This window comes from Salvia hispanica, chromosome 2 (assembly GCF_029641045.1).
Source record: "Salvia hispanica isolate PSC_SH4W2 chromosome 2, Shi_PSC_v1, whole genome shotgun sequence".
NCBI classification, from domain to species: domain Eukaryota; kingdom Viridiplantae; phylum Streptophyta; class Magnoliopsida; order Lamiales; family Lamiaceae; genus Salvia; species Salvia hispanica.
In genome coordinates, this window is record NC_142693.1 from 39,009,207 (window position 1) to 39,149,079 (window position 139,873).

At 38.1% G+C, this 139,873-nt stretch overlaps 20 protein-coding genes, 2 long non-coding RNA genes and 2 pseudogenes across 26 annotated transcripts; 16 read left to right on the forward strand and 8 right to left on the reverse strand.

Annotated features, from left to right (window-relative positions):
• Positions 1–21,031: 21,031 nt before the first annotated feature.
• LOC148932368 (uncharacterized) lies at positions 21,032–24,826 on the forward strand (annotated as a pseudogene).
• Positions 24,827–25,377: 551 nt separating this feature from the next.
• LOC148932369 (uncharacterized) lies at positions 25,378–26,119 on the forward strand. Its single transcript, XM_089065079.1, has 3 exons — positions 25,378–25,410; positions 25,497–25,796; positions 25,940–26,119. Exons 1-3 carry the CDS (start codon positions 25,378–25,380, stop codon positions 26,117–26,119), a joined length of 513 nt encoding a protein of 170 aa, XP_088921205.1.
• A 2,484-nt stretch (positions 26,120–28,603) lies between these two features.
• Positions 28,604–29,538, forward strand: LOC125194794 (uncharacterized). The gene has a single exon (XM_048093019.2). The coding sequence runs from the start codon at positions 28,735–28,737 to the stop codon at positions 29,194–29,196; it is 462 nt and encodes a 153-aa protein (XP_047948976.2). The 5' UTR covers positions 28,604–28,734; the 3' UTR covers positions 29,197–29,538.
• Positions 29,539–35,091: 5,553 nt separating this feature from the next.
• On the forward strand, positions 35,092–36,772 carry LOC125216473 (glycerol kinase). Its single transcript, XM_048118231.2, has 4 exons — positions 35,092–35,454; positions 35,544–36,154; positions 36,245–36,445; positions 36,553–36,772. Exons 1-4 carry the CDS (start codon positions 35,217–35,219, stop codon positions 36,589–36,591), a joined length of 1,089 nt encoding a protein of 362 aa, XP_047974188.1. The 5' UTR covers positions 35,092–35,216; the 3' UTR covers positions 36,592–36,772.
• Positions 36,773–39,048: 2,276 nt separating this feature from the next.
• Positions 39,049–46,129, forward strand: LOC125201662 (protein NUCLEOLAR COMPLEX ASSOCIATED 4-like). 2 transcript variants are annotated; one of them, XM_048099867.2, is made up of 15 exons: positions 39,049–39,474; positions 39,542–39,634; positions 39,768–39,844; positions 40,106–40,158; positions 40,277–40,325; positions 41,263–41,357; positions 41,947–41,978; positions 42,076–42,177; positions 42,568–42,626; positions 42,710–42,884; positions 43,823–43,996; positions 44,436–44,577; positions 45,269–45,326; positions 45,434–45,539; positions 45,646–46,129. In XM_048099867.2, exons 1-15 carry the CDS (start codon positions 39,109–39,111, stop codon positions 45,790–45,792), a joined length of 1,728 nt encoding a protein of 575 aa, XP_047955824.1. In that variant the 5' UTR covers positions 39,049–39,108; the 3' UTR covers positions 45,793–46,129. The 2 variants fall into 2 exon arrangements, with proteins under 2 accessions (XP_047955824.1, XP_047955826.1); XM_048099869.2 differs by having other exon boundaries at positions 39,050–39,474; positions 41,950–41,978.
• A 6,211-nt stretch (positions 46,130–52,340) lies between these two features.
• LOC148932370 (EC protein I/II-like) lies at positions 52,341–52,718 on the forward strand. The gene has a single exon (XM_089063698.1). It carries the CDS (start codon positions 52,381–52,383, stop codon positions 52,627–52,629), a length of 249 nt encoding a protein of 82 aa, XP_088919824.1. The 5' UTR covers positions 52,341–52,380; the 3' UTR covers positions 52,630–52,718.
• Positions 52,719–52,792: 74 nt separating this feature from the next.
• On the reverse strand, positions 52,793–54,440 carry LOC125201613 (uncharacterized). Its single transcript, XM_048099797.2, has 5 exons — positions 54,298–54,440; positions 54,030–54,213; positions 53,698–53,904; positions 53,099–53,287; positions 52,793–53,016 (listed from the first exon to the last, which is right to left on the reverse strand). Exons 1-5 carry the CDS (start codon positions 54,378–54,380, stop codon positions 52,873–52,875), a joined length of 807 nt encoding a protein of 268 aa, XP_047955754.1. The 5' UTR covers positions 54,381–54,440; the 3' UTR covers positions 52,793–52,872.
• Positions 54,441–59,939: 5,499 nt separating this feature from the next.
• LOC125209799 (putative serine/threonine-protein kinase PIX13) lies at positions 59,940–61,849 on the forward strand. Its single transcript, XM_048109383.2, has 6 exons — positions 59,940–60,170; positions 60,238–60,527; positions 60,604–60,739; positions 60,828–60,970; positions 61,045–61,168; positions 61,247–61,849. The coding sequence occupies exons 1-6, from the start codon at positions 60,104–60,106 to the stop codon at positions 61,684–61,686; spliced, it is 1,200 nt and encodes a 399-aa protein (XP_047965340.1). The 5' UTR covers positions 59,940–60,103; the 3' UTR covers positions 61,687–61,849.
• A 175-nt stretch (positions 61,850–62,024) lies between these two features.
• On the reverse strand, positions 62,025–66,035 carry LOC125194803 (protein NLP2-like). 2 transcript variants are annotated; one of them, XM_048093028.2, is made up of 6 exons: positions 65,719–66,035; positions 64,607–65,581; positions 64,173–64,220; positions 63,447–64,089; positions 63,177–63,371; positions 62,025–63,039 (listed from the first exon to the last, which is right to left on the reverse strand). In XM_048093028.2, exons 2-6 carry the CDS (start codon positions 65,378–65,380, stop codon positions 62,165–62,167), a joined length of 2,535 nt encoding a protein of 844 aa, XP_047948985.2. In that variant the 5' UTR covers positions 65,381–65,581; positions 65,719–66,035; the 3' UTR covers positions 62,025–62,164. The 2 variants fall into 2 exon arrangements, with proteins under 2 accessions (XP_047948985.2, XP_088919872.1); XM_089063746.1 differs by having other exon boundaries at positions 63,177–64,089; positions 65,719–66,033.
• A 4,744-nt stretch (positions 66,036–70,779) lies between these two features.
• Positions 70,780–71,583, reverse strand: LOC125194809 (zinc finger protein ZAT3-like). Its single transcript, XM_048093032.2, has one exon. The coding sequence runs from the start codon at positions 71,581–71,583 to the stop codon at positions 70,780–70,782; it is 804 nt and encodes a 267-aa protein (XP_047948989.1).
• A 2,616-nt stretch (positions 71,584–74,199) lies between these two features.
• Positions 74,200–77,255, forward strand: LOC125201564 (isocitrate dehydrogenase [NAD] regulatory subunit 1, mitochondrial-like). 2 transcript variants are annotated; one of them, XM_048099731.2, is made up of 4 exons: positions 74,200–74,817; positions 75,561–75,800; positions 76,450–76,528; positions 76,779–77,255. In XM_048099731.2, exons 1-4 carry the CDS (start codon positions 74,347–74,349, stop codon positions 77,051–77,053), a joined length of 1,065 nt encoding a protein of 354 aa, XP_047955688.1. In that variant the 5' UTR covers positions 74,200–74,346; the 3' UTR covers positions 77,054–77,255. The 2 variants fall into 2 exon arrangements, with proteins under 2 accessions (XP_047955688.1, XP_047955687.1); XM_048099730.2 differs by having other exon boundaries at positions 74,201–74,847.
• Positions 77,256–78,910: 1,655 nt separating this feature from the next.
• On the forward strand, positions 78,911–81,301 carry LOC125201960 (protein ROOT HAIR SPECIFIC 17-like). Of its 2 annotated transcripts, none has more exons than XM_048100266.2 (8): positions 78,911–79,131; positions 79,216–79,297; positions 79,381–79,457; positions 79,532–79,795; positions 79,885–80,066; positions 80,145–80,247; positions 80,328–80,659; positions 80,742–81,301. In XM_048100266.2, exons 1-8 carry the CDS (start codon positions 78,946–78,948, stop codon positions 81,067–81,069), a joined length of 1,554 nt encoding a protein of 517 aa, XP_047956223.1. In that variant the 5' UTR covers positions 78,911–78,945; the 3' UTR covers positions 81,070–81,301. The 2 variants fall into 2 exon arrangements, with proteins under 2 accessions (XP_047956223.1, XP_088920407.1); XM_089064281.1 differs by having other exon boundaries at positions 78,990–79,131; positions 79,362–79,457.
• Positions 81,302–91,020: 9,719 nt separating this feature from the next.
• On the forward strand, positions 91,021–94,684 carry LOC125201099 (protein ROLLING AND ERECT LEAF 2-like). Its single transcript, XM_048099023.2, has 4 exons — positions 91,021–92,095; positions 92,183–92,346; positions 93,017–93,240; positions 93,444–94,684. Exons 1-4 carry the CDS (start codon positions 91,093–91,095, stop codon positions 94,147–94,149), a joined length of 2,097 nt encoding a protein of 698 aa, XP_047954980.2. The 5' UTR covers positions 91,021–91,092; the 3' UTR covers positions 94,150–94,684.
• Positions 94,685–95,338: 654 nt separating this feature from the next.
• LOC125194816 (uncharacterized) lies at positions 95,339–96,297 on the forward strand. The gene has a single exon (XM_048093037.2). It carries the CDS (start codon positions 95,340–95,342, stop codon positions 96,198–96,200), a length of 861 nt encoding a protein of 286 aa, XP_047948994.1. The 5' UTR covers position 95,339; the 3' UTR covers positions 96,201–96,297.
• Positions 96,298–100,039: 3,742 nt separating this feature from the next.
• On the forward strand, positions 100,040–100,952 carry LOC148932371 (uncharacterized). Its single transcript, XM_089063575.1, has one exon. It carries the CDS (start codon positions 100,065–100,067, stop codon positions 100,881–100,883), a length of 819 nt encoding a protein of 272 aa, XP_088919701.1. The 5' UTR covers positions 100,040–100,064; the 3' UTR covers positions 100,884–100,952.
• Positions 100,953–103,884: 2,932 nt separating this feature from the next.
• On the forward strand, positions 103,885–104,782 carry LOC125194824 (uncharacterized). Its single transcript, XM_048093043.2, has one exon. The coding sequence runs from the start codon at positions 104,000–104,002 to the stop codon at positions 104,780–104,782; it is 783 nt and encodes a 260-aa protein (XP_047949000.2). The 5' UTR covers positions 103,885–103,999.
• An 839-nt stretch (positions 104,783–105,621) lies between these two features.
• On the forward strand, positions 105,622–107,498 carry LOC125216012 (auxin-responsive protein SAUR68-like). The gene has a single exon (XM_089063576.1). The coding sequence runs from the start codon at positions 106,899–106,901 to the stop codon at positions 107,313–107,315; it is 417 nt and encodes a 138-aa protein (XP_088919702.1). The 5' UTR covers positions 105,622–106,898; the 3' UTR covers positions 107,316–107,498.
• Positions 107,499–108,868: 1,370 nt separating this feature from the next.
• Positions 108,869–109,929, forward strand: LOC125216003 (uncharacterized). The gene is made up of 2 exons (XM_048117603.2): positions 108,869–109,397; positions 109,475–109,929. The coding sequence occupies exons 1-2, from the start codon at positions 109,206–109,208 to the stop codon at positions 109,805–109,807; spliced, it is 525 nt and encodes a 174-aa protein (XP_047973560.1). The 5' UTR covers positions 108,869–109,205; the 3' UTR covers positions 109,808–109,929.
• A 3,327-nt stretch (positions 109,930–113,256) lies between these two features.
• Positions 113,257–116,112, forward strand: LOC125216022 (GDSL esterase/lipase At5g55050-like). The gene is made up of 5 exons (XM_048117627.2): positions 113,257–113,637; positions 113,740–113,882; positions 113,980–114,198; positions 114,286–114,547; positions 114,656–116,112. Exons 1-5 carry the CDS (start codon positions 113,373–113,375, stop codon positions 114,877–114,879), a joined length of 1,113 nt encoding a protein of 370 aa, XP_047973584.2. The 5' UTR covers positions 113,257–113,372; the 3' UTR covers positions 114,880–116,112.
• On the reverse strand, positions 115,035–116,335 carry LOC125215994 (putative glycosyltransferase At5g11130). Its single transcript, XM_048117590.2, has one exon. It carries the CDS (start codon positions 116,260–116,262, stop codon positions 115,225–115,227), a length of 1,038 nt encoding a protein of 345 aa, XP_047973547.1. The 5' UTR covers positions 116,263–116,335; the 3' UTR covers positions 115,035–115,224.
• A 4,514-nt stretch (positions 116,336–120,849) lies between these two features.
• Positions 120,850–121,495, reverse strand: LOC148932372 (flavonoid 6-O-methyltransferase 6 pseudogene; annotated as a pseudogene).
• Positions 121,496–123,771: 2,276 nt separating this feature from the next.
• On the reverse strand, positions 123,772–125,060 carry LOC148932373 (uncharacterized). The gene is made up of 2 exons (XR_016134931.1): positions 124,884–125,060; positions 123,772–124,012 (listed from the first exon to the last, which is right to left on the reverse strand). It is a non-coding gene; the product is annotated as an uncharacterized LOC148932373 (long non-coding RNA).
• A 2,082-nt stretch (positions 125,061–127,142) lies between these two features.
• On the reverse strand, positions 127,143–128,591 carry LOC125215945 (acetylserotonin O-methyltransferase-like). The gene is made up of 2 exons (XM_048117535.2): positions 127,825–128,591; positions 127,143–127,599 (listed from the first exon to the last, which is right to left on the reverse strand). Exons 1-2 carry the CDS (start codon positions 128,560–128,562, stop codon positions 127,303–127,305), a joined length of 1,035 nt encoding a protein of 344 aa, XP_047973492.1. The 5' UTR covers positions 128,563–128,591; the 3' UTR covers positions 127,143–127,302.
• A 6,168-nt stretch (positions 128,592–134,759) lies between these two features.
• LOC125201605 (uncharacterized) lies at positions 134,760–137,603 on the reverse strand. Its single transcript, XR_007172942.2, has 2 exons — positions 137,124–137,603; positions 134,760–135,020 (listed from the first exon to the last, which is right to left on the reverse strand). It is a non-coding gene; the product is annotated as an uncharacterized LOC125201605 (long non-coding RNA).
• Positions 137,604–139,873: the final 2,270 nt, after the last annotated feature.

Consider the following 139,873-nt stretch of genomic DNA (forward strand, 5'->3'; position numbering starts at 1 on the left):
TTTGAGTATCCTCGAGATCTCCTGGTTCAACACATATTTTCAAAAATGTCAACCATTTACCTGACCCAGGAATTCATCGAGAATATATCCTCATCCGTCTAGGCGATAGTAGAGAGTGCGTGTAATGGAACTTCGTCCACCACACACAGCTCAGAATTATCCCTATAGACTTTCACTCTATGACCATTAACAAGAAAAGGGACAGAGTTAGAGGCACTTCCCTGGATCTCCAATGCTCCGTTTGCGCGGAGGCCGACGATGGTATATGGGCCGATCCATTTAGACTTCAATTTCCCTGGCATCAGCTTGAGCCGGGATTGGAAAAGGAGCACCTTCTGTCCCACATGAAGTTCCTTGACCCGGAGATTCTTGTCATGCCATAACATGGCAGACTCAAATGACTCCAGCCTAAGTTCCTCCAGTTCTTGTAATTGTAACTTCCTCTCTTCTTCGCAAGCTATAGGTTTCATGTTCAACTCTTTCACTGCTCAGTACGCCTTGTGCTCAATACCAATAGGTAAGTGACACATCTTGCCAAACACCAGCCTGTATGGCGACATTCCAATAGGCGTTTTAAAAGCAGTTCTGTAGGCTCACAACGCGTTACCGATCCTCTTGCTCCAGTCCTTCCTTGACGGATTAACTGTCTTCTCCAATATCGCCTTGATCTCGCAATTAGAAATCTCCGCTTGGCCATTAGACTGAGGGTGGTATGGAGTCGACACTCTATGGTGAACACCATATATCTTCATCAGAGCCTCGATGGTGCGATTACAGAAATGAGTTCCTTGATCTGAGACGATGGCTCGGGGAACTCCATATCTGTTGAAAATATTAGCCTTCAGAAATTTTGCCACCTCCTTCGATTCACATGTTGTGGTGGCCTTAGCTTTTATCCACTTAGACACATAGTCTACTGCAACCAATATATAGGTGTTCCCACAGGATGATGGGAACGGTCCCATAAATTCCATTCCCCACACATCGAAAATTTCACACACGATCACTGGGAACTGAGGCATCTCGTCCCTCCTTGAAATTCCCCCCGTCTGTTTGCATCTCTCGCAACACTGGCAAAACTCAAAGGCATCCTTATTTAATGTCGGCCAATAAAAACCGCTGTCCAAAACCTTCCTTGCTGTCTTCCTTGGTCCAAAATGACCTCCACATGCCAAAGTGTGGCAATGAATTAGCACATCTTTTTGTTCTCATTCGGGAATGCAGCATCTAATCACTTGATCTGAGCACATCTTCCACAGGTAGGGGTCGTCCCAAAAGTAATATTTGGCTTCGCTTTTTATTTTCATCTTCTGGGCCCGGGAAACCTCGTCTGAGCTTGGCACCTCTCCCGTGACCAAGTAGTTGGCTAAGTCAGCAAACCACGGTTCTGCGTTAAGTGTGCGCTTCCCTTTATCAGATTCCCCAAGACCTATTAAAGCCAAAATTGTTTCCCAGTCAATTGGTGTAGGAAATTTCTCCAGAAAGTACAAATGCTCCTCAGGGAAGGCATCGGGTATGGCCTCTTCTGTTTCCCATTGATATATTCTGCTCAAGTGATCGGCTACTCTATTCTCCGTTCCTCTTTTGTCTCTCACTTCCCAATCAAACTCCTGCAAGAGCAACACCCAACGGATTAATCTCGGCTTAGACTCCTTCTTAGCCAGTAAGTACTTTATTGCTGCGTGATCCGTGAAGACTATAACCCTTGACCCAAGAAGGTAGGGTCGGAATTTTTCAAACGAGTATACGACATCCAACATTTCCTTCTCCGTGGTGTCATAATTATTCTGAGCCTGATTCAGCGTCTTGGAAGCATAGAAGATCACATAGCTTTTTCCGTCAATCTTCTGTCCTAGGACAGCTCCCACAGCAAAATCACTCGTGTCGCACATTATCTCAAAAGGGTGATTCCAGTCTGGCGCCCTGATAATTGGTGCTGACACAAGTCTGTCCTTGAGCAACTAAAATGCCTCCTTGCATCCTTCGTCAAAGACGAATTCCACATCATTGTGCAACGAATGAGTGAGTGGTTGCGCGATTTTCGCAAAATCCTTGATAAACCTCCTATAAAACCCTGCGTGACCCAGGAAGCCTCTAACCTCTTTTTGGTTCGTAGGGTATGGTAACTTTGATATCACATCTACCTTTGCTTTGTCTACTTGTATTCCTCTCTCAGAAACCACGTGACCCAGGACAATGCCTTTCGTCACCATGAAGTGGCATTTTTCAAAATTCAATACTAAATGCTTCTCTTGGCATCTCCTTAACACTAGATCAAGGTTGGCCAAACAAGTATCGAATGAGTTCCCGTATACGGTGAAATCGTCCATTAATATCTCAATGCATACTTCCAGCAGATCCGAGAAAATGCTCATCATACACCGCTGGAAAGTTCCTGGTGCATTACATAATCCAAACAACATTCTTCGGTATGCATACGTACCAAAGGGGCACGTAAACGTGGTTTTCCCTTGGTCCTCTGGGTTAACATAGATCTGGAAATAGCCACTGTATCCATCAAGGAAACAAAAATACTGTTTGCCAGCCAATCTTTCTAGCATCTGATCAATGAAAGGTAGGGGGAAGTGATCCTTCTTTGTGGCCTCGTTCAGCTTCCTGTAGTCGATGCACATCCTCCACCCCGTCACTAGTCTAGTGGGCACCAGCTCGTTCTTTTCATTCTTAACAACCTGTATTCCAGACTTTTTAGGTACCATATGGACAGGACTGACCCACTCGCTGTCCAGAATGGAGTAGATGATCCCTAGAGCAAGCAATTTTAACACCTCCTTCAGATTCAGTTTCCGTTGTGCATCTCGATGAGCCTTCGCACCTTCTTCTAGACGAATGTGGTGCATACAAAGATCCGGACTTATTCCTACCAAATCCGAGAGAGTCCACCCTATTGCCTTCTTGTTTCTTTTGATGACTTCCAACAAACCCTTCTCCTGATCCTTGGTCAGGTTACTGTTGACTATTACTGGGAATGTGTCATTCTCCTCCAAGTAAGCGTACTTGAGGCCTGGCGGAAGTGTCTTCAGTTCCTTCTTTGTTCCATTCGTCTCCTGGGGCAAGGGATTTTTTTCTGCAATTTCTGGTAATGCCTCCTTCCCAGACCCAGGAGAATTCTCCAGATTAGCCACGTGAGCCGATCCCTTAGATTTGGCTGACATGGGACTTCTGCAAAACTCCATGATGGCCTCCGTAAGTTCCTCATCTGTCAACTCCATTGTGTTCATTGCTGCACACCACCCTACGACTTCTCTGTCAATTGAATGGGTCAACTCCGAGTTGTCAATTTGTTCCTGTATCAATTCCGTCTCAAGATATTCTTGGACCAGGGGGTTAATAACATCAATAGCATATTGATTCTCAACATTTAAAGGCCTTTCCATCCCCTCATCTATGTTGAACGTATATTTTTCCCCATTATAATCCAAGTAAATTGTTCCATCGAAGACATCGATAATGGTCTTAGCAGTACGCAAAAATGGTCTCCCTAAAAGCACGCCACTAGACTCAGCAGACTCATTATCATTCATCTTGATCACATAAAAATCAGCAGGATATAGAAAATCATGCACTTTGACTATGACATTTTCCAACACACCTTCAGGACAAATGCAAGTTTTATCTGCTAACTGGATCACTACCTTGGTAGCAACCATCCTTACTCCAGTCAACTTCTTATAGATCGAAAGCGGTAAAACATTGATGGACGCCCCTAGATCACACATAGCATGCTCGACCTTGATGTCCCCTAGAGAGATGGGTAATGTGAACATACCTGGGTCCGTGCATTTTGAGGGCATCCTTCTCTTTTGTATCACAGCAGACACATTCTCTCCGATCACAATATTCTCGTCTAGTTTGGTCTTCCCTGCAATGAATTCCTTGATGAACTTGCTGAAAACAGGCATTTTTAGGGCTTGCAAGAATGGCAGGCTGATTTTCAACTTGCTAAAAATCTCCATGAGATCCTCTGTATCATCCTTCTTTTTCTTTGCTTCCCTCCAGTATGGATATGGTTTTGCCCGCTTTACTGCATTTGTGGAAGTCCCAGCCTGGGTTTCACCAACTTCCCTGCTTCCTTCCTTGCTCACTACCTCAGGTTCTGGGTCTAGGAAGAATGGGTCTCTTGGTCGAGGTAGGGATCCCCCTAAATCTCCCTTCTGGAGGTCATCCTGAACAAGGATTCCTCTGGGTCTAGGGTTATCCCCTTGAAGTACTTGACCTTTTTCCCTTTGCTCGGTCTGGTGGTTTGACCGTGGCGGGAAGTTTCCCTTCATTTCCCCGCATCTCATTCAAAGAAACTACGATCTGGGACAGTTGCTTTGCCATCATATCCATGGCGGCTTTATGTTCCGACTGAGCGTCTTGCAATTTGTGCACCACGTCATTGTTGGCATGTAAATTATTCTGCATGAACTGCTGTGAATTCCCTAGGTCGTGGACCATGTCATCCAAATTCCTTTGTGGCCTGGAGTTGAATTGATTAAAATTCGGTCCTTGACCTTGGTTCTAACGATAGTTCCCTTGATTCCCTTGATTCCCCTGATTGTTGTTGTACTGGTTGCTAGACCCCTGATTCCCTTGATGATTCGGTTGGGAATTCTGGTAGTTCCCCTGGTTATTTCTCTGGTGAGGTGGCACATAGGAGCTTCCTGGATTGTTCTGATTTCTATTCCCCCAATTAGTATGGTCCTGATTCTTGTACCCCAGTTGCAATTGCCCCTCTTGACTTTTCCCTGACCAGTTGGACTGCCTCTCCGGAGGGTGTGCATAATTCGTGAGCTGCAGTGGGGGTGGCTGACTTTGATCATAGTCAGTCCATCTAAAATTTGGGTGAGTCCTCCATGGAGCATCCCATGGAGCATCCCTCTGTCTTCCTTGGTTCCAACTTCCATTTGGATTCCAACTTCCCATCGAATTTGCTTAAGCTTGGCATTCCCCTTCACAGGGCTGACTGTAATACGGCTGAAGTTGCCTTTCCTCTGGACCAGGGGGTTTCTCATTTTCTGCTGGAGCATGCGGATTGTACTTCTCAATTGCATTCAGCAATGCTTTCTCCAGCTTATCTATCCTATCTTCCACTTTCTTGTCATCTTGTTCCGTTACTGCATTGGCCGACCCTCTCCTCAATCAGCCTTCCCAAGGTCTTCTTCGCCTCAATCGGCCTTCCCAAGGTCTCTCTGGCTTCACTTGCTTTATTCTTGGTAAAATTTCCCCCGCTCGAGGAATTCATCAAGTCCTTTGATTCAGGATTTGCACCTTCGTAAAACAGATAGTAGGTCTCCGCTTCTATCATCCTGTGGTTCGGACAAGCATCCAGCAATCCCTTGAACCGGGACCAATAAAAACTCAGAGACTCATCATATTCCTGCTTGCACTCCTGAATCTCCTTCTTCAAGGCATTCGTCTTGTTGGAAGGGAAAAAATAATCCAAGAATTCCAGCTTGAAATCTTTCCATGTGTTAATCGAGTCTGGTGGAAGCCTCAGTAGCCAAGTATTGGCTTCCCCTTTGAGGGCAAACGGAACTGCACGTAAACGGTAATCTTCCTCAGTCGCCTCGTTAGGTCTCTTTTGAATGTTGCACAACTTACTGAACTCGTTTAGGAATTCGTAAGGACATTCGTTCCTTCGTCCAGAGAATGTGGGCAAAACTCCGAGCACATTTGTCTTGATATCAATAGACCTCCGGCGCGGGTTTGAGACTATGGCATGGGTCGGCTCACCGTCTAGATGCGTGGTGAGCGAACCTATCTCCGGATCGGGGTCCACTATGGGTGCCATATTCACGTCCTCCTCTTCCTCAGTCTCGGATTGCTCTGATTCGGTGGACGACTTCGGGTCCTCTTCTCCTGATGAGTTCCACTCCTTCTCACTTTCTGATTTGAACGGAAATGGGTCCTTCGTCCTTAAACCTGATCCGGTGGTGATGGTAGACGTAGATTCCTTGACTCGCCACTTGTATTGGCCGTTCCCCGACCCAGATGAACTCGCCCAACTTCCAGAATGGAAGCCTGCGTTCATAAACTGTCAAGGAGAACAAAATAACAGAAATTAAATTATTTACACCAAATCCTCAAACGCAATAACAATAAACGTCATCCATCCCCGGCAACGGCGCCAAGGATTTCGGGTTGAGGAAATTAAACTTAAACTTGGAATTTTAAGCTGCTACGCTAACAGCTAGATCTAGGCGAAACAACAAAAAAACATGCACGTAAACTAGAACCGAAACAATCACTAGATCTGAGAAACTATTCTAATTACCTAGATCGGGGAAATAAACTGACGGTGGGGACCATAACTGAAAAAGCAGAGTACGGACGAAAAGCTGGAAAAACAACTAACTAAGGTACTAACTAACAGCGACATCATCTTCTCCAACCAATTTGCATAAAAACTCAGAAGAAACAGTATGAGCGAAATCGGAACAGAGCAGACTGGATTTTAACGATTTTATGAAGAACAATTAAGAACTAAACATATCTACGGATGCTAGACGAAGCAAAACAGAGAGTAAACAGAAAACTCAAAATCCATGCATAACTCGACTTCCCCTGTTCAAATCCAACCTCGGACGCTAAATCCACTCCGGATCCAAGCATCCGACTCAAACTCCAGCCACAAAAAAACATTTCATAACTTCAGATTCAACCAACAACCTCCGATCAGCAACAATACCGCAGATCTACAGCCAAATTCCCAGATCGAGCACCAAAATGACAAAAACAGAGATCAACATGCAACTTGCCGAAATAAAAACTCTTAACAGCAGAACACAACACGAAATATCACAAATATGACGAAAACTAAGAAATGCATAGATAATCAGTAACATCAACAACCAAGTTTGAGTGAAATAGAGTGCAAAAACACCGAAAGTAAATAGATTGTATCTTCGCCCTCACACGGACGGTGTTACAACGGAATTTCTCTAAAGATTGGACCCTAAACAAGGACTCTTTTGAGTTTTGTTAAGTCTGTGAAAGATGTCAACTGACTGGGGGAATTTTCAGGAGAGATGAAATGTCGCAGAATTCGATAATAGTTTGTGAGATTTTCGATGTTTGGGGCATGGACTTCATGGGCCCATTCCCACCTTCATATGGGAACACATACATTTTGGTTGCTGTGAATTACGTCTCCAAATGGATAGAAGCAAAGGCTACACCCACCTGCGAGTCAAAGGAGGTAGCTAAATTTCTACGGGCCAATGTTTTCAACAGGTATGGAGTACCCAGAGCCATCATCTCGGATCAAGGTACACATTTTTGTAACCGCACCATAGAAGCTTTGATGAGGAAGTATGGTGTACATCATCGGTTATCCACACCCTATCATCCCCAGTCGAATGGTCAAGCAGAGATTTCGAACAGAGAAATCAAAAACATCTTGGAAAAGACGGTGAACACCACAAGGAAAGATTGGAGTAAGCACCTCGACGATGCTCTTTGGGCATATAGGACTGCTTACAAAACGCCCATCGGGATGTCACCGTACAGATTGGTGTTCGGGAAGATGTACCATTTGCCCGTGGAAGTGTAGCATAGGGCCTACTAGGCCGTGAAAGAGATGAATATGAAGGCCCAGGATTGTGAGGAGGAACGGAAACTGCAACTACAAGAATTAGAGGAACTAAGACTGGAGGCATTCGACTCGGCCATGTGGTATAAAGAAAGAACAAAGCTCTGGCATGATAAGAATCTCCGAGTCAAGGAACTTCGCGTAGGGCAGAAAGTACTCCTTTTTCAATCCCGACTGAAGCTAATGCCTGGTAAGTTGAAATCCAAGTGGATTGGGCCATACACGGTCATTGGCCTTTGAGCAAATGGAGCTGTAGAGATACAAGGAAGCGCCCCAAACTCAGTTCCTTTCCTGGTAAATGGGCACAGAGTGAAGGTATACAGAAATAATACAGATGTGCATGTGGTGGAATAGCCGCCACTACATGCATCGGCTATTATTTCTTAAGATGGTCAGGCAAGTGAATATCCTTAATGAACTCCTAGGTCAGGTAAAGTGGGAAACAAAATTTATTTTTGCACTGACCTAGGGGATCTTGAGGATATTCATTCGCTATGTAAATAGTTCAGTTGTTTTCTAAAAAACAAGAAAATCCAAACAAATTAAAAATTCAATCTTCCAAAAATATTCTCGAAGCACCGAACTCCTTGGGGAAATTGCTTTGTCACTCATAATCTCCGACCCAGGAATTTGGTGTTTCATTTCTTTTATTCTACATTGCTAGGGGGAGGAAGAGCCTTGCAGACAGGAGAGAAGGCTAGAGATATTTGATTCTCAATCAGAATCAATCATCCACTCTCTCTCTACTCTCATAACTCTCTGACATGACTTCTAGAGTGCAGTGCAGGTGCGGTGTGATATGTGTCACTCGATCTAACAGGTCCAGAGGATTCGACTAGACTTCAGAGGCTAGAAGATCATGAAACTTATCAGAAAGGGGTTGTTGGGTGCACTCTGTTCCTTTAAAAACCTCAACCCACTATACTACAACTTAGCACAGGGAAGTAAAGGATCGATCCCACGAGGACGAAGGTGCTACGAAACTGTATTTGAGGATGTTTTGGGAAAAAGGGGTTGGCTGCTGCCACGCAATTTTGTGGGTCGAGAACTTAAAACTACTAGGTCTGAGAGATAAGCAAAACTTTACTCTACCTATTGGGTCTAATAGATTAGAAGAACTTTACTCTACCTACTGGTGGCCAGAATCCTCCATGTCCAAGTGCGCAGCAACACGAAAATGAAAATTTGAAGTATGGAACTAGAACTAGAGCTAGGAAGGCGTAGAAGTGGCTGTTCCCGGATTGTCTTGTTCTTCAAGGTTGAGCTCTTTATATATGTGAGGCTCTGATCCCTAGGGTATCCCTCTGGTGATTTTACGCCCTTGCCCTTGAGTAAGACCCTTTTCACCATCCACAGTCTCCTCAACACCTTTTCCCTCATTCTCTTCCACCTCCCCTGTTTCTTCTTGACCCACTTCCTCTGTTCTATCACTCTTCCCACCCAGCGGCCTCTACATCCGGTGTTTCTTCTTGCTCACCTAGACTACCCCCTCCCTCTTCTCTCTCCGATTCCTCCGTATCCATCCTATCACCCTCTTCAACATCAGTTCCTTCTATATTTACAGAGGGTTCGGCATGGGGCCCAATTTCTGTTTGAGGAATATTGTGTGGGGGGTTTGTCTCCTGGGCTAGGGTTTCGGGTAAAGCTTGGGGGTTTTCTGGGTGTGTTGTTAAGGCTTGTGCAGTGGGTGTTTCGATTAATGTTTGGGGTCTTGGTGGAATTGTAAGTGGGGTTAAGGCAGGAATTACTTCTTCTTGTTTCCGGCATGCCTCCGACATTTGTGCGAAGAATTTGCTCGCCTTCGGCCCCTTCCCGTACTTCCTCATGAATTCTTGTATGATTTCCTCGGGATCTGGTTCCGCTTCGTCGGATTTTGCCTCGGCAGGGTTGTCTTGTCCGATGTTTGGCTGTGGTTGCACTTCGGTCGGTATGGGCTACGGTGGAACTTCTGGTAGAGTGGGGTTTTCTTCTGGTGGCGGCGTGGGTGCTTTCTCGGCCGCGGGAGTCGAACTTGCCGCCTCTGTTGTTTTCTTTTTGGGTTTTTCCTTCGGCGGGTTGTGCGTGAAGCCGGATTTTTCTGCATCTTCGTCTACGGCGGTGTTTTACGGCGGTGGTTAATGGCGGTGGGTTTGATGGTTCTCGGATCTGTAGAGAGAAAGAAAAGTTTGGGAATGGTGAGTTATGAGAAAATAATTTTAGGTGAGGGAAGTTAATTAGGTTTTAGAGAAGTTATTATAGGAAAAAAAAGAAAATAAAAGGAAAATAAAAGAAATAAAAGGAAAAGAAAAAGAAAATATAATAAAAATACGAAAAGGAATATCATGATTGGCTGCAGGCGAACGGTCGCGTCTCTGACGCAAGCAACCGTACGCCTCGCCGGCGTTTTGAAATTCAAAATTCAAACTTCCCCCTGATTTTCCTCACTTCCCTCTGACCGGGTAATCTTAAACACTTAGTAAAAACAACGAAATTTGCTGAACGCCTGGGTCAAAGAGATGAGCCTTTTATACTTGTGCATTTCCACAGGCAATCAGAATTTTCAAAAATCTTTTTGGGTTTTAGAAGTATATATATTTTTTTTTTTTGGTATTTTCATAAAAAAAAAACTTATTCATGTTATTTACACCTAAATGTTTAAATATTCTTGGGAATTAACTGGTCCAGTCGGCTGATCGAAAATTTTACCCTATCTACCTGACCTAGTAATTCCCGAAGAATATTTAAACATTGCTCACTAGGCAATAGTGGAAGGTGTGTGGAGTGGAATTTCTTCCACTTCACACAATTCCGAGCTATCCCTAAACACTTTCACTCTATGACCATTAACTAGGAAAGGAACAGAGTTAGCATTGACTCCCTGAATTTCCACTGCTCCATACGGTCGAATGCCAACAATTGTGTAAGGCCCTATCCACTTGGTCAGCTTTCCAGGCATGAGCTTGAGCTTTGACTGAAAAAGGAGTACTTTCTGCCCGACCTGCAGCTCCTTGACCCGAAGTTTTTGTCGTGCCAGAGTTTAGTCCTCTCCTTATACCACATGGCCGAATCATATGACTCCAGCCTCAATTCCTCTAGCTCCTGCAGTTGCATCTTCCTCTCCTCCTCACAGGCATGAGCCTTCATATTCATTTCCTTGACTGCCTAATACGCTTTGTGCTCTATCTCCACGGGCAGGTGGCACATTTTTCCAAATACCAGTCTGTAGGGTGACATCCCTATGGGTGTCTTGTAAGCGGTTCTGTAGGCCCAGAGGGCATCACCCAGACGCTTGCTCCAGTCTTTCCTTGATGTATTCACCGTCTTCTCCAGGATGCCCTTGATCTATCGATTCGAGATTTCAGCCTGCCCATTTGATTGGGGATGATATGGAGTGGATAACCGATGGTGGACTCCATATTTTCTCATCAGTGCTTCAATCGTCCTATTGCAGAAGTGAGTCCCTTAGTCTGAGATGATCGCTCGTGGCACGCCATATCGGTTGAATAAATTGGCCTTTAGGAACTTCGAAACTTCATTCCCGTCGCTTGAGCTTGTAGCCTTGGCCTCTATCCATTTGGACACGTAATCCACAGCAACCAATATATACGTATTTCCATATGAGGATGGAAATGGGCCCATGAAGTCCATGCCCCAAACATCAAAGATGTCGCAGACTATTATAGGAGTCTGTGGCATCTCATCTCTCGTAGAAATCCCTCCGGTAAGTTGGCACCTGTTACAATTCTGGCAGAACTCATAAGCATCCCTATTCAACGAAGGCCAGTAGAAACCGCTATCATAACCTTTCTTGCCGTTTTCCTCGGACCGAAATGGCCACCACACGCTAGTGCATGGCAATGGTTTAGCACGTCTCTTTGCTCCCATTCTGGAATACACCTTCTTATCACTTGATCTGGACCCATCTTCCAAAGGTATGGGTCATCCCAAAAGTAGTACTTGGAATCACTTTTAATCTTCATCCTCTGGGCCCTAGTGATTTCTTGCGCGGTAGGTAATTCTCCAGTAGCTAAATAATTTGCCAGGTTTGCGAACCAAGGCTCGTCATTCGGCTTGCCTTTCCGTTTCTCTGACTCCTCGGGCCCAGTTAATGCTAACACTGCTACCCATCTGATTGGTCTAGTGGATTCCCCTAAGTAATACAAGTGCTCCTCTGGAAAAGTATCAGGGACGGCTTCCTCATCTTCTCCCTGGTTAATCCTGCTTAAATGGTCAGGCACTCTATTCTCAGTCCTTCTCTTATCTCTGACTTCCCAGTCGAACTCTTGCAATAGCAGCACCCATCAGATTAGCCTTGGCTTAGATTCCTTCTTGGCTAGGAGGTATTTAATGGTTGCATGGTCAGTGAACACTATCGCCCTCGACCCCAGTAGATATGGTCGGAATTTTTCAAATGAGTACACCACAGCCAGCATCTCCTTCTCGGTGGTGTCATAGTTCTTCTGGGCCTGGTTGAGAGTCTTTGAGGCATAAAATATGACATAACTCTTTCCTTCGATCCTCTGGCCCAACACTGCTCCTATTGCAAAGTCACTTGCGTCGCACATTACCTCGAAGGGGTAATCCCAATTGGGCGAGCGGATTATCGGAGCTGTGACTAGACGATCCTTGAGTAGCCGGAAGGCTTTTTTACACTTATCATCAAACTCAAACTCCACATCATTCTGTAGTAGTCTTGTCAGGGGCTGGGCGATTTTTGCGAAGTCCTTAATGAACCTTCGGTAGAACCCTGCATGCCCCAAGAATCCTCGAATTTCCTTCTGATTCGTTGGGTGTGGGAGCCTAGAGATTACTTCCACCTTTGCTTGATCTACCTCGATGCCCCTCTCAGATACAACATGTCCCAGTACAATACCTTCCTTGACCATAAAATGGCATTTCTCATAGTTCAGCACCAGGTTCTTCTTCCTGCATCTCTCCAAAACAACATCTAGGTGCCCCAGGCAAGTCTCGAAAGAATCTCCATATATGGTGAAATCATCCATAAATATTTCGATGCAGTCCTTCAGTAGATCCGAAAAAATGCTCATCATGCATCGCTGAAATGTCCCAGGTGCGTTGCACAGACCAAAAGGCATTCTCCGGTAGGCGTATGTTCCAAATGGGCAGGTAAATGTGGTCTTCTCCTGATCCTCCGGATTGACATATATTTGGAAGTATCTACTGTAGCCATCTAGAAAGCAGAAGTATTGCTTTCCCACCAACCTTTCCAGCATTTGGTCGATGAAGGGTAGCGGGAAATGATCCTTTCGTGTGGCTGCATTGAGTTTCCTGTAGTCTATGCACATTCTCCACCCCGTGACCAACCTTGTGGGCACAAGCTCGTTGCGGTCATTCTTGACTACTTGTATTCCTGATTTCTTCGGCACCATGTGGACAGGACTCACCCACTCACTATCGGGAATGGAGTATATGATTCCCAGGGCCAGCAGCTTCAATACTTCCTTTAAGACTTCCTCTCTCACGTTGGGGTTGAGTTTCCTCTGGAGATCCCGGTGTGCCTTGGCTCCTTCTTCCAAACGGATATGGTGAATACATAGATCGGGGCTGATCCCCACTAGGTCAGATAGAGTCCACCCTATTGCTTTCTGGTTCCTCCCCAGTACTTCCAATAACTTGACTTCCTGCTCCTGGGTCAGAAGGCTATTGATTATGACAGGCAGAGATTCCCCTTCGCCTAAGTAGGCATACTTCAGACCCGGAGGAAGGTTCTTCAACTCTTTCTTTGGAGGGGGTACTTCAGGTGGCAACGGATTCTTCTTCATTCCTTTCTTGACGAGCTCATCCAACTCTGGCAACTTTTCCACACTAGCCAGTTGGACTGATCCCTTGGACCCAGGGGATCCTGTCTTGCCACAGAAATCCATTATTGCCTTTGTGATTTCCTCATCAGATAGCCCTTGCTTAATAACTGCTTCACACCATCCCGCAACCTCTTTCCTCATAGATTCAGTCATCTCCGAGGTATCAGCCTGTTCCTGCAATAGTTCGGTCTCAAGAAACTCCTGGACCAGGGGGTTAATCACATCAACAAAATGGAGGTTTTCCACGTCAAGTGGTTTCCTCATAGCTTCATCAATGCTAAAAGTGAATTTTTCCCCATTGTAATCTAAACAGATGGTGCCATAAAAAACATCAATTATAGTCTTAGCGGTCCTCAAAAATGGTCTTCCTAAAAGAACGCCACTAGACTCAGCAGTTTCGTTTTCACTCATCTTTATCACATGGAAATCGGCAGGGTATAAAAAATCATGAACTTTAACTATTACATTTTCTAACACTCCTTTAGGGCTAATGCATGATCTATCAGCTAACTGGATCACCACTTTCGTATCAGTCATTCTTGCTCCTACCAGTTTTTTATATATGGAAAGCGGTAACACATTAATAGATGCACCTAGATCACACATAGCATGCTCGACTCTGACACCTCCTATAGTGATAGGTAAGGTAAACATACCTGGGTCAGTTTGCTTCGACGGCATTATCCTCTTCTGAATTACTGCAGATACATTCTCCCTGATCACGATCTTTCCATCGGATTTTGCCTTGCCCGCAATGAACTCCTTAATGAATTTGCTGAACGGGGGCAGCTTCATAGCCTCCAGGAACGGGAGATTGATCTCCAGCTTTCCAAAGATCTCCAAGAAATCCACGGGGTTGTCCTTTTTCTTCTTGGCATCCCCTCGGTGGGGGAAAGGTTTAATCCTCTTTGTTGCGTTGGTTGGATCTTCCTTAGAGGGCTCTTCTGCCTCTCCTCTCTCTTTTCCACTTTCTACCTCAGGCTCTGGGTCTAAGAAAAATGGGTCAGCCATCCGAGGTAACGATCCTCCCAAGTCACCGGGTTGGATATCATATTCTGCTCTAACTTCCTCTTTTTGCTGGACCGGGTGGATAACATCTTCACTCATCGGCACTGGCGTTTCATCATTTACCTTCAGCTTGGGTCCTTCATATGCTTTCCCGGATCTCAGGGTAACTTGGCTGATATTTGCCCTTTCTGGTGGCTTTACTGAGACTGGAATCCTCCCTTCATTCCCTCGCATGTCGCTCAGGGACGTCGCGATCTGAGACAATTGTTTTGACATCAGGTCCATCGCGGCTTTGTGTTCCTGCTGAGCATCCTGGAGCTTGTGGACCACGTCATTATTGGCCAGCAAGTTGTTTTGCATGTGCTGTTGAGAACTCACTAGGTCATGGACCATATCGTCCAGATTCCTCTGGGTCCGGGAGTTCGGTTGATTGCCACTTGGCCCTTGACCATGATTTGGTCCACCCCCTTGATGCGGGTGAAAGTTTCCTTGACCTCCTTGGTTATTATTGAACTGATTCCCTAGTCGCTGAGAGTTGTTGTTCCTTTGGTGTAGGGGTACATATGAGCTTCCCTGGTTATTTTGATTCCTATTGTTCCAGCTGGGTTGATTTCCTTGACCCCCTTGACTCCAATTACCTTGTGCTCCTTGATTCCAGTTGCTCTGTCCCTCTTGATTCCTTCCGGACCAGTTGGGTTGGTTCCCTTGGTTTCCTTCTGAGTTAGTGATATGGAGTTGATGTTTTTGATTCCCATCGGACCACCTGAAGCATGGATTGTCCCTCCATGGAGCGTCTTTGATTCTCCACTGGTTCCAATTGCTGCCTTGATTATTTTGGTTCCAATTTCCTACAGCATTTCCTTGAGATCCGCAATAATTGTAACCATCCTCTGGACCCAATACTTATTTTTCTTTTTCTGTTGGACCCGGTGAATCGTTCTTCCCTAGGGCAGTTAGAATAGTCTTCTCCAGTTGATCCATCCTAACATCCATCCTTGCATCCACCCGTGCATCCATCATTTCTTCATTTTGCACTGTTACTGCGTCTGCACTTCCTCTCCTTAGGATGGTACGAGGTGAATCGTATGCCTTTTTTGCATCAATTAGTCTTCCCAGTATCTCTCGGGCCTCGCTCACCTTTCTCTTGATGAAATTTCCTCCACTAGCGGTATTCATCAGATCCTTGGACTCAGGTTTTGCTCCTTTATAGAATAGATAGTAGGTCTCGGCTTCCATCATCCTGTGGTTCGGGCAAGCATCGAGCAGCCCTTTAAATCTGGACCAGTATTGGCTCAACGATTCATCATATTCTTGCTTGCATTCCTGGATCTCCTTCTTAAGAGCATTTGTTTTGTTAGAAAGGAAAAAGTAATCCAGGAATTTCAACTTGAAATCCTTCCATGTATGGATCGAGTAGGGTGGCAACCTTAATAACCACGTGTTAGCCTCCCCCTTCAGCGCAAACGGGATCGCGCGTAGTCGGTAATCCTTCTCTGTTGCATCGTTGGGCCTCTTCTGAATACTGCATAGCTTACTGAATTCGTTGAGGAACTCGTATGGACACTCATTCCTCCGACCCGAGAAATTGGGTAGAATACCCAGCACATTAGTTTTGATGTCGATCGCCCTCTGGCGCTGGTTAGAGACGATAGCCTGGGCTGGCTCGCCATCTAAATGGGCAGTGAGCCAGCCGATCTCCGGATCGTCGTCGCCTGCGTTGGCCATACCTTCAACGCTTTCCTCCTCTGTTTCTGAGGTTGACTTTGGTTCCTTCTTAACTGACGAAGTTGACTCCTCGTCGCTCTCCGAACTCAGGTAAACTGGATCCCCTGTTATAAGCCTCGATCTGGTGGTAACTGGGAATATCGCTTCCTTGACCCGCCAACTAGTCTGGGCGCTCCTCCAACCAGGTGAGTTGTTCCAGTGTCCGAACCGGTAGCTCCTGTTCATAAACTGAAAAAAGAAACAAAAGAAAACATAGTAAATAAACAATTTACACTAAAACATTCGCAAACACACAAATAACACCATGCTATCCCCGGCAACGGCGCCATTTTGACAGGACTTCTAGAGTGCAGTGGAGGTACGGTGTGATATGTGTCACTCGATCTAACAGGTCCAGAGGATTCGACTAGACTTCAGAGGCTAGAAGATCATGAAACTTATCAGAAAGGGGTCGTTGGGTGCACTCTGTTCCTTCAAAAACCTCAACCCACTATACTACAACTTAGCACAGGGAAGTAAAGGATCGATCCCACGAGGACGAAGGTGCTACGAAACTGCATTTGAGGATGTTTTGGGAAAAGGGGGTTGGCTGCTGCCACGCAATTTTGTGGGTCGAGAACTTAAAACTACTGGGTCTGAGAGATAAGCAAAACTTTACTCTACCTATTGGGTCTAATAGATCAGAAGAACTTTACTCTACCTACTGGGTCTAAGAACTGAGAGCGTACGGAACATACATGACTTAGAGAAACTGATATATTTTAAAGTTCTAAAACAGCTGGAGTAAACTTAACTAGAAAGGCTTTCCTAATTTGGACAGACAAGCATAAAGCAAAAAGCAAGACAAGTTTCCTTAAACTACCAGCGTCTGGAAAAACATGCAGAAAAGTAAAAGAGACAAAGTGGATCGTACTGACAGGTCTAGGGAACCTGCAGAAAAAGCAAAGTACATGCTGAAAAGTACTGGCATAAAGCAGATCTGGTTCTAACTACCAACAACTTCATCTTCTTCGGGAATCAAACGAGAATAACAGAGAAAACAGGGTTTTAAACACCATGAGAACAGAGCAAACTTTAGATCTAGACTTAAAACGAGAAATTAAATCCTAAACTAACAAATCTACGCTACTGGACCTAAAGGATGCAAAAATAGAAAGTAAATAGCCATACTCATGCACAACGTAAACATCAAGCACCAAATATGCGAAACTTCAACTCCGAAACACCAAGATTCAACAAATCCAAACATCTCCATATGCAAATCCCCAACCTCCAACAACAAACCAACAGATCTCAGCTCCAAACATCCAACAACAAACAAAGAACGAAAGCTAAAAATAAGAGATGAACATAAACTCAGAGATATCCAACCAAAAGCAAACATAAACTTCCATAATAACTAGAAATAGGTCTGAATCCAGTAGATCAAAGTCGAAAACTAGAGTTGCGAACTTAAAAAACCACAAAGTACTAAACGAAAGCAATAAAATTGTTTCTTCGCCTTCACAAGGCGGTGTTACACAGCAAAATAACTATGACGATGAGAACCAAGGTGGCCAAAATCCTCCATGTCCAAGTGCGCAGCAACACAAAAATGAAAATTTGAAGTATGGAACTAGAACTAGAGCTAAGAAGGCATAGAAGTGGCTGTTCCCGGTCTTGTTCTTCAAGGTTGAGCTCTTTATATATGTGAGGCTCTGATCCCTAGGGTATCCCTCTGGTGATTTTACGCCCTTGCCTTTGAGTAAGACTTTTTAAAATAATCTGCCCCTCGCTCCATTATGTTCCTGTCGCCAACTTTTGATTCTCCCAGATCCGAACGACGACGTCTGATTTTTACATCAATTCCATCTCTTTTGCATGTGCCAGGTCCGGTAACAACAACTCCTAGGTCCGGCAGATTTACTACGCACCTGAACTCAATAACGCACATCAGCGCCCCAAATGCAAAGAATTTTAACCCTAAACCAATGCATTGAACGAGCCTTATCACTCTCTCTCTCTAAATAATTTTCCCAAAATTGTTTCAAACCCTAACCCTATCTACCAAGAAATTGTGAGTTGCAGGTAACGATGAAGAAAGTACAAGGAGCCACCGAAAAGAAGGGAGACCCAGCCACCAGACCACCGTCCGGCGAGTCGTCGGGACAGCCACCGTTCAAACCGACTTTTTCGGCGCTCGATATCCGTTCAGAATGGAACCCAACTTCTGTGCAAGGTTCCTTTACCGTCAAAAGTCCCGATGAGGAGGCATTTTTGAAGGAACTAGAAGAGAAGTTCAGAAGCAAGGAAGAGGCCGAGAAACTGTTCTCCCGTTTCTCGATGTTTCGTCAGCAATCGCCAACAATTCCTGAGGAAGGAAGGCGTAACCACCGAGTTCAAGCCCAGTGGTTTCCGAAACCCTAGATCAGTCGCATGCAATTGGGCCAAACCCAAACAGCGAACTCGAGGAGGAAGGCGTCAGCAGATTTGCAGACGAAATCGACAGAATGGCGGTGGATTACTCGGTGGATGTACTCGCGGGGGAAGGTAATGTTTCTGCCATACAATTAGTGGAGGGGGAAACCCCGGTGGTTGAATTTGTGAGGGGGGGAACCCCAGTTTCTGAGAATGTGGAGGGGGAAATCCCAAATGTGTATGTGGAGGGGGGGACCCCGTTTAATCTTGAGGGGGTGACCCTGAATTTGCTTGTTGAGGGGGAAACCCCAGTTGTGTCCGAGGGAGAAATCCCTAAAAATTTGGAGAAGGAGACTCCGTTTAAATCTACGGGGGAAACCCCAGTTACGTGTGTTGAGGGAGAAATCCCTAAATATTCTGGAGGGGACAAGGTCCCCGTTGATGTTGAAGGACAGAGGCCCGAAGAGGAAGGGCCGATGGAGGTAGTGGATCTAGAGGAGGAACCAGAGGACGCACCCGCTGATCCGCGGGCGTCAAGGAGGATGGTCCGGAGAAGCTTGCTGGACGAAGTGGATGAGGATGACCAGACGAAGGGATCAAGATTCCTGCCCCGGGGGAAGGTAATCGACAGAATGGCGGTGGATTACTCGGTGGATGTACTCGCGGGGGAAGGTAATGTTTCTGCCATACAATTAGTGGAGGGGGAAACCCCGGTGGTTGAATTTGTGAGGGGGGGAACCCCAGTTTCTGAGAATGTGGAGGGGGAAATCCCAAATGTGTATGTGGAGGGGGGGACCCCGTTTAATCTTGAGGGGGTGACCCTGAATTTGCTTGTTGAGGAGGAAACCCCAGTTGTGTCCGAGGGAGAAATCCCTAAAAATTTGGAGAAGGAGACTCCGTTTAAATCTACGGGGGAAACCCCAGTTACGTGTGTTGAGGGAGAAATCCCTAAATATTCTGGAGGGGACAAGGTCCCCGTTGATGTTGAAGGACAGAGGCCCGAAGAGGAAGGGCCGATGGAGGTAGTGGATCTAGAGGAGGAACCAGAGGACGCACCCGCTGATCCGCGGGCGTCAAGGAGGATGGTCCGGAGAAGCTTGCTGGACGAAGTGGATGAGGATGACCAGACGAAGGGATCAAGATTCCTGCCCCGGGGGCGACATGCATGCAGGAGGGAGAGACTCCTGACTCTGAAGAAGAGGTAGATGCCGAGGAAGAGCATCGAGTGGCCAAAGAACGCAAAAGGAAGGGTAAGACAACTGTCGTCCCTCGGCCTAGGAAATCTCAGAGATTCATCTCCGTCAGGAAAGCTCCCCGCCCACTCCCCAAGGCCTCTGGACCTGGTAATGAAAGTAGCGAGACTGAAGAAGAGATCGAGGAAGAAGAGGAGGTCCCCAACTTCGAGCGAGAAGAAGTCTGGATCACGAAGAAGCTCTTAGGAGCTATGTCTAAGTTCAATGACTCGAAGAGGGCACAGACGTACAAGGACCGAAGCGCAGTTGGGAAATTGGCCAAGTCAGGGAAAAGGTACGATGAGGATGCGTTGAAGCAGATAGAGTCTGACAAAGAATTCCTTGGCCACATTAAGGGAATAAGCTTTGAATGGCTCCTTAACCACAGTGAGCAGGAGGTGCCAGTTGAAGCGGCCCGCGAATTTTTCTCTACCTTCAGGTTCAAGGTTACTACCGATCCAGATGCGAACTCCATCTCTTTCTGCCTCTTCACCATCAGGCATACCATGAGTGTGAGGGAGTGGTCTTTGAGGATGGGGTTGTTTAGCAACGCCGAGGATGATGAGGGCATTTGGGACGACAGAGTATACGGCCCACCGAAGGATACACCCGGATTCTCACCACAGACTGCTTGGGAGTACTTGACACACGCCAGGAGTGGAAATTTTAAGACCAGCATATCAAAAGGGATCCACCTCACCGACCATCTTCTCCGTTTCGCCCAGGTATTCATATGGTACAATTTGATGGGCACGGCCAGCTCCAGCATCACCACCACTGAGCTATACTTCACTTGGTGCATGGCTAAACGCATCAAGGTTCACCTTGGATATTGGTTGGCCCAGGCCTACCATCAAATGACTGCCAACCCCTCTCGCCACATGTACACCTACCACCTTCTAGGTGCCTACATCGAGCGCAACTTCGTCATGAAGATCGGGAAGGCAGAGCCGATTGTTCCAATGTGTGAGCCCCCGGAGTTATTTAGCAAGGAGTACTTTTTCAACAAAGGTCTCCTACACATGGAAGGGAAGGACTTGTGTTTCTACAACATAGGGGCCAACGTGGACAAGGTGAAGCGTGAGCCAGAGCTGGTGGAAGATGTGGTGAATGCGGACGTGGCTGAGCTGCGGAAGGAGATGGCTGTGGTGAGAGGAAGTATTGGTGAGGTCAAGTAGGTGCTGCAAGAGATCAAGGGGAGTTTGAACACCCTAGCTGGACGCTCGACTGCCCAGAATGAGCGAATGACCGAGGCGGTCAAACTAATGCAGAAAATGGCAGTATGGTTGGGAGAAGTTTTTCCCCAACTCAAAGAGAAGCGGCAACCCGGCCCCGGCAGTTCCTCCCAACAGCAGCTTCCACCACCCTCCAAGCCTTCGGTAGCCTCGCATGTGTTCCCGGCCTTGACGTCTGTCCCTGTGAAGAAACCCCTCTCTAGACACCTCGTGATTACTGAAGAAGAAGCGCCGGCATCTCCGGCAAAGAAGAAAGTGAAAGTGAATCTCCCCAGCTACAGTACCCAGGTCCAGCAGAGACCCAGCAGAACTGGCCTAGCCGAGGTCAGGATGGACCTCAGCATAATTCGAACTGGTCATGGAAAAACCAGGAAGGACCAAACAACTGGAGTTATCGCAACCAAGGGGACCAGCCCAGCTGGAACAACAGGAGCCAGAGTAATCAAGGGAACTATTATGTGCCGCCACATCAGAGGAACGCCACCGGAAACAATCAGAATTTCTAGCATGCACACCAAGGGAATCAAGGGTCAGAGAACCAGTTCGACTACAGTCAAGGAGGTCAGGGTAATTATCGCTCAAATCAGGGAAGCGGACCGAGCCACAATCAGGGGAACCTGTCGAACTACAAACCGCCGGGGAACCTGGATGAGATGGTACATGACCTAGTCAACTCACAACAACACGTGGAGAACAATATGCAAGCAAACAACGATGTGGTACACAAAATCCAAGATGCTCAACAGGAGCATAAGTCTGCCATGGATATGTTAGCCAAGCAAATGTCACAATTGGCCACTTCGCTAAATGAAATGAGGGGACATGAAGGAAGGATACCAGCTTCAGTAAAGCCACCCGACTGGGCAAATATTAGTCAGATAACTTTGAGGTCAGGACGGGGCTATGAGGGTCTGGAGATGAGAAAGGATGAAAATACACCTCCATCAATGGGCAAGGAAGGCAATACCCTCGATCTAGAGGGGCCTGAGGTGAGCAATGTCAGGATGGAGGACGGTCTTCAAAAAGGGGATCTGGAGAAACCACTACCTCGAATGGCCGATCTATTCTTCTTAGACCCGGAGCCTGAAGTGGAGATTGAGGAAGGAAGGAAAGAAGTTGGTGAGCCATCCGTCTCTGGTCTGGCAGGGACGTTGAAGCGTACAAAGCCATTCCCTCATCGAGGGGAAGCCAAAAAGAAGAAGGACGACACCGAAGACTTCATGGAGATTTTCGGCAAGCTGGAGATCAACCTGCCCTTCCTACAAGCTTTGAAGCTGCCTACATTCAGTAAGTTCATCAAGGAGTTCATAGCAGGAAAAAACAAACCCGACGGGAAGATAGTAATTGGACAAAATGTGTCAGCGGTGATACAGAAAAGGAGGATGCCATCAAAGTGCACAGACCCAGGTATGTTCACTTTGCCTATTTCTCTTGGTGACATAAAAATTGAGCATGCTATGTGTGATCTAGGAGCTTCGATAAATGTGTTACCACTTTCGATATATAAGAAGTTGATAGGAGTAAGTCTGGTGGATACTAAAGTGGTAATTCAGTTAGCCGATAGAACATGCATTTCACCCGAAGGGGTGCTGGAGAACGTGATAGTAAGGTGCATGATTTCCTGTACCCAGCTGATTTTCATGTAAAAAAAATGAGTGATAACGAGTCTGCTGAGTCTAGCGGAGTGCTATTAGGGAGACCATTCTTACGCACCGCTAAGACTATAATAGATGTGTTTGATGGAACAATATGCCTGGATTATCATGGGGAGAAATATACATTCAACATCGATGAAGCCATGAAGAAACCCTTGGATGTTGAGAATTTGCATTCTATTGATATCATTAACCCCCTGGTCCAGGAATATCTTGAGACTGAATTAATGCAGGAACAGTTTGATAATTCGGAGCTGAGCCAGTCTGTTGATAAGGAGGTGGCGGGATGGTGTGAAACCCTTTAGACTCGGAACCTGACAGATGAGCAGATCAATGAAGCGATCATGGCATTCTGCCACCAACCACTGTCATTCGAGTCTACGGGGACTGTTCAGATGAAAGGTCCAGACGAAGGAACGAATTTGGATGAGATAGCAACAAAGATTCTGGAGAAAAAACCCCTGCCCCATGAAGCCATCACACCAAAGAAGGAGTTGAAGAAACTACCTGAGACACTGAAGTATGCCTACCTTGGAGAAGATGAAACATTCCCAGTGATAATCAACAGTCACTTGACAGCGGAACAGGAGAATGATTTGTTGGAAGTAATCCGGAGGAACAAGAAAGCCATAGGGTGGACGCTCTCCGACCTGGTGGGAATCAGCCCTGATCTCTGCATGCACCACATCCGACTGGAAGAAGGTGCGAAGTCGCGTAGAGACCCAAAACGCAAGCTGAACCCAAACATGAGGGAAGAAGTTCTGAAGGAAGTATTGAAGTTGCTATCCTTAGGGATCATTTACTCCATTCCAGACAGCGAATGAGTCAGCCCAGTTCATATGGTACCAAAGAAATCAGGAATACAAGTTGTGGAGAATGATAAGAATGAATTGGTGCCTACTCGATTGGTAACTGGATGGAGGATGTGCATTGATTACAGGAAACTTAATGAAGCCACTAAGAAGGATCATTTTCCCTTGCCATTCATTGATCAGATGTTGGAGAGGTTGGCTGGAAAGCAATATTTTTGCTTCCTAGATGGATACAGTGGATACTTCCAAATATATGTGGATCCAGAGGATCATGAGAAGACAACTTTTACATGCCCATTTGGTACTTATGCATACAGAAGAATGCCGTTTGGACTATGCAATGCACCAGGAACGTTCCAGCGCTGTATGATGAGCATCTTCTCAGACCTGTTGGAGGTATGCATTGAAATTTTTATGGATGATTTCACGGTGTATGGGAATTCTTTCGATGCATGTTTGGAAAATTTGGATCTGGTATTAAGAAGGTGTCAAGAGAAGAATTTAGTCCTAAACTTTGAAAAATGCCATTTCATGGTACTAGAAGGAATAGTCCTTGGTCATGTAGTCTCCGAGAGAGGGATTCAAGTGGACCAGGCTAAGGTGGATGTCATCTCGAAACTACCCTACCCCACAAATCAGAAGGAGGGTTCCTGGGTCACGCAGGTTTCTATAGGCGGTTCATCAAGGATTTTGCAAAAATCGCCCAACCGCTAACGCATCTCTTGCACAATGATGTGGAATTTGATTTTGATGAAGGATGCAAGAAGGCATTCCAGATGCTGAAGGATAGACTTGTCTCTGCCCTGATAATCCGCGCACCAGACTGGAACTACCCCTTTGAAGTAATGTGCGATGCCAGTGATTTTGCAGTGGGAGCAGTCCTGGGTCAAAGAATTGACGGGAAAAGCTATGTCATATTTTATGCCTCGAAGACCCTTAACCAGGCTCAGAAGAACTATGATACCACAGAGAAAGAGATGTTGGCAGTGGTGTACTCATTCGAGAAATTTCGACCATATCTGCTAGGGTCGAAGGTAATTGTCTACACTGATCACGCTGCGATTAAGTACCTACTGGCCAAGATGGAATCTAAGCCAAGGTTGATTAGATGGGTGCTGTTGCTGCAAGAATTTGATTGGGAAGTAAAAGACAAAAAAGGAACGGAGAACAAGGTTGTAGATCATTTGAGCCGAATTTTCCAAGGGGATACGGATGAAGCCATACCGGATGCTTTCCCCGAGGAACATCTTTATTATGTACGGAAGTCTGTTGGGTCTATTGACTGGGAAGTAGTGTTCACAGCAACAGGTCTAGGAAACATCGGACAAAGGGAAGCGCCTGATGAATGCAAAGCCATGGTTCGCTGACCTGACGAATTACTTAGTCACTGGAGAACTACCAGGGTCCCATGAAATTTCCCGGGCCCAGAGAATGAAGCTAAAGAGTGACGCCAAATACTACTTCTGGGATGATCCCTACCTCTGGAAAATGTGCTCAGACCAGGTTATCCGACGATGCATTCCGGAGTGGGAACAGAAAGATGTCTTGAACCATTGCCATGCTCTAGCCTGTGGAGGACATTTTGGGCCAGGGAAAACCGCCAGGAAAGTCTTGGACAGTGGATTTTATTGGCCGACCCTGAACAAGGACTCTTTTGAGTTTTGTCAAGTCTGTGAAAGATGTCAACTGACCGGGGGAATTTCCAGGAGAGATGAAATGTCGCAGAATCCGATAATAGTTTGTGAGATTTTCGATGTTTGGGGCATGGACTTCATGGGCCCATTCCCACCTTCATATGGGAACACATACATTTTGGTTGCTGTGGATTACGTCTCCAAATGGATAGAAGCAAAGGCTACACCCACCTGCGAGTCAAAGGAGGTAGCTAAATTTCTACGGGCCAATATTTTCAACAGGTATGGAGTACCCAGAGCCATCATCTCGGATCAAGGTACGCATTTTTGTAACCACACCATAGAAGCTTTGATGAGGAAGTATGGTGTACATCATCGGTTATCCACACCCTATCATCCCCAGTCGAATGGTCAAGCAGAGATTTCGAACAGAGAAATCAAAAACATCTTGGAAAAGACGGTGAACACCACAAGGAAAGATTGGAGTAAGCACCTCGACGATGCTCTTTGGGCATATAGGACTGCTTACAAAACGCCCATCGGGATGTCACCGTACAGATTGGTGTTCGGGAAGATGTGCCATTTGCCCGTGGAAGTGGAGCATAGGGCCTACTGGGCCGTGAAAGAGATGAATATGAAGGCCCAGGATTGTGAGGAGGAACGAAAAGTGCAACTACAAGAATTAGAGGAACTAAGACTGGAGGCATTCGACTCGGCCATGTGGTATAAAGAAAGAACAAAGCTTTGGCATGATAAGAATCTCAGAGTCAAGGAACTTCGCATAGGGCAGAAAGTACTCCTTTTTCAATCCCGGCTGAAGCTAATGCCTGGTAAGTTGAAATCCAGTGGATTGGGCCATACACGGTCATTGGCCTTCGAGCAAATGGAGCTGTAGAGATACAAGGAAGCGCCCCAAACTCAGTTCCTTTCCTGGTAAATGGGCACAGAGTGAAGGTATACAGAGATAATACAGATGTGCATGTGGTGGAAGAGACGCCACTACATGCATCGGCTATTATTTCTTAAGATGGTCAGGCAAGTGAATATCCTTAATGAACTCCTAGGTCAGGTAAAGTGGGAAACAAAATTTATTTTTGCGCTGACCTAGGGGATCTTGAGGATATTCATTCGCTATGTAAATAGTTCAGTTGCTTTCTAAAAAATAAGAAAATCCAAACAAATTAAAAATTCAATCTTCCAAAAATATTCTCGAAGCACCGAACTCCTTGGGGAAATTGCTTTGTCACTCATAATCTTCGACCCAGGAATTTGGTGTTTCATTTCTTTTATTCTACATTGCTAGGGGGAGGAAGATCCTTGCAGACAGGAGAGAAGGCGGTTGCACTTTGTTCAGCGGTCGCTGCAAATCATCTTGTAGCTTCTGTACCTCGATTAGCGGTTGCTAGCAATCACTCCGTAGCTACTAGATCTAAATCAGTGATCGACGTGCATGTTCATCTTTTCAGCTCTATTTTCCGAAGCAGACCGTTATAGGGGCAACGGCCGATGGTGGCCAGCAGTCGCTGGGTGAGGTGCAGCGAACCGCTGGCTTGCTTGAATACTCCAGATTTCCATCTTTGACTTTTTGCTATCGTTTAGGCTCTGTTTTGCACATTTCTCACTAAACACGTCAAAATATCAAAAATATATAAAATATGCAAATAATGAACATGTAGTTCAACTTAGACACTAAAAACGGACTAAATAAAGGCCTTAAAACGGTGCAAAATCCGAGTGTATCAATTATCAGCCCAATTGGCATCATTGTATGCATATCTCCAAATGAATATACTTTTGAAACAAAATTCCATGACTATGTGTCTTCTTTTGATATATGATGATTCTCAATGAGCTTCAAGATGATTGGTTGATGCATAACCTAACTCATCACTCTAACAAGATAACAACACAAGAAATATCAGATCTAGTAAATACAGGTTTAGTTTTTCCAATAGACGTTGATATCTTATCAATCCATTACATCAACTCTTTCACGATCTTTAATCCATGATTTACTACAATGATACCATATACCATGTTTCACATGTCTACGTGGTATTGTATTTCCAACCACACCACACTAGATCATATGAACATTTTACTCTCTCTGTCTCTCTTAGTCGTATCTCTCTTTAGATCGTCTTATTATAGCTGAGTCATTTTTATTCTTTTGGCAAAAAGTAACACATCTCTTCTTTGTTACTACGTTATCTCTTACTTTATTATCTTTTCATCTCTCTATTTATTCTTTTTTCTACTTTATTCTCTCTTCTCTTGGTTCACTTAATAAATTTCTTATATCTCGTGTCCAAAGGAAATGTTTCTACTACAAAGGGACGAAGGGAGTAGCATTATTACATTGTGAAAATAAGTACTCCATCCGTCCTACTTAAGATGTCCACCATTCAATTTTAGTTTGTCACACTCAAGATGTCCACTTTCTATATTTAGAAATAAATCTCTCTCCCCTCTCCTCTCTCCTCATTAAAATATTCAATCACATTTTTCACTCTACTTTATCACACACAACTACTCCATCTTAAATTCAGTATCATTAAAGAATGTGAACATTTTGAACGAGACGAAAAAAATATATAAATAACAAATCAAAGGTCCGTTGCGAATATTTTGCTTGTGACACCGATTAGGAAGAGAGTAAGAGAATGATGTTGAAATGTTTTAGGAACCCTAATGTATCCAAGCTAATAATTAAGGCAAAATGAGATTATTTTGGGGAAACTCTTGTTTGCAAAATGAATTGTCATCGCATTCTATACTAGAAGTACCAAACGAAACACTACTTCACGTTATGATAGTGAAAGTTAACAAATGTGATTATATTGTCTGAATTTGTTTTCTTATCTTGTTTACCAAACAATCCCTAAAATATTACACAGTAATATTGAAAAGTAGTATTGCTTCATGCGTGCATAAATTATATCTATTTTCTACACACTTTTAATTTATTTTTCAATTTTTCCCTCCAAAATTCACTTTTTAATTATGTATTTTCATTTTTTAGAATTTTAATTATGCATTTTTTATTTTTTAGGATTTAATTATGTAATTTTTATATTTTAATATATTTTTATATTGTTATAATTGTTTTTAGTAATTGAATTATTTAAATTAAATAATAGTATAGTGGGACCCTTGAGCTTGTCCTTGCGGAAGAGCACAGATGTGGGTGTTGTGCTCTTGCCTAAGGACAAGGAGTAAAAACGGGTCTGGACCCATCTCCGTGCTCTTATTTAAGAGCACGGATGGGGATGCTCTTAGTAAGAAGACTATGTATTCTATTTTAAATTTTTGGTAATTAATCTGAGTCAAATAAACTCTATCTTTATAATAAAAAAAAGTAAGTAACAATATTTTACTATAAAAAGAGGAAATTGTGGCAATTTTTTAAATCTCGGAAAATATATTGTAGATTTGTGGTCTCACCAGCCAAATTTTGAAAAAAAAATAAAAAACATAGAAAGTGAAAAAATAACGGACCCATTATCGGTATTGGCTGTAAACCTTTGAAAACCGAATAAAACAGGCTGTGACGCTGCTGTGCTTGGAACATTACTCCTTTTCTCTTCCCTACTTTCTCTCTCGACTGCAATTGAGGTTAGATTCCAATCCAAATACTCATCATGAGCTCTGTTTTCCAGCTGCAGAGAAAGCAATCTCTTCCTCTCTCACATTCGGCTACCCGGGAGGCCTCTGGACCCGGGATCCGCCGCCGGCTCTCCTCTCTCTCCCTGAATCTGAAGATCCAGCCGTCGTCCTCCCCCGCCGCTGCGTGGGCCATGCGGCGCTCCAAATCCATATCCGCCATGGGAGAATACGCCGGCAGCTCCGCGAGGAAGTGGTGGGAGTGGGGATGGGGATGGATCCTCACCCGAAAACCTACCTTCGCCGCCGATCTGGAAATGAACGAGGAAGAGGTCGCCGCCATCGGCAGCCACAGCAGGGGCAGCTGGCGCCACGTCTTCTACAAGCTCACCTCCCACCTCCGCCGCAAGCTGCTCGGCTCCGACAATGTCGGCCTCCCCCAGACCTTCCGCTACGATTCCTTCAACAATGGAAAGTCCTCCGCCTCCTTCATCCACTGATCCACCATTCCTTCGTGCTCGGATAATCGTTCTTTCATTTATTGATTGCCGGTATTATAATTACGTATATTCGATCCCCTTTTTGGCTCAATTGCTGCTCTCTCTCAAATCTGAGGGGATCGGCCGGCATCAAATCTTTCATTGTGCGTGTGATTAATTAATTCATATATAGCGTTTTGTATGATATTCTTTTTAATTAGTTGTTTCATTTATCATTAGTAGTCTGGTTTGTAATTCGTTGAAATATATGAAGATGTCCACTTAATTGTAAAATGTTCCATACAAATCTGGATTCAGCTCTGCTAAATTTCATTAATGGTGCCGACACCAATCACATTTCTAGTTGGGTGATGTTTAAAAGTATGTGTAGGTTTAGGTGTGTGTATATAGTTACATGTGTTTTTTCCCCGACTCAACCTGTATATGTCGGTGATCCATTCACCACCGACTTCTCTGTTTGCATTCATTAATAAGTTATTTTATGTTTATTCAAATCATTGCTCACAATATAGTCCTGAATCATAAAGTGCTTGATTGATCAGTAATACTGTCCATAATTATAAAAATATATCTATTTATTTATTTATATACAGTTCGAAAATGGATGCATTTAGTTGGTAGACAGAGTGGAACTGAGGTTATTGAATGTTAGGCAACATGTTAGGCTTGTCCTTAATTATTGGATTTTTATTAAGTTAATAGAGATTGATTATTTCAAATTGGTTTGAGTTGCATAAAGGTACTATAATACTACAATAAAATGGCAAGGAAGCATATGGTTTTCATAATTGGAATTTGGTTAGGCTAATTAAGGGTGTTGAAAACGCAGGCTTAGAGAAAACTGAGAGGCCATCCAATTTGATTGTGATGTGATTAAATTATGTCCACGTTGATCGGTGGCCTTTCTAATTCATTTTTGTACTCCATTTTCTTTGATGCAAATTAAAACACTGCTAATTTTGCATCTCGTAGTAACCAATGGCCTGTCAAGCTTCTTTTGGAGGCATCCTTTCATCTTAATTTGGTGAAATATTGAATGACAAAATTCGTCTTTCACTAGGAAACAATAATTCCTCTGTTTCTCTTTTGTCTAAAAGGACAATACACCCACCCAAACTTGTTGAGTCTTGATTGAGTTCGGTATGAGGTTGAACTATGTTTTCTATAATCAATAATTCCATCCTCCACTATTTGGATACTTTGTGCTTATCTCAACTCATGATTCTGGAACTTGAGGAATTTCCTACTTCCTTAAAATCCTTTGTATTTGAGAAATAGTGGTTTTATGGACCCACATGCATTAAGAAATTGGGTAGTTAGTTGCATTTCTATTAAAAAATAATAATTCTCTCTCTCCATTCTCCATTAATTATCCATTTTTGTTATTTTTATCTGTCGCCCAATAATTATCCATTTTCACATTTTACTATAAATGGTAAACAATAAACATTCCACTAACTCATTTCACTCACATTTTATTATAAAACTAATATAAAAGTGATATCCATATTCCATTAACTTTTTTAACCTACTTTCTTTTACATTTTTAAAATCCATGTCAAAACTAAAATGGACAATTATTAGGAGACGGTGACAGTACTACCATTCATATACTACTATCAATAATGAACTATACAAGTTTTAATACTACAAAAATAATAAAATAAAACAAAATACTTTAGAAAAAAAACTTATTGATTATGGACGAACAGAAATATATTAGTTCTCTCATTTAACATGGGAAATTCTAAAGAATTAATCCACCATTTCATCATTGCAATAATTAACTCACATGGGCACATGTATCCGAGAATTAGAATCAATATTTTAGAAAGTTAGGAACCGATTTAAGAAGGCTTATGAATTTTATGTAAATTTCGTCGGTCTGGCTTTTCATATACTAATTTACTTATAGCACATCCAAGCTATAATCAAAGGGAGAGGTAAATGGAGAGATAAACTAATATAACTATTATATTTACCTTTCATGAAAAATCATTCTCAAGGGAAGAGGTATTTGAGAAGGTATTATACTTTTTTCCATTTTGAAGAGGTATCTTTACCTATCCATCAATGAAGAGGTAAAATCATATAACCACCATATTTACCTCTTTTCATAAAAAATCATTCTCCAAGGAGGAAGGTATTTGAGAAGGTATTACACTTTATATTTTTTTAATGCTTTTGTACTATTATTTGATTTTTTTTAAATGATACTCCCTCCGTCCGCCATTAGGAGTCTCATTCCTTGGCGGCACGGGTTTTAAGAAATGTTAAGAAAAGTGGGTGGAAAAAGGTTAGTGGAATAGGTGTCACACTTATATATATTAGTTTTAAATGAAATGTGAGTAGAATGAGTTAGGTGAAGGTGAGACCATATTACCATATATGGAAAAAGTGAACCGGGACTCCTATTCGCGGACGGACTAAAATGGAAAAACAGAACTCCTATTCGCAGACGGAGGAAGTATATCTTTCTAGGGGATTGATCAATTGCTAACTTATCATTTAATTGCTAACTACAATTAATTTAAGGCCATAGGATTTTAGAAAACGTGTGGTCTACAATTTGTCACGTGTAATTTTCGTTTTTATTAATAAAATAAAAAAAAGATAAAAAAAACTCCAAATTAGGGTTTTGGATGAAAATGTCAATATAGTGTTTCGAAAATCGCTTTGAGCATGTCAACACAATGCTTTAAGAATGTTAACTCATTGCTTATATTGACATTCTACATGTATTATATTGACATATTTTATATAGTATGTTGACATTTTTGCTTGTACGAAAAAATTTAAAAAATTCGATTTTTTTTTCAAATTTTGACGTCGGAACATATGCATGTAGGATATTGTTGGAATCCTTATGAAATTATCTTTCATTTGGTATATGTTATATGAATTTTAAGTTTTGGGATTTCTTTTAAAAGTTAGTTATAACTAAACATGCAGTTAATTGACATTAATACCCCTATTGATATTTTTTGGAATTAATCCTATGGCCTTATTGTCATTTTTCGTTGATCGTATTGACATTTAGGGATTAATGATAAAGCCCTTAATTTGAATATCTAATGGCTATTATTTAGTTGTACTTAACAATTAAGTTATGAGTTAGCAATATAACACTCTCCTGCCTTTCTATATACTACCTTTTTATCCTTGGAGTTGATTGATTTTAAGAAAGGTATATTCCACTTTTTGAGAAGATATTAACATAATATCCTCTTTCCATTTAGAGCATCCACAATGGATGCCCTAGTAGAAGCCCTAGTGAGAGCCCTAGTGGTTGCCACGTCAGCATGTCCTATCTTTCTGCAATAATGGAGCCCTAGTGCATGCCATATCTCTTATCCACTTTTCATATCAATTTTAAATCATTGTTTTTTAATTTTTTTTATTTAAACTAAAATACCAAAATATATTATATTAAACACCACAAATGCAAAAAATAAAAAATTACATTACTTAATTTAAAAGTGAAACTACATCATATACTTAGCTTAAAAAAAACTACATTAAAACTAAAATACTAAATTAAAAAAAAAAAAAAACTAGTCATCTAAATTTGGTGTGTGAAAAGTGAAGAAAAATGGAGTATTTATAGTGTTTTTAATTAGGGTTTATATAATTTATAAAAAAAATTAAAAAAAAATGAAAAATGATAGGGCTCGGGCTCGGGCATCGGCCTGCAATGGGCGCCCGATCTCACGCATTGGCGGACACACGTTCAAGAGGGGAGGGGCTTAAGCCCTTCCCAAAATTTTCTTTTTAATATATTTCTATTGTAAAAAATTTCAATTTTTTTTGAAAAGTATCTTCAGCCCTCACTAAATTGATGTCTTTGAAGTCTAATTGATGAAGATTTATTGGAAAGTAGGGGCTGAAAATTAAATTTACAGAGAAAACTACCTACATTTCATTAATGGCCGCTCGGTAGAATTAGACGTCACCAAATCGAACCGGCCCAGAACCGTCACCGGCGGTTCGGAACCGTGAACCGGAACCGCGGTGGCGGTTCGGAACCGGATAGGAGTCGGCGGTTTAGGCGGGCCGGTTCAGGTTCGCGAAAAATCAAGAACCGTAACCGGCGGTTCGTAACCGGCGGTTCCGGTAGCTTTTCAGGGTTTAGGGTATAGGCACGCAGGCGTAGGCATGCCGACTAAGAGTATATATATATATACTATCTATTTACATTTATAATTTATTGTTTTTTACTTCAACTTTTTTTATTTAAGTCTTTTGATTCTTTTGTAATTTCAATTTTCAACATTTGTATTTGTAATATCGACATTCACATATCGTTCAAATTTGTATGATTGTATGATTGTTTCAATAAAATTCCAATTGTTCCAACTCCAATGTCGACTTCTACTCCATTTGTCAATTGTCATTCTCGTTTTATTTATTTATTCGATAGTACAAGACTACAACTACACCTACAACTCTACAATTAGTACTATACCGGAATAAAATTAATAAATAAAAAATAAAAAAATTCGGCATTGAACCGGCAGTCCGAACCGGAACCGCCCCGGAACTGTTTGGAAACCGCCGGTTTTGAACCGGCTTGGAACCGTGACTGAACCGGAACCGGAACCAGAACCGCCTGACCCTAGGCGGGCCGGTTCAGGTTCCATATTTTTTTGAACCGGAACCGCCGGTTCCGAACTGGGAACCGGCGGTTCATGAACCGTGGTGACGTCTAGGTAGAATTGGGAAGAAGAGAATAAACTGTTAAACTTAAAATGAATATAATAATAATAGAGTTGAAAATATCAATTGCCTACTTCTTCATTAAATACGGCTATGGATATTTTATATATTTAAAATAGGAGTAATTTAAAAAGTGCCACTAAATTTAAAGTTATCATCCATTCAGTAGTAACACTTGTAAAATTGTATCCTAAATTGACACTACCGTTTTTTATTCAAATGACTATTGAAAACTGAAAAGGGTTTCTCAAAATAGTTAAATTTTTGTTGGATTAGTTTTATGTAAAATTTATGTATGCATTTTTATAATAATTATTACTCCATATATTTCTTTTGTTCTAAAATAATATATAAATTTGTAAATTACAAGAGTTTTAATATACAATTAGTAAAATAAGAGTGATGAAAAAAAAAGCAAGAGAGAGGAAAAAGATAGTAGAAATAGTATTAATGGATTGTGGAATCCACATTATTAGTCGTAGTAGAAACTTTCATATTAATACTCTAATTTTCGGGATGACCCGAAATAGTAAAACTAATCTTTTTTTTTAGGATGGATGAAGTATATATATATCTGTAAAATGTTGTCCACATCTCAGCGCAGATTTTAAGAAATACAAAGAAAAGTGAGTTGAAAAAGTTAATGGAATATGGATTCCACATTTATATATTAGTTTTAAGATAGAATGTGCATAATGATTTAGATGAAAGTGGACTCCATAAGAAAAAAATGTACAACAAAGACGGATCAAAATGGCAAAAAGGAACAATATTTCACAAACAGGGGAAATATGTATATTTTGTTAACAATAAAATTTTTTAGTATAGCCCCTACTAAAATTTATTTCTGCGTCCGCCACTGATCTCACGCCCGATGGATCGGGCGAGAGATGGGGCGTGACTGAACTTTCGGTCTTCCTCGGGCATGCCCGAGACTTGTAATGGATGCCCGATCAAGCCCGAACCTGATCTCGACCGATCGGACGTGAGATCGGGCATCCATTGTGGATGCTCTTACCTTCTCCCTTTGGAGTTGCTCTTGCCGGTTGCCAGTTACCAACACCGACAAAGAGAGGCACCGACGATTATAAGTAAAATGACCGTGACTGTTATATTTGTTATAGGCAGTAAATCAATGTGCCATAGTCCATAAATTTTGTCGCTTTTGTCCCCAACCAATCACAAACGAATGGTGGTGGTTGCGGCGGCGGATGGACGTGCAATTCCATATTTTGGTGTATCGAATCGAAACAATCTGGATGCCAGCGATTTGCAGAAAGGTTGAGAGATATTACTAAAATATCATGGCCATGACGGCAGCCTTCTTCTCCTCCAATACCAATATCCTGTCACCCTCTCCGCAGCGCCACCCGCCCGTCTTATCCCTCCGCTCGTCTTCCACCCTCCAATTTCCTATTACGCACCAATTCCGTAATACTAGTCCCAGTACTAGCACACCTGCTGCTCCGATTCTCACCCGCATCTCCGCCGCTACCACGACCGCCGACGTGAACGATTCCGCTTCGATATCTACAACCACCAGTAATTACTGAGACAACTTTCTCTTACTATTTTGTCCAATTAATAATTGATTGGTTTATTATCAATCACGTATTTGTATATCAATGAAGGCTGGGTAGAATTTGCTGAAAAGGTCTCGGGAGAATGGGACGGATTTGGGGCCGATTTCACGGCGGAGGGGCAAGCCGTGGAATTGCCGGAATCGGTGGTGCCAGAGGCGTACCGGGAGTGGGAGGTCAAGGTATTCGACTGGCAAACCCAGTGCCCCACCCTCGCTACCGCTGACACCCCCTCTCTCACCTACAGATCCATCAAGCTCCTCCCCACCGTCGGATGTGAAGCCGACGCCGCCACCGTCTACTCCTCAGAGGAGAGGCATATTTCGGCACACCATGGCTCCACCTTCGCATATGCATCCACCGGATCTTACGTAGCAGCTGATCCTTCAGTCAAATCAATTGAGCTGGAGCATTGCCTCATTGATCCCAATAACAAAGAGTCTAGGGTGAGGGTGATTCAGGTGCTCGATTCCGAGCTGAAATTGGTTAGGATCAAGGTGTTTGTGGAGCAGTGGTATGGCCCCTTCAGGAACGGGGATCAGCTCGGTGGATGCGCCATTCGTGATGCGGCCTTTGCTGCCACAGAGCGGCTTGAAGCTTCACGAGTTTGTGGTGTTTGGCAAGGCAGCAGCGCTGTTGCCAGATTTGATGCCTCTCACAATGTATGTGATGATAATATCTTCCTCCTTATTTTGGCTATTTGGCATCCATTGATATAATGAATGTGGAATTGTTTGTGTTGCTGATAAAAGATGATCCAACAACTTGATGATGAACGTGCAAGCAAATCAATCAGAGATGAGGGAGGCCTTGTATTACTCCCCAAACAACTATGGTCCTCAGTGAAGAAGAGAGAAGACGATGAAATAACCTGCTGTGAAGTGGGATGGTTGTTAGATGAGGGGCGAGCCATCACATCAAAATGCATCTTTTCAGGCAAAGCACAGCTTAAGGTATATTTTGGTGTGCATGCAACATTCAAATATCAGCCTGTTCACACTAGTTACCAAATTATGATATTCATTGCAATATCAACTCATATTACGCAATTCTGTTGCAGGAGATTGCAATAGCAAATGAAACTGCAACTCAAATATAATATCGCAGCTTGTATCTCGACGTTATGACCATACCAAATGCAATACCTTAGAGAAACTACAAATACTCTGTTGCTGCAGTAATTGGTGGGTATTTTGTTTGTAATATAATTGCAAACACTCTCTATATATTTCCAGAAATATGAATGAGCAACTGAAGGGGAAACACAATTGTAGCTTCCATTGTCATCCTCATTCAAAGTATATGGTATTGGCAGATCCAACAGAAAATATATCAGTAGGGACATGGAAATGAAAGGAAAAGTGGCAAACCGTTAATCTTACAATTGAATTCCACATGGCAACATTTGTATAATCTGCTATAGACTTTGATATTTTCTGTATGCATTCAGCTATTGTATGTATGCACAAAATGTTCCTATAGTTCTAGAGGATCTCTTTGTGCAATTCAAAGAGTTTCACCCGTTGTGATAACCTAGAAATGAGAAAAAGTGAAGGCAAAGTATCCTGTTATATACCTGTAAAAAGGTAAGCGCTCCCGGAGCATCTCTCGTGCTAATATTCAAGCTGTTTCGCATTATTCACCTTCAAATGCCACCATTTTTCTTTGCCGTCGTAGTAACAAATTCCCCATAATCAATCCTTCCAGGAATCATGTTCCGGAGATAGTTAACAAATGCATATTCATATCATTCCCATCTAACAACAGATGAAGGACAATACTTTTAACAGTCCATATATAAGGTCATGTAATGAACCTAAGATACATTTATGAAGTTCGATTAATTATGAAATGTTTCAGTCTTGCCTTTTCAGAGTATCTGTGTGTGTGTGTATGTTGTTAAGGACTCCCTCCTTACTCTCAATGAAAGCACTAGTTGTTAAGGACTCCCTCCTTAACTAGGATCGGCGACTAAGTTTTCATCGATCAAACACGTTTCCGGCGCCCTAGCGTAGGGTCGGCGGAAAGCTAGATTCCAAGCTGTGCGCGGTTTTCCGTCGGGCAGCGTGAGAAACTAGGGTTGAAGATTAATTCACAAGATTTGTGGGCAATTGTTAATTTTATTCATAATCGTGAAGTACGAACAAATGCCCTATTTATAGACTAAGGACCCTAGGGTTGATTCGACCTAATCCTATTCATCTCGGGAAAGAATCAAAAAAGAAAACCCAAAACGGAGCTTATAACTTCGCTCGACACTTATCCAAAAATAAATACCAAAAATACTAATATTCAAAAGGAAAGAAACAAAAGCAAAAATAATAAAAAGACTCAAAATAATTGAAAAGACTCGATATCTATTTGGGAACGTATTCTCCCAATCTTTCAGGTGGGCGAACGTTCCTCTTCCCTTTCGTTGTCGCGATCGACGGCGGCATCTCCGGTAGGCCGCGACTTTCCTCGCGCCCTCTCTCCGGCTGATCGCTCAACTCCTCGCCAACGGCGCCTGACTGATGCGGGTCCGTGTCATATGTGTCATTGACTCATTGTGTCAGACACAATTCTCTGCCATCTACTATGAATGTAACAATTTTCACCTAGTCATTTTTTTCTATGCGTAAGATTGCAAAATAAAAGTTATGTGGAGTACTGAAATAATAAGATGCCTTTTTCATGTCATAGGAAGCTATTGTCAAGTGGGAAGCTTTCTAACTGTTAATTTATCTGTGCAAACCTCCAATAGCTTGTTTATGTCGTTCAGGTAAGTGATGACGAATCCAGTGGTAACAGCATCCCATGTGACCCTTGTAAGTGGTAAGAGTTGTGCAGGTGAGCGAGATGATTAAGACGGCGGCCGTGTCAACAGCCAGGGTGCTTTTCTTCAGCAGCTTCTTTGCCATGGGATACGGGCCAATCCCAAACATTGTGTGCTCAGAGATATTTCCAACAAAGGTCCGGGCCATCTGCATGCCAATCTGTGCCCTCACGTTTTAGCTGTGCAACAACATAGTCACCTACACATTGTCGTTGATGCTCTCCTCCATTGGGTTCACGGGTTGTTTCAGCATCTACGTGCTGACGAACATAATATCTTGGGCTTTTGTACACTTGAAGTCATTCTAGAGTTCTTCGCCATCGGTGCAAAGGCAAAAAAGAGTGGTGACTGATGCTAGTAACTTGAAACTTTGATGATAATCGTACTCCATTAGTTTTAGCCTATGCTAGTGGATAAAAATATGTAGTACGAGTATAATAATTTTAGTATGCCATATTTTTCAAGAGTTATTAAAAAGGACTTATGTTCATAGTTTCTAAAAAGGACTCATTTTCATATTTTGTTCAATTCAAATTCAATATTTTTAAACACATTTTTTTTACTACTCTCAACATTGGAGTGTGTAATTTGGGTCCAATAAATTAGAATCGAACTAATTATTTTGGGGTCAGAAGATTAAATCAGCCCAAAATGTAATTTGGGCCTGATAGAAAATGGATACAAAATAAAGTAAACAACACAAAAGGACAAAGCCCTATTTCCTACATAGATTCGAATCCCTAAACCCATAAACCCATTCATCTCTGTCGCCTCAGTACCAGTTTCCAACCGGCAGCAGCCATGGCGTCCGTCGCATCGGAGAAGAAGAAGCAAAAGAAGAGAAATAAGCATAGTCTATCCGAGTTGAAAACCATGGGACAGCAGCTGCTGACCTCTAGAGCTCACGTCAATAACCTCCCCCTTCTCCTAACCTTCATCAACCCCAACTCCCCGCCACAATACGCCCTCGAATCTCTCCTTTCTCTCCAATCCTTCTTTACTCCTCTCATCCCCAAGCTCCCTTCTTCCTCGTCCAGGCATCCCGATTCCGACCCCAACCCCGACCCTGAATTCATTTACCTCACGTGGCTTCGCTCCAAGTTCGACGAGCTCACGCACTCCCTCATTGATCTCGTCGTCTCCTCCCAATCCGACGGTGCTCTTCGGGTACAATTACTCATCAATTTTTTATTTTCCTAGACTTTATCAGTGACTGATTATCTCTTTTATGCAGGAAGTTGTGCTTGATTCAATAATGGAATTTGTGAAAGTCGGCAATGCGGGAAAGTTCAATACTGCTATTTATCACAAGCTTCTCCGTGCTATTGTAAGTTTGGTTTCATATTCTTTCCTATTTGTGGTTGTTTTCTTTTTCATAATCTTCTGTCATCCATCTGAAATTCATATTAAGTTCTTGGTTGTTGATTCATATCTACTTTTGAATGGTCTTATCCTTGAAGGTTCGGTCTGAACTGGGTGTTGATGACATTGTACTGGATATGCTATCAGAGAAGTATTTCAATTACGTTGATGTTAGGTAAGTTCCAAATTTCTCGAGCACATCTTTCGACCAATTGCACTCGATGAACATTAAAAGTAAGATGTAATGCTATCAATGATCACGTTTGAAATTCTGTTTTACACTATACTGACTGCCGAAGAAGTTCCACATTTTTAATCCTGTGATTTCGTTATTGCTCAAAGTGTTGCACCTATTTTTAGGAGCATTTTCTCTCCTCCCCTCCTGTGAACATACTTTCTGCCGAACCTCATTTCGTAGTAAAATTGTACTGTACAGGCTCTATACTTGCAGTTCCTTTGAAAAGCTGGCTCGGACTTTGGAGAAAGAAGGTCCGTTCTCTTTATACTATTATGATGCTCATCAATGGGCATAGAACAAGTGATATCATATGTCCTTAATAGAGCCATATTTGTTTCTCGGTTAATAAAATTGTGTTCTCCGTGACAGAAAACAAAGAAGCAAGCCAAGATGCGAATGATTTGCTTTCAAGACCAAGGTTAGTGAATGTTTTCTCATGGAAGTTGTTGTCTGAAATGACTGGAATTGGTAAAGTATACTCCCTCCGTCCCAGCCTAATTGAGACATTTCTATTTTGGCATTGGATGGAATTTAGGTGGTGTTGTTTAGTTAATTAAGTTATTGATAGTAAAGTAAGAGAGAGAATAAAGTAAGAAATAGAGAGAAAGAATTGAGTAGGAGAGAGGATAAAGTAAGACAGATAAGAAGATAAAGCTAATTATTGCTAAAAGAGGAAACATCTCACTTAGGTTGGAACATATCAAAAACGAAAACGTCTCACTAGGCTGGGACAGAGGGAGTAGTATATATTCAACATTGATTGAACAGTTCTATAGAACATATAGTTGTTTACTTATGTAAAGCTCAGCATTACTATTGTAGATATTTCCCTTTCCACAAGTTGTTATAATTTGGTAGAAAATGCTCAAACAATAGTCAAGTGAGGGTAATTATAAGTAACAATATTTGCCCCCCACATATCTCATTACAACCATGGCCGGAGTGAAGAGGTGCTAATTATAAGTAACAAAGAACATGCCCATGCAGCACATAGCTCATGCACCAATTAGCATTAAATATTGTCAATCAAGATAGAACCTGGTTTCTCCTCCTTTTAAGCAAGTGTTAATGTGCTAAAACTCTCTTCAATTTTGGTTCTGTACCCGTGGAAAATCCATTGCATGCAGGAATTGCATATGCTGCAAGATTAATTTTCTCAAGGTCACTGATACTTTATACATATAAAGAGTTGTACATTTCAGTTAAAGAACACTCCTGGAAAATAAAGGAAATTTATCACCTGTTAGATTAAGATATATGATAGCTGAGAGGTGGTGTTTGGTGATACATTTTCTCTATTTTCATATATTCTAACTCTTTATGTGCTTATACTTATTTTCCTGTTGTATATGTAGCATCGAGCTTTCCATTCAAAAGATGTATAAGTTATTAGCCTGCATCCAACCGTTGGAAGCTGTACAGGAGAAGTTAGAGATGTGGAACGATTCAGGTAGTTTTATGGCATTCCCATTGCTAATTTATCATGTCATTTGAGCTTTGTGGTTGATGCATCGTAGTATTTTACTATACGACTTTTGATTAAATTGGCATTTGAATTGATGGTAAACATTTCTCTACTTCCATTGATTTCTTTATTCTGATTTAAGAATTGAGGTGGCCATTTCTTCTTTCTGACTGCACGGAAACACTATGAGGATGCAAGAGAGTAAATAGATCACTCCTCTTCTTCTGTTGATAAGCTGGAACAATCACCAGGCTATTAGATAAAATATGCCGATTTGGTTGTAACAGTTCACTATCCAACAAAGATTGTTGTGGCAAATATCTTGTTAAGTTAACAGATTTTGATATTTTTATGTTAGTACTTGCCCCATTTTGTTGGTTTTGACATTCCTAATGATAATTTGAGTTGTTATCAAGGAGAAGCATTGAACGCATTTTACTTTTTGAACATGGTGCACTTCGCACATATTTAAGCTCTGCAAGCACTTCAGTTACTTGCAAGTTTCCAATGCATCTTAATCATCTTAATGAACATTTTGCTAACAACAGTGTTGTTTCCTTTTCTCTGCATATAGCAGGAACTTTACTTGGGAAAAACAATGACAAGGTAAGTTCTCCGGATGAATTTTAGAACAGTGGTTATGATCTTTACTAGTATGTTTTGCTTCTCCCTACTAAGCATCCCCAATATTGGAACTTCACAGGTTTTATCTTCCAAAAATGTTGCAAAGAAAATGAAACTGAAGTTTACTAAAGCATGGATTTCATTCCTCAGTTTGCCTCTTCCTCTTGATGTTTACAAAGAGGTAAGGTTAAGTATGAATGTCATAGGGTCCATGAACTGCTCTACATTGAATTCTTTCATTTTAATATTTAATCTCAAATACATTTCTCTTTACCATTTTGGTTTATAAGATGCATTGATGCTCAATGAGTTTTATCAATAAGTAACATCCTTCTATGAATATCGTTTTAAATTTTAACCTATTTTGTCTATTTATTTTCGTACATTTTTTATATTATAAATTCATTACATAACACATTAAGACCTGAATTCCACCAAATCTGTATACTTCATCTCCTTTCCCATGATATCTAGAAAAGTCAATATTTGGGTTGGTCATGACAGTTGTCTATGCTATTTTCTTTGTTTTTACTTTTTAAATGGATAACTTATATATTTACTTCATGTACAGGTTCTTGTAACACTTCACCAATCTGTCATTTCTCACCTCTCAAACCCAATCATGCTATGGTAAATTGCACTAACCTTTGTCTGGTTTTGTCTAATCAAAATTTCTCATACTTAATGGATATTGTGGTGTTGTTCATCTGCAGTGATTTCTTGACACGATCCTATGACATAGGTGGTGTTGTGAGTGTCATGGCTCTCAGCAGCCTGTTTATACTGATGACACAGCATGGCCTTGAGTACCCCAACTTCTATAATAAACTTTATGCTCTGTTGGAGCCCTCAGTGTTTATGGCAAAACATAGATCAAAATTTTTCCAGGTAAGTGATATACAATCTCATTGAATTTGTATTTTATTTTATGTGGATCTTTTAAGCTAGCTACTGCTGGTTGTTGAACTTGACTTCGAGAGTAGTTATGGCCAAGTTGTACTCATCTTTAGAGATGTTGAAGAGGAATGGTTGTAGGCATGTATATGAGATATCAAATGTTGATATGCTAATACTTGCAATTTTTCAAAGCTACTGCCCTTTTCTTCCTTGTCTTTATAATTTTGTTCATCTTACTAAAATACCTTGCGAAACTATTTAGGATGTTTGGATTAAACACTTAGTTTATACAATAGTCCCCTGATAATGTAGCTGAGGTGACCAACCAAAATGGCTTTTAGTCCATGGTAATGATGAGCAAAAACTATGTAAAGGTGATTATGTAACCTCTTTGACTATTCTGCCAATCCTTTTAAGAATTTCTGTATTCAAGAACTTAGCGAATTCATTTTTAACCGACATGGACTGCACAACGGGAATGAAAATCTCCATGGCATATGTAAGGACCCCTAGAATGTGGTACATGGATGAATTGTCCAAGTCTTTTGAACTAGGTAGTAGGTACACATACTTTCACTTGGATCATTGCCATTTTACTATCAAAAGTAAAGAATGGTTTGTACTGTCTGGATGGTGGGATTTTGATAAAAAAAACAATTTAGCGAATTGTTTGAGAATTCATGAATTTACTTTAAAAGCCGTAAGGCTGTAAAAACTCAGCAGAACTTTATTTAATTTCTTCTATTTGTACTGTTTTTCTAATTTATGGTGAAAAAATGTAACTGTTCCTATCACTGCATGTGTGCTTAAAATATGCCTGATGCACAGTGTGGAAAAGATTAATGCCTTTGTACTCTTTATAAATAGTTGTTCTTTATCAGACAGCTCCATAGTGCTAATTTCATATTTTTGTAATATGTTATCCTCAGCTGTTGGACTCGTGCTTGAAATCATCACTGCTTCCAGCATATCTTGCTGCTGCTTTCTGCAAGAAATTGAGTAGACTAGCACTGTTTGCTCCTCCTTCAGGAGCACTTGTCATCATTGCTTTGGTTCACAACCTTCTACAAAGGCATCCTTCAATTAATTTTCTGGTGCACAGGGTAAGAGCAATCATGTTTTCCTTTTGTTTACCCATTTTTTGGATTATATCAGTGGAGATCTCTACTTTGTGTAATTTTTACCCTTTTTCCATGAAAGCCAATATCCGTTGTGCACTCTATGATAGCTTCTCTGAATGAACAGGCCAGAAACCTGTAAAACTTTGTACTAAGCAGTTTTAAAATATACATACATTTGTATGCATTCCATGACATGAAGACAGTAATTCTGGAAATATTCAACTACCTGTAAAAGCTTTCGACTGCTAGAGTATGTAATTAGTCTATCAATCATGTTTGTATGATAGGATACTGACCTTACAATCCATCCTCATGTCTAGACTCTTGCAAAGAGCAGAGAATTGTCCAGTGTAGCCCGTTCTTGTGCATTCCATAGATTTATTGACATGACTTAGTGATGCATAATATACCCACTGTGTAGGAAATGGGTCTGGATACTGCAATAGATACTTCCGAAGATAAAAACAGTACTGATGGCGCGAACAAAGATTTGTTTGAAGAGAAACCAGGAATTGATCACTTCAAAAATGAAGAAAATGATCCCAAAAATACCAATGCTATCAGTAAGCTTTCTTCTATTTTATTTGTGTTGCTTGTATATATACATTACTGCCACATATGCCTGCTGTTATTTCCTCTTCATCTCATTGCTATTCTTTATTTCTGGTCTAATTATCATTTGTTGAATGAAATTCTGTCTCTCTTTTGTTCAGAGACTATGAGTTAGGGATTCTGATTTTTTTACATAGTTCTCAACAGCTGCGATACAATCTTATCTTATCCCCCAGCAAGGGAGAAAAGGAAAAAAGAAAACCCAAGCCCTCATCCCACCCATCTAAATACATAAAATCCCAACATCATAAGAATAATAAAAACAAAATTTTAATACCACCCTTTCTGATGCTGCGATATATCCAAGGTGGTTGCACTTTTCATGCTGGGTTATGTTGCCATGAATTTTTAACTTAGTCATCTTCTAGAATGACATGAATTTTTGGAAATGGATTAAATCTAAAGCTAAAGATGATCAAATTTATGATATAGAAACTAGTGACATCACTACAAATCTTTTACAGTTCAAGTCTGCAATGGTATGCAAATCAGGTCTCATCACTAATCTAAATGTCCATGTAATGCTTATTCCCTGAAGCAAACCTTTCGAGGATGTGAACTGAATTGTACTTCATTTCGCTTGTAGCTGATTATGTTATTAATAGAAAACTGATATGCATAATTTTGGCAATGACTGAGCAGGAAGCTCTCTCTGGGAGATTGACACTCTTCGACATCATTACAGCCCTCCGGTCTCAAGGTATGCGCTAAATTCACTGTTTTCTGTCTATTGCTACTGCCTGTATCCTGGCCATGTCTTCAACTTTCTTGCTACTGTTGACTTATGTATTCGTCTCATGTGACCAGATTCGCTTTGTCTGTGTTGAATGATTTGGCTGTAAGAAGCAGAATTCCTGAAATTGCAGTAAGCGATTTTAGTTCGGGATCATATGCAACCATATTTGGTGATGAGGTAATTAATCAATCCGCTTCACAAGATCTTCTGAATCACTTGGGGGAGTTATTTGATATTCTTTGGTGTAAAGACATTATTAGTAATTGTTTTGGAAACCTTACAGATTAGGCGAAGGGTCAAACAGGTGCCGTTGGCATTCTACAAAACGACTCCTGCATGTCTGTTTTCGGAGTTGGATTTTCCTGGTTGGACATTCAAAGACGATCACCAAGATACATCTGCAAAACGGAAACGTGTCGATTCAGTATAGAATGTTATTTTTAGTTTTTTATTTCTGAGCAAGAAATTTTGATCCCTTTGTTTAATGATTGAACCTCATAGTCGAAAGTGCTATACCAACAGGATTAGGACCATGTGATGAAGCAACGTAGTCTTTGTACGAGATGTAAAGATTTCTAATCTCCAATGTAGTATCTGTACAAGATGTAAGAATTTCAAATCTCCAGCTCTGTAGACCCTTTGAAATGGACATCCATTATTTTGCTTCAAGAGAGTTTATGAGAGCATGTGCAGTTCAGCCAGACATGTGGGTGCGATGTGGCACACAAAAGCACTTAACATTAATTGAATGTATTATCTTTGTTTTATTGTCCCTCCTCGTCTTGTCATAAGTGTGTTTATAATTTGGATTCAAAATTTAAATAAAATGATGTGCTATTACTTTTTTACTAGGTGGAGAAGGTGGAGAAAGAAAGAAATAATAAAATAAATGAGAATAAAGTGAGGTGAAAGAAATGTATTACTTCGTCCATAATAATTTGTCACCATTTAACCTGACACGTGTTTTAAGAAACAATAATGTTATGTGACCACATTATGGCCAGCCATAAACTGGTTTAATAGCAAAAAAAACCGATTTACTTAAAATTTCCGGTTTAGTATTACTTGATTTTACTTTTATATCCTTTCAATATTTGGAAGAGAAATTGGCGGTCTCGGTTCTTCTCCCGCCAGCATTAACACAAAAATTAAACTTTTCGTATGAGTTTAGTTCGATATGAAGCATAGCAAATAAGTGTTGATTTTTTTACTTAAGCTAGAGCTGAAGGAGTTGTCGAGCAGGATGATGAGAAGCTGGCCGTCGTTGAGTATCTGGGCGCATGGTCGCCCTACATAACTTTGACGTTTTGGTTGAAATTCACGATCGATGCAGCTGCTGATGTTTTGGTTTTCTGGAAAATTTCGATGGATTTCTTAAATGTTTTTCGTGAAATTGTTTTGCATTATCTGTAAATTTCGATAAATCAATAGAAAGAGTTTTGATTGTTTTTGAAGAAGTGTTGTTGCAGAAAAATGGATATGGCGTGCGTAAAGCATTGGAACAAGAGACAAGGAGGATGTGTGAATAAATTGATTTTATGGTCAATTCTAATTTTCAATTTTGATAAATTTATTCATCTTGATAAATGTAGATGTTGTAGATAATTAATTAAAGCAACATGCTTGTATTTAATCAAGCACGATTAATCATGCCATTAATGAAGCATGCTAACAAGAGAGAAGGAGGATATTATTTCAAATTTAAATTTAAAACTATTCTCTCCCCGTGAGAGGTACTACTAATTAGTTAGTAGCACAATTTTAAATCAATACAATCAGTAGTAACTCAATCACAATGTAAACAATAAAATTTAATTCTCAATTGAATTTAAAATTCAACTCAATTGTCTAATTTTGCAAAAGGTAATATATATCATTTTATTTGTTTAAAATAATAGTAATAAATTTTAAGAAAAATACAGAATACAACATAATACTTATTACTTAAAAATTATCGATTACAATTAAAAATAGCTATAAAAATAAACAACAAATAATCCTTAAATAAATTTGGTCCAATATAATAATCTAATAAATTAAGAAGGTTGATGGGATTTTGAATTTATATTAATCAATTAAAATCAATCAAGTAACTGAAATAATAACAAAACAGTAACATTTGACATAATAATAATTCAAAATTTATTAACAAAGTAACAATGATAATAATCATATAAACAAATAAACACATTGATTTAAAAATTAAGATAACAGATTACTCAACCGAATATAGATTAGTTTGATATTTAATTGAAGCTATATTGAAATGAACAAAATTTAGTGGTTAGTTTCGCTTAAATATAAGATGCAACTAAACTATTCAATTAATTTAGTTATAATTGAATAATTTAGTAGTGCTTAGATTCACTTAAATATAATGCAACCAAAATATTCAATTGAATTTAGAAATAATTGAATAATTCAATAGTGCTTAGATCCATGTAAACACACTACATAACTAAATAATTCAATTAAACTTATAAGTAATTAAGCACGTAATCAATTGAACAATTCGAAAGTGATTAGATTCATTCAAATATACGACGTAACTAAATTAATAATTCAATTGAACTTAGTGTAAAGTGTAAACTGAACAAATATTTAATTGAAAATTTCAATGGTGCTTAAATTCACTCGGTTATAAAGATGCTACTAAACAATTCAATTGGACTAGGAGTTAATTGAACATAGAATCAGTTGAGTAGTTCAGATAGATTCATTTGATTGTAAGATGTAACTAAAAAGTTCAATTGAACTTAGAGTTATTTGAACATATAATTAGTTAAGCAATTCAATAGTGTTTAGATTCAATCGATTATAAGATGTAACTAAACAATTCAATTGAACATAATCAATTGAACAATTCAATAGTGATGAGATTAACTTGAATTGTGTTTAATCTAAATTCACCTTAATTGTCCAATTACATCTAAAACTAGAATATAAAAGGCAAGTAGATTAATTTGATATACTTGAGATTTTTAATATATACTACTCGATTGAATTGAATTTTAGATAAAAATAGAACAATTTAATATAGTGTTTAGATTCATATCAATACTATAATGGGTAAAGATAAATTCACAAACATTGTATATACAATTTGCCCTTATATTTTAAACCGGTTTTAATTTAAACCGATTTTTTTATTAAGTATTATTTTCTTACTAAATTACCCTTTTTATAAAATATGGAAAATATGAAAATGTGGAAGATGTCATTTATATATGGAAATTTTATAAATTAAGATAATTTAATGGTAGACAAGATTGTTGCTTATGCATATGTTTTAACAAACGAATATAGTATTTAGCACTAAATTATCGTTAAATTCATAATTATAAGATTACATATCTTAAAATTTTTATACTTATAGTAATTTTTTGTGCATTAACAGTAAAATGATGAAAACAAAAAGAAATTACTTTACAATTTTAAATTAATCTCATTTAGTACAAATTTAAGAAAAAAAATAAAAGAAAAAAAGGACTAAGCCCCAACGTAGCTTTGGATATTACATTACTATATGTCAATTTTAAATATATAAATAAATAAATAAATAAAATAGTAAAGACTAAAAAGAACGTGGATATTATTTTACTGAATGATCATATTAGAAAATTAAGTATATACATGCAGTCGTCTATATATAAAACTTAAAATTTCAGTGGTAATTTAATAGCAAAATAATTGGATGTGAATGATTATTAATCTCACTCCATCATATTAAATGTCACAGGATTTTAATAGTACTATTGTTGTTTTTTTTAGTTAAATAAAGAAAGAATAAATTAAAATTAAAGAGAAAAAAAAATACAGAAGATGTTATTTCTGGTTTATAAAATGTGTCATTTTCAGTGGATAATAAAATAACATTTTATGTTTAATGGGACCTCATACATTGATGTCTAAACTCCTTGCCGCTAGGACAAAAGCTCTGGACGATGATAACACTAAGAATTTGAGTATACATACATTGTTTTTTTTATAACTTAGAATTTTAAGAAATATTTAAAAATAAAACGATTGCATGTGAATGACTATTGTTATTTAATTTGACAACACTAAGAAATTATATAATAATAAAATAATTGGATGAGAATGACCGTTATTATTTCATTAAATGATAACACTTAGAAATAAAGTATATGCATACGTAGTTGTTTTTATTAACTTAGAATTTTAAAGATTATTTATTAATAAAATAATGAAATGTGAAAAACTATGATCATTTCCTTGAATGACGACACTAAGAAATTAAATATATACGTTTACATAACTTATAATTTTACTTAATATTATTAAAGTAATTAGATGCGAATGATAATGATTATTTCGTTGGATGACAACACTAAATATATATACATGTTGTCGTTTAACTTAGAATTTTAAAGAATTTAATGAAGAAATAATTGAATAGGAATGACTATGATTATTTTGTTGGATGACTAAGAAATGAAGTATATATATATATGTAGTCGTTTTTTATAATTCAGAATTTTTATAGATTATTTTATAATAAAATAATTGGGTGTGAATAACTATGACTATTTCATTGAATAATAGCACAAAAAATTAATTATATATAAATGTAATCGTTTTTATAACTTAATTAGAATTTGGAATTATAAATAATTGGATGAGTATGATTATAGTTATTTTGTTGGATGATAATACGAAAAAATTAAGTATGTAAACATGTATTTGTTTTATAACTTAGAATTTTGAAGATTATTTAGTAACAACTTAACCTGATAGTGAATGATTATTATTTCTTCATCGAATGATAATATTAAGAAATTGAATATATATGCATATAGTTGTTTTTGTAATTTTAAATTGTAAAATTATTTCATGATAAAATAATTTGTTGTCAATGATTATTAGATAGTGATTAAAAATTAGTACGTATTTATCAGTTTTTAGCAAACTCAAACGGTAAATAATTTTTTGTATTAGTGTGTGAATATCAAATAAAATTCTCCATTTGTAAGTCAATTCAAATGCTTTTACAGTAGTACTGTATTTTGCAAATTTGAAGAATGTTAATCTATAATATTTTTCTAAAAGTATTGTAATTTTTTATTAAATTTATTTTAATTTATTCCTAATCATAATATTCATCCGACGAAAATCATGAAATCATGAACCATATGAATATAATTTGTAGGGGAGAGTTTAAATTTGGATAAAATAGAAAAGAAATATCCTCAATTTTGTTAATGAAAGAGATACTATTATGTAACGGTTGATCTACATATTAATTACTAATCATTCCTTAAATATATAAATGTTGATTATGAGAAACTTAATCTTTCCTAAATGGTCAACAAAAAGGGTAAATATGTAATACATTACATTTTAAATGTAAAATACCTTAAATGTCCAATTTTGTGTATACAATTTTTGTTAATTTATCACTACCCTACTATAATATAGTGATTTTTTTAAATTTGAATGAAGTTATACATTAATCACTATTGGATTGTTCATTTTAATCTAGAAATCACATTAATTGTTCAATTACATTTAATCAATAAAATACAAAAAGTAGTAGATTAATTTCTTCAATTATAATTTCCAATAGGATTGATTTTCTTTAATGAGTTCACTAATACAATTATAAAATTTTATTTTAAGAGTTACAACTAAGATTCGTAGTTATATATTTTAATTTTATAAATAGATTTTGTTAATTTCTAATTTAATTTCATAGTATTAAGAAAGAAGCCGTCGTACTTTTACTAACATGTACAAGAAATAATGAGGATAGAAAAGGTTTTGTGAGTTTATTCTCTTTAATTTTCAATCACTATTGAGTACTAATGAATCTGCTATTAAATGGAGTAGTAATTAATGAGGATAGTAATTCAATTTGTTATTAAGTCGAGTAGTATTTAATGAAATCTTTAATTCAAATTTAAAATTTTAAAAAGGCTGAATTATCTATCAATGATGATTTGGAGGGAAACAAAGACTAAAAATGAGGGAAGGACATTTAAGTAATTTTAATTTTCGCATATTTTTAAATTGACTAAACTAACCCTGTGTGGCTGGCCATAATGTGGCCATTTAGCATAACTCTTTAAGAAATGTGCTAATTGAAAGTGGATTGAAAAGGTTAGTTGAATGTGGATCCTATTTTTATACATTAGTTTTATAATAAAATGTGAGCGATAATGAGTTAGTGGAATGTAAGTCTTCTACCAAATACAGTAAAAGTGAAATGTGACAAATTTTTGGAACGGATAATGGAAATAAGTGACAAATTTTTAGGGACAGATGAAGTAGTTTTTTACCTAAAGAGGAAAATTGTTATCTCTAACCATTAACATTAAATCCAAACATAATTTTATCCTATTCATTTTTGCAAACTCAAACTTTACACCATGTTTGAGTATGTTTCACAAAATCTTAGAGTAACTATCGTATATACTCATATTTAGTGTTGGTCCGTAGAGAAAATGCAAAATGCAAAATGCAAAATGCAAACCAAATTTGGGTTAGCATCATAATTGGAGAAGTTTTCTACACCCTCATTTAGTGTATGGTTGAAGATTGCCAAAGCTTATTACTTAGAAGTACTAGTAGTTTTTTACGAGTACATGGTCGAAGTATGGCCTAATTTCATATCCTAGGTTCATGCCCATTATAGAAAGAAATACATGTACTTAATCCAACAACAAATGAATGAAAATTTAAACTCCAGAATCACCAGAAATTAGAATCAAGTCATATGGATTCTGGTTTAAAACTAATGTTGGGCCTTCTTCTGCTTGTACAAACTTTTTTTATAAACAGAAAGTAGAAATAACCCATATGGATCAAAATCTTGTAACAAGCGGCAGGCCCACGACTGACATGTCAAATTTAAGATGAAGATAAAGATAGAATGAATAAGTATCGAGTGTTCGCGACAAGTGTAGTTTGCTTCGCCACGTTCAGACTACAAGTCGGTGTAGGGGATATATATATAATATGCCTGTATCAATCCCACGCACTAAACGGATTGAAAAATATGGCGGACATGAAAGGGAGCGGTGTGGTGTGCGATGAGAGCTGTGGTTGCCCGTCGCCGTGCCCCGGTGGGACGGCTTGTAGCTGCACAGGAGGAGCAGAGGGCTCCACCGTGGACCACAAGAAGTGCTCGTGCGGGGAGCATTGTGGCTGCAACCCCTGCACCTGCACCAAAATCACAGGCACCGGCACTGGCAAGGCCCACTGCAGGTGCGGCACCGGCTGCACCTGCCCTACATGCGCAGCCTGATCTCTCTACCTAGCTTTCTTATGTACTACTACTATCTGAATAAGCATATGATGTATCAATCCTTTTCTTGTGGTTTCTTGTTTCCTTTTTCTCTCTGCTCAGCTACCAACCCACAACAAGATTTAATGCTACCAATTAAAGAACAAAAACATAAATACAGAAATTAAAAGGCAAACATATCCATAACTATAGTACAAATGAAGGGTAACAAGATCATATATAGACAACTTGTGCTTGGCTAAATTAAGGTGCAGTTTTATCTGTTTGAATACTGAAGTTTATTGTATGGTCCCTCCATGCATCATTTTCTAGGTACGTTTCGTAGAAGGATACAGCTCCGTCAGTTCTTAGAACCACTGCGGAAGTGCTTCGCGTGCCATATCGTCCCTGTGAATTGAGTAGAGTGCTATCAACTATGCATTCATATTGTCCAAAATCATAGTACAAAATAATATGCATAAAGTATTACCGAAGCTGTGTCTGCCTCCACGAAAATGGAACTCGTGAGGTATTCGAACTCACGAGAGTAAATGCCAGGGAGGTCGCTATCGTCCTTAGTGGTGTCGTTCATTACCATTTTAGTTATCTCTTTTAGTGAGATTTCGGCCTCCGAATATTTTCCCAGCACGTCCTCAAAACAACGCCTTACTCTTTGAGCCTGCGAGCCATTGCTCAAAGAATGTTAAACATGTTACCACATTGGAGAATATGCATTGATAATCCTGATGCAATGGAAATGTACAAGTGAAGGAATAGCTTTATGTGTTGTCTCAGTAGATAAGCAGAGATGCAAAACAATCAGCAGTTGTAACATCTTGGCAACAAGGCTACAATTAGTAAGATCTTTCAGCCACGAACAGATTTTATGAGTGTCTCAAGTGGAAAAAACAAAGATCATAGTTATTGCAGTTGGTAGATCAACAAAATGAAGTGTTTATTCTTGAATACAAACCATTCTTCCTTCATGATCAGACCTAATGGAATAAATAAAGTTACGGCAATTCATTTAAACCTGGGATTGAACAAGAAATAAAGTGGAGTATCAGTGAGTAGAAAGGAATATGTAACCTTAGGCCAGGGCGTGTCGAGCTTTGCATTGGACAGCACGTGAATACCTGGAGAAACTTCTTCCATAGAGAGACCACCATCCATAGGCCTATTGGTAATATAAACCATGCTCATTGAGCAAAGATCAGCTACGATTAGATTGAATCCATTGAACTCATCAGCTTCTTCCAACACCTCCTCACCAAATTCTTTGGGGCTTTTCCCGCTCTGGAAAAGTATGCAGTCTTAGCACAATAATAGCACTAACATATTACCAATTGAAAATTCATTATACAATTAAACAGTGATCGAGCTCAAGCAAAATGAACATAACAATCATTAAATCGAATTACCGTGAAGAAGCGAACGGGGAGATCTCCTCTGCTTTTGAGTTGTGAACGGGATAAGGCTTCCCTGACGTTGGTGAGGAAAGCAAGCTTCCCATCCCTGCTGCAAGCCATCCAGGTTCCGCCGGCCTGCTCATCTCTTCCGCCGAGTATTAAGCCGTCCGGCCACCACCCCAACGGCGTCGTCGGCCTGTCATATACACAATTTACAACAGCAACGAAGAAGAAAGCAGAAGAGAAATTAATGTGTGGAAATTAAGTGGTATGAGCAGACCGATTGTAGTACTCGTCTCTGTTGAGCAATAAAATGAGGGGGTGGATTGGGTGGATTTTCCATGCGAACACAGCTATGCACATATTTGGGGATGCAATTTGAATTAGGGTTTGTTTTATTAGAATTGCAATCCGAATTACTTGACTCCATTATTTATGACTGCATTCATATGTCAGAAAGTTGAAATGTACTCACTCCGTCCCATTAGTTATGACACAGATTTTAAGGAATTGGTGGAGTATGTAATTAATAAAGTTAGAGGTGGAGTGTGTAATAAATGAAATGAGATGATGGAGTGGGTAATAAATGAAGTGAGATGATGGAGTGTGTAATAAATGATGTGAGTTGGTTGATGGTGGGTCCCTCTTTAACTTTTTGGTTTTTTATTTTTGTTTTGATTTATTTTAATATAGATAATGACATTTGGGTGTAATTTTAGTGAATAATGGGGTAAAATTTTATGTGCAAATATGGTAAATTCTAAATGTTACTCCAAATATGGGACGGACTTTTATGGCAAAATGTTACTACAAATCTGGGACGGAGGGAGTAGTAAATAAAAGCTTGTCAAATATGATTCACTCACCACAGTAAATAATGTGCAACTATTAGAGCATCCGCAATGGTCGGCTAGCGACCGGCTAGCCGATTCTTCGCGCTGGCCGATCGGCTAGCCGAACCATTGGAGGCGGCGAGCGGTATACCGGCGAGCTGATCGGCGTGGGCTGGCCGATTGGTGGGCGCTGGCCGATGCACTAGCCGATCGGCTAGCCGCCATTGTGGCGGCCCGATCGGCCAGCGCCTATTTTTGTTTTTTTTTTTGTTTTTAAAAAAAAAAACTTATATAAACGCGATTTTCGTTTCATTTTCATTTGCACCACTTGTTTTAACGAGTTTTCTCTCTCTCTAGCTTTCTGTACAAGAGCATCATCGAGCGATGGATCACAACAACGAGTCCAGTCCAGCGACGAGTGGATCTCAGACTCCCACGGTAACCATACGCGGGATCAGATGTACAAGGTCTTCCAAGAGTGGAAGACCGCCACTGACCCCACGGAGAAGATGTTTCTTCACGAGATGCTCGAGAGCATGCGGGTTGATTTGGAAATCGCGAGGGTACGGCTAGCGGGTTCCGACGTGGGCTCAGATACCACGGGCGGCGGCGGCAGCGGCGGCGGCGGCGATGAGGAGTAGAGAGTGGCGGGGCTCGTGTGTTGAAGCCTTTTTTAAAATAAAAAAAAATTATGTACCTTTTTTTTAAAAATCTTTGTACTTTTTTTTAATGGAATGGATTAATTTTTCCGTATATATGTCGTAAATTTAATTCCGTATTTTAATCGTAATTTTAATTCCGTAAATGTAGTATATTTTGAATTATTTTTATTGCGGCTGGCCTATGACTGGCCTAAATCTAATGTGGCAGGTGGATTTTTTAATGTTGCTGACATAGCAGGAGAGAGAATGGCTGGCCTATTGCTGGCCTAAGCACCATTGCGGATGCTGGCCTAGATCAGTAACTGTAATTATTAGTACTAAATCAGTATCCATTAGGCTATATTTAAATTTGAAGTCAATATTATGTATTCTGTGCTCTTTCTAAAAGTAAGACATTCTAATTATAAAATTGTCACTAACTAATTCATAATTAATTAATTAATTAGTGATTCAGGCCAGGTTGATGGAATGTAGTAGTAACAGCTAAATTTTACTTTGAACAAGTAATCCCATCTTATTGTATCACTCTATAGCATCATTTTGTTGCCATTGATAGCGTGTCAAGAAAATAACTACTGATACAATTTTTCGTCAGTGAAAATTCACGCAAATGAATTTATTTTACATGCATTGACTACAATTCTATAACTAAGAATTTCCACAGCCTATCAATAGATTTTCGAATTTTTCCTCCATTAATTAGTTTCAATAGCTCATAAAGATAAAAAAAAAATTGCAGAAATGGAAGATCCAATATATTCTTTTTCTAATTAGAAGCTCTATATTACTCTAGGACATTAATGCCAATTATAGACGAAAGGACTTCTAAGCCATATTTTAAACCTCCTAGCTTTAAAACAGAGATATTTTATGAGGATCAAACCTTGATGTCCATAGCCCAATATATTAATATGGTATGATGGTGAATGTCAACTGTCGCCTCCCACAAAGGGTGGTTGGGAATGTATATAATTACTACTTATATATAGATGGAATTAATTTGTTTAGTCATACATCTCGAAAAAAATTGTTTTAGTCAAAGTTAAGGAGTTTAAAATACTACTTATAAATGCTGATGGAGAATAATATTAATGTGGCGTAGCTAACCATTCCAAGGGGCAAGGCACGCAGACTTGAAATTTGAAGTATGTTAATTTGACATTTTCGTCACATTCCTTATTATATGACCAATTCATAGCATGGGCAAAGGCTAACCACTTGAGTATTTCCAATAAATTTCATCTTTTATTCGGTGAATGTGCAGCACACGTCCGTACGGTACACAAAACTATTTGTGTAATTGTGTTACAATTATTACTATAATTTTTAAATCTCAGCATGCATATTGCAGTACATATTTACATATCAAATCACACATCATGTCTTTTTTGTGGAAACTTTGTCCTCGTGTAGATTTAGAAGCACTCATTCGAACGAACTGCACACTTGAATTTCAATTATTATTAATTTGTAATTCTAATTCATAATAGTCTTTTTTGTGGAAATTTTGTCCTCATTTAGATTTAGAAGCACTCTAATACATTCGAATGAACTGCACATTCATCTTAATCAAATTTAAATTACAACTACTAATTTGTAATTCTAATTTATAAATAACAATGAAATTATTACTAATTGCGATCCGCCGGCCAACCATACCAGGCGTCAGTGAAAGGTATGTATGGTTGAATGATTAGATTTGCTTTATATATTGTACTAGATTGTAGTAGTATTAGTTTTTGTGTGGAAGAGAAAGTATCTGAGACTGAATGATTTGGATTTTGAAACTTAAGTTTATCTAACAATGAAAGTGCGTTTGGTTGACTTTTTGTGTATATATCTACGAATTTAGTCGCTAAAAATTCGTGGTCGACAGAAATTTTTTTGTAGATATCATAATGTGCGTAATGATAATTGGTGACCGTAGACCCACCTAATAACAACACCTTATTCATTTTCTTGTATCTTAAAATTATGATCTATCTTCTCATAATATGTGCATTATTTTTTCCTTCTAAACATTATAGCTCTGTCTTATTTTAATACTCTCTTATTTATTATTTGCATTAAGAATAGCCCACTTTCTCATAAGGTCTTCATTAAATTTTTTATTTTCTTAATATAAATTCAAAAGTTGTGTTCAAATCCGACGACCTAAAAGGATCACCTATGCCAAATCAGGATTACGGGTGCAATGACAAAAAAATTGTTTAATTTTACTATTCAAAACACATTTCTTGGAGAAAGGAGTAATGGACAATACAGAGGGTTACTGATAAAGTCAAGATTTTTATCATGGTCCCAAAGTTCGATATAATTTTTTAATGTCGCACTGCTCAAAGCAACTGCAATATGAACTTGTAGCAGAAAAAATTAAAAGATGAGTGACAAAAACTAGAAATGCATGTGATGCTTGCCATTAGAAGTAACGTGAAAGAGTCCGTAGTGTCTGAAAAACTAACTGCAATGTAACACTCAATCTTGTCAACTACGATTATAATTAAATGAATCAAATAAATTTTTAAAACTTTGCTAGCACACATAGAATTGCTAAGTGCTAACCATAAAAGAAATTGATTTATCTAATCTTAATTCATGAAATGGCTAGCACACACAGAAATTGCACTTAGTTCTTCAAACTCCTCAAACGTGTGAATGCGCATTAAGTAGCTTTAATTTAATTATTAGGCAACTTTCGAACTCTTCCTAGCCAAATGCTATCAAATAAATTGAAAATAGTAGAATATAGAGGATTGGGATGCGTCAATTTTGTTATTACTTCATGTGTCTCAATTAATGTAAATCATTTTCATTTTGAAATATTCTATTTTTTAAAATAAAAATATTACTACTTATTTTTTATTTTCACTCGATTTACAAAATAATGTTATAGTACTAAATTGCATGCCAAAAATGAAATGTTTCAATTTATACGTGACAAATGAGGGGTGCGTTATATTGCTACCTATTTAAGTTGCTAACTCATCAATACAGTGTATTAAAAATGTCAACACGGTGATATCAAAATGTCAACCCATAATATCAATATATTATATTGAAGTTCAACAAAATTATGAGTTGACATTTTAATGTTATTGTGTTGACATTTTTAATACACTGCATTGATGAGTTAGTAAGTTAACAACTTAAGAAAGTTAGCAATCGATTACACCCCCGGCAGAGGAAGTATATTTTATTATTATTAGGCTTTAAATGTGTAAATTTCGACCGCGAAATCACTCACATCATTGTTAATTTGTTCTAATACTATATAAACACATGTATTATTTGGAAAATGTGAATCATACGTTGTAAATGAGCTGAGTGCTAGTCCTAGTGTCAACACTTCGATATGGATAGCGATGTAACAACGTGAATTGTCTGAATATTTAGCAAAGTCAATGACACACAAGCAACTTTCTTCCTCCACTCGCCATGGCACTATTACCCAACAAAATATCTGTGCACCACGCAAAGTGAAACCGCAAAAACAATGGAGAAAAACATGGCAAATATAATTTGTAATGTGAACCTTTCCTATTTCTTGAGCTCTGGGGAATTTAGCGTCTCACAGTTTTTATGTCGACTGAACTCACATTCACAACAAAAATGCTACTAGCATTTAACTCTAAATAATTAAAATTTGATTTCCACTCGAGGGGAACTCACAAGATCAAAATCTGAGAGAATTGAAATATTTTAATGTCAAAATATTACACTCCCTTTGTCTCATATTACTCGCACTTTTCATTTTTGGTCGTCAAGTTGGAATTAATTTTTTAGTGTAATTAAATTAATATTTTTAAGTGTAACGAGAGATCACTTAATAATTAGATACTTAATTGATTTTCTAATATATTAATTAAATATTATAATTCTTATTTAAAATATTGATAGTGTAAGTAGTTTGAGATGAGAAAAATGTAAATAACATGGGACAGAGTAAGTATAATATTCCATCGATACAACAGATCGCATTAACACAAATTAGCTTAAAATCCTGTGTGTGGAATCAACCTCTAAAATTCAATTTTTGAAATAAAAAGTGACTGCTCACACTTGAACCTAAAATGTCCCTGGAAATTGGAGCATCATCTAAAGGAACGAAAATAACTCCTGTTAAAAAGTGGTGTAACAATTTGTTTTGGTAAGTCTGAATCTTCTCGAAAGATTTTGAAAGTGTATATATATTAATATTTTGTCAATGGTATAGTTTGGGCTTTAAATATGAAAGATACATGTTAAGTTTTGACTTTGTAAGTGAGAGTGATTCAAAACTGCGTTGGCATATTAGGAGTGATATTCATGGAAGTAACAGCTAAACTTAACTCCGTCCATGGTTGAAAAATTGGGCAATTGACTATTGACCTGACCTTATTTTTCCACATTTCTTTAAAATATTTATATAAATATACCCCCACGACTCCGTCCATTGTCGATAACCAACAGGAAACTCGATCTGTTTGTTACACAACAACCAAATTAAGGCAATTAGGCAACACCATCAAGTCATGCCAAAGGCCTAATCCATTCCTAAAGAAGACGCGTGGTAATTTGATCGTCAAAATTTGCATTTTCATCAACGCCAGAGATGGGAATCTGCTGGAGCTCTAAAACCGTTGATCAAAGCCCCCAAACCACCGGCCAGCTTAGTTCAGGTATGCACGAGTTTTTATATGATCCGTTGCCGAACTTTGATCAAGAGCTAATGATGTTGTGTTGCAGTGGCGATATCGCAGGGAACGACGACGACGTCGTCTAGCGGCAGCAGCGGGTTCTGGGCAGCGGGCGGGAGCCCGAGCCCGGGAGCGCAGATGCTGCCGCACCCCTCTTTGAGGATCTTCACGTTCTCGGAGCTTCGCGCGGCTACTAGAAACTTCCGAAACGATACGGTCGTGGGAGAGGGTGGATTTGGGAAAGTGTACAAAGGCTGGCTCGACTCCAAAAGCGGATCAACCGTCGTTGCTGTTAAGAAGTTGAATTCCGAAAGCCTCCAGGGGTTTCAAGAGTGGCAGGTTTTTCTTCGTCTAGCTCGCTTCTTTGTTTCCAAATTTATTATAATTAGGATTAAATTGGAGATTGGATGTGCAGTCGGAGGTGAATTTTTTGGGGAAACTCTCTCATCGTAATCTGGTTAAACTGTTGGGCTACTGCTGGGATGATACAGAACTGCTGCTTGTGTATGAATTCATGCAGAAAGGCAGCCTAGAAAACCATCTTTTCGGAAGTAAGGGATTCATTTTCAATATTCATTAACTCTGTTTAATTGATGTAAATTTGTAGTTTAAGCTAATTGGGAATTGATGATGATTTAGGGGGTGCTGCTGTTCAGCCACTGCCGTGGGATACGAGGCTCAAGATATTGATCGGTGCAGCTCGTGGCCTTGCCTTTCTTCATGCTTCTGATAGAAAAGTCATCTACAGAGACTTCAAGGCCTCCAACATTTTACTCGATTCGGTATTAATCTCTTTCACCTCACATTCATGCCTTTCACTATGAGAGTGTGTTCTGATATTGTTGTCATTGATCAGTCGTACCACGCTAAGTTATCTGATTTCGGGCTGGCAAAATTGGGTCCAACAGCGAGCAAGTCCCATGTGTCCACACAGGTTATGGGGACATATGGCTATGCTGCCCCGGAGTATGTTGCCACAGGTATATGATCGTGAACCAGATCTTTGCATATGCAGATAAACCATCATTCTCATCACATTCTTCTATGTATATGGGCAGGGCATTTGTATGTGAAGAGTGACGTCTATGGATTTGGTGTGGTCTTGGTAGAAATGCTAACCGGGCTGCGTGCTCTCGACACAAATCGCCCAGAAAAACAGCATAATCTGGTTGATTGGATAAAGCCGAGTTTACAAGACAGAAGGAAGTTGAAGGGTGTGATGGATTCACATTTGGAAGGGAGATATCCTTCAAGATCTGCATTGCAAATAGCTCACCTTGCTCTCAATTGTATTGAGAGTGATCCCAAAAACAGACCCTCCATGCAGGAAATCGTTGAAACACTTGAAGAAATTGAAACTGCTAAAGAGAGGCCTAGACAGCCTAGAGTGCATTCTAGTTACCAGGCTTCTGATAGGCGCATGCCCCAGCAGTATCGTTCCCAAAATCACCCGAGGCAGGAGGTGAATCGAGCCTATCCACTCCCACCACGTGCCTAATTACTCTGCGTAGTGAGAGTGCTCTTCGTTTGTGCTCTTTTTTACCTTCTTCTTTTAGCTTGCAAAGGGAATGGTGTTGTAAAACTTAGGAGAGAGAGTGCCTTATTTTTCGGACATGTATCGTGATTAGTTTACAGACAAAGGAACACTTCATTTTTTTGAATCACAGAGGAACAGTAGCAGTCATTGTTGTATGGTGAATCACTGATTAGATGATCCAGTTATGTAGAACAAGCTGTTAGTGTATTTATCTCCATGGCTTTGACCTACCTTTAGCATAGAATTATATAACAAAAGCCATTGAAATTTGTAAAAGAAACATAAAATCAAGTAGGAACTTGGAAATAAACATTTATTTTTGTCTTGTCTATAGCATTCTGCACATTATGTTACACAAGTTGGTGTTTCAAATCAAACAAACAAACATATGGTTTCCATAAAAAACATCAAACAACCTTGATGCGTGGCAACAGCCACTCTAGTATGGCCCATCGCTACCGAATGAACTTCCAAGATTGGGAGGACAGATCCGAATTACAGACAGCTTAATAGTTGGGTTCTTCGAAGATCTGTGTATATCCCTACATTCTTCAAGATCATCATCACAAGTAAGAAGCACCCACTCAGCATCATCATCAAGATATTTCAAGTTAACACCAGCCACATTCTCTATGTTGAAGCGCGCCAAGACCTCTTCTCGTAGATGCTTAAAGTTCCAGTGTGGTTGCAGGCTGAGCCGGATCTTTTCTTCCCCAAATGAAACTCTTACTCTAAAAGCAGCCTCGTCATTTTCCCGGTTGCTATCCACTGGCATAGCTGAAGCTCCAATAGCAACAGGGTCTTCACATAGAAGCTTGTTGCTATATGATCTGATCATAAGCTTAGTTTTCTCTTGGCCTTTCCCATGCAATTCCGCGTCACTCCTTGCTTTCTTCAACACCCCTCCATTCTGTTCCGTGGATAAAGCATCTACAGGCATAAATCCATTGACGTGGAAAGCTGATTGCTTCGAACCAGTAGAACAACAGTAACTAGAACTGGAGGTTTGACTGCCAGAGGAAGAAGTGGTAGCAGCAGTCAACAAGTTCCCTTCAGCTGGATTCTTCTCCTGCAGGAAATCACCACTCGTCTTTATAGTCGACAAGTGATTACTAGTTCCTGCTACATTTGGCGACACAAGTTGTGGGAAATTGCTGTAGAAGGAACTGAGTTGAATGGGACCCTCACCATCCTGGACTGAATCAATCACGAGTTGAAGCTTCCTCAACGAGTGGCCAACTTTCTTGATCTTTCGTGAAGGCCATCGTGTGATCCCATGATATCTGCATATTCTTTTCAAGGTAGTGGGGCATACTGAAATAGGAAAAGCAGTCAAATTGACAACTATCAAGCAATAGGACACGATAAACTAGACGATACATATATCACTAAATACTGCAGGGTTGATACATCAACTAGCTCTAATCATGGGTAAAGAAAAGCTGTTATACCTCCAATGCTTTTAGCTGCTTCTTTTAAGCTCCCAGCAAAATGTTGCCGAATAACTTCCAAGCTAATAATCTTGTCACTCCGTTTCTGTTTCCTTATGTTTGCTTTAGCACCATAAGAATTATTCCCAAAAGTGAAGGACTCAACACTCGTTCTTGGTCCAGAATCCTGCTGAAATTGGCTCTGTTCTAAACTTGCTGAAAGATGATGCAAGTCAAAACCAGAGTTAACCTTAAACTTACCGTCTCGTTTATCATTAAAAGAAATAGAACCTCCTTCATGTGAGGAATTCTTGGCAGGAGAAAGTAACTTGTGTTGTTGCTTCTCGTCCTCTTGTTTACCAGCTGAGGTGCTGCCTGAAGTTTCTCGAATCAACTCTTCATCTGTGATCACTCTCAAACTCCGGCACATTTCTTGTATAACAGAGGAGAAGGAGTGCAGCATAAGCATCTGATCTCGAGCACCTTTGCAATCCAGTGGCAGGAAGAACTCCAACACAAAATCACTGGTCTCGTTGCATATACTTCGCAGGCGTACAGCTGCACAAGCACACAAATCAAACACCCTTGCATGATGCGCAAGAGGATATTCCGTTTTGCTAAAAGCTGTTATGTCCTCAGCAAAACATGACTGATTGGTGAGGAATGCTTTCCCAGCAACACCTTGACCTTTCAGCAAGTGGTGATGTGAACATGCCTCATGAAAGCGATTAACTCGTGCATCAGCAATGTAGCAGGCTGAGTCGATGGTTGAGACACAGTGCGCGTAGTTCTCATCAGAATGGCGGCAACCACCTCTGTGCTGGTGAAGGCATGACGCCCACACCTGTGCCAAGGGCAGTTTGTATGCATTGCATGCGAATTTCATGGCATTTCTGATCTCTGCCAGAGTGGCCTGGTAGGAGTCGTCGTGCTCCTGTTAAACAACATGTATCAAGTATAACTCTCAAGTTCAGAAGACTTTGAGGTATTAATATGTAAAGGACAAGAGTGTGTTACCACAATATTATACGGACTCAAAATGTTGGAGCTCTTCAAATCAACAGCCTGCAGTAGAAAACAGTAGGAAATAGAGGGATTTAACTAAAGCCACACTATCATCACAATATATTTCATGAGTAACTTTCTAATAATCAGAAAATAATATTCACACACACTAAAAAATCATTAAAGGAACGCGGTAAAGCAGGTCATATCTATTGGTTCCATCTATATGATTGTGAAGCTACAAAATCTTCCACCACCAATGCATCAAAATAGATAGGAAGACATGTTCTAGAAGAGATGCATATCAGAAGCAGAAACGCGTCAATAACAAATACAGTAACAACATACTCCAGTGAGAAAGATCATAAACAAAAGCTCATGCATTGGATTCCAACTCTCTCATTCACAGAAAAGCAATAAAAAACACGAGAAGAGCTTAACAAGACCTCCAAAGCTTTGCAGACGTTTTGTAGCTCAGGGTGAAAATCGAGTTTCTGATGAGTAGTGACAATCTCAAGCACCCCCAAGCAAATACCACTGCCATGCTCCAACACTGGGAGTGCAAGCGATCCTCCAACATTGCATTCCTGCGCGTGAGTGACGCGTGGATACTCCTCTCTTCTGAAGAAGCGTACATCCGGAGTCCACTCAGGCAACCTGTGCAAGAACACGCGGCCAAGCAGGCCAACAAACTCTGTGCAACTCTCATCCGCCACAAACTGATAAGTCAGGGAAGCATCCCTGTAGCTTGCAAGATTCTTGCAACTCGGGTTGAGTGAAAACAGCTGGTTGCTAGCTGTGAGCACTTGTTTCCCTTGCTTCTTCACAGGAATCCAGATCTGAACAAGAACATCCTTGTCGCGTATCGACTCTTTAAGGAAGTTGATGGCCTGCACCAACCTCGTCTTTACAGACTGATCATGCCTCGGTCCAACCCATAACCGCGCAGTCACTTGGGATTCTTCGTCTACGAGTGTTTCAGCTTGCTTTCCATGGCTGTGTGAAGAGGATTCATCCATTTTCGGGTAGGTAACAGCTCTGTGACTAAAGAAGATTGATTTTGCAGTTGCTTTGGAGAAATATTGTTGTTGATGATGATTGAAATCTGTGGATGATGCATCAGTGGCCTCTAACCAGAATCCATCGGACAAGAGTTCATGTATGAGATCAAAATCTATGGCGCTGTCTGAAATATTAGGTGACAGGGCACCATCTCCCATGATTGATATTAGTAATACTCATTCATCTATCTATATATTCAAGAAAAAGTGATACTAGTAAAAGAATTTAGGATCCGAAACACAGAAGCAGCCTGAATATGAAAAACAAGAAGATTCTCTTCCATGGAGGATTGTTTTCCTTGATATCCCAAAAACCGATCACTCTTGCGCCAAACATCATCAATGACAATTTATTTCCAACTGCAATTACAAATTCATGTTAGATAAAATCAATGATGTTGATCGGTTTACACTAGAAGCATCTAAAAAATATATGCATAGGTATAAAATTAAATTTAAAGAGCAAAAAGAAAATGAAAATGAGTGTAAAATGTTACCTGTCATAATTCTAAAGAGTCCATCCACAACAAAAAGCTGAGAAACACGACCATTAATTCTCTCTGTGTGAACTGTGAAGGAAAGGAAGGAGAATAGGAAAAGGGCACAGTTTTGTGAGACGTAGTGAATGTTGAGAGGTGAAGGTGGAAAGGAGAGGAGGAGGCGCTAATGATGGCACACAAAAGTGAGATGAATGAAACGAAAGAATAAAATGGCGAACGTGGAATCTCTTTTTATTCAGAGCCTTGGGGCCCACCAACACTAAGTTCTCTTATTAATCATAATAATAATCATGCTTAGCAGCTGCTAATTAACGATGAACTTACACAAATATGTTCGTTTGCATTAGCAATTGGATCTCCACTCCAGGTGTGTGTTGTATATACGAAAAGATTCTTTAGTTTAATTAATGTGACGTCAGGAAGAAAGTGGACTTATCAAATTCGATCGATCGGCAAGTCTTGATAGGTGAGGTGGTGTGGACCAGCCAATAAATTTAGTAATACTATTATATTAATCATTGAAGAGGCTTACGCAATCGCCTCCTGCATTATATTCAACTCATAATTAAATCACATCGCCATAATTGTGTATTAACATAATTAAAATTTAAAACAAGACGGAGGTGCGCGCGGAAACTGGTTTATTCCTAATGTTAACCGTCTTCTTCGGCTCCGGGAGGGTGTATATACCTAATTAACCCACCTTCTTTTTAATTATACTTACATTCTCTCTTTCCTACATAATTAATTCACAATTTGGCTGGATTAAACGCCCCACCCTTTCTCAATATATAATTGGAATTTTATTAATGGGAATTACTACTAAAATCTAGTTCTACAAATGTTTATTAGCTATACAAACTAGAGTGCTTTACTCACGATCATGACGTCAACCACTCAATTAAGGAATCTTGGTTTAAAAGGTCAGATTGGAATAGTAGATACATGTAGTCCCATAAATGGAAAATAAATAAATGTATAGTAATTAATATAAGCATCAAAATGACTCTCAAACGCGTGGAAGGCCAAAACAGACGACCCCTCTCATCCCCATTTACTCACTTAGCCGCGTCTCATGACACCCTATGTATTAGTATTACTACTATTAAGCAATTAATTGATTAATATCATTTCATATTTATATGGTATTGCTTTTGACCTCACTAATTCTTATACTACTAGCTATACTCTATTCTAAGACTTGTAACTCATACTATATTTTCTTAATTAATGTTGATTTAGTCGTTAATTAGTTTGTCACGTCCAGCTCCACTCCACGTATAGACACGCACCACCATCGATTTTAATATGGGAATTATGTGTAATCTTAATCTTCCACTTTATTTAATCTTCCGAGTTACGCACTTTGCAATGTTGGTGGAAATTAAGAAAAAAGCAGCTCCGGTTTAATTTGTTGCTTACGAGGAAACACTAATTTCGTACGCGACAATTTTTTATTTTGCTTTCGCACTGTGAAGTGGAGTATTTGATTAAGGATTCCGTTAGTGATTGGTCCACGTTGATCCTCATAGAATCACATTCCAAAAACCTCCAAACTTTCATATGTAATCATACTTCAGATTTAACTATTCACTAAATTACATCGAAACAAATCTACGCATAATCTTGCACCGTATTTATATGACCATATACACTCACTCCCCACACCGTATTAAAGTTTAATTTTACACCAAAAAGTTAATGTTCGTCCTTATATATAATACACGTTACAAATTAAACTCGCACACGCATAAATCATAATCTTCAAGACTAATTATTTAAATAGTTCCAACTAGTTTAGAAAGGAACCCCACCACTCTTTTAATTAGGGACAAGATGAAGGACGTGTAAAGATGCAAGTAAATGAATCCCTTAAATATGCATTTTATTAGAATTAGAAAAAGGAATATAAAGAATTATTCATGCTGTTTTGAAATGAGGTGTATAGTATTGTATTACTGCAGTTAGTTACAAACTTACAATTATGCATAATTTGTGAAGTAACTGTGTGAAATCGTTTCACTCTGTAATTACGAACTGCATGTAGGAAAAAATAAAACGGATAAATGATCTTTTTAAAGGTTTCTCTTTCATGACAATATATGAGTGTTAAGCTAAACTTACAAGCTTATATAAATAGCTTTATATAAGATGGTTAGGAGCACAAAAGTTTTTGAAAACTAGAAGTTCCTGAACAACTTATAATTAAGACCAAAAAATAAGCTCACAAGTCATAAACACCATCTTTTTTTAAATGCATATATAATTAATTTATCAAACAACACCTTCTTGCAAAAAAGGTGACCGCGGGTCCGCGAGTCCAGATGCATAGCTAGATTTTCACTTGAGGGTCAAAAATATGTATGTAGGAAAATTATATATACTACTCAAACCAAGACCACCAGACCACAGACCACATGCCTACCCCACCAGAGGTCTTGGTCAAGCTCATCACATCGGAGAGTATGATATTGTCCGCTTTGGGCAAAGCCCTCACGGTTTTGCTCTTGGGGTACTCCCCAAAAGGCCTCATACTAATGGAGTAGGGGTAGTCTATTTATACACTTGCAAGTCTTGTTCATTCTCCGATGTGGGATATGGTTTGCTCCCTTTCAGTTACAAGATTTGTGCTTCGAAATCAATGCCAAAGACTTGCCTGCGAAGAACACCACTTACCAAAAAGGACATTCTATCTCTCGCGTCTCGCGGAAAAACAAGAAAGTTTGTATACTTAATTTTAAAATTTTAATACTTTTTTATTATTCACATGTCAATTTAATTGGGATACATAAATGTACATTTGCAAATTATATAAAACAATAAGGAATTAAAAAATATTAAAAATGAGATATATCAATAGTGCAAGTGACGAGATGGGATGAAAAGAAATAGTGAAAAGGTATAATTGGGTGTTAAGCGATGAGGGCAAAGGACGAGTGGAGTAACTGGATAGTGATAATAGAGTAATGGACTCCCTTAAGGTGAAACACATACTTAAAGAAGCGAGAAATGTAAATGTAATCCAGAATGAGATTTCGTGCCACTCACCAAATTTTGTGCATGGTTAGTGAACTTTGTTAATCGACGATTCTCCTTCCAAAAAATCGAAAAAATAGCTAATACTAGCAAATAAACAAATCCAAGTAAAGTACTCATCCGTCCGTGAAATAATGTCTCATTTTGCCATTTGGGAGTGTCCGCAATTTAAAGTACCAGTACTTTTTTTTCATTCTAAGTAAATGGACTCTATCATTTACCTAATTCGTTACACTTACATTCTATCGTAAAATTAATATGTAAAAGTGGATCCACATTCCACTAACTTATTCCTCTATGTTTTTTTCACAAAGTAAGATAATTTCTTAAAACTCGTATTATGTCGAAATGAGACTATAAATAGTGGACGGACGGACGGATTATGGAGGAAAGATTAACGTGCTTGTCTCTTTCTTTGCCTCGAATCCATTGCATCTTTAAGTTATTGACACATGTTATGAGTGTCTAAGGTAAGCTTAATTAGTCATTCACGCAACATGATCTTAGTCATCATAATTAGATATCATGCGGTCATAAACGATGTGATATCATAGTTGTGTGCTCAAGCTGTAGAATAATAATAATAATTGAAACACTAACACCAAATTAAATGGAAACAGACGAAAAATAATGTGTAATGCATTATAAAATTAAAAATAGTTAACTTATCAAAATTTAAAGATCAAATGGGGGTGTACCTCTAAGTGAGGATTATGAGAAAAAAACTACTCCCACTTCCATTAAAAACTTCTCATTTTGTCATTTTTGTCTGTACATCAATAAATTTTTTATTTATTTTTTATTATTTTTGGTATTGAACCCTACATTCCACTAATTTTATCTTATTCACATTTCATTATAAAATTAATACTCCATCCGTCCTATAAATATGAAACATTTGGGAATAACACGAGATTTTATGTAGTGTTGTTTTGTGAGTTAATGAAGAGAGAGAAAAGTAAAAGAGATGAAAAAGTAGATATAGAGTTGTTTCCATTTTATTAAACATGTCATTTTTAATGAGACCCAAAAAGTAAAATGTTTCATTTTAATGAGATAAAGAGAGTACCATATAACAATAGAATCCACCTTCCATTAATATTTTTAACTCATTTTTAATACATTTCTTAAAATTCATGTCTGATCAAATGTGCTCTTGTATTTGTGGACAAAGGGGTAGTACATTTGAGAAATTGAATAAAAAAGGAATGTATGTTTCGAAGTTTGGGAGGCTACTACTCTAGTAATGATCAAGGAGAGAGTGCATACATGAATGCATTTAGAGTAGCATGGGGTGAGATCACATAATGAATATATAGGTGGAAGATAAAGGCGTATTAACTACATATAATTATGCAAATGTGAACAAATGAATTATTAATTATTAATATTTACAATTCAAAAGATCCGAGGTGATATGTGATTACCAAGATTTGGCGAGCAAATCTTTTAGCTTAATTTACTTTATTCCTACCAAAAGCATTAAATGGGTATAACACAAATTTGGCCAAAACTTCCTCTGTAATCAGCTAATCAATTGATTATAATCAACCTGCAAACGTTCTTCGAAGAATCCAAATTTCGAATTTAGACTTGACAGTTGTATCAGCATGTGCAAAATCTTGCAGTCATGTGTTTTCGAAGAATTAGTAAAGTTTGTGTTGGTTGATCATAATTAGCAGGGAATACCTACTGTTGATTTCGAACTACTAGTAGCAGCTAGTAATGAGTAGCTAGTTTACTTAAAGTTCTTTCTCAATTTAAAGAGCAACGAAATTTAAGAAACTTGCAAAAAAATACCCAATTCATCAACTACATAAAATTGATCCAAGAGAAACGATTAGACAGTAATTACTAAGAAGTTGATAAATCTGTATATATCGACATCAAGCTATACACATATCCATTCCAATTGAACACCCTAATTTGGGGATTCAAAAAACCTAAAAAAGCGGTTTCATATTTGCTACACACAACACAACATACATCCTAATACAACACCTGAAATTAGCAGCAATTTTTTCAAAACCCTAACCTCAAATCCAAAGCGAGGCCGGCGGGAGGATACGGCAAAGACGAAGCGTCCGCGTCGTCGTCATCTTGGATCGGCGGCGCCAAATTGAGATTAAACTCACGAAGCATAGACGACGGCTCCTCCGCCTTGTCCCAGTGGCACCTCATGTGCCCGCCCAGAGCTTGGCCGCTCGAGAAAACCCTAAAACAGACGCCGCATTTGTGGGCGCTGCTGCTCGAATTATCCCTGAGCATCATCACCATCATCTCGCCGGAGCTGCAGCCCTCCTCCTCCCCGTCATTCTTGGTAATTGCATAGCAGCCCTTCACATTCTTGTGGCTTGCCCTGTGGCCCCCGAGCGCCTGGTGGGACCCGAAGACCTTCTTGCAACTGGAGCACTCGAACCGCCCGCAGTTGGATGACGACTCCGGCGCGGGGGGGCCGTTGGCGAGCATGAGGAGGCAGGCGGCGACCTCGTAGTCGTCGTCGGTGAGGTCGTCGGGGGGGCGGCGGAGGGTGGGCGGCGGGATGATGCCGCGCCACTGGCGCTCGGGGTGGCAGCGCATGTGGCCGAAGAGGGCCTTGTCGGACCAGAACTGGCGGCCGCATTCGGTGCATGGAGGGGTGATTTTGGGGGCGGAGGGGTCGGGTTTCCTGGCGGGTTTGGGCGGGTCGCCGAGGTGGAGGAACTTGGTGCGCTTCTTTCTAGGGTTTTTGGGGGCGGGGCGGCGGCTGGGCTCGGGGTGGAGAGAGGAGAGCGTGAGAGGGGGGAAATCGGAGAAGAGGTAGTTATCGATGTTGGTGGTATCCATTGTGGGTGGGATCGAAAAAAGTGTAAGAAATGGGGGAGTGTGGGATTATGTAATGCCGGCGGTTATTTTTGTTCTCCACTTCTCACATTTAGATTAGTGGTTATGTTTCAGTTAATAAGTTCTATCCCTTTCCACAATTTCCGCCCTCTTCGAATTTGCTTCTTTTTAATTTTGGGTTTGACCGTTTGACTTTCAGCACGTGCTGAAATTGATTAAACAGAATCATTAATTGTTGATATCTTTCTCTTTTTTTTTATCATTGAATTAAATAGAAGAGGCAATCGTGACAACCACGGATTTAAATCGGATTTTGTTTTAATCGGAAAAGTGAGCTCGTGGAATTTATATTCTTGAGAACAAAACTCTTAAACAATTGTAGTAAATGACACCAATTTCACATCTCCAAAAAAAAAAAAAAACCAAAACACCAATTTCACATAAACGAGAAAAGACTGAAATTCATATAACATGCTTACAAATGCTATAGAAAATCTAGATGACAGAGGAGCAACTACAAAGAAGCCCTCGTTAATTTAGTTGCCTCAAGTTCTTAATTATGGAGTTGCTTTAATTTATATTTATGTGAACAAAATTTTCGCCTAAAATTAAATGTAGTAATACAAGCACGTAGAACAAAGAAAGGAAGTCCCGGAAGTAAAGTATGTCGATATCAAATGAAATATGTTTGCCATCACAAGTATAAAACCGCCAATCAATGTCATCTTTCTCTTCAATGTCTCAATCAATGTTTTAACACATACATACCCATTAACTAATCTTATACTATTACTTCATCCGTCTCAAAAGAATATACACTTTAAATTCCGTACAAATTTTAATACAAAATTGGTAAAGTAATAAAGATGCATAGAGAAAAAGTAATTAAAATATTATCAGTGAAGAATGAGTTACACCTCATTAGAAAGAAAAAAAGAATTTTTAAAATTAAAAGGCGAATATTTTTATAGGATGGACTAAAAAAGAAATAATATACTATATTCTTATGGGACGGATTAAAAAAGAAATAATATATAATGAGACGGACTAAAAAATAAATAATGCATATTCTTGAAAAATGAACTAAAAAGGAAAACATGCATAATTTTTTATAAACTAAAACTAATAAACTAATGTATAAACTAAAACTAATAAACTAAAACTTTTTGGTTCAAGTAACTAGATAACTTTGTATTATTGGACAGGAAGAATAACTCTTTGTAGATGATTAAGGGGCACTATGAGTTGACAAAGTTTTGGCTGACCTATTTTTCAATGCCCAAACGCCAACCAGATTGAACATTCTCTGTGGAAGACACTTAGACACTGAATAATGTCGGCTGTCATCGTATGGAAAATTAAATACTCACCCTCTGTTAATACATTATTCTAAACTTCATTCTTAATTCTTTGATATACTAATAATTTTACTTAGAAAAAAAAAATTGTTTTCTTTCTTTTATACTGTGGCAGGGTGCCACACTATGTTCCCTCTGTCTGCTAATAAGAGTCTTGTTTTTTATTTTAGTCCACTCATGATTCATTTTAATATAATAGACTCATATTCCACTAACTCATTTCACTCATATTTCATTTTACTATTCTATATACAATTGGAAACTTATATACCATTAAAATTTGCACTCATTTTTTATCTTAACATTTTTTAAAACCCGTGAAAGAAGAAATATGACTTTTATTTGCGAACGGAGGGAGTACTAGAACTCTTTCGTATCATCTTGAATAAGATGATTCATTTTACCATGTTGTGGGAAAGTAATTTAATTCCAAGTTATTAAATTTTTCCCTCGCCCAACCTAGGTATTCTTTTTCCCTACCCACTTCTCGGTTTTTATTCCAGTCTGCCACATTGCTTTGTTTTTATCTGGTAATCTCAAATGCTTCTCTCTCTTTGTCAATATCATCTCTTTTTGTAAAAAAAATTGTTTTAATCTGTACAGTAGACAGTAGTGATTGTTTCTTCACGTAAAAAAAAAATCCAAAAATGATATAAATGATTGGAATAAAACTACTTTTTGGTGTGACGTATACTAAAAATTGGTTTGAGTTTGGTGTAAATAGTTGGAGATGGTCTTAATTCCATTAAAATTTGTTTGAGCATCGATTTTAATTCCATTAATCAGATTAATGAGTTACGCCATTGATTCTTGCTTAATGGGTTACGCCATCGATTTTATTATATCTAATTAATTTAAATAGTACGGAGTGGTAGTTTTTTAATAATCTTTTATCACATATTTACTGTAATTTATAATTAATTAAATGAAATATAAACACAATCTGACATGTTTTCAAACACAATATTCTCATATGATAAGAAATCATATTTTCTGTAATCATATTCCAAGAATCAAGAAATCTAATTTTTTTTTTGTTAGTTTATCATAATAAAAAATTTATTTTTCAAAATAAAAACACTATTATTCAACTCTATTATTTTGAATTTATATAGTATAAAAGTATAAAACAAGACTACCGAATATGGAGTAAACAAAAGATAGTTGTCATAATATTAAATAATTAAAATTAGGTCTAAAAATAAAATATAGTAAAATAAAATGTAAAAAGGAAATTTGCGATTTTCCAATATCTTTCCACGCGATTTCACCCTCTGATTTTTGTTTCTCCAGCCTGTTGACGAGCCACCTTCAGCATAGCAGCCTCGCCCCCAATTCCAACCAACAGTCGCCCTAATACCCAGATTTAAATCTCTTCCCAAACTTAGTTTCACTTTCTGATAGCAACATGTCGAGGCGAACACTTCCAATTTTCAAAAAGCTCCTCTCCGGCGGCGGATCCACCACCCGATCCGTCACGTACATGCCCCGACCCGGCGATGGAACCCCGCGCCCCGTCACACTGATACCCGGGGACGGCGTGGGCCCGCTTGTAACTGGCGCCGTCGAGCAGGTCATGGAGGCTATGCACGCGCCGGTCTACTTCGAGAAATACGATGTCCATGGCGATATGAAGACCGTGCCGCCGGAACTGATTGACTCGATTAAGAAGAATAAAGTCTGCCTCAAGGGCGGACTTAAGACGCCGGTGGGTGGAGGCGTCAGCTCGCTCAACGTGTTGCTCAGGAAGGAGCTCGATCTCTATGCTTCGCTGGTGCACTGCTTTAACCTTCAGGGGCTTCCCACTCGCCACCAGAACGTTGATATCGTCGTCATTCGGGAGAATACGGAGGGCGAGTACGCCGGCCTCGAGCACGAGGTTGTTCCTGGAGTCGTTGAAAGCTTGAAGGTCTTTTTACAATTTTTTGTTTCTCTTTTGCTACTTGCTGCTTCTCCTCTTTAGCTTTGCTGCTTTTTAATCAATTTGCTAATTTAGGTAAATAGCTTTTTAAATCGTAGTACTTGGTTGAAGACAGAGTCTGATTGTTCTATTAGCTTTCACGATCATATGCCATTCGACAAGGAATAGATGACAAAATGCAATTATTCTCTGGATGTAGAAATAGAAGTTTATACCCTAAACAATGGAATTTGGTCCTGAGTTATGCATTTGCTCACATGGTTCTAGCACTTATTTTCTGGATATTGTATGCTTTTTCGATATGTATATAGTACTACTGAGTTCTGCTGATGATCACATAAACTGAGAGTCGATAATCTACATATGATTGCTGATTCAAACAATATCTATTTTATTCATATCCTCTATCTTTTCATATCATTAGGTGTGGTACCTCATCTAGGGATGGAAATCCATGAACAAAAAGTCATTTTTGTTCATGGATTTCCATCCCTAGATGAGTTATCACCCCGACCAAACATGCTAAATGTGCTCCATATGTTAGCATTTTGCTTCCTATTATATGACTTTGAATTATATTGTCTAATCATTTTTTTGGTGCATTTGCAACTTTAATATATTGTTTTCACATCTTCATCTGACTGAGCGGTTAAGCTGATCATCAGAAAAGATCTCTCACTCCGATTTATCCCAAATTATAGGTGATAACAAAGTTCTGCTCTGAACGAATTGCAAAATATGCTTTCGAGTATGCCTATCTCAACAACCGCAAGAAGGTGACTGCTGTGCATAAAGCAAATATTATGAAACTGGCAGATGGTTTATTTTTGGAATCCTGTCGAGAAATAGCTAGCAAGTACCCTAGTATCCAGTACAATGAGATGATTGTTGATAACTGCTCCATGCAACTCGTTTCCAAGCCAGAGCAGTTTGATGTTATGGTAAGGAGCTAAATTAAAATGTTTTTCGTTATACTTGGACCATCTCACTTTGACGAGTCAGATGGTAGTAGTACTTGATATTTATGTGAGTACGCAAATGGTGCCTTATATTTTTGTGGTTTAAATTGCAAGCATGACGTTTTCATATCAACAGTTACAAAGATGAGGTGTCCTTTTTTTTTCTTGCAAGATTAGGAAATAGTACTTTCAATTGGAACATATAAGTCAAGATGCTTAGTTGCACAAGAAAGAATCTTACTGGAGTCTTTTAATACACTATAGTGAAACTATACTAATAAAATTTGGCCCTCTATCGTAATTTTGAAGTTTTTAACCTTAGTTCTTTTCTTATTGTTTATCAGTCACCCAAACCTCTCTTGTAGAGAGCCATACAGGAATGGTGTTTCTGTTGTTATCTATCATTTGTGCTTTTGTTTACTGTTTCATTTACCTAAGTTGGAGGGAAAATTTATTTAGGGGGAGGAATCTTTGAACTCAATCATATTTTCCGTAGTTTCTTACGATCAGCATGATATATTTTCCTCTTTAATGTAATTTTTGTTTGCATAATTCTAACTGTCCTTCACTGAGTTCACTCTCATTTAAGTCTATTGGCTGCAGCTTGTTAATCAGATTTTCTAATTTGTAGGTGACTCCAAATCTCTATGGGAATCTAGTCTCCAATATAGCTGCTGGTATTGCTGGTGGAACTGGTGTCATGCCTGGAGGTAGGCATTTTATCAGTAAATTTATGAATTTCTGTTATTGAGTCCTTAAATTATGTATTTAAGACACGTTGTAAGTAGTGACATTAGGGTGTTTACAGAACTAATATTTCTGATTTGACATGTTGTTGGTGGTTGTTTGTGAGCACTGTATGTCTTATAGTTGCTGTTAGTCATGCACACTTATAAAATGGAACTAGTGTGGTATTTCTTCCATATTACCTAAATAATAGGCGTCTTTGATGCTTTTCAGGGAATGTTGGGGCTGATCATGCCATTTTTGAGCAAGGTGCTTCTGCGGGTAATGTAGGAAATGAGAAATTAGTAGAGCAAAAGAAGGCAAATCCAGTAGCATTGCTTCTTTCTTCAGCCATGATGCTAAGGCACTTGCAATTTCCTTCATTTGCTGATCGACTAGAAATTGCAGTGAAGCGTGTCATATTAGAAGGTAGATACAGGACGAAGGATCTTGGTGGCACCAGCACCACCCAAGAAGTTGTGGATGCTGTCATTGCTAATCTCGAATGAGTATCTCTTGGGATTGGTGGACTGTTTAGAGCTTGGCAGGAAGCCTTAAAGCCACTCTTCTTGTAATGATAATTTACATTTCATATGATTGATTTTTGTGCCCCCAGTGAACAAAATAATAATGATTGCTGAGTCTTCTTGTGAAGGATGCCAATTTAGGCATAAAAGAAGCAAATACATATATTGGAGTTTTGTTCCTTCCTGTTGCTTCTTGCCCCAAATCTTTATGATGTTTCCAAATTGTGCAGTTTATAATTCTTACGTTTTATGGGATTTGCAGAAAATGATGGATGCTGCTCAACTTTTTTAGTGGAAAAATGATATATTTGCACAGTTATATCTTGTTCAGGGTTGAATTTCTGTTCAGCTATGGACATAATCGGGCTTCTGCTTTGTATGGGTTTTGTTAACATTATTTGCTATTTTGCCTATTTTGTTGTGCCCAGATTATATGGTTTTGGCACAACATTAACTTCTGCAAGCATAGTGAAATTGCAGAATTATCTTAGATTAATGGGGATAATATTCAAGCAGAAGATACTCATAGGATTAGTTACGCTTATTTAACCCTAATTTTAAGTATTCATGCTCTGCTTTACGTTTTTGTCCCTCCCACTTACGTATCCTAAATAATTTACTCAAAAGGGTACAATGTACAAAGTACAAACTCTCTTATTTCTAAACGGAAACCTGGCATAAATTTCAAGAAGAATAACCAGGCCTTCCTCAAATCTATTTCCGAAAAATTGACATTATATGAAGGAGATTTCGGTTTCCAAATCTATTTCATAAAATTTGCATTAAAAATCTTATTCCAATTCCAGATCTTATTTCATAAATTGAAGATTCCCATTCGTGTGAATCATTTTCGGAAATTCCATACTACTTTTTATACAGTTTGAAGTTATTTTTTTGTCTAATATATTTGATATTTATGAAATTTATAAAATTAGAAATTTTAATTTTTAATATATTAAAATAAAAAATAGTATATAGCAAAATAAAATAAATAAGGATAAATATACATAAAATAAGAGTGATGGTTACACAAAATATTTATAACACCGAGTATCATTTTTTCGAAAAACACATCCATCTTTGATAAATTATTAAATTTGTGATAGAACATTTTTTTTTATTGCAGAGAATTCTTGTCACATCATCCCTATAGCTTAGCTCGGGGTTCATGTTTTGAACCAACCTACAATATGTATTAATATTTGACCTTTTCATTATAAATTGGGTGTTTTATATTGTCATTAAATTGCTTTGTTTAACTCAAGCTTGACCTTCTTTCATTATCAATTAGTACTAAAAAATAAAGAACGTAATTTCCAATATTCAACTTTGTGACTTAACTGCCTAACAGAAAGAGTAACTATATAATACTAATAAGTTAGGTCATAATATGAGTATATAAAATTTGCAATTTGGGAAAGTGTTAGAGCATGACCATTTTTAAATAAGTTCATAAAAATATGGTCATTGAAAAAAAGAGAAGACAAAGACATATAGGCTTATTGGCCTCCACGTCTTTCTCCGTAGCTGAATTATTTACCTATCTTTCTTTGCTTGTCTTTGACACTAATTACTTTATTAAACTCATTTCGAGCACATTAAACCGATGGTAAATAGAGGAAATATAAAGTATAAACTATCAAAATTCCCGTTTACATTAATCTATATGGATTTGGAGGGGATTGAGGTCTGTAATTAAGGTAAAGTTTGTTGCATTTAGAATATGGATGCCAGTTGAAGGGAAAAAATAGTCACTGTCGTCAACCGACGATGGCTACCTTGTGCAGTTGCTGTGTAGTTTTCTTACCAATTCTACAAATAAACATTGCGTCCGATCACTTATTTTCTGTCTCCACAAAACATTGCTTCCCAGAATGATGAACAAGAAAAGGCACAGAAACAATTTGATCGGACTGCACATTTTCAATAATCTCATCATCCGCCGCCGCCGCCAGCGCAGCCTCCACAGCTTCCTCCCTCTGCTCTCCGCCATCTGCGGCTGCTTGCTCCTTCTCTGCGCATCCCTCTCTTCCCTCCGCCGCCCCTTGAACAACACCTCAGTACGTCCATCGTAGTTATATTCAGACATTCAATTTTCGGTTCTAAATTGTATTAATCCAATGTTGGATTCGATGACCTCGTAGATAAACGGAAGAAGCTTAGACCGTGAATTGCGCACTTCAGTTCTCTTTTACGGATGCAGCAATGCCAGCAGTAGCTTTCAAAGTAGGTTTCTATTCTTTCTTTTTTTCCAGTTGAAATGGAAGCTTAAATGAGGTGGTTAATGCAGAGAGCTATGCATATTGCAGCTGCAGAAATGAAAACAGAACCCAACAGATACCTGCTCATCGAAACTAGTGGTGGCCTGAATCAACAGAGAACAGGGGTATACACATTATTTATTTTTGATTTAAAGATGGCGCCAATATGCATTCGAATTTGAGATATTTGGCCTGACAGATAACAGATGCCGTGGTTGCTGCCTACATCTTGAACGCAACACTAGTCGTGCCTAAGCTCGACCAACATTCCTTCTGGAAGGACTCCAGCAACTTCTCCGACATCTTCAACGTGGACTGGTTCGTGTCCTACCTCTCTAAAGACGTCAAGATCATAAAACAGACACCTGAGGAGGCAGGGGATGTCAGAGATGCTCGCGTTCCTAGGAAATGCGACGCAAGATGCTACCAAACGCGCGTCTTGCCTCTGTTCAACAAAAAGCGCGTATGTATGCCTTTTTCTATATCGATTATCTCCACTTTCATTCTTCAAAATTAAAATCTTAAATGATTTGTGTATTGGATTTGGTGCAGGCTGTGAAGCTTACAAAGTTTGATTACAGGCTGTCTAATTGGCTTGATCAAGACTTACAGAAACTGAGGTGCAGGGTTAACTACCATGCTCTCAGGTTTGCTGATCCTATCCTTCAAATGGGAAGGAAATTAGTTGATAGAATGAGAATGAAAAGCAACCAATTTGTTGCATTGCATTTGAGGTATATATGTTCAAACTTTTATCAATATTTTCTCTCTTTTTTTGTGGTTGGTTTGAAATATTTGTCTGAAAACTGCAGATATGAACCGGATATGTTAGCATTCTCTGGTTGCTACTACGGTGGAGGAGAGAAAGAAATGCAAGAGCTAGGCGCGCTGCGAAAAAGGTGGAAAACCTTACATGTGAGTCGCGGTTTCTAGGCAGTCTTGATTTGGAGAAGCTAAGGAAATATGTCTAAACACATTGGCATGTTTTTTTGCAGACAAAGGATCCGGAAAGAGAAAGAAGGCAAGGAAAATGTCTACTAACTCCTGAGGAAATCGGGCTGATGCTGAGGGCGCTGGGTTTTGCAGAAGATGTCCACTTATACGTAGCTTCGGGTGAAATATACGGTGGGGAAGAAACACTAGCGCCGTTGAAAGCTCTGTTCCCAAATTTCCACACCAAAGAGAGCATCAGCAGCAAGGAAGAATTAGCCCAATTCTCGTCTTACTCCTCTCGCTTGGCTGCATTGGATTTCTTTGTCTGTGACGAGAGTGATGTTTTTGTTGCCAACAACAATGGAAACATGGCAAAGATCCTTGCTGGAAGAAGGTATTGTATGTGTTTGTGTGTATAATAATTTCAAGCTTCTTTAACTGTTGTAGTTTACAGCCTTTGTGTTGATACTGAGCAGGAGATATTTTGGTCACAAACCAACAATCCGTCCCAACGCGAAAAGGCTACACGAATTGTTCCTTAATCGGGATAAGATGGGATGGGGCGAGTTCTCATCGCGTGTTTTGGACGTCCAAGTTGGTTTCATGGGAGAGCCTAGTGAGGCTGAAGTGGGGCGGGGCTCGTTCCACGAGAACCCTTACTCTTGCATATGCAGAAGCTCTGAAGTGGAAGGAAATGGAGGGTTGTTTGTAGGTGAAGTGAGCGATGAAGCATTCTCAGAAGATGATCAAGATTTGGCATTAACACAATATGCTGATGATGGTAATGAAAGCATGCTTCAATAACAAGTGTCCAATCTTCTTGCTTTGTGTAAATAATTGTTGATTCTTCATTTTCCTTTTTTTTTTTTTTTATTTATTTGGGGGGGTAGGGGTCAGTGTATACGAGCAATACTCTACCCTTCCCCCTTCATTATCTAATGTAATTAACGTGCATCTTAAAAAAATTTGAGATGATATTGATTCTTCAGTTTCAAACTGTTGGACTAATTAGTTGCTCTCAATTATTTCCATATCATATTTAGCACTAACATGCATATAAGTTGGGGGCAAAACACTACGGCTACATTCGGTATCATGGAAATTATGAAATTAAGAAGTAGCCAGGTTCAATAATGAAGTTGATACATTTGAGAGTTCTTGATATTAACAAATCAAGAATGGCATGTCTTCCAGATTGGATTGGTAAACTCGTTCATTTGCAAACACTGAGAGCAAATAAATTTTATTTTAAACAACTTTCAAGTACTTTGAAGTACCTGACTAACTTAAGGCATCTTTATATTAATGATCATGTAGAGTTGCCTGCCAATATTGGGAGATTAACTTCTCTACAAACATTGGAGTGTTTTAATGTTGGCAACAAAGATGGATGTTAAATCAAAGAGCTCGGAAGTTTGCATGGTCTCAAAGAAAAATTGGAAATTTCTAAGCTTGAAAGGGATAAAAAGGAAGAGGCTGAGAAAGCAAGTCTATCGTCCAAGTCAAAATTATTGGATTTGTGTTTGAGATGGGATTAAAACAGAGAAGGTGAAACTACAAATGATGAGGATGTGTTGGAAGGCCTGCAACCACACTCAAAATTGAAGAAGTTAAAGATTCTAGGATTCGAGGGACAAAGATTTCCATTATGGACTCAAAGATGGAAGTTGGAAATGTACCACATAACAATTTGATTGAGGTACGCCTCATGAACTGCTTTAAATGTGAAGAAATCCCAATGTTTGGGCAGTTGGGAAATCTCAATAGTCTCCACTTGGTAGGATTGGGGAATGTGAAGTCCATAAATTGTTCATTCTATGGACTAGAGAAAGGGGGGACACGTATTATTTTTCCAGCTCTCGGAACGATCGTAGAAAGTATGGATGAGCTAACAGAGTGGGTAGAAGTAGAATCAAGTGGCGTCAAGGTATTTCCTCACCTCCAACACTTGGAGATAGAGGAGTGCCCCAAATTGAAAGGATTACCAAATGGTATATGCACCATCAATTTGAAGGAGTTGATTATTAGTGAGTGTCCAAATTTGGAAGATATTGGAGTACAACAATCACAAGGAAGCCTCGAACAGTTGTGGATTATTAATTGCAATGCATTGCAGTATTTGCCATTTGAAATGATAGGATCATCGCTTGATAGTCTGATGTTGAAGAATGTAAGTAGCCTAAAAAATCTAGGCGGAATAATTGAGTGCCTACCGAAATCTCCCCATCTAACTGATTTGACAATTACTGGTGTTCCTCGATTCATGCCCACTTGTTTAGTTGAGATCCTACCTTTTTTTAGTTGCTTGAATTCGTTAAAATTAGATGTTAGTATGGGGGGATCAATGGAGACTATTGATGCCTTATTGCAAGCATGCAGAAGCAGCTTCCACTCACTTAGATATTTAACATTGAAAGGGATCCAAGGTTGTTGGATAAATCTCGTGGAATCACTTCAACATTTTCCTGCTCTTCGTAACTTGAAGTTGGAGACTATTAGAATGAAAAAGTTACCTCAATGGTTATGTCGTACACAAACCGAAAGCAGCCCAGTTGACGACGGTATCAATTTTGATATTAACGGATATCAAATAAGTGAGTATGAATATCTTTTCTTGTTTGTTTTTTAGAAACGACATTTTCCTTAAATATTAGATAATCAAATATATTACTCTCTGTTTATGAAGACCAACTTACAAATTTAAACTGCACACATAATCCGAACATGGTTCCTCGCTGTGATAATAATATATGTAGAGAGATACTGTCATAATCTATAGTGAAAAAATATGTTCCGGTTTGCTGGATTTTATAAGCATAATGTTTTATGTTTGATAAAATACTATATCTGTTCCAACTAAGTTGAGTCATGAAGTAGTATTTTTTTTATATGTCAGTTAATTCATTTCCTTTTTTTTACAAGTATAAAACAAAATATCTAATCAGTCTTACTTTATTTCATCAAATACTTTACTCGCTTATTTCTCCTACTTTATTTATCCCTCCTATCATTCAACATAATTTCTTATTCTCCGTGCCCAAAATTTTTCCTCAACTTATTTGAGACGAAGGAGTACTAGCTAGTAAAAATAATTGGATCTCATCCTTATCATCTGTTGTGTTATACAGGGATGTCGTTAGAGAAACAACGTACATTGCTGGATTCAGCTAACACCGCAGGTGAGTATTTCCCTATTCTTAATATTGATGTTTATGTTATAGGGGTATTTTCTTTGATGGAAATTAATGGATGATATACATTTTTCACTCTTTTGAAATACTCTTTCCATCTATCATTTAAAGAAACATTTTGCCATTTTGTCTACGATTTAAAAAAATCTTATACTTTTTCCCACTTTTGGTACGTGGACCTCACATTCCACTAACATTTGTCACTCACAGTCATTATACAACTAACTACTAAAAATGGATGTCACATTCCACATACTTTCTCCATTTATTTTTCTTCACATAGTCAAATAGTAATTTTTTCAAACCCATGAATGACTTCTTAAATGGTGGACGGAGTTAGAATTTGGTAAGGTGGGTAATTTTTCTCAACTCATTTCCCCACTTTCTATTTTGTAACTCCAATTTATGATAGTATCATCATGTTATATTAGTGGGATAATGTTTTTCCATGCTAAAATATGGTGTGATGTGATGATCATTTGTGACTTTTCTTTTTCTGTTTGATTCTGCCTCTGTTTTCTATGCATGGTTTGTAGTAGATGCTTCTTTTGGACAATATCCAAATATCATTTAGGAGTCGTGTCTATGATGTGAGACGTGTCTAAGAAGAAATAAATATGCATGTTTTTCGTGTTGTGATTGGAAACACCAAAAAAATTGATAGAATTCAAACTTTAAGTCGAAGTCAAATAGATATGAACTTGTAATATTTCGATTTAATTGGAACTTGTTTGGAGCTAATCTTTTTTAGTTGATCAACTTGCAAGACTAAATTGCATACACTATCTTTTCGTTTTATTTTGAAGAAGAAGAAAGGATTTGTGTTTGAGTTTGAGTTTGAGGGGCTTCCAAAGATTGAGAAGATAAAAAGAAGGAATTATTGTCAATCAAACATTCTTCAAATTCACACTGGTATAATTCTAACTAGGGATGTCAATTCAACCCGAAACCCGTGGGCCGGCCCGAACAACCCGGTAAAATGATCGGGTTAGGGTTATAATTTTATTACCCGAATACAAAACGGGCTAAACGGGTTGGCCCGAATGGGTTGGCAGGTTAAACGGGTTGGCCCGAACGGGTTGCGGGTCAGCCCGATGGATTGCAACTTTTAATTAAAATTTATTAAGTTTTAAGGGGTTTTTTAAAATATTTTTGAATCCTCAATCTTTCTACCTAATCATTAGTCTTATTCAATTTTCATTCTATAATTTTCCACTCGATCCCACAATATCCGCTTTCAAGTTCCACCTCAACTCATTATTCCACCGTCCCATCATTTGCCTCTAGTGTCTTACCACCACCAAAGCCAATCAAGACAAAATTAAAAAATAATTCATCAAAATCTTAATATATTTATCATTTTAATAATGATTCATGTAAGATATGATTTTTAATTTTCACAAAGAATTAGCTACGAACAATGCCAAAATAATGACACGAACACAAGTTTTAATTTATGTAGTAGTTGATCGAGATGAAATGCTTCTCTCCATGCATTATTGTAGAATACTATGAAAATATGAAGATTTTATATGATTCTAACTAAAAAGAAAAAAAGTATCTAAAATTTAAAATCATTTTATAGAAGAAAATTTCGATACAAGAAATTATTTTCGAAAGCTTTTGGGGCCGAATAGCCCGATGGGTTAGCCCAAAACCCGGCGGTTTAGGGTTAGGGTTGAAATTTTATAACCCGAAAAATCCATAACCCGAATAGCCCGCGCCCAAATAGCCCAGCAACCCGAGTGAGTTGGCCCGAACCCGAACGGATTAGCCCGATTGACATCCCTAATTCTAACTGTCCTTCACTGAGTTCACTCTCATTTAAGTGCAGCTTGTTAGTCTGACTTTCTAATTTGTAAGTAACTCCAAATCTCTATGGAAACCTGGTCTCCAATATAGCTGCTGGTATTGCTGGTGTCATGCCTGGAGGTAGGCATTTTATCAGTAAATTTATGAATTTCTGTTATTGAGTGCTTAAATTATGTATTTAAGACACGTTGCAAGTATGGAGGGTAGGGTGTTTACAGAACTAATATTTCTGATTTGACATGTTGATGGTGATTGTTTGTGAGCACTGCATGTCTTATAGCTACTGTTAGTGATGCACACTTGTAAAATAGAACTAGTGTGGTATTTCTTCCATATTACCTAAATAATAGGTGTCTTTGATGCTTTTCAGGGAATGTTGGGGCTGATCATGCCATTTTTGAGCAAGGTGCTTGACTTAACTTATTTTAATATAAATAATATGTGCATGACTTAACTTATTTTAACATAAATGATATCCGTAAGTGTACGAGACTAATGTAGCAATTAGTAAGCAAGAATATCATGCCCCATAGAGACAAAATTATATCAACTTAAGTACCACGAATAAATGTTGACTTGACTGCTATCTAAACAATCAAAAAGGATTTGATTTTGTTCTAACACTACTAAAAGCATATAGTAAGCAAAGAGAATTAAAAGTAACAAATACGAAGTTTAACATAAGAGAAAAGTATCACAAAGAGAAATGTACAGTTTTGGATCCAACTAAAATGGGAACGTCATGCGATTAATTCAACAACTTCGATGTCTCTAGGATTACTAAGAAAGTTGCTAGTCTAGGTTGAGCCCTCTCTCGAGTGCATTCACCCCATTGATTTACCCTTAATATTGAAGTCTTCTTCTAATATATTTAGATTAACTCCAAGAAATAAAAGGCACAATTCCTCACAAACGATCCCCTTTCTCAAGTGTAGATTATTTAAGTGTTGTTCATTCTTTTATCTCTCAATTACTATTATCTAGGTAATCAAACCCAATTGGTAGCTAAGCAATTAAATTAATTAAGCACAAAATTGAAAAAAAAAATCTTTATGGATTTATAGGGGATTGAGCTCTGTAATTAAGGTTAAGTATAAAATTTAAGCTTAAAATTTATAAATACTCAAAAGTAAGACCAAACCTCACCTTTTATATAATGATGAATTGATGATAGATTACAACCTTATAAATAGGTCTTGTATTTTTAAAATAAAAAATATTTTGGAGACATAATGTCTAAGACATAATAGGGACTATTATGTCAATTTTTATTATTTCTATATATTATTTTAAATATACATTTTGTACTAGACGTTCTTACCCTTTATCCATTATGATTATATTTTTGGAAAACAAATTCAATCCATTATTACCATACTAATCTCTAGAGATTTGAATGCTGCATATTAAATATTTTAATTTCTTTCAAGATTTAATATCTTTATACGTCAAGATTATTAAACTCAATTGTTTTCTATATTGGGTTTGTTTGTTATGTATATCTCTTATTATAATTTTATGTTCTTTATTAGTATTTTATATAATTGTTTTTTATGATTAAGGTTCAACATATTTATTTTATCATTAATTATCTCCTTTTATTAACAAGTCATTTGACAATTAAATTTATGATTTTTAACATTAACAAAATAATTGAACCTCGATCAAAAATAAAATTAGTTACAAGCCATTTTGATAGTTAAATTTATAATTATAAATTTTATATTTAATATTTTTATGAATTGCATATTTTTTGTTTTAACTTGTTTACTTTCAAAATAAATTTATAATCATAAATTTTATATTTATTATTTAGTCAAAATATCACTAATTGGGCGTTGATCGTCATTTTTTTACGGAACCGTAAAAAAAGGACCAATCCGACGACAATTTCGTTTGTTTAGGACATGATTTTCAAAAAGTGAATATTTTTTACTAAATTCATATTTCGGTCATATGTTTATGACCACTTTTTACCTTTACTCTAAAAGCAATATATAGTAGATTTCTTTTTAAGTAACAATTTGGATTGCAAAAAATTAATAATTTTTATTTAAATTCGTTACTTGCATAATTCAATTTCTTTAAGTTCTTATTGTTTCGAATGTTATAGTTGAACCTTAATAACAAAATCATACTTTATGTTTCTAACTAATCTATTTAATACCTATATTATTTTCTTCTTTTTTTCTTATATAAAATATTAGAGTTTTAAGCTTCATTCAGTATATCATTAAATAAATTAAAAATGAATAACAACAACAGCAGCAGTAATAATAATAATTGACTTTATAGTTTTTATTTTAAGAATTTTGTAATTTTTATTATACTACTTCTTTCCTTTCCAAAATATTAATTTATTTAAATTTTTTATTTTTAGAACATTGCAATCGAACTTCGATCAAATAAATAATTACAAGGTATTTTCTCTTTTGCTTTATAAATAATTGAATTATTAGCTCAATTCACTATATCATGAAATAAAATTAAGAAAATATGTATAATATATTAATTCTAATTGGGTGTAGGTTTTTTTTATATCATACTTACTATTCTAAATTATTCAATTTAGAAATTTTAATTTATTCAAATTTTAAATTTTTGGAAAATTATTGTCTAACCTTAGTCAAAATAAAATAATACTAATTAAATTTATTGTTTTAATTTTAAGTATTTTATAATATTAGTACTCTAGTTTGATTTTTGAGTATTTATTCTCATGTTATTCCTATGTAAAATATATAATATACTCTATTGAATTAATTTCACCGTTAGCTTTATTAGTCTTTATTATAGAAATTAGATCACCCCCTAATGATCATGCATTCATGCTAATTGATTTTATCCAAAAATAGCGTTTGGTTATATTTGTCCACATATAAAATATAATTATGGCATAGAGACATAAGGGTATTATGTCATGGAGACATTATGTCTCTAAATCACTCCTCTTTTAAAATTTAATGCCTTATATACTTTTACATTATTGTTTCGAGGCGTTTATGAAGGGCTTATTACAACCTTGAATTGGTTCTATCCAAACCACTGCGATGCACACTGGCCCATCTTAAATAAATTGTTAAATCTAATCAAAATGTGAAATAATCCTAATTAAGTAATGATGAATTACAAACTGTGAATGTATGTCTCGTACGGACGGCTACGCCAGAACTGGGAATTATATGAACAGCAATTGAATCACTCAAGCCTTAGCTTTAATGCTATCCTTACAAACATTATGATCAAATAATAAAAAATTAAAAAGCAGAAAAGTATTGTGGATATAATGCACTTTATTGAACTTTCTCAAATTCCTAAAAGAACATTATGATTAGAAATGTGAGAATGGTGGGGGAACTAAAATACTCACTACTTTACTTCTTGGATATTCTCAACCCCATTCATCTCACTTTATCCCCATGGAATTACAAACTTACCCTTCACAAATTATTTATACTACTCACTCCGTCACAAAAGTATGTATTTTGATGGAATATAGATTTTAATGCATAATTAATAAAGTAAGAAAGATATCAATTGTAGTGAATAATGAGTCTCACTTTATCATAGAATAAATAACTCAATATTAAAAAGTGTATACTCTTGTGGGATAGACGGCAAAATACATAGAGCAGTATTATTCTCCTAATTGAACCGATTTTTATTTTAATAAATTAATGTACGTGTTCATTTTTCTTTTCTTTTTTCACACTGTAATTCATCATTCTCAACTCACTTTCCTGCCTATCTGTCGTGTCCATTTTTATCTGAAACAAAAATGAATTTACTCATATATACTTAGAGATTGCAAATCATACTTTATTTTCTTTACTATTTTATCTCATGCCTTTGCTTCAGTAGAGAGTTCATTACTGAAGGACCCAAAAGCTATCTGCCAATTAACCATTGTCGAATATTTGAAAAAAGATTATTAATTTTAAACAAATAAACATTGAAACTATTTTTAAAAGATTTGAGTTGGTGATCTTGTGTCATAAATAAAATTTATGCTGCTTCCAGCCCCTACTTGATTCTGCTGTCTTAATTGTGACAGATTGCAGGAATCCTCAACTTTAATGCTATGCAATTCAACTAAAAATGAAATGCTAATTATGCTCCTCTTCTTTCATTTTACATTCTTTTTTATTCAAATTCTATCTAACGTTTTACATCTAGGTTAAATATCTTTCTCAGCAACTTCCAACCTAATCATTAAGATTTTTGAAACACATGAAAACCACATTTCCTATCCTGATCGATTGATCATGAAAATACTCTGGTTCTTTTTTTACGAATTCAAGAAAATTGATGCTTTTCATGTTAGGCATGATCACTCTTAATAATTTGTGAATTGATTCTTGGCAAAAGCAAAATGTCATAATTTCATGAACTTTTCCAGTGATGGGATATCCGGATGTAAAAAAGCAGATTGGATGATTGAATTCAATTTCGAAATAATGTCGACAATGATTTTACTGTGGATACACTTATAAAATTATCAAAATTTAATCATGAACATTTTTCTCCTTTTGGAATTCAAACTTCTGAACTAACTCTTCAAATGTAGAACTTCATTTTATAACTTTAATTACTACTGAATATCTTTGCGATATCGTGTTAGATAGAAGAAAGATTCAACCTTTATATAGTGGGAGATAAGGTGTCCTTTTTTCGTTCTTTTTGAACGACTTTAAAAATATTGATTTATCTTAAATTATTGTATTCTTCATACTTATCTATTTCCATCTACTGATAAAATATAGTATAATCAATTGGAATCCTATCGAAAAGTATAGTGCAGTAGATACTATTTAAATCACTTATCAGTGCGTAATTTTTTGTTCCTTATGACGACTTTAAAATATTAATTTTACTAGGACATACTTAAATATAGTTTTTTTCTTATATATAAGCAACTAATAATTTTTTTCTTTTCATCCCATACATTTGATAAATTCGCTGCTCCTCGACGATGTGATAAATCTTACACATCATATTTAGATATTTAATCTTAAAAATACTCACTATTCCAAAAGGGGACAAAAACCTTATAAAATTATCTTTTTTATTTTGGATTCAAACTATCTCATATTAAAAAATTAGAAAATATAAAAATATTCTATAATTGTAATGCCTACTCCATTGATATGAGATATTTAAAAAGTGAATTGAAAGGCGTGAATGATAAACCTTTATGTTAGAATGAATAGGTCTTCAAATTGTTCATTGAAATGGAAGCTTTCTTATTGAATGATAAAGATTGACTCATTCCATATTAGAAATAATCACAGAAAATCCATTGTTAATATGGATTCCTATTTTTCATTGATAGTATTCCGCAATCATCTAAAGTTAAAAAGTCGAGAGACTGAACGCCGAATAAGTTAGAATCGAGTATTCTTTTCGTACTATTACAGTCTACAGATATGACAGTAATGGTCAAAATCAGATGATGCCCTTATAACAAAATCGAGACCACATCGGAGAACGTGCAATCACAAAGAGTAAACTCTATGTTTATGGCACCAAATTAGTTGACGCGTAATAAAATGAACGAGGAAATGGCATAATTAACGAGTAAACGTATGTATGCCAAAATTGTAATTGTATGCAAATGATATCGATCGTGGACGTATATTTAAGTCAAAGGCTATCACTAGGCCCCACACAGAATCAGCATCAGCCATCCGACGACACTCTCATCGCTGGCAAAGCCCATAAAAACAAACATACAAAAAGAAAAAGAAAGATTCCTCTCCTCTCCTCCCTTTTTCTACCCATCCACCATGCTGCTTTACCCAATTCCCACTCCCACTCTCTGCTGATGGGCTGCGCCACCTCCAAGCTCGACGATTCTCCGGCGGTGGCCTTGTGCCGCGACCGCTGCGCCTCCCTCGACGAGGCCGTGCGCCAGCGCTTCGCCTTCGCCGAGGCCCACGCCGCCTATCTCCAGTCACTCGACGCCGTCGGCATCTCTCTCCGCCGCTTCTTCAACCATGATCTCCTCCTCCTCCCCCCTTCCCGCCCCTCTTCGCCGCTCCTCAACCTCCCCCCTCGGAGAAAGGGATCCGATTCCGGCGAGCATCTCCGCTTCAACTCCGACTCCGACGATGATAAATCCGAGACTTTGCACCATCTTGACACCACGCTGCCGGGTTATGAGAATCTCAGTTTCAGTCTCAGCGGCGGTGGATATATGAATGTGAATTATATGAAAAATCAAACGACGCCGTCGGTGGCGCATACGCAGATTCCGATGAGCGCGGAAACTATGCATATTGGTTATGCTAATGATGGCAATCAGGATTTCAACGGCTACTCGAATCATGGCGGCAGCGGAGGTGGATTTTTTGGTGATTCTTCCACGGCTTCGAAAGCGCCGCCGTCGCCGCCGAGAAGTTCGACGTGGGATTTTCTGAACCCTTTTGACACTGTTGAGAAGTTCTATCCCACTTACACCTTGAGCCACGATTCCAGATCAGTGAGGGAGGAAGAGGGAATACCGGATTTGGAAGAGGATGATGACGATGATGAAGATGTTGATGTGATGAAGGCAGTTCATGGAGATCAGAATAGTGGAAGAAACAGTTCATCCAAGGCGCCGCAAGAGCAAAATGATTCCAATTCAAAGAAAAGCGTCGACAAGAGTGAAGTTATTGGTGAGAAGAGCTCCAAAAATGGTAATGAATTGAAGCCTCGCGGTGGGTTCAAGGATGATTTGGAAGTCTTGAAAGAGATTCATCTTCAGTTTGAGCGTGCTTCGGAGTGTGGAAAGGATGTCTCTGGCTTTCTTGAGGTGGGGAAACTCCCTTACAAACAGAAACATGGTAAGCGATCTTGTTTTGATTTACCTTTGTTAATTTAGAAATGTTTTTTTTCAATGATTGATTCATCATTTATGATTGTGATTGCAGTTTCTTCAAAGATACTGCATTTAACTGCATTTAAATCGCCGTCTCATGATGGCGATTCTGTTCTGTTAGACGCAGTCGAAGATGTGGAACTCAAGTCTAAAAGCCTTTCTTCCGTTTTGCATAAACTTCATCTGTGGGAGAAGAAACTGTACGAAGAAGTGAAGGTACACTTATTGATTTCTCCATTTATTTCATGTCCTAGTTTGACAGCTTCTTGCTCTTTACCTTGCTACAACATTCTGCGCTTTTGAACCTTTTTGGCAGTTGTAATTTGATACTCCATTTGTTACTATTATGCTAGCTGGCTAAATCTAAGGTGGTCCTAAAGATTCTATTTATTGTTATGTTTCTTTCATATATCAACACAAAATTTAATTTCTCATCTATAACTTCGGATGCAATGCACAGAGCGTTGGAGTACCTCGTATAATTGCTAGCTACTTGATGCACGACCGATGCTGTCTGAGTACTTATTGCAGTTCGTATCTTCTGTCGTACAAGAACTAAAATCTTAGAGCTGCATGATTTTTTGCCATTATTGAAATTATTTGTTGAACTCAATTTTCAATGTGTTCCACACGGCTAAAATCTTAGAGCTGCAAGGGCCTTTAAGTATACAGTAACTTCTTCTAAAACTAGTTTTCTTCTTGCTTGCTCTGCATTTGTTGTATTCAATTCTGTGGAATATATTTCAAGACTTCCAAATATAGATAAAACTTGCTTTAAAAATGTTTCTTAGTCACATTCATGATCTTTCTTTGTGTTCATGCGAGAGGGTTATATTGTAGTATCAATAATGTTTTGAGTATAGCTGATCTTTTAATCCTCTTTCAGGTTGAGGAGAAAATGAGAGTTGACCACGAACGGAAGTCCAAAAAGATGAAGCATATGGATGTAAGAGGCTCTGAGTCACACAAAGTGGAGGCAGCCAGAACTTTGGTTAGGAGTCTATCAACGAAAATCAAAGTGGCAATTCAGGTGGTTGATAAGATCTCAATGAGGATAAATAGGTTGAGAGATGAGGAGTTGTGGCCACAGCTGCATGACTTCATTCAAGGGTATCTATATTCAAATGCCATATTTGCATACTTGTTGGATATCTCTTTCTATCTTATAGTAACAAATTTATGTTTACTTCTTTCCTATTTATACATTTATTTGGCAGCAAAATGGTTAGGTACTGACATAATATCAAAATACAAGTACATTCTGTTCTGATAAAGTTTATGTGATGTAACTCCAAATTTAATCTCTATTGTAGGTTAACTAGAATGTGGAAGTCCATGCTCGAATGCCACAACAATCAGTGTCAAGCGATTGGAGAAGCCAAACGTTTAGACACCATCACGTCCCAACAGCACTTCACGGATGCTCAATTTGAAGCCACGCGCCAGCTTCAGCACGATCTTGTCAATTGGACTCTGTGGTTCTCTCGTTGGATTGGCGCACTAAAGGGTTATGTCCGAACGCTGAATAACTGGCTCATGAAATGTCTGCTCTACATACCGGAAGAGACCCCAGACGGGATAGTGCCATTCTCTCCCGGTAGGATGGGTGCCCCTGCAGTGTTTGTTGTGTGTAACCAGTGGTCACAGTCACTGGACAGAATTTCTGAGAAGGAAGTGGTGGATTCTATGCGAGAGTTTGCATCGAACGTGCTGCAGGTGTGGGACAGGGACAAGGCGGAGATGCGCCAAAAGATGGTGGCGGATAAAGATGAGAGGAAACTCAAGAGCCTTGAGAAGGAGGACCAGAAGATACACAGGGAGATTCAGTCATTAGAGAGAAAGATGGCGCTGATCCCCACTGACACACGCGTTGTCTATCAGAGCGAGACCACTAAAGGAGGGAGTCTGCAGGCAAGTCTACGACACGTTCTTGAGGCCATGGGAAAGTATACTGGTAACTCTTTGAGAGTATACGAGGAGCTCTTGCAACGTGTCGAGGAACACAAACAAGCTTCATAGTGTAGATGAAATGAGGCATTTCATCTCTAGTGTCAAATTAGCAATGAAGATTAGGTTGTTACTTTTGACTGGAGAAGTGGAATCCTTTAATGTTTGAGAGAACTCAAAATATGCTTCAGTCATAAATCCAAGATATCGTCTGATAATGGCGTTGGTCGTGGACAGAGTGAGCTCGTAGGTGCAGATCATGCAGGCGGATCGGAGTGTAAATGTAAACATTGCTGTGGAGATTAGTGTGTAATCAATTTTGGTTTCTGCATCACCATCATTTTCACCGCATGTCACTGGGGAATAAGGATGCATGCTGAAGACAGTCATGTTTAGTAATGTTATATTTGAAGTTGTGTATAGCAAGTCTTTTTTCTTGATCTGCAGCAATTGTGAATCGGTGATGAAAGCAAAGAAAGGAACATATGCGCAATTAAAACGTGTATATGGCGTATAGGGGATGCATGTCCAAACTCTTAGTAGTAATTTATATTTTGAGAGAGAAGAAGTGCATAATTATTAAGCAATATGAGATCCATTTGCCGTACTTAGTAGTAGTACTTGTAAACTTGGTACGGTACCTTTCCATCTGCCTCCGTCCCATAATCCATTCCACCTCACGCACATACGCAAACTGAGGCTAGCACCATCCATGGTCGAACCGCTGCTCTCCCGAGATTTTGAAGAAATAGAGAATAAATCATTTGAATGAATATTTGGATTTGGATTTGGATCTTAATTATATTATGGTATGTGATTTCTATTAGTAATGAATTAAGTCAGGTAGTATAGAGTTAAAATGCCCATTTATACTTTAATTAAAAAGAGTAGTTTAAAATTTTATCATGAATTATATAAAATCCAAAAAATTACAGACGAAGTAGATAGAAAAAATATCCAAAATTTAGGTGATAAGCCATTCTTCATCTTAAAAATGACACAAAATTAGCAGTAGAATGTACGTACAGCCAAGTATTAAATACTACTAGTACCTTCCTGAGTTGTTGGCTTGTTTAATTGTGAACACCAAAAACAAAACACTAGAGTCGACCTTTCTTGGAACACCCAAACAGTCGGTGGCTCGACGTGGCAGACAATATCCCACCTCGCAATCACCACTGCAACTTCAAAAAATCCTCACTGTCCCCCTCCCATTATAACCAACAATTTCCTTTCCCCTCCAAACACACACAATAAACAGCATGATGATGATCTCCACTCCTAAAATCCTTGGCCACACTCGCTCCTCCAGCCTCCCCTCTCGATCCCATTCCCACCCTCTCATCCCCCAATTCAACCACCACCTCCAAACCCTCCACCCCGACTCCACCTCCCTGCTCTCCATCTCCCAAAACCTAACCACCCTCCACTCCCTCTACAACTGCCTCGACGACTTGCTCCTCCTCCACCACACCCACCAGCTCTTCTCCCGCGATTCCCACCACAAATGGGTCCACCAAGTCCTCGACGGCTACCTCGCCCTCGTCGACGCCTGCGCCACCGCCAAAGACATCCTCTCCCACGCCAGGGACCACCTCCTCCACCTCCACTCCTTCCTCCGCCGCAGACGAGACTCTGATCATCTCATCGCCTCCAGAAAAACAGCCAAGAAGATGATCCACAAGACCCTCAGACGCATCACCTCCTTGAAGCATAAACCCTCCGTTTTAGCTCTGGCAGATAAAGATGCTGAAGCCATCGCTGTGATAAGCATGTTGAAGGAGACCGAGGCCGCCACTCTCGACCTCATCGAGTCGTTGCTGTGCAGCGTCTCGGGCGCCAGGAGCTCATCAAGCGGATGGTCTCTCGTGTCGAGGCTGATTGGCTCGAAAAGATGCTCGGGACAAGATGATCATGACCACAAACATAGGCTAGAGTTTAGTGAGCTGGATGCTGCCTTGGAGAAGCTTGTGAGATTGGATGGGACGGTGCAGGTTGATGAGCTTGGGATGCAGTTGAGAGAGATGGAGGAGAGCCTTGATGTTGTAGAAGACAAAGTCGAGGGTTTGTTTAAGCGTTTGGTCAGAACCAGAGTTTCACTACTCAACATGCACAGCAATTAGGGAAATGATTGAATATTTGTAATGTATAGTCACTAATCATTGTAGACTTGGTGTATTCTGCTTGTAATTAAACATGTTTATGCAGAATTACATTTATGTCGCATCAGTTTTGTATACATGTTTGCTGCCAGTACTTGATTTTGTTTTGGTTGATCATGAGTATAAGCTGAACCAACAGAGCCATTTTGCCACCATCCGTCCAATAGAAATAGACCATTTGGAGATAGTACATGTTTTAATGCGTAATTGATATAGTAAGAGAGAAAGAGAATAAGACAAGGTAATTAAAATAGTGTAGTGGATGATAGGGCTCATAAATAATAAAGTAAAAGAGAAGGAGAAAATGTTTCGTACATGTATATTGACTATTTATATGGGACGGACGAAAAAAAATATTCAACCTATTTCTACGGGACGGATGAATTCTATCTTGATTTCTTTTATGAATGATATTGGTAAAGGATCGATATAAAAGACTGAGGTTCTAAAACGAGCGTAACTGTTTTTAGGCCTATAAATAAAATTCTAATTCATCGGCTAGTTACTTATAGTCTCATTTTGACTCGACGCGAATTTTAATAAATTGTTTGGCTTTTGTGAAGGAAATGGAAAAAAATGGTGAAATGTGGGTCCCACTTTTCTATATTAGTTTTATAATAATAAAATATAAGTATAACGATTTAGTTAAATGCATATTCAATTTCCTAAAATGAAAAAAAAAAAGTAAATGAGACTTTAAATCGCGAAATGACAAAATGAGATGGTTTTTCACGGACGAGAATACGTTGTTCTGGTATATTGGGTGACTTTGATTTCATATGGAGTATTTGGACTTCAAATCATTTTCAACATGTAGTATTTATCTGTGTCAATATGTCCGGACCGCTGAATTTTTATTCATGTTAACGAGACATAAGTTTGAAGCTGTACACGGGTTGGGCAAACTTCATTATTTATTGGAGGTTGGCATTAAATTTGCATGTTCTAAGTGATGGAAACATATATGATCCAGAGTGAGCAATAATTTGTGAATTAAGTTTGCACACCACACCACCACACGAGGGTTTTTACATAGTTTAACGATAGCAGAGCTGTCGAGATTCCAGTTGCCTCTATGAACAAGACAATCACTGACCATATCATTAAGGAGATTTATTTCAATGTAAACCCACGCTTTCAGAATTGTGGCAATAATGCACAAGAAATTTGTCTTTTCTGCTAATCGACAATTTCAGTCCATTCGTGTGGGTCGTGATGTGGATTCAGATCCTACCAGCTTATATTTTTTGAGATACACTCAGATTTTGAAGAATAATTAAATATGCGTTTTCTGCAAATTAATAGACGTGACGTGCCTAATAATGTCATGCCACTCGTGCAACGCGCACTTGCATGTGAAGTTATATGCTTAGGAAACTATTAAAGTAAAGTGGTATTGACGCACAACTTTCCCATTTTTAAAAGGAGTTTCTTGCACCAGTAAAAATGCACACTTTAACTTGTTCCGGGCAGGGGTTTCCGTGTGCACGCGTCCCTTCTTTCAACAAGATTTATAGTTTCCCACTTTTTGCAACCAATATTGCTAAGTAGGAGTGGCAAGAGAGGGGCCGAACCACAAAGACCATGGACCTACTCGAGATTGATTCTATGACACGGGGTTAGTTAGCTATCACGCTTTGAGCATTGGAGTATGGATCTAAACACTAGAGTGGGAAACTTAAACTTTAAAGCATGAGAACAGAAATTGGAGCTTAAACTAAACTAAGGGAGCATGAAATGAAATGTAATCTCAGCGTCGGAGTTGTCAATTCCTCCGCCGAGACTACAAAGCTAAGCTAAAATGATCTAAACATCTAAACTACCAATTGCGAAAAGCATCCAAGAAACACGAATAAATAAATCATCAACATGAAAGTAAATCAAAGCAGCAGTAAAGAAAGCAAGGATCCAACATCGGAGTCGTCAAATCTTCTGCCGGAGCCATTAAATCTAACTAGAAAGCATGGTATGAAGGAACTTCTAAAATGAAGGCGTCAATTCCATCGTCGAATCAACCAACACACTGTGAACTGCACTAAAGCATTGAAAACATAAAATTAAACCAAAGCTTCATAAAAACTGAAAATAAACCGAGATCCAACGGCAGAGTCATCAATTCCTCCGATGAACTCGGGATCTAACTACAGCATCTCGAAAGCAATAAATAAAGCAAGGATCCAACATCGGAGTCGTCAATTCCTCTGCTGAAACCATTTAAATCAAACTAGAAAGCAAGGTGGTGAAGGAGCTTCTAAAATGGAGGCGTCAATTCCACCGTTGAAACGACCAACACACTGTAAATTTGAACTAAAACATTGAAGACATGAAATTAAATGTAAACAGAAAATGAAATAACCAAAGCTTCAATAAATTGGAAATAAGCAAGGTCCAACGCCAGAGTCGTCAATTCCTTCGCTGAACCCATTAAATTTAACTACAAAGCGAGGTGGTGAATGAGCTTCTAAAATGGAGGAGTCAATTTCACCGTCGAAGCGACCAACACCATGTAAATCTACACTAGAGTCTTGAAAACATAGAATGAAAAATAATCTCGACGTCGGAGTCGTCAATTCCTCCGTCGGGGCTACGAAGTTAAGCTAAACTAAACTAAACTAAGCTAAGCTAAGAGAGCTTCCTACCTAAACTACCGTAGCGTTAAGCGCTCCTTTATTGTAGAAATTTCTATTTATAGAGCGGTTTCAATCTTCAACCCTAAGGTAACTTCTCGTCTGATTTGACCATTTTATCCTTGCAGTAATTTAGGCTGACCCATCAGATATGTCTTCATGTGGTGGCCTGATCAGCTCATGTCTTCATGTGTTGGCTTGATCAGCTCATGTCTTCATGTGTTGGCTTGATTCAACACATGCCTTCATATGGTGGCTTGATCAGCTTGTGTCTTCACTTGATCAACTTGTTGGCCGCCTGGTATTGTCAATTCACCTTCGCCCACTTGATCAACTTGCACCATCTGCTTGATCCAGCTTGATCAACTTAGCATGGCTGCCTAGCATTGTCATCCCATCTAGGCTCTCTTGATCAGCTTGTCTCCAACTGATCAATTTGTCCTTATATTTGGCCATTTTTTGCTCCTTTTCCGAATTGATCAAGTTAATCCTACACTTGCCGTTTTTTTCATTTTATAGCCCCTGCACATTCAAATTCACCACTTTTTCGTACATTATCAATCCGATTAGTGTATAATATCACCCAAAACCAATGCATGAAACGGACCTTATCGGTGCTGAATAAAAAAAGACAAAAATTCTATACCCTTAAGGAATAGAGTTGTCTTTTTGTTTCCAATTAGTAATAGGATTTTTGTTGCCTATATAGGCCTTATTGTTAGTTTTAATGTTAAATTTTGGAGAATTTAATAAACGAGTGGTGTTTATGTATTGATAAATGGTTTCGTTTCCCTTTAATGTTTGATCATTCTCGAGAGCCGAGGCATGAATGTACTCAACACTAGAGCCCTGATTCAACTGTAGCTTCTTATGCATCTTCTTTCACTTCATTTAGAGGAGTTAAACAACAACGGCAGCTCATTCATGTTAGCTGTCAGAATTATAATGCAATAATTTCTTCACAGACAACAAATGGCACTCGTGCGCGTGTGCTGTGCTTGCTAATAATGTGGATCACCCAAATTAATTTATTACTTAAAAATTGTTCAAATAGCCCTCTTGTCTCAACGCTTGGAAACATTGCACAAACCGCGCCACATTACTCGTCAATCCAGATCACCATCACATTCCCCCTCTCCACCACTATATATACAACACACTCTTCTCCCCCTTCTACATCATCAAAAACAAAAACAAAATGGCACTCTCACCTTTGAGATCAAAGTTCCTCCACCACAACCGCTCTCTTAGTTTACCTTCCAAATCATCATCATCATCCTCTCATCTTGATGTCAACATCTCCGGCTTCGAGGCCTCCTGTTCCTCACTGTCATCAATAGAGAGCAGCATCAAAGGCCTCAAAAACTTGTACACCTCCATCGACGATTTGCTTCTGCTTCCTCACATCCAACAAATCATCTCCCGCGCCGAATGGATTCACCAAGTGTTGGATGGCTACATCAGGCTCTTGGATGCCTCCTCCACAGCCAGAGATCTCATCTCAAGCACGAAGCAGCACGTGCAAGAGCTGCTCTCTGCGCTGCGGAGGAAGGATGCTGATGGCATCCGCTGCTATCTCAGCTCCACAAAGAAGTCAAAGAAGATCATCCAGAAATCTCTGAAGAGTTTCAGAAGCAAGTCCATTGTTGCAACCTTGGAGAAGGGAAGCGACGCGTGGGAGCTCGTGCAGAAGCTGAGCGATGCAGAGTCGATCACCGTTGCCACTCTTGAATCTCTGCTGGCCTACTTGATTGGGGGTAGGATGCAGAGTGGGTGGTCCTTGGTGGCCAAGCTGATGCACTCCAAGAAAGAGAGCAATTACTTCCATGGTGCTAATGAGTTTGAGAAGATGGAAGCCCTCTTGCAAATCAGCTTAGAAGGTGTGCAAGTTGAGGAGGTCATGACTCTATCTAAGGAGGTGGATTCCAGCATTCAGAATCTTGAGCAAGAGCTGGAATGCTTGTTTAGACAGTTGATTAGAACCAGAGTGTTACTCCTTAACATTCTTAACCACTAGCAAATTTTGTATATTCACAATATGTATATTCAATTTACTGGAAAAAAGAAACTATAGAGATTTCATCTACGTTGACATTGCCTGAATTTCAAATCATCCAACTCAATGCTCGTTTAGGCTTTTTCTGATTATTGTGCCAATGATGAAAAACATAAGAAGGAACAGTGTAGTATATTTCAAAGGTGAGTTCATATCAAATACAATTATGAAGAATAATCAAACCTCGGTTTACAAATTGAATTGATAACAGAACAGAAAATGAAATAAAAATTTATTCAATCTTTAACCAGACACCATTCTGCATAAGTTAAAAGATTTAAGATTATGCATATATCCTACCAGGCCATATTACATTTAGTTATCTATTGAAAATTTCAGTATTAATGAATTTACCTCAATAGTTTATTAATTAGGTCGAATAACAAGCACCGTGAGAGCCATCACCATTAAGTTAACACCTCAATAATGGTTCCTTATTTATGCCCGTGGTAACACAAACATAAAATCGGAAAATATGTATGTAGGCATGATTTTGTTAAAGTTCATATCTGATGAGTGCATAGAAAAAACGTGGTGTAGTTAATTAAACTGAATGATGTAAGTAGGAAGGGTCTGAGACGGAGGAAGGAAACCACAGCAATTAAGGCCACACGAGTGGATTCTAGTAGTTTAATGAAATAGGAGCTGTCAAGATTCCAGTTGCCTGTTCAGAAAAGACAAGCAAGGTGATGAACTTCAATGCCAATGTGCGTAGAAAAGGATTAAAAAATTGGGCAGGAAATTTGTCGTTTGTGATAATCGACAAGTTGAAACCATTCGTGTGCAGCTATGCAAGATCGTGAGCTTGATGCTAATCTTATTATACAATTGTTTTATGAGATACACTTGGGATTTTTTAGTTATATGGAAAAAGTGGTTTTGTCCTACTCAACCTGCCAAATAATGTACTTCTGCATGTGAAATCATGCTAACAAAACACTACATACGTTTTAGTACTATTGTACCACAACTTTTTTCAATTCCAACTCATTTATCTTTGATATTAGCTGGCGGTGCCCATGTGGATGACATAGAATTATTACAATTTCTTCCTAGACAAGACAGAACACAAATGGCACTCGTGTGCTAACTAATACCCCTCGAAATTTTCCTCACTTAAAAACTACTATTAGGTGCAGCAACTTGGTCCAAATGGTGGGAAACATTGCACAAACATCGCCACAATAATTTCTAAATCTAGATCGTAATCACATTACCCTCTCTTTCTAATATGAGTTCATGAGTCCTTCACCCCTATAAAATCTGAGGCAACCATAACTTTCTTGCTACTCTAACACACAAAAAAATAGCATTCTCACCACTAAAATTTAAAAAAAAAAATAGATTTGTCTGAATCAGTCACTATTTCCATGCTTAAATCATTGTTGTCCTCTTTGTTTGGACTAGGCAGAGTGGTGACATTCCAAGAAATGCGAAGATGCAGATTCGAATTTCAGAATAGTGTACAGGGAGAAGAGTTTATGAGGCTTTCGAAAGAGATAGACTCGACCATTTAGAATTTTATAGGAGAGCCAAAGAGCCAAAGAGATAGACACATTCTTAACAACTAGGCCTTTATGATATGGAAATTTTGTGTACATCATCTCTCTTGTACATGACAACATACTTAACTAGAAAAGAAACTACATAGTTTTCACTTTCATACAAATTGCCTGATTTGATAACAGTTGTACATGTTGCTCTGTCAACACAATGGTTATTCATACCTGATAGTCCGAACCTTAATCATCTAGGGGCATTAAGTAGGAATTTAAAAAAAATTACAATTATAGGATATTCTCACTTCCAGCAATTTCCGGCTAGCATCCGGAAATTGAGATCTTCGAGATCTTCTAAGAAATGTCGAGGAGAGGCTTGAAATGATTATACTAGTACTTAGAAAAAAATATTTCTAATAATTAGTTTTGCATATGTAATTTGTTTTTTTAATGATGCCAAATCGGCTTCTTAGTAATTTTGCACCATTATGAAAAGGTATTATGGTAATGTACAGTTTAATGCACTATAAAATTACATTCAACGTATACATTACGAGAAAGTTTAACGTTATTATTTCTGGAATCCAACATAAACTTTGATTTGGATCATCCTTTAAATTTTAATAACTTTAAATCAAAACGATATCATTTAGTCATATAAATCGTCACATTTAGTACATGTTTGGCGGTTTGGGCTACTAGTCCCCAAATTATCAAAATTACAGTGTCGCCTCATTGAAGTTAATACATGCATGCCGTGGAAAAAATGAACAATTGTGAAAATTTAACAATTAATGATTTCACATTCAAATTGTGGAAGGTGTAAGATAAACTAAAAATTCGACCAAATTTTATGATTTTATTTTCAATTTTCCTTACGTGCAAATAAAATACTATTCATCAACAATCTGCATAATCTGAAAGATAATTCAGATCCTACCACACTATTTTACAATTACTTTCTGAGATTTCCTAATGAAACATTTTTCTAATATCAGATCTTATTAGTAGTAAATTAATCATTATTGTTAATGGATGGGACAAAACTTGTCTGCAGATAATTAGTATCTCCAAGATTGTTGGCCTAATAGAAATATCCTGCAGAAAGGACAAAACTAAAAGTCAATCCATTTGTTAAAATTGCATGAAAAAAGAGAAACAAAAATCTCTAGGTTAGAATTTGAAGTTTACGTGCAAAATTTGGTACAATTATCCAACATCCGTATTAAGGTAGGAAATGGAAATCTTAAGTGAAAATATTTTTATGTAGAAGTTGAAGAAATGTAGCTCCAACGAACTGCAGAGAAGCAAGGCTGGCATTTTCTTTGTTGTTGAGGCAGAACAATAATGACTGTTTAATCATGTTTATTGTCCAATTAGTGTCTAATTATCAGTAGTTCAGCATTTCATAATCCAAGTAAGCTTAAACAACATAATTGTTTTGTGAAGGTAGGAGACAATAATGTATAGAAATTTATACAACATGTTTTCTCCTCAACTTGATTCTTGAGCAATATATAAACGAACTTCCCTTCTTGAAAACATCAAAAGCCTCATCGAATAACAGAGAAAGCTAAAATGGCCCTTCAGCATACGCGTTCTCGTAGCTTTCCTTGTGGATCACAAGAAGCTGCCATAGTCAAAGTTGATGAGAGTTTGCTCTCTGAGTCGACCCCTTCATCGTTGTCCTCTGTGGCTGACAGAATAAAGGGTCTCCAAAATCTGTACGAGAGCATCGATGATTTGCTTCTGCTGCCTCACATCCAAAGAAGCATTGCACATGAATGTCCACAGAAATGTGTGGATGAAATGATGGAGGGGTATATCATGTTGCTGGATGCTTGCGCAGCTGCTAAAGATGTCGTCTCAGTCGCAAAGAGAGACGCGCAGGAGCTTCTCTCTGGTGTGAGAAGAAGAACGCACGCAGAGGCCGCCTCCACCTATCTCTCATCAAGGAGGAAGTTGAGAAAGATGGTTCAAAAGGCCTCATTTTTGAGGAAGAAACAAAATTTGGGAAAGGGATACGAGATGAGGCCGGTGGAGAAGTTGCTGATGGATGCTAAATCAGCAACTTTAGGCATGATCAGCTCTCTCTTCTTCTACATGATGGGGACAAAGGCACACAGCAGTGGGTCTTTGGTAGCCAAGATCATGGAGTCGAAGAGAATCGAAGAAACAGAATTTACTAAGGTGGATGCTGCCCTAATGTCATTCATGCAAAATGGAGATGATGGTGTCAAATTTGATGATGTTTTGAAAAGCATGGAATGCAGCATTCAGATTGTGGAAGATGGGCTGGAATGCTTGTTCAGAAGGTTGATCAAAACAAGAGTTGTCCTCCTCAACATTCTTAGTCACTAACATCCATTTTTTGCTTGTATGAGAAAATTCATTGATTCATATAGATAGAGAAAGATATATACTTGTGTATTTCTTGCCAATTTTATAGAAAGAAGCCCAAATTACATTTTACTTCAACTTGTCTAGTTCCATAACAGTAACACAAAACGATTACAAAATAGGGTGCTGACTGGTGGTAGAGAAATAGTTCATGTTCATGTTAATAACCTCAAAATTGTGTTGAAAACATAGTTATACATTACTCAATTTTAACGTTTGTTACATAACTAAATTTATGTGCTAACATATAGAATTATGAATTATCTATTTCACTTTATAAACTCTAGCCAATAATGAATTATTAAGTCCAGCTAATAATGAAATATGAATGAAACAAAATAATAAAATTATGTTTAAACCATAAATAGATGGAATAAATCCGAACTAATCAATCATAATTAATAAAATTAATGCGTATGGCTCATAGGTAATCTTCACTAATTTTGTCTAATTCGAAGGCATTTTGGTGTTATATCCATGAGTCCATGACTATCAGTTCTTCACAAAATAGCGTTGCTTGAGCAATGAAAATAAAAGGAAAATGCTATTGGAGACAGAATAAGGAAATGTACATAGTCACTGGTGCAATTTCTGGGAGTCTTCATTAATGTCTGAAATCTTTGAGAAATAATTATACTACTATCATTACAACAACTTAGTATCTTCTAGCTAATAGATTTCTTAGGAATTTCATGGAACCTCCCATGTTGTCAGTGAAGACACAAACATGAATGATTGCATGACTTAATTTACTAATCTTAAAATTATTGTTTTTTGTTTATGTTGGTGGTCATTTTTTAAAGTAACAAGTAGCCCAAAAGGCCTAAACGTACAGATTATAAATACATTGATTGTCACATGTATGTTTGCTATCATTGAGGTGGAAATTAGAGGTAAGAGACTGTAAATGTTACCAATGTAGCCCACAAATGCTGATACGCTAATCATCAACTTTGCCTGCGGAAGTAGAGTAGAGGGGTTATAGTAGTAAATGATTTTATTCTATTTGTATATTAAGATTTGGAGTATATTTTAATTAATATTCCATCCGTTCCATAATAGTAGAGTCATTTTGCTATTTTGGTACGTTTCATAGTAGTTGAGTCATTTTCTTTTTTAGTAAAAGTCAAAACATTTCTTTTCACTTACTTTACTCTCTCTTACTTTATTCTCTCTTTATCTCTCTACATTTTTCTTTTCCTACTTTATTCTTTCTTTACTCAACTCACTTAACACAATTTTTCTTATTTTCGTGCCGAAAAGAAATGTCTGCACTACTATGGAACGGATGGAGTAATCTACTAATGAGAGGCTGTGGTATGTGGATCGATAGCTTACCCATAATTTAATACTATATCCACTAGAACAACTGCATAATGATTAATAATATTAATGATTTGAGTGACAAAAGGAAACTAGTATACTGATCAAAGCCCATAACATGAGATTTTATTTTAGAGTCTGCATGAAAATGCTAAAAAAGTAAAAATGTGCTAACTGGGAAGAAAATAAATATGGCTGCATTACATATATATAAAAACATACTTATGTTATGTGACTGAGATTGCAGTCTCCAAATATATCTCTACTAGCCCATAATTGTTTTGGGCCAATGGAGAAGATCTGGACTTTCACATTACAAATTTTGAGTTAGTGATAGTTTGATGGAAAATTTTGAAACTTAGCCCAAACAAGTCTAATGAATTACTACTATTACCTTGGCGCTGCTTCATGAATCTTCAACTCTTATCTAGTATTGCCTGATTTTGGTAGTAGTGTTAGTTTGAATTCAAACAAGGTTAGCCAATATGATAAATGCTGACTGGAGTGATTAATTTGCAGTTGTGTCTGAAGAAAATTAGCAAATTGGAAGGTAGGAACTTACTGTGCACATTTTACCTAAATACATTGGCATTAGACGTTTCTATCTAATCCAGGTCCCATGTAAACCGACGCCACATGCCTCTGAAGCCCTTGATTTTAGGCATCAACTGAAACTCTGTCTCCACCTTCCCTCGTATAAAAATCCCACTTCATCTGCACCATAATCCAACTTCCAAAACTCACGCCATCTACCATGATTACTGCCAAGAACCTCTCCAAGATGATCCACCAGTGGCACAAGCTCGCTGCTACACGCCGCAGGAGAGTCTTGCACCCAAGAAACGGCGACGTCTGCTGTGTTGCGCCATCGTCATACATGGACAAGGGCCACTTTGCAGTCTACACTGCTGACCAGAGGCGCTTTGTGGTTCCATTGGCCTATCTCAATGACCCTGTGTTCCGGCATCTGCTTGAGATGTCTGAAGAGGAGTACGGCCTGCCCTGTAACGGCCCTATTGTGTTACCTTGTGATTCGGTCTTCATGGACTACACCATCTGCCTCATCCGCAAAGGCCGCGCTGGAGATTTGCTTGAGTCCCTTGCCAGAAGCCGCTGCTCATCATCGTGCTTGCATCAATCACAGCATAACCACCACATGCTCATTCATTGATTGCCTGCAAAAGTAAACCATCAAAATTTGTGAACAAATGAGACAACATTCCAAGATCAATGAGTGGTTATGCATATGTAGCGAACCCCTGGCGTTGGATTTGTAGTTGTAATGTTTATTCATATTGTCAAGTTGATGGAAGAATCTTCATTATTCATCACCTGCATACTTCATTTATGTTTCTTCTGAATTTAGCCAATATAAACTGAATACTCAACGAGCAATGGCTTCGCCTTTGCAGTTCAAGTATATCTATCAGCTTCAATGTGTAAATCCAGAAATCTACAGGCCAAGAATTTCATGTTTGACTGAAAAAAATTAGATGATGTTTTCTGAATCTTCAAGGAGACAACCAGCTTGATCTAATGTACAGTGAGTTTCTATGTTTTCTGCCAAAAATAAAGAAAAAAATCATGAGTTCCTCTATTTTGTGGTGAGCAGTGAAGTGAGCCTGACAGTCAACCTAATCAGGCCCCTTCTGCTATCAAAACAATAACATAATGAAATGAGTCATCCTTCAAGCACACCATATATACAAAGGTGACCAACTTGCACATGGTATGAAATGAGTCATCCTACAACCAGCAGATTATATAATGTACCGGTAACCAGCTGGCATCGCAACTACTTCATCATGTCCACAATGTGGGCAAGAAGAGAAAGGTAAGATGGATGGTTAAATACAGACAAAGAGACCCTTCTCGACTCCTTAGCAACAACACATTTTTGAGTCCTTGTCTCTAACATTAATCCAGTCTTACAAGTACGGTAATAATATAAGCAAAACACCGGCATGGCCACCTCATGATCGCGAGAAGCTTGCAGTATATGAGAAATATTTTCTGTATCCTAAAACACCATACTAAGCTTCCAGGCAGGTGTGGCCACATGTTGGTGCTTGAGTATACAAAAAACAAAAGTAGCAATTCAGCTTTGGTGGTTTGAGCCACAAAATCCTGCCTGTTTGGTAGCCTCCCTAAACTGGCATGCTGGGCCTGAACTTGCCTTGTATTTGACATATGCCAAATTTCCCCACTCATTTAAGGATATTGCATCCTAATTATCATGCATCCACCACCATGAATAAGATTCACCATGTCCAGATTTTTCATTCATGTGGCTCTCACAAATTCCTGCAATCTAATAACTCAAATTTCTCAACAAAATCCACCTCTCATCTCCTTTATTTCCCCCAAACCGCACATGGCCTTGCAGCCATAAATACCAGAACTGAAAAAGGTAAAATTCAATGCTTTGTCTGCAATTGAATGTATCAGCAGACAGCAAACATGCACATTTCTCTCACACACAAATATTGATCAACATTTTGTTTCATGAATGTGTTACGTGTAAGAATGTAAAATATTCTACCCAACCATCAAATTAAAATTACCCACTTTTTCAAGTTAGGAAAATATTATTGTTTTCCTTCTTTTTGGTGCCACATATGCGCAGTGGTAACAAGTACACATTACAGACAGAAACCTCGTAGAATCCACAATTTTAAAGTATCCACTTTTTCTTGTTTGACTCAAAATATGGTCGGTAGAAAGATTCCTCTACCTGGTCACGACTACTGCATGAGAAACTGCTACTAACAATTTCATTGTAAATTATAAGAAATGGAATCTGCTTCTTTTTAAGATCCATTTCGTTGTTATTCGTCCGATAAAATTTGCAAATCCAAACCTATATTTTCGAGTTATCTTCATCCGAGGTCCGACATTAGGCATCTATATTCCAATCTCCGATGTAGTTTCTCTTATCCAACATCAAAGCACATAGTGTATACTAAATACTCCCATTTCAACTATATAAACAAACACTCGCTTACACTTTTCCACTCCCCACATTGTTTCTACTTTTGCTCAAACTACTACTTTAACCAAAATGGCAGACCAGACGAAGATCCCACAAGCCCCCACTGGAGTTCCTCTGGTGGAGACCCAAGACCACGGTTGTTTCGATTTTCTGACAAACAAGGGAGAGAAGAACACTGAAGATGTTGCAATGACAGATCCCAAAGAGGAGAAGCACACGCTCATGGATGAGCTTCGACGCACTCACAGCCAATCCAGCTGCGTATGTTTCACTACATCCTTTCATTGACAATGTGACTTTCCTAAATGCATGCATTTTGTTTTTTCTTTGTTTTTCAGTCTAGTGATGAAGAAGGCGGAGAGAGGAAGAAGAAAAAGGGGTTGAAAGAGGAGATCAAGGATATACTATCTAGCAAAAAAGAGGGAGAAGACATCGTCCCCATCCAAGAAGGAAATGCTGCTGTGGAGCAGCCCGAAGAGAAGAAGGGATTCCTGGAGAAGGTGATAGAGAAACTCCCAGGGCAGCACAAGAATGGTGACATAGAAACTCCTCCTGCTGCAACAGAGCATGAGCCGGGATGTGAGAATAACGAGAAGAAGGGCATAATAGACAAGATCAAGGAGAAGTTACCAGGACAACATAAGAAGAATGAAAATGAGGTCAAGAACTGATCCAGACAATGTACCTGTTACTAGAAACCTCCAATCCCATTTGTTTTTCTGTATTTCCTCTTCTGGCTTGTTAGTTTCCATTGTAAGTTGTTTTCCAGTTATTTGTACTCTACTTTTCTTCAGCTTTTGTGTCTTCAAATTGGGTCTTCTCTCAACAGTATCTCATGATCCAAAGCATTTTCATTTATTAAGTTATGTGATTGAAATGACAAGTTGATCATCCACTAATTTACTGATAATAAGCAATCGTACTTTAAACATGATTCACAGTATATCCCCCACCAAATCAGCAATTTCTTAAACAATAGGGTGTACCTATTGACCTCAATATAGGTGTATATTCTTATTTCTAACGTTAGATCAGCCTACAGGACCATGTCTTGTCTAGACTTGCAAAAAGGTTACTACAGATATATAATCGAAAAACAGGCATTCCCTTTCATAAATCCCTGACACATAAATCAAGCTAATAAACCTGGATGGGAACAACTCTGTCCTTATCAAAGGAGCTTCTGTTTTTGTCATCTAGTTTCACCTAATTACTGCCTTGTTACAAGGTTAGTTGATTGGTGAATTGTTTAATCCAATGTCAATTAATACTGACTCACATGAAAAATATTTAAGGTGTATAATCTGGGCAGTTTCAGTAAGTTCTGCAGTACTACAAAAATAAGAAATCAACCAGTAAACTAACCTGTGATCTTTGCTATGGCAACACATTCCTTTCTGTGAGCGTCTGCTCACCATCTACACCAAATTCGTCCCTCAACTGGTTGATGACATGCCAAGGCCTATAGTTTTTCTTGCATTCTCTGCTTGCGTTATGTTGCACTGTCAACAGACTATTGTGCCATTTCAGAACAGATAAATCAGTTCACTTCACTGTGCAGTAATTTCGCTGCTATGATAGTAGCGCTTTAAACTGAAGCAATGCTCAATATGTCTGTGTTCTTCATCAGTATCGGGAGCAATGATACTCACCCAGCGAATATGGAACAGGAGACGTGTTTTCCCTTCTTATATCATCATATTACAGGCACATCACAGTATGACCAGTCTTTCTTCCCATTAAATAATTTCTTTGGTAAAATCACTTCCCAATAAGATCAATATGATCTGTTATCATATGATACGATCCCACATCGGTTTCACACGAAAGTGTGGAATAGCATATAATAGGGAGTCAACCCTTTACCTTTGACCATGGTTTTGGGTTAAGTTAGGGCTTCCTATCTTATATGCTTATCATCATACCTTGTAGATGTGGTATAAACTGGGAGCAAGGCGATTCTCCGTCATAAATGTTCAACTGGTGGGTTGATGTCCGCATTCAAAACTGGTCCAATTCAACAAGAACAGGACCACTGGTTGCGATCCTCCATGAACGATCTTGTTCAGGCGTTCCACTCAGCACTCAACACCCTTATGCTTAATATCAGCACCCAGCTTCCAGGAATGAAGTACTCTCTCTCTTGGAAACATATATATACCAAATGACTTATAATGCCATCAATACTGCAAAATCCTAAGGTAAGAAATTAGCAACACCAAACTATAGTCTAATAAAAAAAACTGAATGCATGCACACATTACAAGAAAAGGAATTGGCTATGGCTGTAGCCGTACTACTACTCTTTTGGTTTCTTAGAATTGTTGCATAATTTCATGATGTTGAATAAACATGCTGCGGATATGGAAAGCTGAAAAGCACAAGGCTCTTGTAATTCAACAGCGCTATGCTGCCTTGACCGTCGGAATTAATTGTTCTGGGACATGTACCACCCAACACAGTTAGCCTCCTCTATAGCATCTGAAGCCATTTTATGTTCACCAATTAGTTTTGGTCTATCGGAACTCAAAAATCAGCAGACCGGCATGGATTTGTGTTTAGAGAACTGTACGAAATAAGTGAATTGACACATAAATCATGATTATGCGGTGGAGGATTGCTTACTACAACCTGAGTTTTTCAGTTTTTAATGTTTGGCTAGCTCTGATTCCACACATGGATAGTAGAAACAAATTTAAAACTGATAACTTATTCTCCATATGTGAAAACCAATACCGTAACATACAAACTTGTTGATCTATGATTTGTGTTAGCTCAAAGTTACTTGGAGCTTGTACAAATTAGAATCTCCTTAGTTGCAACTTGCAATTTAGTACCTTTATGTACCAAACAAGAATTATGTATAAAATCATATTTATGTACCATACAAGAACTGTGATACCACCTTCGAGAAACCTGTCCATCTGGCAGCTGAAGCACACTATACGGGTTACTGAGTTATTTTTCTCAACTGGAACTGGACAATAGTATTAGCAACCCCGTCGGGCTTGAACTTGTGATCAAAGAACTGAAGATCAACAGTGGAATTGTATAAAAGTAATGCAGATTATCATAGAAAATTAGAAATCACCAATGCATTCTTGTCTCAATAGTTAACAGTCAGGCATCCAGTACATTATTACGAACGCTGTTTTGAGATAGATTCAGAATGAACCAATCTAGTAAGTTGCGATGAAGTTTATAAATGGCAACCGATCTGCAGTTTGCTTTCATGTGTTCAGAAGGAACAAGTATGACAGAAGATCTGAAATCCAATCAACAAATATTAGTATTAATTAACAGAGAAAATGCAATCACTTCATTCGCCTCTCCACTATATATAAACATGTAAAGGAACCCTCACAAAAAAACTGTATGCAAGACCTAATCTTCACATCTCAGCAGAAGATGAGGAATAAGTTGCAGCGTGTGGAGAAGTCATTCAGATTTTCTTAAACAGTTTATGAAGATATATATGCAACCAAATTAGTCATACATATTAAAGTAACTGACCCTACCACTTACTATTGTAATAGGTAAACCAAGGAATCTAATTTTTAAAGAACATATGATAGATTCATGTTTTGGAGTATCCTATTGGCCTTATTATGTAAGATTGAGAATTAAAAAATGGATATCAATGATTTAACAAGGAAGTAGCTGTAAGTTACCTGGCTATGTAAAACACGATTCGCCGCTAGTATATTCTGAAAAGAGCTTTCACCATCTCAATTTTGGGGATATCCCTGTTACAGGTTTGGAGATATTCTTGTTTTCAACGTTAAATGAGGTAGAACCCATGGCACAATCTCGTCTATTTACCAGTGGTCATTAGTAACTACTATAATATATACCAATAACATTAATCTTTTCGGTCATAGAATTGGAGATCAACACAAACTTAAGCTACTATAATCAGTAACCAGCAATTTTGTCCTTATCAGAGACCAAATCCCATTATATCATTTGTTTTATCATCAATACTCTGTTGCTCTATTTGTAGCCATTTCACTTGTTATAAAGCACTAACTCTATTCAGCCACTCATGCAATGTCACAATCAACTGAAATTTCAAAATCTAGATATCTTAATAGGTCCCTCCGCCCAAACAAATCATTCTTTGGTATTAGAGAAAAGTTTAACTCCTTAGGCCTCACCAAACATTTAGCCCTATAAATAGTGCCAAGATAGTCAGCATGCACAGAAATAAGTTTGATCACAGATAAAGTCAAGATTATGATTCAACCTCGTCCTGTTATGGCCACAATAAGCATGCCCCTGTGTTTGTCCCTGCTGATCATCTGTGCCAATTTCATGCCTCATTTGGCTGATGCCACCAAAAAACTTGTTTTCATTCTTGGTGATTCAACAGTTGATGTTGGAACTAATAATTATATTTCAAGCAAGTTACGAGCAAATTTCCCCCACAACGGCGTTGATTTCCCCAAGTGCCAAGCAACTGGGAGGTTCAGCAATGGCTTCAACAGTGCTGATGAACTCGGTTAGTTTAAACGTAGATAACTACATATCCTAAGTTTTTGTACAGAATAAATGCATGCACATCTGCTAACATGTCGTGTTATGTTAATATTGCCTGCCTCAGCAAAACTTTTCCAGTTGAAGATGAGCCCACCTCCATTTCTGTATCTTCTTACGCTTGGATCTGGATTGCAGAAGGAACTCTGCAAAGGCGTAAACTTTGCCTCTGGGGGTGCTGGACTCCTAGACATAACAAATATTAACAATGTAAGGAATTTACTTGCTTGATTGTGAGGATTCAGTTTTAATGTTGCAATCTCTGATATTTTCTGTTCATGCCCCCATTGCATTGGAACATCAACAGACAGTGCCCTTATCGGAACAGATCAATCAGTTCACTACAGTGCGCAATAATTTCACTGCCATGAAAGGCGAAAATGCGACTGAAGTAATTCTCAATAAGTCTTTGTTCTTCATCAGTGTCGGGAGCAATGACATTTTTGGTTATTTAAACAGAAGTGATACGACACCTCCAGGCACCTTCATCACCATGATGCTATCAGCATATTCTCAACACATCACTGTAAGTTTCTTGGTATACTAGCCTCCAAACATACAAACAAATCACCAATCCTTTCACTTTAAACTGATTGCATTGGGGTGGTGCCAGACGTTGTACCAACTTGGAGCAAGAAAATTCGGAATCATAAGCGTTCCACCAATAGGTTGCTGTCCATTTTCAAGACTAATCCAATTGAACTTCACCAGCACCAACGGCTGCTTCCCTCCAATGAACGATATTGCTCAGGCATTCCACTTAGCCCTCGACGGCCTTTTACTCAACATCAGCTCACAGCTTCCTGGAATGAAATACTCTCTTGGGAACTCATTCAATATGACTCTTGATGTCATCAACGCGCCAAAAAATTTCTGTGAGAATTCATCATATTCTCGCCATGTTTAAATTAAAAAAACAAGCATAAAAGTAAGAAAGAACAGAGGATAGATAAGTCTAACATCTTCTATTGCTCCTACTGTAGCACTATTCGGAACAGTGGATAAAGCATGCTGCGGGCATGGAACTTTGAATGCTGAAGGGCCTTGCAACAAATCAGCATCGCTTTGTCCAGACCGCGGAAGGTATCTGTTCTGGGACATGTTCCACCCAACTCAGGAAGCCTCGTACCTCGCTGCTCAAGAACTCTATAACGGCTCAACTTATGTGTCACCGATCAGCTTTAGTCAGCTGGAACAGGACAACTAGCTATATATATACATATCTAGTATATGTTTATAATAAGTAGCATTTCCAAAATGTCGTGATTTTGTGTTAATGTTCATTAGCATATATGATTGAATCGAAATCTGTTTTGATTACACAATTTCCTGTAACTTTGAATAATATCAATGTACAAGCTCTGAGCACAGAAAAGAGCAAATCTTTTATGAATAATTGGACTATTGAATAAAGTTCTGTAATCTTCTGATAGCTGGAAGTATATCTTCACGGGTAAAAACAAGAGATGGGAAAGGGGATAATCAAGGATTATTATTGATACTTACAATACAACTAGTGTGTGAATACCTATACGATCTTGGATGAATCAAATCATCTCCGCGCATACCTAATCGCATGGCGTCTCAGCCACAGCTGATACATCAACATGTTGAAAGCATCCATCACCTGCGCCTCCTCGTTCCACACCAAATGCTTGCTCGCAGCCACAACCATTTCTCTCATCTCCGCAATCTTCTCCTCGCTTACCTCCGATAAAATCTGCTTCAGCCGCTTAGCGCCGCTGTGCGGCACTGCCACCACTAGAGCGAGATCAGACCATTTCAAAACATCCATCAACGGCAAGTCCTGAATCGGACGGTCCACGATCAGCACCGGCACGCAGCCGGACGCCATCGCCTCCACTATCCCGGCCACCTCCCCGTGATACAGAAATAAACAGAATTTACTCTCTCTGAAGCTCCGAGAGGACTCCAATTGCTTATTTCTGTCCTCGATCACAAAATCGGAATCCAATTTCAACTCGTTGACCAAATTCAGCTCCGTCTCCCCGTCCCATCGCAAGTAGCCTAAAATCGAAGCCTCGGTGGAATTGTCCGCGGCGTGGAAGAGGTCGAGCGGCGATCGGACGGAAGGAGGCAGCGTGATGTCCTTGTGCGGGATGAAGTAGCCGGAGACGACGGGGAAAATGGAAATTTGGATGGAATTCTTCTTGAGCTCGAGAATGTTGCGGTCGGAAGAGTAGTCAATTCCGGCGGGGGAGAGGAAGAAATGATCGGCGCCTAGGGTTCGGTTCCAGTAGGGAAAGTCGGTGCGGAGCTCTCTGACGACACGCGCCATAGAGCGCGTGGAGATGTCGGGGGAGAAGGGGACGAAGAAGAGGTGCGCGTGTTCGGGGTCGTGGGTGAGGAAGGGGCTGCGGAGGAGGGAATTGTAGAAGAGAGAGGCGGGGGCGTCGGGGAATTCGAAAGGGGTGTAAGGGGTGCAGATGAAAACTTTGAAAGTTGTTAGCATGTTTTGGTAGTTCTGGAGAAGTGTCGTTGGGGAGAGGTATGGGGACGGTGCGGCGGTGGAAGGTGGAAGGAGGAGGACGGCGAGGAAGAGGGAGAGTATTGCTGCCGCCGCTGCCATGGTAGGTATTGTTTGGTTAATCAAAGCCAGGTGATACTTTTCCAGTTTTCTGTGTGTTGATATTTGTGTTGTGTGCGAAACTGTCAAACATGGAATTAAGTTGGTCGCCTTTTTTTTTACTTTTATTACTATCATTAAATCATCATTACTATGATTATAATTTCAAATAACAGAGCAATGAATACTATGAAGACTACATAAATCCATTGCGAGCTTTTATGTTATATGATGATGAACATCATTTTGGGAGTCATGAGTAATATCACCAATTTTTTGTTTGAATTTTTGATCGGACAGCTTGAAGTCAAAATTTTAGTATTAAAGCAAAAGATAAGAATTAGGTAGAGTGTGAGATTGACGATCTGATTACTTGTAAATAGTAGCGGATCCTGAAACTTTTAATTATAGTAATCAAAATATTTATATAATACTGACATAAAAGGGTGGTGATCCATTGCTAAAGTAATTCAAAATTGAGACCAATCTCTGTTATTAGATAGGGAGATTTAATGGTTGAACTAATGTCAAAGTGATTATAATATAAATTTAAATAATAATTAAATAAATTTAAAGAGTATTACTGTAAATTCATAAATATAGTACTTCTTTAATCTCATTCAAGATGACCATCTTTCCTTTTTTGTTTATCCCAATAAAGATGACCATTTTTCAATTTTGGAAATAACTATCTCCTATCTCTCGTCATTAAAATATTCAACTATCTTTTTCGCCTCTACTTTATTCCACCTAACAATAATTCCTAAAATCTCGTGTCATTGGTCATCTTGAGTGGGAAGTAGAGAGTAGTTAATACTAACTGCTTTCTCTCTCTTCAAAATCATCTCAAAACTTTGAATTTATGTAACTTTTTCGATTTAAATTATTTTTTCTCAAAAAATATATCAAATTAATGATAATTTTATAAGAATTCTAACGAGATATCAATTGCATATGTTCCGACGACATTCGAATGGTGAAATTTGATCATTTTTATTTCTGTTTTCGTATATGTTGATAAGCATATTTTTACCAATAAATGCATCAAACAATCTCAATATAATGCAGGCACAATATCAATAAAACTGTGTTGATATTTTTTGATACTTGTGTTGAGATTTTCATGTCATTGTGTTGATATTTGTAATGCATTATGCTGATATAATAAAAACCATGAAAATTATAATATGTTAACTAAATGACGATATTATCCCTTTGTTAATATTTTATCTACTATTTATTGAAATTCGTAAGGTTTAATCTCATTTATACATTTTAAAATTTAAAGACGTAGATCTGGTCTTAATATTGGTTTATTATATTATAAAAGACCCATAACATAAAGATGTAGGTATATAAATTTCTATTCAAATAGGAGTAATTGATTGTTAAACGACATCTTCAAATATTCAATTTTCTGTATACGATCGGAAAGGTAATAGTGATAATTTATTATGGACTGGAGTGAAATTTTTTGGCCCAAATGGAATAATAACCTATGAACTACGGATGAAATAACTAGGGCTGGCAAAACATACCGAAATACCGAAATACCATACTTACCATACCGAAAAAATACCGAAAATACTGAATTTTCGGTATACCGCACTTTTCGGTACGGTATGATACCTTACCCGTAGATTAAGGTACGGTAAAGGTATGGATTTTGCATATACCGCGGTATACCGCATCATACCGCAATTACGGTATGTACTGCAAAATTACGGTATATACCATAATTTTGCGGTATATACCGTTAATAAATATATTTTTTTTAATATATATATTATTTATAAAATTATAATATTTATATTTTTAATACTAAAGAAAGATTAGAGGCATAATTCGTAAAGCAGTAGCAGCCATCATTAATTCATTATTCTGTCCTAATTCTAAATCTCAATTCTTCAATATTTTATATATCAAACAGGTATGATTTGCGGTATACCGCGGTATACCGCAACACGGTACGGCATACCGAAATATCGGTAAGGTAAAGGTTTTCAAATTTTGACATACCGAATTTTTCGGTATACCGCAATAGGTATAGGTATGACATTTAGTCATACTGCAATTTGCGGTATGGTATGCAGTATGACATTCTCGGTGCGGTATACCGTACCGTGCCAACCCTAGAAATAACTCCCATGCATCGGCTCATTAACGATGATATAAATTGTATCCGTAATAATGATCTCTAAAGAAAATACACTATGTTCCACATTAAAATAAACATAGAAATGACCATTTCATTTTGATCCCATCTCAACATGAGTGATCGTCAAATTATATATGATCATTCACACCAACCAATAAAGAAACGCATATAAGTTGAAAATGCATTATTAAAAAAACAAGAGGAAAGGCCAAAAGTGATTCAAAATATATGGCCGTTTTATCAATTTAGTCCTAAACATTATCTTTTTTATATTTGGTCCCTCGTAATTGAATTCTAACCCGAATCGATCCCCAATTAACAGATCCGTTAAAAAATAGACGGTCAATGTGATTTAGTTAAATTTTGACCAAATTAACTATTTTAATTAGTATTTTAAACAGTTCTTCATTCTCCTTTCTTCATTCTTCTCCTTTCTTCATTTTCCTCTCTTCCGGCGACAGCTGCAGTTCGTGAACAAGTTATGGAGCGTTCTTTGTACACCAGACGGTCCGGCGAGAGTAGACGGTCCGGCGAGCGTCCTCCTCCACGCGGCTAACGCCGTTGGCTAGCGCAGCGTTGGCCTTGAGCGTGACGAAGCATTTGGGGAGGTCGGGCTCCTCGTGGAAGCGGAGGCGGAGGATGGCTCTACGGGAGCTCAGCTCGGCGGCGGATCCGTCGTAGAAGGTGTTGTGCTGGTGATGGGTTGCTGCGTGGAATGGGGAGAGTGATGCGAGGAGCTTCTGGTGGGCGGATTTGTTGGGCAATCGGAGCTCCACTTCGACTTCCATTAGTAATCGAGAAATGGAAGCCGTGATTGGGGATTTTGTTGGATGGTTTAGAGGCCGATGCGGTAGGGTTTGGAGGTGGGGTCGACGGCGGTGCGATCGAAGTGGTGGAGGAGGGAGGAGGCAGCGGCGGTGGTGGTGGTGGCAGAGAATGAGGCGGCGGCGGCGCGTTGTTTTTGGGCTTCTTCGAGTTCTTCTTTGTCTTCCACTTTCACTTCGATTTTTGTAGGTTTTCACCAAAGCATCTCTCTCTTTGCTTTTTGAAGTAGAATCCCTACTCATATTTAGTCAAATTTGCAATCACCATCTATTTTTTAACGGATCTGTTAATTGGGGACTGATTCGGGTCAGAATTATTTTGTGAGAGACCAAATAATCAAAAAGATGTAGTACTATTTAAGACCAAATTGATAAAACGGACATATGTTTGGGACCACTTTTGGCATTTACTCAAAAAACAATAAAGAAATGAAAGATATGTAGAATTTCATGGATAGGCCTCGATGACAGCAATAATAGAGGAAATATGTTTGACAGTATAGCTCCTGAAACCAGCTCCTTTTATCACAAAATCTCATTCTTCTATAGTCCTCTGTTTCCCTTTATCAGTGTGGGCCATCATCACCATGTCCAGCGCCACTACGGATCCACACAGTGCCAAGCCCCCGCGCCAGCGGGGGCTTGACCGGCACCAGACCTCGAATCCCCCTTATACCGCCATGCTCCGACCGTCTCCGCCCCGGAGCGAGCCGTCGAGCCCTGACTCCGTCTCCTGCTGTACTCCAATCGTCCGTCTCAATTTAATTTCTGAAACAGTGAAACTGAAAATTGGGGAAGAAGAAGAAAAGTGGGCTGGATTTGTTTTGGTCTCTTTAATTCATTATTGGACTGCTCTTTTATTTTGGGCCTTTTAACTTTATAAACTATGTACCTAACAAACAATGTCATCCCTAAGCCCTTACACAATTAGCCCAAACCCAAATCTACTTAGAATTCACGCCTGGAATTGGAGGATGGAGTTCTTCAGCTTGCCTTTCGCGGTTTAGGTAAGAATTGATGTAAATAGGTGATATATCAATTTAATTTAATGTTTTAATTTAAATATATATACTGCTTATCTGTAAATTCTAGCCCAGAAATTGTTCGATGAAATGCTCGAAGGGAATTTCGTAAGTGAGTTAAAATTAAAGTTATTGATCTGAATAAAGAGAACATTTGTTTCGAAATAATTTTCTATGTGCCAATTCATTTCGTTAAATAAATCACTCAGTTTATTATATAATTGTTTTTAATTAATTGTTTCTATTTATTGCTTAATTAATTGGGCCAAATATTTTGGTTTCTACGGCGAGAGATAAAGCTTTCCCCTTGGTGCACCGTTTGATTGAGTTGATACTAACCCTCTGTCGAGCGAGTATTTTCTTCCATTAAAATTATTAAGACATACTTGCGCAATAGAATGGGAGACATATGATGAGAGTAATTTCTTCCATGAAAATTATTAAGACATATTTGTGCAATAGAATGAGAGACGAATGGATGAATGATATCTTAGTTGTATACATTGAGAGGAGAATTTTCAAAAAATTTGTAAATGAGACCATTCTTCGCCGATTTCAGGACATGGCGACTCGCCAGAAATAGTTATCATCTGGAGTATATTTTAATATTTATGTATATTTTAAATTTCAGGCCCAGCTTGCTCAATTTTCTGGATTCGTCACGGAGCGCCAGCCTAACATAGATGTACTTGTCCTCTTCTCCCTCGACGATCACCGCCTCTGCGATTATCACCTTCCCCTTCTGCTCTGGCACCGCCTCTCGGCATCTCCTCAGTATCTGCACACACTCCTCATCGCTCCAATCGTGCAACACCCACTACAAGTACACCATCCACATATATTATCATATATTAAGTCAGTAACTGATATGTTTTGTGATGTCACTGATAATATAAATAAATCAGTGAACAGATATGTTTTGTGATGTCAACTGATATAAACGATTTATGAGAATAGGAAATGATAGGAATTTGATCAGTTGCTAACTATTTGCTAATTGTTAATTGTTGACATAGTTAATAGTACTTAATAGTTGGCATACTAACAAGACCCGAAAATGATGTATGTACCATGATAAAAGCAGCATTTGCCTTGGGGACTTGTTTGAACATGTCTTCACCAACATGCTCCACGCCTTGTCCCGGCGGTGCAGCCGAGACAACGTGGGGGAGGTCGAAGTTAAATATCTTGATGTATACAACCAATGTCTCGGTCAATCGGTCATCTCTCATCTTATTCTGTTGCTCTGACAATACCTTTTTTTAATATTTTTATTGTTTTTTCTCTTTACCTCTCTCTTACTTTACTCATTTTACATTAAAACTCGTGTCAAACCCAAAGTGCATATTCTTTGGGGACGAAGGGAGTATGTAGATTGTATTCTCTATCAGCTTATGATTTGATTTATTTTTTATATTGAAGATCTTCATATTTCTTTGCAATATCATGTTACTAGGGGTAATTAAACGGTTCCCCGGTTCTTGGTTAGTCGGAACCGGCCGGTTAATTGAGGAACCGGAAATCGGAAAACCGGTTCCGGTTCCAACTTTTTATATAAAACTGGCTCTGGTTCTAACCGGAACCAACCGGTTCCTAACCGAGAACCGAATTACAATTCAATTTTATTTTTTTTATAATTTAATATACTAATAAATCTAACTTAAATAAATATTTAATTGTAATAAAATAATTTGAAACATTGAGTGATTTTAAGATTTAAACAGTGTTAAATTTTCGAGCTCTGTTTTCTGAAGTATTTAAAATTTTTAAACCGTGATGCTTTGAATCTACAATTATTTCCCCAATCCATTTTTCATGAACTAACTACTATAGTACTATGAGTATAACATCATAAGTTTGATTTTAATTTCCAGAATAACTATATAAATACAATATCCATTTCATATGATAGAAATTTAACTTTGTAACAAATTGATGAGGCTCGTTTCATGCATGTGTTATGTTATAAAACTATACTCAATTCTGTAATCTAACGTCCAATTGTGAGCCAGGTGTGTGTGAAAGTCCGCCATATTCAAAAAAATGAGTGGATCAGTTGGGCGGATGAACGGATCGAGGAGAAGGAGTCAATTTGTTGCGCAAACGGTTCAAGTCAGACTACATAACATGCGGCAGGAGCATCCGATTAGGAGATGGAGCGTCACACAAGAAAGATCCCCAAAGGCGAAGGGTAAGAAATTTGCAGTATGAGTTGATAAGTAGATTTTAGTTCCGTTTAGCAAGTGGATCAGTTTAGTTAGTGCAGTCTCCTAGTTTATTAAATCAAGTAGTTTAACTTAACCTACTGGAAAGCGTAGCCGCAACCATTTCCATTTTGTCCGCGACAAATGTAAAACACATCGTCTCTGTGGGATCGATCCACACAGATCGATCCTTACTTCCCTATACTAGTTAGTAGTATTGTGGGTTAAGGTTTTGAAACGCTCTGAGTCCCTCCGTTCATATCACTCAAGTCGGATTCAGTCAAGTTGGCCAGTTGAGTTTCCACTGGATCCACTCACCGGCATTTGCAGGTAGAAGGCATACATTTGGCCAAAATGGATCAGTTGACAATCTAACTTGAGCAGTCCACAACGACATGAAACTATTCAGGACAAGAACAAAAGATAAGAACAATGACAACAAGAGCGAGCTTTCACAAATTTATGTAAAAATTCATTTAATATACGATTTTAATCTGTATGTAAATGATTTATTAATAATTCCGTATTAAATTAAAAAGTCACAACAAGATCAATTAGTATTGGAACTTTCATTGAATATTTATCAGCAAAAAAAGGAAATGGAATTCAATTTTAAAACTCCTTTTAAAAAAATGCTAAATTTTAAAACTCCTTTTTATTAAAAGAATTACCAAACATAAACTAGTCCGGCCTACTACACTTGGCATCATTCTTATCCATATATGAATTTTATTGTATTGTTGGTTTGTATTTTATTTATTTAATTATTTGAATTTTTAGGTAATACTCCCTCCGTCCCGCTTAAGATGACACGTTTTCCTTTTTACTTTGTCCCAAATAAGATGACACATTTCCTTTTAGGATCCAAAAACACAATCAAGAGCTATTCTCCTATCGACTTCCTTGAATTATGGTCTCTAGAGTTATTAAGCCGGTCACTTAACTAGATTAAACTACATCCCGAGGTGAGAAATCTGTAGAATAGTTGTTAAGATCAAAGTCCCCTTTAAATCTCTAACATCTATCTCCCAAAGATCGTTAAGACCAATGACCTCATTTGAGACCTCAACTCTCCCGAATTCTATTGAATTAAAGTGTGAATTATCCCTTTTCCAAGTTAATTATTTCGTCTCCCGAGTACTCTAATCAACTCAAACATGTATTCAAGAGGTAGCTAATCAATTGAATATATAAGACACAAAGATAAATCAAATAGCTGCAAGAGCTAACTGTCACACCCCAACCCTTATGACTTATGCATTTACTAAAAATAACTTCAAAGTTTGAACTAAATAATCCATATGTCAAGTAAATGAAGCACACATATTATATAAGTTTAAAAACCAACATTTATCAAGTACATATTGCAAAATTTTCTAAACTGTAGTGGGACCCTCTAACCACTCTATATATTATACATTTATCTATATGCAAAAATGATGAGGAGGAGAAGGATGACAAAAATGTGCCAGCCGCCGAACCCGATAACATGTGCAGTTCCTACGACCCATGTCAATCAAAAACTTCACTGATAGTATCTTATTCCTGAAAAATATTAGTGGTTTATATAAGCCACAACTCAGTGTATATAAACCTTAACTGTAATTCCACATACAAATATCAAAAACAATCATTCACCAACATATATCACCGGAAGTAATAAATATCATAAACAATTTAATATTCATATGCATATGCTTCTCCGTTCTTTTTATTATTCTGTGACACATCAAGCCTGGTATCTGCCTGAGATTTCCATTGTATACGACCGCAGGTCCCTTTTAATTATTTGACCTTTTCACAAAGGCCCATCTTTGCATATTTTCTTTGACCCGTAGGTCCATTATCATTGTATATGACCCATAGGTCTTTTGCCATTGTATATCAGATCCAGAGCAAGACAGTCACATATCCTCTTTAATCTCATGACTTGAATAATTCCAATACCATACATCAAACATATCCATTGCACCAATTACATATCCATATTTCATCAATAACTTCAATATTATAGATAAACATATTCATTGCACAAATCACATATCCACATCATATTACACCATCAATATCAAATACTCCCTCCGTCCCATAAAAGTTGAGACAAAACTTTTGGGCACGGAGATTAAGAATTTATATTAAATAAATAGGAGAGAAGAAAAAAGTAGGAAAGATAAGAGAGAGTAAAGTAAATGATGGAATAAAGTAAGAGTGATTAGATGTTTTGTCTTTTGTTAAAAAAGGAAATGACTCAACTTTGTTGGGACGGACTAAAAAAGAATACGACTCAACTTTTATGGGACAGAGGGAGTAACATATAACCTTTCCAGATTCATATCATATAATTCAAATATTCACTCCAATTTAATACATAGCAATTAATCACATAAAAAATATATAAAATGCGACTAATACACACCTTATTTTAATAGGATAATTTTGCCTAACGATTCTGATCTCCTATCTACAGTCGCAGATCTTTCTATCAGCTCTTCTTTTCTTCTTTGCATATTTCCTCTTCTCTCGTTTCTGATTTTTTTTCCTACTCCTTTCTTTTCCTCTATCCTCCACTATATTTTAATATTTGTGATATAAATAGATTATTTATACGGATGAAACTAAAGTCTACATAATTTTATTAGTTCACACGAAGCCTATGACATGTCTCACTTTGATTACACGTGCCTTTCATGCAAAAATAGCATTTTTATTCTTTTATCATTTTATAAAATTATTATGCTAAGTTAAAATTTTGGAAACATTAATAGACTAAAAAATGTACCCAATATATTGGCATATATGTATATTATGTTTAAAATACCATGCACGTATACTGATACGAAATATTATATTAGTATGCATTGACAATAAAATATGCTAATATACAAAATAATGCAGGTGTCGGATTAGGAATGTCACACCAACAAAAAAAATTAATTGAATATCTTCATCAAAAAATTTCACAAATGATGTTCTACTCATAAACAAGTAAGAACTACAATGGCATGAAAAAAAAACTCAGGTTGAATCTTCAATCTTCAGTCTTCTTTTGCCTTGATCTGCAGAGCACCGCTCCAAAGGAAGATGGAGGAATATATGTGTGGAATATGTGATAGAAGAATGTGTAGAGATGGAGAAGGAATAGATGCTTTGAGATAAAGATTATGAATTGGATGAAGAGGTATTTATAGGTTGAAAAAGGTTTATTTTCCATAATTTTCGTGGCCTTCAAGAAATGGGAGGAATTTAGGCAACAATTTATTTTATTACTTTAATTTCCGTCAGCTTTAATTGCACTGCGCAATGTTCGTAGAATGATCATAACTTTCTCTACAGAACTTCGATTGAGACGTTCAAGGTATCCATGCGAAGCTCTTTCAAAGACGAAGAGAATGGTGTGAACTAATAACTGATTGGACTTCAACAGCATTGGAAAAATCAGCTTGAACTGAGGCTGCTGCACCTTGGCCCTTTTGCACTTTTTTCTTGCTTTTTATATCATTTATCAACGTATGCAATTTAAGAATATAATTTGTATGATTGACATTTTAAACGAGTCAAATTTCATTTGACACATGTAAAATCCGTGTTTGTCAAGTGTTAATAGTATTACTAATAATTTGTGAATTATTACTCTCGAGTGTATTGCCATTTGTTATAATTTTTTGTCTATAATCTATTTTTAGTATTGGTTACTAATACTTGAAATATTTCATCCAAAAATCTAGAAAATATATTTTTATGTTATTTTAACATAAAAGTCTTGCCTAACATTATGGCATTTACTATATCCTAGTACCAATTTAAATAATATGAAAATAATGGGATTGATTTCATTGACTTAGAGGAAGCGAAATATATGAAACAAATTGTGGTATATCATAGGGAAGGAGGAATAATTTTCTTTGAAATATTGGTCTATAGGCACGAGTTAAAAAAAACGGAGACCTAATAGAAATGGATGCAAACAAATAGGCAATACAATCTTATGCATTAAATGCACAAAATGATAGCCATGTTGAAGTTGGTGAAAGTTTTTTTAGCTGTACCTTACCGTTATAATATTAAAGTCTGCCTTTAAATTTTAATATTGTATTTATAATTATTAAGCGAAAATAATATACAATGACATTCATGTAAATATAAAATGTTTTTATCTTTGCTCACCTTAAATTTTTTAAAATATATAGTATGTAATTAATAGTTGCATTAGTACATCAATACACTTTATATAGTACTAAAATTTAAATTCTATTAATGTATTGACATGTAATTCATAAAACAAACATAAGTATATATATTAATTTAGAATAACATAATATTAATAGCAATAATATTAATAGCAATATGTATGTATTTTTTTTTTCCAAATTCACCGATTAATATTGATAGCAATATGTATGTATGTGATTTTGAAAATTGTTTAATTTTATATTTTTTATACTCATTCCGTCCATAGAAATAGATTAATAATTTTTTTATTTTATACATTTATAATTTTAGATTTCGTACTATCATATTTTTCTATCATTTCATAAAATTATTTCGCAGTATAAAATAAGTGTGAAGAAAATAAAATTGGTCGTGCAATCTCACGAGTGTGATACTTGTATAATATAAATTGTATCCGTAATAATATCTCCAATAAAATACACTTATACACTATGTTTCACAGCAATAAAATAAACATTGAAATTTCCATTTCATTATGATCTCATTTCAACACGAGTGATCGTCATATTATATATGATCATTCACACCAACTAATAAAGAAACGCATATAAGTTCAAAATACATTATTAGAGTAAACAGTAAAGAAATGAATGATATGCAGAATTTCATGGATGGGCCTCGATGACAGCAATAATAGAGGAAATATGTTTGACAGTATAGCTCCTGAAACCAGCTCCTTTTATCACAAAATCCCATTCTTCTATAGTCCTCTCTTTCCCTTTATCGGTGTGGGCCATCATCACCATGTCCAGTGCCAGCCTAACATCGCTGTACTTGTCCTCTTCTCCCTCGACGATCACCGCCTCTGCAATCATCACCTTCCCCTTCTCCTCCGGCACCGCCTCTCGGCATTTCCTCAGTATCTGAATACATTCCTCATCGCTCCAATCGTGCAACACCCACTGCAAGTACACCATCACATATATCAATATACTGTATTAAGTCAGAAATTGATATGTTCTGTGATGTCACTGATATAAATGATATGTTCGTGATGTCAACTTACATAAATGATTTATTAAAATAGGAAATGATAGGGATTTGCTAATCGCTAACTGTTGACATAGTTAACAGTTAGCGATTAAGATAGTTAGCATCCTAAAAGAACTTGAAAATAATATTTGTACCATGATAAAAGCAGCATCTGCCTTGGGGATTTGTTTAAACATGTCCCCACCAACATGCTCCACACCTTGTACCGGTGGTGCGGCCAAGACAACGTGGGGGAGATCGAAGTTAATCCCGCGGATCCACGGACACGCCTCCACGATACGACGGAGCGCAGTTCCATCCCCGCCGCCAACATCCACCAAGCTGCCAATCCCTTCAAACACCTCGCCGTATCGCTGCACTATCTCGGAAACAGCGATTCCAGCGTGGCAGGCCATGGCATCGTTGATGAGCTTGCTGTGGGCCGGGTTTTGGGCCGCGTACTCCCACACATCCCCTCCGTGGGCCGCCTCAAAGGCCGAGCCTCCGTGGACGGAGGCGCGCGAGCTCAGCTTGTGCCACGGAGCCAGCATCACGGGGCTGCTCTCCAGCAACACAAACGAAGTGAGGCTATTCGCTTCGTTTTTCAAAAGCAAGCGGGAGAGAGGAGTGTGGGCGTATTGGTTTGTGGACTCCTGCAGCTTGAAGAAACCGCGGTGGATCAAGTACCTCATGATGCGGTGGAGCGCGGAGGGAGAGCAGGCCACGGCGGAGGAGAGGTCGACCAGCGACATGGCGCCGCCGTGGCTCTCCAAGACGTCGGCTATTTGGAGCTCGATTGCGCATTTGACGACCGCCATTGGAGTGAAGCCGAATACGTACTGCCATATATCCACCTGCGCCTTCTCTACTTCTTTGATTGATTTAACATCCATTTTTATTATTTGAATTTAGAGGAGAAGGAGGTGTGTTTTGGTGATGCTTAATCATACATGCATAGGCATTATATAATGCCAACATTAAGTCATTAACAACAATCAGCCAATAAAATAATACCATCGTGAGGCATACTTAATGTTTTCTTGTGTCGTTAATCACAGTATTTCGTCCTTACCTAGGCCACCATGCAACTACTCTATGTAAAATAAGTTGCTGTTCAAATAAAATGAATAGTATTTGGTATCGTGGATGTTTTATGAGCTAGTAAACTTGGTTAAAACTATAATAGTTAATTTCCAATGCCATTTAATTGTAAACACGACAAATATTGACAGTGATTTTTTAATTTTTAATATTTTTAATACTGAGACATGAATCTCAATTAGAGATTAAGTACTATAGTAAGACTCCTATATACTATTCAAAATGATTGAGTAGATGATAATTTATTTATTTTGGTGACCGAGTATTTACTTTATACTGTACAAGTAGGATATCAAATTGATGCGGTAGGTGATCTCATTCCATGTACTTCCACTCTCAATTCTTTGCAGCAAAAGGCGATTCCGTCACCTTGGCGGCGGTCTCCACACTTCAGCCTGACATCATGTGAGAGGGTTCAATCAGAATAGGCAGTAGCCCGTTAAGAGGGAGGTCTTAATCCACTGACTGCCAGAAGCCCATCTCCCAAGACCTCACACTTATGCCTGATAGATAGAAGCAACTGCACGAAAGTATTTGAATCCAGACTCATTGCAGCAAGATTTGTCCCTTCATCATAAAGTGGGACAACACAATGAGTGATTAGCATTTATTTGCTATTCATAATAAATCGTACTAAACGAATTTCAATTGTAGTTTTTTTTTAATCCAAACGCATTCTTTATAGTACTAGTATGTAATAAAAATACAAAACAGAACGTATATGCATCGCAATAATAGCATACAATATGCACTAAACATTTGGCTGAGTAGACATTAATGAGAACGACACCATGATTGTCAACTTTCTCTCTCCGAATAAAGCAGCTTGAAATCCTCTAAATTTTGTATAGTTATTTCGAAGATGGACACATAAATGATAGATATGCTGATGCATAATCACTTCCCACTTCCAATTTAATTTTTAAATACTACTGCTAATCAAGATCATAGCCCACCTCTATAGCCAGCTTGTTTCTTATTTACGAGTCCAAACCGGAATTAAAGAAATGCTAACCATTAATAATCTTTTTTTGACCATATTATATTGAATAGCCCATTTTCAATCAGGCTGTAAGTTAGTTTGTATTTTTATTTTTCAATTTAATAATAGTATAACTTTTCTAAGGGGGGCTCTCTTTAAGCCTTGGGCCTTTAATTATACAATCATATCTCGTCTTTTTTATTTTCAATTTAATAATAGTAGTATATAACTTTTCTAAAAGGGCTCTCTTTAAGCTTTGGGCCTTTAAACAATCATCTCTCACTTTTTTTATTTTTCAATTTAATAGTAGTAGTAGTAATAGTATAACTATTCCAAGAGGGCTCTCTTTAAGCCTTGGGCCTTTTAAACAATCGTATCTCACCTTTTTTTATTTGTCAATTTAATAATACTAGTAGTTTAAAATTCTAAGAGGGCTGTCTTTAAGCCTTGGGCCTTATTAACAATAATATTTCACATTTTAGGTCGAATAGACTTTCTCTTTTCGTTCCAATTAAATTGAGTTATATATTTTTATTAACAATCATATCTCACCTTTTAGGTCGAATAGAATTTCTTTTTTCGTTCCAATTAAATTGAGTTATATACTTTTTTTGACATGTCCTAATTTTCTTTTTATTAATAAAAAATAAAACATATAATCACTTGTATTTTATTCTCTCTTATCTCTTTTACTTTTTTCCGCCCTTTTATTTTATTTTAGAGTGAACTATAAGAATGGTCCCTGGACTATGGGTTTATCTCGCCCATAGTCCCTGGACTTTAAAAATATCACCAGGCATCCCTGGACTAAGGGTTTATTTCAAAAACGGTCATTGGGCACTGTTTTCAGACAAAAATGCCCTTTTTAGGGCAATTTGGACATTTCAAATTTTTTACTGTGTATGAAGTCAGAACATCATTTATTTTTTGCAGGTGGTGTCATGATGGTTTTATCTCTCTCTCTCTCTTCTCTACTCTTCTTCTTCCTCTCATATCCTCTGCAAATGTTTGCAGTAAAAAGAAATGTGGTTGAACTTGATTTCTTTGATTTGCTGGGTTTCCGTGAATTTGTGATAACTACATCATTGCAGTACGTGATTATTGGAGTCTAGTTAATTTGAAGTGTGTGATGTTGTAGTGAATTTTTGGTTTGAAAATTTATTTGATGCACTTTGAAAATAATGTTGTCGGAAGTAGAATTATGAAAATGGGCATATAAATTTTCATTCGACGGGTCCGACGTGTGGTAGTACACGAAATCTAGAGAATAAAACTAATTGTAATACTACATTGGGTACGACTAAGGAGATCTACGTGTGGTAGGATCATGTTGGAAATCCTACTCAAATGACCGTGTTGTTGGACATCTACTCGAATGAATCTTCTTCGACATCTTCCACCCATTGTTCCCATTCCATTGTCCATTCGAATGGCTGTTGATTGTTCGACGTCGCTGTCATAGATGAGCTTGAGACAACCGTGACATTGGCGGCAGTTTCTAAGACGTGTCCTGAGAAACAAAACTCAGTTTTGGATGGTGTCGGCTTCGTATTGTTTGCATTTTGGGGTCGCTTTAATCTTGCAAAGATACTTCTCAACTTTTCCTCAGACAATTTTCCACCAACGACTTGTGCTGGATTTGTGGTAGTCTCCATTGTGTTGTATTGAGGTGATGTATTTGATTGGGGTTTTTAAACTGGTTGATTGTGTATAATTAAATGAGTTAGTTGGAAGTTGGAAGATAGATCAATCCAATGTGTTTTAACCCCTGATCTGATACATAAAGATAGGTAAATAATTTCAGATGTAGTATGTGAAAATAATATCAAATTTGGTACTAATAATTAATATCAAATGTCATGCGACACTAATATCAAATGTAAACCTTAACCCTTGTGTACTAATAGTAATATCGCTCGTAGTTGAAGGCAAAAAGAACGACACAAAATAATATCATACTAAAAGTCACCTTAGATGTGAGAGGTAGTGGATACCACAAAATAATAGCAGATCAAGTAGAATTTTTTATACATATATAAGGTACTCTTGCCTTGTATGTAATCATACATAAATGCATACTAAATTCATCATCAGTCTGCATATCCCTTTACTAGTCTAGTCCATGGGCAAAAATAAACAAAAAGGAGTAGAAACCCAAGTAGTAAAGGGTAGACACACAGACTGTATGTGATTTACTAATTACAACCAAAAACAATAAAGTTTAGTGATTTGCAATGACATTCACAAAAAACACAGTTTCATATTGGAGGCCAATTTAATTCAATCAGCCGTCTTCCGACGACCACGTCTCTGAGCTTTCCGAACATGGTTTGATGACGAAGCAGCACGGCCCGGCCCAGCCGCTGTCTCCATAGGTGGGCGACGCGGTCGTTCCCTCTGCGCGTTAGGCTCTTGACTCCCATGACCGCTTGCTTGGCTGCGTTGGCTGTTCGGTACTGAAGGGTCATTCTGACAAGTCCTCCTATTGTGTCCAATTTGACCACACCTACCACATGAGAGCACTGCAGTTCGCTGCAACGATTCAACTCCATTCTCGTGAAGACGTACCTACCATCATATCAAACTTGCATTCTTAGTGAATGACGAACACCACATATGATACATATAATCTGAACAAAGATGTGTTACCTGAGGCTGTTCTCTCCTCAGTTTCCTTGGGCGGCCACGTTGCCTTTTGGTGTTGGGAGGGTCCAGCTCAAAACTAACCTCCGAAGACCTTGACCAGTTTTCCATACCATTGACAGGGTACAACACATGCTCATATAGTGCCGCCATACTAGCCCTGGAGTAAAATGGTGATACATAATCAGTCAGAGGGTGTTTACACCTGAGTATAGATGCCGCAGCGTGCACGCAAGGGAGGCCACTGATTTGCCAAAGCCTACATGTGCATGTCCTATTGAGCATGTTCACCACAAACTGACCAGCAGGCCCAGAGACTTGGTACTCATTTTCCCCATTCCAGAAGGCCCTCCATGAAGTAGAGTTGGATGCCGCCTTATCAAGGATCTCTTTTATGACTGGTGGTATGGGGTAATTATAGTGCTTCACCCACGTGTCAACACCCCATTTCCTCTATTTTATATGTGTATATATGAAAGTACATGCAAATCCGGATGATGCTGACTGATTGAAAATGTTTCAATTTTGAAATGTCAAAACCATGCCCAATACTAAGGGACTAAATCTGATATTTATTTAAAACCCGAAATGATATTAGTTTTTGAAGTACCGAGTATCATATTTGATATTATTTTGCACATGAGTATAGTACAGTTGTACCGCATCTGATATATAATTTGTACTGATGTGGACCAACTATGATATTATTTTACTCATGCGCATACCACTTTTGATATTATTTTATGAACCACATTTGTATGCCAATTTTGATATTTGTTTGTGTTGATTTAGCCGTATAATTACCACTGTAATATAGTACTCCTTACTGGATACCCTCGTATGTAGTCAGTACCCATCGAAGAATACCCATTTTCGACCATGATCACAAATCACAACAACTAAAACTAAACTAAAATTAAAACTACAACTAAAACTAAAGTCTAAAACTTGTAACTTTGGAAAAAATCATACTTAGAACACATGAATCATACTTAGAACACATAAATCATACATAGAACAAATAATTCAAACAAAACAAGTTACATCGATTTAAACACTTCAAATTTTTTTTCCAACATCACGCACACTTCAAATTACAGTTCTTCCTCATAAAATATTTCTTCACCAAAATTTTCCCCCCCACACTGCAATATATTTGTCAAAACCTACTTCATGAAACTCACCAAAATGGCTACAAACGAAACTAACAACGATAACACCAAAATACAATCTTTCGCTTTACTTCCACCTTCACCCCGTTTTCGATATATTTCAGAATCATCTTCGTCTTCTCCTCCGACTTCGTCTTCACGCCCATTGTTCCCAACCAAGTAATTGCAGCCTTCAAAATACACAGGCTTGGGATGACACCACCGAAAATAATCACAGCCTCCAACCTTGCCCTTTTTCTCGCAAACGAAATACAACATTCCATTTGATTGCTTTCTTGTGTCGACAACGATTTTGCGAATCGCTCTTTGCCGGCACATACAATTTTCGTACTCAAACCGGTGCCACCTACAACCATTCACTCCTACCCCATCAGCCGAATTTTTAACGGAATGCGAAGACATGAAGACAAGCATGATGTTGTGGAGAGAAGCAGGAACAAGAAGAAGAAGAATCGCGATTTTACGGAGAGAATGGTTGACACAAGAGGAAGAAGAAGAAGGAAGCAAGTGAGATAGGAGAGAGAATTAGGTCATATTTAGAGGAGAGGCAAGAGAGAGAGAGAGATAAAACCATCATGACACCACCTGCAAAAAAATAAATGATGTTCTGACTTCATACACAGTAAAAAATTTGAAATGTCCAAATTGCCCAAGCCCTAAAAAGGGCATTTTCGTCTGAAAACAGTGCCCAATGACCGTTTTTGAAATAAACCCTTAGTCCAGGGATGCCTGGTGATATTTTTAAAGTCCAGGGACTATGGGCGAGATAAACCCATAGTCCAGGGACCATTCTTGTAGTTCACTCTTTATTTTATTACCCCTCCTCCTATAAAAATATGCAATGGATATAACACGAAAATTAAGACAAAATTGGTAAGTAAGAGATAGGTAGAGAATAGTATGGTGAAGTAAGAGAGAGGAGGAGAATGGTAGTTAGAGCATCCACAGCGGTGTCCTTACGGACGGACGCCGTCCGTGCGCGGCACGCAACTGTCCGCCGCTGCGCAGCTGTCCGTCAGTGCCGACGGCACGGCGCTGCTCGATAAGGGCACGTCCGTGCCACTGAGCAGGCTGACATGGCGGCACGTGTGTCACGGCCGCACTTTGCTAAGGATAGCGAAAGCGGGTAAACCGCGACTAATGAGAGAGATTAAAGAAACGGGGAAAGAAAAGGGGAAAGAACTTGAGAATATGCTCAAAGGCCAAGTCAATTCATATCATAGAATAGAAGCCAAATGTATCATTTCATGGTCTCGAAACTAGAATAAATATTACATCAATAAATCAGAGTTCGATGGTGAGATTCTAAGATGTCTCACTTCACAAAAGAGCAGCGGAATAAGTCTATACTAGACAACTTCCTTCGTGTATGAAGACACGAATCGTGAAAAGATCCACTGGATTATTTAGTAGCATCGACTCTGATCATTTCTCCATCCTCTTGACGTTCAACCTGCACGTTTATAAATACATGCAGGGCTGAGTATAGGAGTACTCAGTGGACACATGCCGAAAACAAAACATACAATATAGTTGTCATCCATCCACAGTATCACACGGGGTTTTTCTTAAAAGGCCCGAACATACTAAATTCTTTGTGATCTTAAAAGTTCGTCTGATCAGACTAAGTTCTTTCAAAATTTCTACCATATTTGTGAATCGTGTACCGTGAAGGTGGCCACCTTCAGCGGACACATCGTCGGCCAACCGCTGATGGCTCACGGCTCTCGTGCACAATATTCCGAACAGGATTTGCGGTCCTATTGGGAACCAAATTCGTTAAACTAGGTTTGGTATCGCCAAAACCCCGCAGGCTACAACCCCAACAGATAGGCCTCAAAACAAACATTTTATGGCATGACAACACTTTAAAATAATCACTGCTTCATTTTGAGAAAATGATTTTTCATAACTTCAAAAGTATTTGCTTTATATTCACACTATAGTGCTGGATATTTAAAGAAAGCCCACCTGATATGCTTATGTCTCAACTCAAAACTCGCTTTGGCCTCACTCGCCCTTGAGCAATTTATCACTTGAAAATAAATAGCGTATCACGCTAATTAATACTTGAATTATTTCTCTTTAGAAAGAATGCATGCATCCTATTGGATAGCACCTATATCTCAGTCTCGTCTTATAGGATTTTTCTTAATCCTACCTCGGCTTCACTACTCTGCAGAGTTTATTTATTTACTTTATTAACTTTGGAGAAATTCTATTTTCTCTAAACGAATACTCGGCCCTTAATTACAAGAATAAGAATTCTTGGAAAGTCTCTTCTAAAATTCTTTTCTTCGGATTTTTCTTAAGGCCGCCCATGGCGTCGCGGGGCGACGCCGGCCGGCTTTCGCGCCTCCCTCTTTACTACTTTTTTTTCCCGGAATCTAAATAAATTATTCGGAATTTATTCATCGAATTTTCGGGCTTCAACTCAAAATTTTCCATCTTCGAAAACTTAGTAAATTATTCGGAAATTAATTAATTGAGCTCTATCTCAATTCTTAAATAATTCCAACTTCTCATAATTTAAATCTTGGCCCAAAGCCCACTGCACTCACTTAATTAAATGTGACTAGTACCAATAACTAAGTAGCAATACTCCATATAATTCATGTAGGCCCAAGCTTTAATTAAATGTGGCATTCTTCTACTCCAATTAAGTTGGACTTAGCCCAACAAACAATTTCCAACCCAACTTCCTTTATTAACACATCAGCCCATTGTTTTAATTTCTCCAAGCATTGAGGCCCAATAAAGAAAAGGAAGTACCCACTTATATTACTCCCTTCTCCATCGTGAATTTCCCCAAATTCCCTTTCCAAAAGAAATCCCTAATTAGAACTGAGGAGCTGCGCATCTCTCCCTCTCTCTCACGCCTCCTCCGGCGAAATCGCCGTCGACGTCTCGTCCTCCACCGGCTATCACCGCCGGTGTCTCTCCTCTCTCCCCTATCTGAAAAAAAAAACGAAGAATCCTTATTGAGGCAACAGTATCTTCGTCGAGCTCTCTTTCTCTCTCACTCGGCAAGCTCACAGCACCGCTGCCGCCGACGTCACTCGCCGTCCGCCGCTCCTCTGCGTCGCCGGCTCTCCGTCGCTGCTGCCAGCGCTCTGCATCGGTTCTCGCCGTCGAGCCCTCCAAGAGGCAGCGACTCCAGCCCTCTCTCGACCTTCCCTCGACGGCGCCGACACCAGCCGCCGCCTTACTCTGCTGCCCCGGCAGTGTCTCCGTTCAGCCGGGCCTCCCGGAGCTCGTCCGCCCAACTAAAGCTAAGTCCTCCTTCCCCCTTCCCCTTTCAAAGCATGGTCCTTTAAAGCTTTATGTTCTTGGCAGATTGTTATTGCTGATTTATCAACTGATGAGGGGAGTCTAATTGCATTTGAGAGGGATTTGTGATTTGAGAAGAGTGTAGCTACTGGAATAAGTCTTATTGTTATGAGTTACATTCCTAAGTTTCATTCTGTGATCTTCTATGATTCTAAGTTTTCGTTCTGGGCTATCTATTGTCCTAGCTCTACATGATGCAAAGGTTATTGGGTGTTGAGGTTGTTACCTCACTTTTATGAATCCTCTCGGATGGGGACCGATGTCCTGCCTCAGAATCTCCTTCTTGCTCCTCCTCCCTTCCTTGCTGTATTTCTTGACTTTATGTGAGTTTGGGGTGTCGATTTTGTGGGGAGGAGAAGGGAGATGAGGTTGCTTATATAGTGCTCTATTCTTGGCTATTTGTGCTTGAGACTTGGAGGTAAAGGCTCCTATTTTGGGGCTGCCAGCTCCACTACTTTTGAGCTTGATGTTCATGCTATCCTTACTATTTTGGTGTATGCATGGTTGTCTTTCTTGGCTGTTTCCTCAGCCTTGATCGATGGAAAAACAAGAATCTTGCTCATGTCTATATTGGGCTTGTGTAGAGGCTCATTCTACTATGCTCTCTTGTCTTGGTTCCTCTTTGATGCTAGTTGAGAATGTGACAAAAAATAGGCTGACTTCATGCTCTAAATGGCGGCCTCCTAGCTGCACTATTTTCGTCTACTACTCCACTTTCCTATTCGAGCTTGTGCCTCCCTTCCTTGTTATTTGTGAGTCATCTTCTAACCCCTATTCTTGTGTTAATTTGCAGGTACATGGCTGGAGCTTTGGAGTCTTGTGGTTGCTCCCTAATCGAGAAATAGAGTGAGGGAGAAAGAAAGAAGATGCTCCTCTAGAGATCCCTTGTCTCCATCACCAAAATAGCTAGCTTCCAAACTTGTTGACTAGTGTAGTAGGATAAGTGGTGTAGAATAGATGTATGTGTTGTCACTCTCACATATGTAAACATGTACTACTTGTATTTAAATTCCTCCAAGTACTTATCTAATAAAAGTATGGCATTTACTTTTATCCTTGAAATGTAAATTTCCTTGCACTTTATTTCTTCCAACGAAAGTACTTAAATTACTCCAAAGTCGAAATACAACAAGGAATGTACAATTACACATCTTCTAACGAAATTAATTAAGCTAATAAATCTGATTTATCCTAAAGGAAAGGAACGAAATTCCGGCGTCACAACGTGATTGGCCAACGGCTTAGCCATTGGCAATTTCGTTTTTATTTTATTTAAAAAAAAATTTGAATTTATTTTAAAAAATCGTTTTTAAATAAAAAAAAATATTTTCCCACTTCCCAATAAATTATATCCTTTTTCTACACACTTTTAATTTATTTTTCAATTTTTTTTTCCAAAATTCACATTTTCATCTATAAATACCCCCACTTCAAAACAAAAAAAATTCACCACACTACACAATTCTCTTCTATTTAAACTATGGTAATAACTCAAACTCATATATTTTTATCACTAACTCTCAAATTAGTGTTCAAATTTATAATATTTCCGAAATTTTTGTGTTTAGGCATTAGTGTGCAAGTTAGTATTATTCTTGATCTATTGAGTTTAGGAACATGAAATAAAGTTAGTATTATTCCTGATCTATTGAGTTTAGGAACATGAAATAATTGAAGAAAAATATTAGATTGCACTAATCATTCCAGATCTGTCGTCATCCATGGCTCCATGCCCCTAGATTTAAAAAAATTTGTTATTCCAATTTTCTCAATGCCACAACTGTTCATTAGCATTTTCTTGAACATTCATAAATTTTCTGCTTCATTCATTCATAAATTTTCTGCTTCATTCTTATTAACTTATGAGATTATTTTGTATTTCAGATTTTACAAATTTCATTACCAAAGTTTTTCCCTTTGTATTTGGAATTTTGAGCAAGAAAAAGTCTAAGAATGCTTGGATTAGATTTACATTATTATAATTTGTTTTAAATTTATTAGTTACTAAATATCATCAAATTCTATTTTTTTTTATGGTTTTGCCTAAAATATTTGTATTTGTTGGTGGATGTATGTTAATTATGTTACGGTTTTATGCTTTCTTGTTTTTTTTTCGGGTTTTTGGTTTTTCGGTTTTTAGGTTTTTTAAATCTTATACGGAGTACAATTTTGGTTTTTTCAGTTTTGTTCGGTTTTATTAGTTTGGTTTTTGGTTTTATGGTTTTCGATTTTTCGATTTTCGGTTTCAGTTTGGTCTGGACAAAATATTAAACCGAAACCCGAATGCTCACCCCACCTAAATATTGTTGAAATGTATTTTATCTTAATCCATCAAAATTTAAAAAGTCTTATCTTTATTAATATAACGGAGAGAGTTTTACTATTTACAATATTGTCATTTTGCAGGGAAAGTTGACCATTGGTTAGAATAAAAGACAAAAGCTATTGGTCAACACCATTGTCCAATAGTATAATACTTCATCCGGTTTTCATTATCAACAAATCTATGTGACTCATTAATATATCATCACTCATTACCATTCATTAAATGTCTCATATTTGACTGATGTGAATTTTAAGAAATTATGTCTTTATAGAAAAAAGTTGATGAAAAACAGTGGGGATCACCCAATGCAAATCCTGCACCTTCTCCTACTCCATCCCTACAAACATAAAAAAATTTTATGTTTGTAGGGATGGAGTAGGAGAAGGTGCAGGATTTGCATTGATTATGTTTGTAGGGGTGGAATAGGAGATGGTGCAGGATTTGCATTAGATGATCCACAATGGGTGAAAAAGGTTAGTGAAGTGTTGGACATACTTTATATACTGTTTTTATAATAAAATGTGAGTGGAGTAAGTGTTTTTTTATTTTTATTTTAGTGGAGTAAGTTAATAGAAAATGAAGTTACTTATAAAAATAGTAAAAATATAATAGAATATTTATTAGAAATCATCCAAATAAGAAAATACGAG

Coding starts and splice junctions, on each gene's coding strand:
- LOC125201662 (XM_048099867.2), top strand. CDS start 39,109: ATGGCGTCCGTCGCATCGGAGAAGAAGAAGCAAAAGAAGAGAAATAAG. Junction 39,475..39,541: donor AATCCGACGGTGCTCTTCGG/GTACAATTACTC, acceptor TCTTTTATGCAG/GAAGTTGTGCTTGATTCAAT. Junction 39,635..39,767: donor ACAAGCTTCTCCGTGCTATT/GTAAGTTTGGTT, acceptor TTATCCTTGAAG/GTTCGGTCTGAACTGGGTGT.
- LOC125216003 (XM_048117603.2), top strand. CDS start 109,206: ATGGCAGACCAGACGAAGATCCCACAAGCCCCCACTGGAGTTCCTCTG. Junction 109,398..109,474: donor CTCACAGCCAATCCAGCTGC/GTATGTTTCACT, acceptor TTTGTTTTTCAG/TCTAGTGATGAAGAAGGCGG.
- LOC125216012 (XM_089063576.1), top strand. CDS start 106,899: ATGATTACTGCCAAGAACCTCTCCAAGATGATCCACCAGTGGCACAAG.
- LOC125215994 (XM_048117590.2), bottom strand. CDS start 116,262: ATGGCAGCGGCGGCAGCAATACTCTCCCTCTTCCTCGCCGTCCTCCTC.
- LOC125215945 (XM_048117535.2), bottom strand. CDS start 128,562: ATGGATGTTAAATCAATCAAAGAAGTAGAGAAGGCGCAGGTGGATATA. Junction 127,600..127,824: donor CAGATGCTGCTTTTATCATG/GTACAAATATTA, acceptor GTGTACTTGCAG/TGGGTGTTGCACGATTGGAG.
- LOC125201564 (XM_048099730.2), top strand. CDS start 74,347: ATGTCGAGGCGAACACTTCCAATTTTCAAAAAGCTCCTCTCCGGCGGC. Junction 75,801..76,449: donor CAGAGCAGTTTGATGTTATG/GTAAGGAGCTAA, acceptor TCTAATTTGTAG/GTGACTCCAAATCTCTATGG. Junction 76,529..76,778: donor AACTGGTGTCATGCCTGGAG/GTAGGCATTTTA, acceptor GATGCTTTTCAG/GGAATGTTGGGGCTGATCAT.
- LOC148932370 (XM_089063698.1), top strand. CDS start 52,381: ATGGCGGACATGAAAGGGAGCGGTGTGGTGTGCGATGAGAGCTGTGGT.
- LOC125201960 (XM_048100266.2), top strand. CDS start 78,946: ATGATGAACAAGAAAAGGCACAGAAACAATTTGATCGGACTGCACATT. Junction 79,132..79,215: donor GCCCCTTGAACAACACCTCA/GTACGTCCATCG, acceptor ATGACCTCGTAG/ATAAACGGAAGAAGCTTAGA. Junction 80,248..80,327: donor AAAGGTGGAAAACCTTACAT/GTGAGTCGCGGT, acceptor GTTTTTTTGCAG/ACAAAGGATCCGGAAAGAGA.
- LOC125194816 (XM_048093037.2), top strand. CDS start 95,340: ATGATGATGATCTCCACTCCTAAAATCCTTGGCCACACTCGCTCCTCC.
- LOC125216473 (XM_048118231.2), top strand. CDS start 35,217: ATGGCCATGACGGCAGCCTTCTTCTCCTCCAATACCAATATCCTGTCA. Junction 35,455..35,543: donor TTCGATATCTACAACCACCA/GTAATTACTGAG, acceptor ATATCAATGAAG/GCTGGGTAGAATTTGCTGAA. Junction 36,155..36,244: donor GATTTGATGCCTCTCACAAT/GTATGTGATGAT, acceptor TGCTGATAAAAG/ATGATCCAACAACTTGATGA.
- LOC125216022 (XM_048117627.2), top strand. CDS start 113,373: ATGATTCAACCTCGTCCTGTTATGGCCACAATAAGCATGCCCCTGTGT. Junction 114,199..114,285: donor CATATTCTCAACACATCACT/GTAAGTTTCTTG, acceptor GGGTGGTGCCAG/ACGTTGTACCAACTTGGAGC. Junction 114,548..114,655: donor CAACGCGCCAAAAAATTTCT/GTGAGAATTCAT, acceptor CTCCTACTGTAG/CACTATTCGGAACAGTGGAT.
- LOC125201613 (XM_048099797.2), bottom strand. CDS start 54,380: ATGTGCATAGCTGTGTTCGCATGGAAAATCCACCCAATCCACCCCCTC. Junction 53,288..53,697: donor TCGACACGCCCTGGCCTAAG/GTTACATATTCC, acceptor AATGGCTCGCAG/GCTCAAAGAGTAAGGCGTTG. Junction 53,017..53,098: donor TGGAGGCAGACACAGCTTCG/GTAATACTTTAT, acceptor CTCAATTCACAG/GGACGATATGGCACGCGAAG.
- LOC148932371 (XM_089063575.1), top strand. CDS start 100,065: ATGGCACTCTCACCTTTGAGATCAAAGTTCCTCCACCACAACCGCTCT.
- LOC125209799 (XM_048109383.2), top strand. CDS start 60,104: ATGGGAATCTGCTGGAGCTCTAAAACCGTTGATCAAAGCCCCCAAACC. Junction 60,528..60,603: donor AGGGGTTTCAAGAGTGGCAG/GTTTTTCTTCGT, acceptor TTGGATGTGCAG/TCGGAGGTGAATTTTTTGGG. Junction 60,740..60,827: donor AGAAAACCATCTTTTCGGAA/GTAAGGGATTCA, acceptor ATGATGATTTAG/GGGGTGCTGCTGTTCAGCCA.
- LOC148932369 (XM_089065079.1), top strand. CDS start 25,378: ATGGAGTACCCAGAGCCATCATCTCGGATCAAG. Junction 25,411..25,496: donor AGCCATCATCTCGGATCAAG/GTACGCATTTTT, acceptor TATCATCCCCAG/TCGAATGGTCAAGCAGAGAT. Junction 25,797..25,939: donor TAGAGGAACTAAGACTGGAG/GCATTCGACTCG, acceptor GTTGAAATCCAG/TGGATTGGGCCATACACGGT.
- LOC125194824 (XM_048093043.2), top strand. CDS start 104,000: ATGGCCCTTCAGCATACGCGTTCTCGTAGCTTTCCTTGTGGATCACAA.
- LOC125194794 (XM_048093019.2), top strand. CDS start 28,735: ATGAGCTCTGTTTTCCAGCTGCAGAGAAAGCAATCTCTTCCTCTCTCA.
- LOC125194803 (XM_089063746.1), bottom strand. CDS start 65,380: ATGGGAGATGGTGCCCTGTCACCTAATATTTCAGACAGCGCCATAGAT. Junction 64,221..64,606: donor ACGTCTGCAAAGCTTTGGAG/GTCTTGTTAAGC, acceptor TTTCTACTGCAG/GCTGTTGATTTGAAGAGCTC. Junction 64,090..64,172: donor TGAGTCCGTATAATATTGTG/GTAACACACTCT, acceptor GTTGTTTAACAG/GAGCACGACGACTCCTACCA.
- LOC125194809 (XM_048093032.2), bottom strand. CDS start 71,583: ATGGATACCACCAACATCGATAACTACCTCTTCTCCGATTTCCCCCCT.
- LOC125201099 (XM_048099023.2), top strand. CDS start 91,093: ATGGGCTGCGCCACCTCCAAGCTCGACGATTCTCCGGCGGTGGCCTTG. Junction 92,096..92,182: donor CCCTTACAAACAGAAACATG/GTAAGCGATCTT, acceptor TTGTGATTGCAG/TTTCTTCAAAGATACTGCAT. Junction 92,347..93,016: donor AACTGTACGAAGAAGTGAAG/GTACACTTATTG, acceptor ATCCTCTTTCAG/GTTGAGGAGAAAATGAGAGT.